This window comes from Vicugna pacos, chromosome 14 (assembly GCF_048564905.1).
Source record: "Vicugna pacos chromosome 14, VicPac4, whole genome shotgun sequence".
Lineage (NCBI taxonomy): Eukaryota > Metazoa > Chordata > Mammalia > Artiodactyla > Camelidae > Vicugna > Vicugna pacos.
In genome coordinates this window covers 48,755,599-48,873,409 of record NC_133000.1, presented here as the reverse complement: position 1 = coordinate 48,873,409, position 117,811 = coordinate 48,755,599, and the positions used below count along the sequence as shown (strand labels likewise).

The following is a 117,811-nucleotide window of genomic DNA, read 5'->3' as shown; positions in this document are numbered from 1 at the left end:
ACTCCTCCCCCATTCACTCAGTATGGTCTATAGAATACATCCAAGCAACCAGTAGTCAAGACTTAGAACTGTGTTTTCTAAGTAGCAATGATTATTTAAAAAAAAATCTTTGTAGTTTCAAAAGAAAGCATTCATTGACATTTACACCTAGGGCAGAGATGAAACAGTCTATCCTAAATTTCTATTCTGCATTCTTCTGAAAAGACAAATTTGCCCTCTTCCTGTTTTTAGTGTGAAATGATTTATGTCTAGAGAAATCTTCAATCATTTCTTTCCTTTCTATGGAAGCACTTCTTTTTCTTCCCTTCTGTGAATTACATATGTACACACACCAGAAACACTCAAAATGCAGACTGATTTTAAGTTGGTACCCTCCCCCCCAGGATGCCTGTCTCTTTAACACATAATTAAAGCAGTTGATGGTGTCAAGGTTTCAATTAAGCAGTCTTGATTTTTTATTTTGATGCAAATTTGGAAGCTTTGTGTTTTGAAAGAAATTGCATGCATAGCTACTCAATTTTAAAATATTTGTGTTTTAAATGAATCACATTAGTTGATTTCAGAAGTTTACAAAGAAGATATGAAAAATGAAAGTGCATGTCTCATTAAAAACTTTATGCTTTAAGGATACATTTGAAACACCATAAATTGATGAGAAATACCCATATATCACACATTCAAAACCATGTAAAGAAATACATATTTCTCCAGTGCTCCCCATTCCTTACATTTCAGAACTATGGTCACCTGGTCACTCTAGTGAATTTCAAGAGAGAACATAATTTATTTTGATTTGTATTTTTCACATTTACCTCTAATAGTATCTACTGACATCAAATTGATCCAGCCACAGAATTGCAAAGACAGCATAGTTTCTTCTTGAGTTTGTAAATCTAATTCTCTAAGAAATCTGGGATCAGCCTGTTATTTTCCCCAGTTTTACAGATGAACTAACAAGGTTAGGTTACTTGCCCAAGTTTAGTCATGAAAATGACGACAGTTCTTAGGACAGTTTCTAGAAGCCCAAACACTCTTCTCCTTATACCTTTGTCTTATAGTGAAATTTCCCTAAGAGAAAGCCCCGTATGTTTTAAACGCAGATTTTCCATCAATGGAGTGGACTGAATGTACTCTTATGTGACCACTGCATTCATTCAAGTTGATAGATCCAATTACCACAAGGAGAGAAAATCACCTAATGTGTTAAACTAAGATCAAAGATCCCCAGCTGTGTTTTCAAGTTTATTCAGATAACCCAGAGTGGCTGATTTTTTTTTTTTGCCTCTTAATTGAGATTTCTGTTTATCCACACAAAATAATCGTGAATACTATTGGTCCCCACTACCCTTGTCCAGTGTCTAGCTCATAGCAATGAAACATTGAAATTTTCTAAAGTAGAGATGAAGAAAGAAAGAAATCCCCAAGTTCTAGTTGAAATTTAGACAAGAACCTAATTGGTTATCTCCGTAAATCTCATTTGTCATATGGTAACAACCCGAAAGGATTAAAAGGCTTTTTGCAGACCCCATGATAATCGATTATTTCACATCTGACCCAATTAAAAGCTAGAAAAAAATACTTGTTTCATTGATGTGTGTGTTTTAGTTTAAGGGAATAATGCAGAGAGAAAACAAAAAATACGTGAAGCCAGAATGTATGTAAATAATCCCTATGTTTGTTGCTCCATTCAAACCCCACCCAACTCGACTACTGGAATTCCATGCCAACAACCCATGTAATTATACCCTGTAAAGTCATATATAGTAGCAGTTATACTAACAGTAATAATAATAATCCTGTTTATTTGGCCAGGTCTCCTTGTCAGAGCCCTTTTCAGTAAACACTTATTACATGCCTATTATGTTCACGTCACAATGCTAGATGATTTTTCTTTGAAGTGAGTAAGACAGTGTCTCCAGCACCAAGGCCTTATCTAGTTGGAGAAAGAAGCATATAAGCAATTAATTATAGCACAAGACTTACTGTGTTAGGTGTCACGATGAAAATACGAGTCAACAGCATAGGGAGTGCCCAAGAAGGAGCGATTTCTTTTGGCTAAAAATCTGGGGAAGACTTCCATGTGGAAAGTGTACGTGATTTCACCTGGTTCTCCCTATCGTGCTGTGAGGCACTGGGGCTAGTATGGTGATGGTCGTTTATCAGACAGGATATAGGATCAGAGCACCAACAGAACTAGGATACAGCACCCAGCTCTGCTTCCTAGCCGCTACTGTGTCCTCTGTGGTCAACTTGTTCTCTTTTTATGAACCACTCACACAGCTACCATTCTCATTAAAATGAAACTTTTAAAATTAATCTTAACAGTAGCTATTGGTGCTAACTAAATGCCAGCAACTGTTCTAAGCCCTTTACTTGTATTAACTCATTTAATCCTCAAACCACCCTCCAAAGTAGTTTCCATAATTTTTCCTGTTTTATAAATGAGGAGACTGAGGCACGGGAAGCCAAACCATCTGCCCAGTTACCCAGCCAGTAAGTGGCAGAGCCAGGACTTGAAAGCTAGGCAACCTGGTTTCAGAGTCCAAGCTTGTTTATTGCAGTATCTCTTTTCTGGGCCTAGGCAGCACCAAACAGAATTCCATGCTCTGGTCTTAATGGCTTATCAGTAAAAAGTATTGACTTAAGCAAAATCAATAGCCAGAAACGCCTTGAACAAAGTCTGATTCATTAACAAGCAAATATTACTGGAACTTAAAAAGTCAGCAAGCAAAGATTAGAAAACAGTAGGTTTCCAAAATCAACAAAGTTGCCAGTGCTGGTACAACACTTCTGACAGTACAAAGGCTATTCATTCAATGCTTATTTCTGCTCAGATGACAAAACAGCACAAACTATCACTGCTTTGTTTTGTATTTCTAGCCATGTGGATTCTTCCAAATGTCAACACCACTCTTAAGAATATTCAGAAGAAACCAAGTCACAGCGTATGTTGAACCTGAACAGATCCCATAATGGTTTTGGTGGTATTTAAATATTCAAAAATGTAAAAATAATTTTTTAAAACTTCACAAACTTTTGTTTAAAAATCTGAAACATTTTAAACTAAAACCAATAGACATTTTTGAACAAGAGTTGCTCTTCTTGAAAATAAGCATGTAAGATTACTTAAACCTTGAAAAGTAACATCATACTTAAACCTTGAAAAATAAGCATGTTTACATTTTTTTCCCAAAATTTGTTAACTTTATAAGAGAAAAATCAATCTGATATGACTTGAGTCTTTTTGGCAAAAATTGGTATGTTATGTTACCATCATACCAAGTGCCTACTCTAGAGCTTTTGAAAGTATTTGGATTTTGAACAATATACTTTCTTGTTTTCCTCAAATGTTTCTCTCATCATAAAAGTGAATGTGGTAGAGTCTTCTTTCTTAAATTCAAAAGAGCTCTTTTTTCTTTGATAATTTTCAGAGCTTTTATTTAAAAAAAAGAAAACTTCCTTGCAAAAAATTGCAATCACCCTGGAGTGTTACAAACCAAAGTCAGAAATCTTTTGAAAGTCTGACACACAGCAGGGCAAGAATTCCTCCTATGAGAGTGGTCTTTTAGTCCTCCTTCAGGGTACTGGCATAGCTGAGGGGACGTGAGAATCTAAGTAAAAGGCGGTGGACGGCAGCAGACAGAAAATAGTGCAGCATCCTCTCTGGCAAATCATCACAATTTAGAATCTAGAAATTATAAGCCAGACTTAAAGAAGTTGCTGCAAGTTTATTCAAAACAAACCTCCAGTGAGTGACTAATCACGGTCTGTGCACATAATGAATTTTCGGAAAACAGTAATAATTATATCATAATAGGGTTATCTGCGTTTCAGCTATAGTATCTCGCTTATCCTAGATCCTTCACAGAGACAATGATTATAATCGTGTCACCAAGGGATTGTGTTGTCATGATTACATATATGTTCTTATTTCTTATCTTCAGGAATACTGTTTGTTTATTTTCAAAAAGGAAGATGAATGTCAATTAACAGAAAATACCTTATTAAAGATATGGTTGTCTTCGTCAAAATGGAATGCAAAAAATCTCCAGAGGTGGATTTACTCTGATAACTAAAGAATAGCAAATGGGTAGGATGGGGGGAATAAACTACTGGCCAGTTTTCAAGCTTTACAATGAGTTTAAAGCCTCTGTTTTCAGACTCTGGGCTTTATTTGATGGTAATTGTAAGCATCTTTTATTTGGCCATGGAAAACAGTGTCTGAAAGCTCTCCCACATGCTACTAAAGACTTGGAAACAGAGAAAACAACAAACAGTAAAACATAATTTTAGAAGATCAGGCTCCATAGGTGATTAAGCCAACAGATTACCAATGCAGCGCCAAAGAAGAATATCTATAGTAATTTAGCTTGTAGAAGACAGAAATCCAGAGAATAACCGTGGAAACCTACCTCGGATAGGAGATGGAGATAATCTGTCCCTCGGATGCTGTTGCATCATACCTGTGGACACACAGGAAGGGGGCCGGAGCAGGGCTCAGAAGACGGTCACCTTTACTCGGGTACCTGGGCTAGGGGAGGCTCCACTTCCATGTTCCTGTCACTGCCAAGGGAAAAACAAAGGGCCTGGCCAAGTGTGTACTAGCTCATAAAGCTCTGGCCTAACAGTGGCAAAAATTCTTTCTACTCATATTTCATTGACCAAAGCAAGTCATGTGGTTACACGTAACTTCAAAGCAACAGGAGTATGCAATGGTGCCGTAAGACCACTTAACATAACGCTACTAATTATGCTATACCAGCTTTCTTTCAGGTGGCACCTTTAATCTTCTGATCTTACTCTGTTGCTTTGTTTTAGAAGTGGTTTACACAAGGTACACATAGTTGAATTTCGTTTTATCAGCCCATCTGATCATCTCTATTGTTTATTAAGTAAATCTATTTATGGTGATAACTGACATTTCTGGATTTATTTTATACTTTGGACTGAACTATTATAATATTTTGTGTTTTCTGTTCACCATACCTTCCTCCTTTTTCACTTTCTGATCTACTCTCTTCTTGGATTTAAACATTTTTATATTTCATGTTTTTCGCTCTGCTGGTCTAGAGATTACGGATTTTATTTCTGTTGTTTTGCAGTTACCCTTTAATTTTTAAGATTCATGCTCAACTATAAATATTTCTAGCAAGATTTCAATTTATTTCCTTGTATGAATAGGACAAGGACTCTAGAAGTTATTTGGCATTGCTTCCTCAGAATCCTTGTTACTGCTGCCTAGAATGTGAGTTTCACCTTTTCTTCTAGCACACACTCATGCACACACAAACATTATTTTAACAATAGATAGCTGAATTACTCACGTCTCAAAATCATTTTACTCCCTTATTTTTTCTTTCATCTTTCTCTTACCTCTGAATCAGTTTTTGTTTTCTTAAATTTGGGGTTTTGCCTGCTTTGTTGTTCAGTAAGACTCAGTGGGAAAATGTATTTTTTATCCTTATCTTTGAATGAGCTTTAGCTCAATATAGAATTCTGGATAGGGTATTTTCCCTCAGAACTTTGAAGATATAATTTATTTCTTCTGGCATCTACTGGTAATAAGAAGTACAGTTGTAGGCCATCTGGTCTTTTCCCTGTGGATTGATTTTAAGAATATTTTTGTGTTTTGCTCTTTTATTTTAATGTGTCTACTTGTGCATTTACTTTTATTTATCTGGAGTATATTTTCAGTCCAACAGCCCATGTCTTTCATCAACTCTAAAAATTCTGTTTTTATCTCTCTGCTTGTGGCTTTTGCCTTTTCCTCTAGTCTCTTCTGGGATCCGTGTGTGTGTGTGTGTGTGTGTGTGTGTGTTCATTCATTCACTCACTCATTCATTCCTGTTTAACTATCTCCTCATCAATCTAGCTCCGTATCTCTTAACTGATCTTTCCATTTTTTTCTCTTTGCCTTTCTGCTCTATTCAGGTGAATGTCTTAATATTAGCTCCCAATTCATTCGTGTCACTTTGATCACTTCAGTTTAGAGTTGATCAGTTTACTAAGTTTTAAAAAGCATCTTTTTTTTTGCATAATTTCTCACTTCTTTGGAAAGTTCCTTTCTGTATTTCTTTGATAACTCTAGACATACTTAAAGTCTTTTTAAAAATGGCACATTTATTTTTCTTTTTTTCCGGCATGGTTTCATTTCCCAGTATTTGATTTCACTTGGTGTCTTTCTGGGTGTTAATATTCTTTTTCCGTTTTTAGGCCCACCTTGAGTTGGTGCGGCTTTCTCTCTCTCTTCCCCCTCCCTGTTGAGAGGTTCTGTGGTCGTCACAGCTCAGCCCCTAGGCTCTGTAGTCAGAAACAAGGTCTTGATGCTTAGGGCTTATTCTACCATGACATTGGGAAGAGTTTAAAGTCAGATGAAATGTTGGCTAGACTTGGTCATGAAGGTTGTGTCTGTCCTGGCATCTTCCTTGGCACTCAGACTCTTACAAACTAGCTCTCTCTGGACAGCAAACGGCAGCACCTTTTCTCTGCCTCTCTTTCCAGGAGGGAAAGAGAGGGAGGAGAAGGACTCGCCACTGCACCCTATCTCTCTGTGGTCCTGGGGCCCTGTATCCTGCCGTCTCTGCACACCAGGTGGTGAGAATGGCAGTCCTGTGGTTTCCACCCCACATTTCTCTTCAGTTCCTGGTTTATACATTTTAAAAAATATTTTTTCGCCCCTTTGTTGTATGCTTGGATGTAGAGTTTGTGAGTGGCTCAAAGTGTGAACTTTGAATGTCATTTTGATAAGATGGCTATATTGTTTTATTATCTGCTTAAAAAGCAAAACTAAAAGGCACATCCTAATCTCCCTCCACAGTGTGTGCTAACTCTCTGAATGTTGCAGCTCCAGTTAGCTGCCAGGGCACCCTATGCTGCCCACTCCCTGAGCACAGGAGGAGCAAGGGCTACAGTGATATTAAACTTCTCTCTCTTATGTAAAGACTAAAAGGAAAATTATGTAAATATTTTCTCATAAAAGTAAAGATTAAGAATGCTCATATTCATTCAAGTATAGTGACAGGATTTCCTGTATGAATCTGGGGGAGTCAACTGGGCAGCAGTGGAGGACTGCCACTGCCTCCTAAAAATATTTAGCCTCATAACTCTTGTTTCCACATACTGGTCATCAGCCAGGGAAAAGCTGGTAAAAATGAAGCATTGACTTACCAAAAACACCCCACTGTTTAATATAGGTTGTAATTGATTCTGAAACCTATAATAAATGATACTTTAATAATAAACATCTCAGAATCATGCTTATGATGTTTTTGTCCTATTTTTTGGTTAACAGTGGAATGGAGACAATGAGGGAGGTTTACATTTAGATTAGTTTTAAATTTTAAAAAGCTGTTCTTTTAAATTTACCATCTGTGTTTTTCAGCACTTCAAAGTGGCTATGGTAACTGACAGAACCATAGTATAATCGGGTATGGCTTGACCCCTACTAGGCCTTTCTCTTGGAGGAAGACCATTCATTGTGAGTCTTGTCACACTGCAAGAGAGTTTCTTTGCAAATATGTTAGCCTTCTGGTCAATGCACAGCAGAGATGCGAACTGGTTATAGGCGTTCTGTGAGTCATTTGAATTACAAGGTGCTAATTCTGCAAAGAAAATTCTACCATCCACACCACAGTACTTCAGCATTTTTACACAGATCTTAACTATGCTTAAGACATGCAATTAGCCTTTCATTCATTCTTTCTTAGTAAAGGCTAAGAAATTACTAGAAATACATTGCTGATAGTGGTGTTGATATAGTTATTCTGAGACTGATGTGTGCAGTATGGTGTGGTATATGGGAGAAAGGAGATATCCACTAAGATGAATGAGTTTAACCTTTTCATCGTGAATTGAATTGGAATATCAGTACAAACTCATTTATATTTTTACTGAAAAAAGTTATTTATTTTTAGCACTATTCACTGAAATCACCTGGAGATATTGACCAGCGCAAGAGCAATGAGTTACCCTAGGGCCTAGAATTTGATCTTTAAATACTATTTTCTACAAAAAGAGATCTGAGTCCTTGAAAAAAGAGGCTAATGGGAGGTCCAAGGTAGGAAATGTACTAGATAAGCTTGAAACTGTTAATCAAAGGCTAGTAGGATTGTGGGAAAAGGACTTGGGAGCCAACGTGAATAAACTACCACTGTCCAAAGATTAGATGACTTAAGTGTCAGTAAGAACAACAGCTGCCATGAGTTGAAACACATCAAATACGTTTAAATCCATGATGTCAAAATGACACTGAAATCCATAAATCATCTTTGGAGAATGCTAGGACTTTGAGTTGTTATTTTGGAAACTGGTAAATAAAGGATAAAGTCTTTATTCTGCCTTTTCTATACAAATTCAGAGTAACCAGATTGTGGGTGTTAGGAAGTATCTTTTTATAGATGTATACTGGCTAAGGAAAAATAGAACGAAAACATCACATTTTGAAATTCCTAATAAACTGTTAATCTCACAAAAAGAGAGATGCTATGCACTTCTGAGGAAAGTACCTAGTATGACTTATTAAAGTAATCTTCACATATACACACAACACTACCACCGCCAAACCTGAATTTAACCACAACTCAAGGCATAGAAATATGAGGGCCAAAAGCATGTCGAAAACAAAACAAAACAAACATGAACTATGGGAAATTTTGTGAGACAAGTGACTCAGCTTCTCTTTCTCCTTATCCCCTTCTCCTCCACCTCCTCCTCCTCCTTCTACAACAGCAACAACACAATTGCAAGGGGGGGAAATGAGATGGAGGGAAAAAAATCTATAAAGAGGCAAGGGCATATTGACCAAATGCGATGTACAGAGCTTTTGGAATCTTGATTCAAACAAACTTAGAGAACATTTATAGTATAATTTGGGAAATGTGAAGCCCTGCCTGACTATTGGAGGAGATTAAAAAATTATGGCTGATTTGGGTGATACATTGATGATATTGTGTCATGTTTTAAAAATGGAAACATAGTAAGTTGCTGTATTAGCAAGTACACTATACTAACTACCAGTGAACCAGTCTCCGGAGGTAAGTGGGAGTAGGGTGGGGATGGAGGAGTGGAGGGGCCATGGAGGTGGGAGAGGAAGTTTGTTGCTTCTTTTTGCCAAAAGAATAAACTATAATTTGTATTTCAAATTTGGTTTTAATTCATCCTGAAGCACGCATATGAGCAGTTTTATAAATGAATCAATGATACTGTTAAAGCACACAGATAGTGGGCAAAGTTTCTCTCTAGCTCGTTTTTCTTTACTAAAGGAAGTCTCCTGAAACTTCACAGCAGATTCAAGCATCTCCACAGACACTGAAATTTACAGAAGTCTTAATACCTAGTGAAAGAGTTAATATATACGCCGGCATGTTAGTATTTTGTGTTTGTTAAAATTTGGTAGAAGCCTAAGACTTTTCCCTTTTCCTCCCTAAATTAATCATCCAATATAGAAGACAACCAGAAGAGTGAAAAATAATAAGAAAGAAGGAATCTTTGAAGCTGAATATTTTGATGCTTACATATGTAATTTTTTCCCTGGGGTACATATTTCTTTTACCATATCAAAGTATCATGGAATTAAGCACTTCAGCAGTAATTCCTAGAGTATTTCTTGAATGACTTTGCCTCCACTTACAATTGTTGAAAATTTTCCCAGGGAGTGACATCTCTGAACAGCTAAGATAATAGCTCCAAAAATACATGTATGTAAAGTGCCTGAAACACAGTTGTTGCCTAGTGACTGGAAATTATTATTATTGTGTCAGAAAAAAATATTAACATTGACATATACTTTAATTTTCCCCATTTCCCTGCCTGTGAAAGAAAATCTACCTTGATGAACCCAGTTCTACACCTCCACCCACCTCCTAAAAAGGATGGATATTTTGTGCCAAATTTAAGGCTGAATTAATCTACTAAACAATATGATGAGAAAGAAGAGAGAGAAAAGGAGGACAACATTAGGTAGGCTAGGAGTTTAAGAGAGGTTTTTTTAGGTGGCGAAGTAGGGTTGGGAATAAGGGAAGGAGATTTTAATAAAATTGGATGTGGAGTATGTATTTGGATCTCCTTTTTTTCCATTCTTCTTTTTTTTAATTGAAGTATAGTCAGTTTACCATGTTGTGTCCATTTCTGGTGTACAGCATAATGTTTCAGTCATATATATATTCATTTTCTTATTGGATCCTCTTCAATGTCCTTTGAGAGTCACTAGTAAAAGATGGAATTCTTCTTAATTACATTTCAAGAGTAGAGCTAGACTTCTTGAATGTAGCTTTGTTATGGGACTGAACCCCAAGTGTGTCTGGATTTGCAAGGTTTATACTATTATTTACTTGAAAGATGTCATAAAGGATTAACCTTGCCCAAAGAGAAGTTTGTCCTTTGCCTTTGGCTCCTGGAAGATCCCTGTATTAGTCCAACCTGCTCAGTGTGTCTTTGTTGGCCTGGTGACTTGGGCCACTCCACATATAATATGCTAACACTGTGGTTTATGGTGAAGGCTTTGGGCCACACCGTATCAGCTCTACCTCAGGGCAGGGGGAGGTGGGATTGGGCACTGGAGACTAAGATTAACTATGTGAACAGTCAACCAAGTCTACTTAATTGAACCCCAATACACACTGTCAACACCAGGGCTGAGATAGGCTTCCCTGGTTGTCACAGCTCAGTGCGTGTGTCACACATTACTGCTGGGAGAGACAGGTATGGTCAACACAAATCCACTGGGAGAGGACAACTGGAGTCCTGTGCTTGGTGTCTCCTGGACACCACCCTATGTGCTTCTTCCCCTGGTTGATATTAATCTGTATCCCTTCACTATAATAAACCATGAGTATGACAGCTTTTCTGAGTTCTGGCAGTCCTCCTAGTGAATTATCGAGCTGGATGGTGGTCTTGGAGACCTCTCGGACTTGCATTTGGTGTCAGAAGTGAAGACAGTCTTGGGGACTCAAAAACTTTGCAGAAGTGCAGAGCAAAATGTATTTTTACACACAAATGGAAGGTTAAAGTATATATGGAAAACCTTAAAGTGAAAAAGGGAGCTATATTTAGAAGGGAACAAGTCTAAAACAGTAGACCAATAAGTTATACTTCCAGAAGAAACATTAGAATACATATTCAAAGTAGAAAAATATGGAAAATAATACGGCTTTTAAAGGAGGAAATTCTAATCTAACTTTTTTTTTACAACAATGATAAATATAGTAAGTTGGGGGCATATAATGGATAGAATACATATTAACTTTAGTAAAATTGTTGTTGGGTCCCAGGGCTTGACTCTTTAAAGCTTCTCATGTTAAATGGGATCCAAAAGGGGTATAAATTCAACTAATTCAATACTGACATGTGCACAGTACAAAAAAAAAAAAACTCACGACAGAGGAGATCTATACTAATGCAAGCTAGGACAGGACTTGTTTTGTAAATGTATGGCATAAACTGATCCAGGATCATAAAAAACACAAGTTAAGTAGGAGTTAGCAGTGTGTCATTGTAATTCTAAAAGTTAATAAAATACTGAATTATCTAAATAAAAGAATGGCATGTGAAACGTAATCTGTCACCATGCTCTATTCTGGTTAGATCATTTTTAGATCATTGCATTCATTTTAAAAACTCTTACTTAGTGAAAGAGGCTTCAGCACATTGGGTTCCGATCCTCGCTTTGCCACTGCCAGACTGGCTATATCATGGAATTGTTCAAAGACTCAGGACCCCAATTCTCTTCATTTTCACATCCTGTTCATTGAGGGCATCAGGTCAGAATCACATTTATATGGCCACACAGATCTAAAATCCTTTGTTCATCAGAAAAAGACATTATTAAAAGTGATGGAGGTTTGGGGGCCTAAATCTCAATGTCTTTATATACAGAGACATGTTTTACAGAAGACCCTGGGTTACCACCATCCACTGATAAGCTCTCATGGGGACCAGTCAGGAGCCCTAGCGCACAGGCGCTGTGCCAGGACTACAACCTGCTCCCACAATCCATTTTCGCATCTTTCTTTAGTAACAGAAGCTTCAACATGTGTAAGCAGGCACTTGGCTAGTGGCTACATGCCACGACCTCCCTACAGTTAAGTGTGGCCAACTGGATGTGAGCGACAGGGATGGGGGCAGCTTCTTCATCACATCCTTTCTCTTCTCTTCCCTCCGGCAGGGGCACAGATATGAGAACCAGCTTTGATCATGAAATACTAGAGGATGGCAGTACAACACGCTTTGGGCAATTTCACGGACAGAGCCTACTTCTGTTTTGCTATGAGAAAAAGAAAAACAATGTGTGTTGTTTGAGCCACTGTATTCTAGAGGTTCTTTGTTGCAGCCACTTTGTTGTCCCCTAACTTACGTAGAAACTGGTACTGGAAATGGGATGCTATCAAATAAAAGCCTAAAACAAGTGGTATTGGCCAGGTGCTTGGGCGATAAAGAATGAGGAAATATTGCAGGCTGGAAATCTAATGACCCTTGCTATGCTGTGGCAAAATATTTGGCAAAGTTCTTGCTTACTTTAGCTACAGAGCCCATGATTCCAAGAGAAGAGACTGGAAAAACTCAAATTTTAGTACCTGTTTGCTGCTTCTTAACTGCACTTAACAAGATACCACAAGAGAGCTGAAGCAAGGTGTAAATTAGCCAGTTTGCAGGCATAAATGCTTAGGTCTTGCAGTTCTGTTCTGACTGAGACCTGTAATCTAAGTTGACTGGGAGTCCAGTGATTGAGGGTTTAATCAAGCTAGAAAAGCCAACTGCAACTTTATGACAAAGAGCAGGCGATGGCAATGTTTCTCAGAAACTGCATCAGCCTTCCAAATGCTCTTCCTCAGACAATGGGAACCAAATCAACCGCAAAGATCACTTAGTTAAAGGAGAGAGGGATGAGCCGTGCACAGAGGCCAGTGAATAAAAGAGGGGAAGCGGCAGATGAAAGAACTACGACTGCCTGAGCCCTTTGCTAATGTTAGTTTCATACAGAACTAGAAGAAGATGGATTGGAAGCCTACTAAGTTTTGGAGCAAATTGTACTGCTGAAAAATAAAACATAAACCAGGCTTACCAAAGGCTATGACAGTTTGTCATTCCCCCCTCCCACCTTGGAACAATCCTGGGTCCCCAAAGCCGTACCCCCAATGCCCACTTCAGTTGTGACCACGGCGGACAAGGGATTGCCTCCCGGAGAAGAGACCAGGTCAATTCAAGGAAACTAACACTAGAGGGGACTTTTCACAATTACTGCCCAGCAAACGTTGTTAACTGCCATGGACCATTGACTGGTTCCATTCTTCCGTTTTCTGAGAGTTTTCATTGTGACTACCCCGTTCCTACTCTACAATTGTGCATTGGCTGTCTTCGGGGATAGATAACCCCCTTTCCCTTTATAGGTCCCTGCACTGGAGGGAGTCCTATCAGGACGTGACAGAGGGAACTGAGAGTCAACCAGAGCTCCTGGCCTTTGAGCTGGGTGAGTAATTGAATGGAATTTTAAGATGCACCCTCTTGAAGGGTGTGTTCAGCGTGTGGGAAGAAAGTTGCACTTGGACACTTGAGCAGGTAGCCAGAAGCTGCAGATATGCCTTCTTCCTTTAGTAATAGAAACCCTCATAATTCATTAGGTGGTAGAGCAATCCACCCAGCCACAAGTCCCAAGTTATATCAGAAGGGATGCGAGCAGGAGTGTTGTGTGCAAGTTTTGTGTCACATCATTAAAAAGGAAGATGGCTGCTTCCACTCTCCCCTCCCTGTAGCTGGAACACAGAAGCAGTGCTGGTGAGCCCGCTATGAACTTGGAGTGAAAGCAGCCCCCTAGGGGATGATGCAGTAATAAGGCAGAAGGAGGCAGCATCCTTGGATTAGACCGGAGCTGCTCTGCTCACCTTTCCTGGACCACAGCCTAACTCAGAGCTGCCATGTGGAAGAGAAACGCATTTTTATATGTTTCAAACTCTTGTTCTTTCTGGGTTCATTGTTATGAAGCTTAGTCTGTATTCTAATACAGTATCTATCGTTTGACAATATTTACATTGCCCAGCATTGGTGAGCTGGAGTAAGATTTTAATACTAACTTCCCAATTTATGAAAAATGACACATTTTAGAGTAGTTTTAGACTTGGTGAGAAATTGTGAAGGCAACACAGAGTTTCCCATGTCTCACATAGAATTTCACCTACTATTAGCATCCTACATTAGTGTAGTACATTTGTTACAACTAGTGAATCATTTATAAACTAAAGCCTTGGACGTGAGGGCAGTCTGGCTGTGACATCTGTCACCCTAATGGTCGCCAGGGTTGATTTGGCTGATCTGGCTGGCTAGGCAGGTGACCTCTTCCTCCCTCAATGCTCCATGTGTGTGTCCCTCTGGAAGCTACGCACTTGCTTGACCTTTCCTGACAGAGGAGGACTGTTCTTAGGTCAAGGGTATACAAATAGCTATGCTCCCTTGCTAGGCCCTCACACAAGATTTCGAAGTCCATTTGTAGTAGCAGAACACAGGGTAGCCAAGCTTCCAAGACTTTAGACACATCCAAGTAAGTCTGGAAAAGCTGGGAGTGGAGCGATAAATTGGGAGTTCAGGATTTGCAGACACTAGTAACACAGATAAACAACAAGGTCCTACTGTATACCACAAGGAACTATATTCAGTATCTTGTAACAGCCTATAATGAAAAAGAACATGAAAAGGAATCTATATGTGTATAACTGAATCACTATGCTGCACACCAGAAATTAAAACAGCACTGTAAACTGACTATATTTCAATAAAAAAAATATATAAAACAAATGAGTCTGCATGTGGCAGTCTGCCTTTCTTTGGAATACTAGAGCATATATTTTATTCAGAATTCTTTAGTTTTGACTTAAAAGTAAAATCGCCTTTGTGCTTTTGTCAAAAATCAGTAGACTGTATTTGTCTCAAAATAATTTCAATCTGTACATGAAATCAGTACTATTCAAGAATATTTTAATGACACAAATCTAAAAGGCATAAAAGAATTCTACTAAATGTCAACATTCATTTGATGATGTATATTTTTAATAATCCATTATGAAACCACCATGGCCTGTCTCTTGACTGCTTCTTCAACCTCATCTCTTCCTGTTCACGAATTCCAGCCTGCCGGCAATCTTTCTGTGATTTCTTTAAAATCACACTAGTGCCGCACTTGCCTTAGGGCCTACACACTTTCTTGTGGGAGACTTTCAATCCAATTTGCCTTTATGGGCCTGAAGGGTCCTTGAAGCTCCTGATCTTTCCTTTTCTCTTGGGAAAGGAGGTAAAATTAACAAATTGTGACTGTCAAGAAAGTTATACCAAGATCTGAATGTTCCTTTCCACCAGATACATTATTCATATCGCAACAAGGGAAGAGGACATGTAACATTTATAAAATTCCTGAGAAGTCTCTCCTAGATCTGAAAGGATGTTGCCTAGCTGTTCACCGTTTCCCTTTGATAAACAGAAAGGGATTTGATCCTGAGCCCCTCAAATGAGGTGAGGAAATGTTATACCAGGCTCACTGTTTCCACTTCAGGTAAGAACTAGCTCAGGTCCACCTTTGACACAGTCACCAGAGCTCACCCGTGGCTCCTTTATCCAAGCGAGCAACTTCAGCTTGAGGACCAGGACGAAGCCGCCGTTTGTTGTAACCCACCCCTTGGCAGAGAGCTGAAAGCTATCTGAGTAAAATCTGAGCATTGTTTTGCATGAGGAATAGAGGAAGCTTAAAAATCCTATAGCTGATCTCTTGTCTCCTGGCATCTTTGAACTTCCATCTCATTGTCTTTGAAAGAAGCAAGGACACAGCCCAGAAAGTGTCTGATTTCGGCTGATACTAAGACATCTCCTCCTGCAGTGCTTTTCCCCAGGCTGGTTCCTTCTCATCATTCAGCTCTTATTTGGAAATATCATCTGATAATATTATTTTTAAATACTACCCCTTGACCTAGTCACTCTGTTTTATTTCCTTTCATGGTCTTATTTACTTTCAGAAATTACTGTCTTTATTTGTTTTCTGTCTTTCAAACTGCTCCTCCACCCTCCCTTTAGAACCCAAGTTCCATGAGGGCAGGAATTTTGACTATTTTAGTTATCACTGAGACCTGGGACATAGATTCTAAATGAAGATTTTTAAGTTATTGTATAACAGAACAAATAAATGAATGAATGAACGAGTGACAGTAGATTATATGTGTATTTTTTTTCCTAGAGAGCCTAGAATGATTGGGCATTTCAATGTCTTAGTAAGTGAATGTATCAAAGAGGCAAAGAAGTTCAAAATTCTTTCCCAGATAGCATTTATAAGGCAATGATGATGATCAGTTTCCTCTCTTCTAGTGAAAAAAAAAAACAGAAAGAAACCATTACCCAACTTAGAAGGCATCTGAACATTTCAGTGATATCTCAGAAGCCATACTTCCCAAATGGCAGGACAAAGATCCAGTAATAAGATTCAGAATGGTGCCCAACATTAGCATTGCGACAAAGTCAACGTGCAATTCTAAAGTACATACAAAGCATTCAACAACTCTCAGGCATCTAGCAAAAGAGAAAATTTAAGAATGGGGCAAGCAGCAGGAATAGATTCCCAGATCCACACAGTGTTTGAGCTGGTGGGCACAACAGCAAGCCAACGTTCCAAATCTCACAAGTTAAGTGTCAGAAAATAGACCCATGAGGGAAATGGCCTGCCCAAGTTAATACAGATATTTATTGGTGCCTCTGGGAACTGCTGAATGCTTTGGGATGCGTGGAGCTCTAAAAACAATTTATATACATTGAACAAAAATAACCAGTATATTCAGTAGTAACAACAACAACAACAAAAAATCAACATCATCATTGTTAGTTTGCCTCAATGTAGACCAAACAGTCACTTGTTTTGGTAGCGCTCTGAATCAAGCTGAGTAGGAAAATGTTCCAAGCACTCAGGATTTCCTATTGTAGTAAACAAGTCACAGAGTGCACCGACTGTGAGAACTGGGCCATCTCATCACTCTTATCTAATTATAGGAGTGACTGCAATCAAACAATTAGGGATGTACAGATTACCTCTTGAATAAATTTTTATTTCTTGGCCTTATGAAAAGAAATAAAAAGATTTTAATAAATTCTGTTTCCAAGATCACTACATATGTTTTATTTTGTTTTTTTTTTAGAGGGATACTGTCAAAGTAGAGCAATTAATTATTTTTTAGAGGCATCTCTTAATTAGTAATAAAATTCAGGGCCTTGTATTCCGAGATTTAGGCAATCGTGTCCAGGAAGAGTATGCCAATCGTAACATACTTCGTTGGCTGCAAAAAAAATGAGATCTTCCAAATTGTTGTGGGAATCTGTCATTCCTATGGTGCAAATAATCCCAGAAATAATGAAGTGGACTTGGTGAATCAGAAGCCCTTTACTCTCCACTCCGTATTTATTCCATTTTTACAACAGCTTTTGATTTAATTTAATACATTATTGTAGAAGAAAGGGTCCATTAAACAGCTACAGAAAAGTGAGAATTATGCTCCTTTTAGGTTTTTTAAAATGAAGCATTAAACTGGAGAATGCTTTAAAAATGATATTCAAATGATTTTTAATTACTACAAAGGCATTGAGATGATAATGCACTTTATCTAAAAGGGAGGGAAACTATTCCATTCGTCCTTTCCTGCCATGAATTCCCACTCTAAGAAAATTATTTCTTTTGATCTGCTCTGATAGCATGTAATAAAAGAACAATAAAACATATGGCTCAATTACCACTGCTTCTCATCAAGCATGAATTAATGAATATCAAATTATTATTAATTGTTTTTTTCTGGCTCCCTCTCCATAGGACAATGATTACACATTGCCATATTTTGACAAGCATTTAGCGTTTAACACTTTGTGGCCCAGTGTCCAAGAGGAATAGATGCTTGAAATCATTATACAGAAGAATAATTCTTTACATTTATCAACATTTAGAAAATACGTGATTATTTTTTATTCTCCTTAGTTTATGTCAATGTTTTACAACTGCCTTAACCTCCCTAGAATTCCACCCCCTCAATGTTGTTCCATATGCCTTCTTTGAGAGCAGCTTCTATCTGCACAGAAAATAGTTTTTAAGTTCAATGTCTCAATTTTAGTAATAGTGCTAGTTCTTCACATGATTATTGAATTTTTAATTCCTTAAGAAAAAGCTCTTTAAAAATATAAGGTATAGCTTGAGCACTTAAAAAATTAACGTTAAGCAGCATGGCACAGAATATAATAAGCTGTGATCACTCTACTTGACAGTATCAATGTTAGTGAGTGATACAGACACTGCACACAAAGATTCAGTGTAACGGACTGTTTTATTTTCACAAGCCTTCTGTAACTATGAAGTGCTATGTAATAGGAATAGATGTAACGTGCTAAGGAACATGTCTTTGTAGTCCATAACCATTGTTTCTCAGAGACTATTTGTAAATCCAGATTTTGAAATGCATGCAAAGAAAACTTAACAAATTATAATACGTAAACCAGTCATATGATTTCACCCATTTCCCATAAATCCACATCTTTCGGTTCTTAAAATACATTCTATAAAACTTATATCTGTGATAAATGGAAGGATGACACTAAGGTTCAATTTTTCAGATATTCTATCTAGTTCAATATGCTTAACAAACACATATTCAGCTATGCTACTAAAGAGAAAACAAAAACTAGTCAGGTTTACAGTCTGACGGTTTTGGAGCAGAGAGCGACCTTAGAAATCATTGTGCCCAATGCCCCTCATATTACAAATAATAGCATAGAAATCTGAAAGAGTTTAAGTGATTTTTTGAGGTCCATCCAACATTATATGCTAACTCTTTCTGCCAAAATTTATCTTTCTGTCAAAGTTCTATGAATATTTCTTTTGTATATAAAGGAAGCATATCTTGCTTCTGTAACAGTTTTGTAACAATGTCAAAAATGTCTGCAAATTGAAATTCTTCAGGAAACAAAAGTGAGAAAATGGGAAACTTGCCTATAATGGAAACCATGACACACAGCCCAACAGAGCAGAGATGGATCTGGTCAAAGCTGACAACACTGCCATCAGAAGCATCCTTTCTTTGATACTAGTAACTAGAACCACTTGAAGTTTTCATCACTAAATTTTACCAGATACCAGATGGGTCCCTTTATGTTTGTGACCTTAGTGAAGGCACTTAGAGTATTTACGCAGTAGCAGAACTGTTAATTCTATACAAGAGCCAATCGTTGGTATAAAAGCTTTTCTAGATTGCATGTTCTTAAAAGAAACATTTTAATTCCTTAATGAATGCTTTCATCTTGATTTTCATGTTCCAGGATTACTGAATCCACTTTGCTGAAAGATTTAAAGAAAATAACAGTTAGATATACAATTCAGTACAAAAAATAAGCCTATGACTAAAGTTTTAAAAATGATTATTCATCAAGGGGGAAGTGGTGGATGAAGCAGTTTACCTTTTCCTTCTACTGCGTTCATCACTGTGGCATGGCTTTTGGTCATACCTTAAATACAGAGCTCGCATGGCTGGTACTCATTTATGACATGCCTCAGAGTCATGTCTTGACAGTTTACTATACTATAAAAATGCACATAAACAGGGGGGATGGTACAAAGATCTGAGTATTTTGGTAACCATATCTCCTAAACCATATCATGGACTTCTGGGAGTGAGAGTTTTACAGCTGTGACCATGCATATCAAGGCCCCTTGATGTAACACTGGATGATGATAAGGCTGCTCAATTAGGACAAAAAACTAAAATGAGAAAGCAGAAAATAGAAGGCAAAGTATGAATATAATTGGGTTTGCTCTTGTTGATTCTGCAGCCTGAGGGAATGTGGGTTTCTGAATATTTTTCAGAGCGTTTTCCAAATGTAGCCTCCCAGTACCTCATTCACATCACACATTTGTCATTAAATTCCATATTCTGGATCCCATGTGAAAAATCGCAAATGTTCCTCTCTCATTCACCACCAGCAAGACACCAGGAAACTTGCCCTTTGCACAGTGCTGTTGGCCAGCTCCCCAGTATCATCGTGGTTATTCTATCTATTTACTAATGAAGTGAAAATAAAATGCTGATACTGGCTTTAAACACTAATCAGATTTCATAGGATTTTATATTGCTAACTTACTGTACACTGTGCACATCTTTTAAATCAACTTTTACAGTTTTCATGCTAAGCTTATTGAAAGTACAAGCTAAAAATACAGGTCCTTAATGTTTCATCTGACATGATTTATGCTAATTAAGTGTCCAAATTACAGTAATGTTGGTCTTAAACTGGTAAAAAAAATACTTAGATGCTATACTTAATACAGAATTATACATCATTAAATTTTCCATTTAAAAATAACATTAAAAGGCATTCAGTATAATAACCAAATTAAGTAAAAAAGTATATTCCAGTGCAAATGTAAAAGGTCATTCACAGATAAAGACTTCAATTCCAACAATTATTTGAGCAAAGAAGATACGGTTTTGTTTGGAAAAAATGGAAAATTTCCTAAAATAAAAGACTTTTTGTTTAATTTTATCTATGTCTGATCTGGTATCAGAATAAAATATAAAATGTTGACTGATTTTATGCCATAAAACAAAATGCTACCATTATATGTACTATCTGCAGTTGAATTTTTAATATAATTAATAAAATATTTTTACTTTCAAAATCTTTCATTTTCAATAGTATCAAATGCCCATTAATGTTAGTGACAATTTCTTACAGAGCTTAACACTTACCTACAACTTTTGAATAGCAAGGTTCACAATGTATTGTCTGCTTATAAATCCAAATACTGTCACCGGCTTGTAGGTTTTCCAAAGGCTGTTTGCATATTTCACACTGAAGAAAAAAAGGTATATATAAAGTTTACATTATATATGATGTTCAGATTCTTAGTGTAACAAGCTAAAAAAAAAAAAACTTTTAATTCATTCAGTACCATCCTCTGTAGCAACACTCAGAAAAGCCTTTAGAGAGCTCTTGAGGGAAAGTCAGAGTGCACTTGTCTGCAATCCACATGCCGAACTTTTCAAAGAAGTTCTCTTATAAATCCATCTATTATGGGGCTGTGCATTTCAGGGTACATTTACCACTGAAGTTTCTATTTAACTCACAATAGAGTAGATACACCTTTTCAAAAATTGATTATGCCAAAGACAAGATCGCCACTGGGTATCACAAACAGAAACACTAAGGGAGAGCTATGCTGTCCAGGTATAGCCTCACTGAACGAAACGAACTCCTGATTCTACACAGTGTTTAGGGGGAAGTTTGTTTTAAGCTGTGTTGGTTAAGGAGGCAGGGAAGAATTGACATCTGCCTTAGACCTGTGCTCACTGAAGCAAGTCAATTGCCAACTGGCTGACTTCCATGTTCACTGACACAAGTGGTCATTGATCAATTCGACATGTTTAAACCAGTTCAGATGGTTCTCTATTATTATGGCTATAGAATAATCCATCTTTTCCTAGGAGTGTGGGGATATTTTTATTCTCAGTTAGTGGTATTTTACAATTAAATTGAAAATGGAAATAAATCACCCAAAGTATAATAAATGGAAATTATTCTTATTTATACCAAAGCAATAATCAGGAGAATTTTCTTCTTTTAAAAAGTTTTCTGATTAACAATTTTAAATAAAGATTTGTAGACTAGCTTTTGTTTCATTGAGCATATTTTAATAACTAAAAGGAAATTTCACTCTCACAATTAAATACTTACAAAATTTTCAGATTATATTTTATATAGAATTCTATCTGTAATGGCCTGAAATTGGAAATTTTTTGCTCAAAATGAGACATCATATTTATGATTGCTTTGTGCCACTGTCTGAAGCTAACTGAAGGAGAAGCAATCAACTGTCTAGTTATTACACCTACTTGATTGAATTAGATAATTTGTATCAACCACAGAAATTAGTACTAGAAAGGACCCAGAGATTTAAGCTGCAGTTCTCAAACTGGCTGCCCATTGGATCTATCTAAGGAGCTTTTAAAAATACCAATGACAAATAACTGGATAAAGAAGCTGTGGTGTATTTATACAATGGAATACTACTCAGCCATAAAATAGAATAAAACAATGCCATTTTCAGCAACATGGATGGACCTAGGGATTGTCATTCTAAGTGAAGTAAGCTAGAAAGAGAAAGAAAAATACCGTATGATATCACTTCTATGTGGAATCTTAAAAAAAAAGAAAAAAGAGGACATGAACTCCTCTACAAAACAGAAACATAGTACACAGACATAGTAACCAATCTTATGGTTACCGGGGAAGGGGGGTGGGAAGGGATAAATTTGGGAGTTTGAGATTTGCAAGTGTTAGCCACTATACATAAAAATAGATTTAAAAAACAAATTTCCTCTGTATAGCACAGGGAACCAATTCAATATCTTGTAATAACCTTTAATGAAAAAGAGTATGAAAATGAATATATGTATGTATACGCATGACTGGGACATTGTGCTGTACACCAGAAATTGACACATTATAACTGACTGTACTTCAATTTTAAAAAGGATGAAAAATAAATAAATCTAATTGCCTTCCCCCACCAAAAAATAATAAGTAAAAAAATTTTAAAAACAAAAACCAATTCCCAGGGATCATCTCTAAGATTCTTGATTTAATTGGGGCTAGTACCAAACATTCTATTTTCCTTCTAATCCCCCCGGATGATTATAATGTGCATTCGGGAAGAACCACTGATCTAGTCAGCTATTTATTTTACAGATGAGGAAACTGAGGCTACACTAACTTAGGTGACTGTCCAAAGTCACACAGCCACAATTAGTGTCAGTCAGAATGCCAACTCAGTTCTTCAGATTCCCAGTCAACTGCTCATCCAGCTACACCAAAAATCATAATGTTGATCTACCCAATGCTTTTGTGAGAAGAAAAGACATGACATGAAAACACATACTGTGAAGCATTCTCTATGGAAGCTGTATTGTTACTATACTGCCACAATTAATTATAATTAATCATGCTCTCAAAAGCAGAGTCTCAACCATTGTTAAGCCCATCAGTCCTAATTCATGATACAGGGAGCTGTTAGCTTTCTTAGTAACACTTTCTTTTCCTTTTTGGTTTTCATTATCAATTTTATGTAATGTATGATTTATGAAAATGCTGCAGAAAACTTCTGTAACGAGAACAAGTGTTTATCTTTTTACAGGTTTAAATCTGTAGAGTAAGAGTTATAAATGTGTCAGTAATCAATTCTAAGCCTAGAGCCAAGAGAGTAATTATAAATCTTGGAGGCTGAGGCTGCAGAACTCTGAGAAATGTTTAAATAGTGCATTATTAATGTGCATGAGAGTGTTTCTGAAAGCCTTAACTTCATCTCATATATTTCATTAAATAATTATTTTTACTCCAGTCATTATGCAATTTATATTGAGTTAAATGCAATAAACATATCCTTACCTTGAAGCAAGTGGAATGGCAGCAAATTTGTAATTCATCTAAAATCATCTTAGTTTCTGTGCCCAAGGGTTTTCGACAGTAAGTGCACATATCTCTTTCAATGACAGACCTATAGAGACGTAAGCAATTAAAAATAAATTTGTCATCATGCAAAAGGCAGATGTATTCCCCATAAAGTCATATGGAAATGATATGTTAATTTTGTTGATACTTTAGTAAATTGTGTAAAAATCAAGGAAAGTTCAGGACTTACTTATCCTAGTGATAGAGTTGATTCTTCTCCTTACCTCAAAATGATATCAAAGAATTAACATGAAGAAAAATCTCAAATTATTAATTCATTAGCAATCAACAGTGCATCTGGGCAGAGCAAAGATGTTCACAGTTTCCTAATTGAACTAGGTCATAAGTACCCCTTGAAGCTAGAAGAGGGTTTTGAATTATTAATGTACATATATCATAGAAAAATTATGCTGCAGATTAGTATAAAATTTTAACTCTTAAAACATTCAATAGGACAAAAACAGAAATCTATTCAAGAATGTGTTGGTAAATTCACAAATGATGGCTGGTACCTGTGGTGTCCTAGACGCTAGGGTCTAGACACCAAGGTGCTCCTCCACACATTTCTTTCAATGTCATTGTAAGACTTAGAATATTGGAATGCTTTTCATGACAAAAATTCTCCAACGTGACATAACCTCACCACAAATGTTATGGGGAAAAAGAGTTTTGTTATTTATTTTGGAAAAATAATGTTTAGTACTGTTCATAAATGATCAGCAAGTCAAAAGACCTTGTGTGACTCCGAAGCCTTAAGAAAGGTCAATAACTGTGTGATTTTTTTTCTTCTGGAAGGTCTTAGGACTGTCTTAAATAGCGCCTTGCAGAGTTTACGAGTCTCGGGGCGTTCGCACACATGCCTGAGACTTCCAGAGTAGGACACACGATGGGGCGGTGAAATAATGATAGTGAAGACTCACACAGCACTAATACAGTGTCACACGTCCAGCGCAGCCCCTGTGCACTTTGCTTATATGAGCTCATTTACTCTTCACGACATCTCTGAGAAGCAGGCACTATTATTTTTATCTCTATTTTACAGAAGAGGCACTGAAGGGTAAGTAAGTTGTTCCTGTCATGCAGCCAGAGCACGGCAGAGGCAGAGTGTGAATGAAGGCAGAGCGGCCCCAGAGTCCTGCGCTCCCTCTGGGCCTGCCTGTGAGGTCTACTGGGCCCACTGGGTTAGAAAGAACTAGTCATGCCCAGAAACCAGGATCCTATCATCCGGCTCAAGACTAGAAGCAGAGAGCAGGGGAAGTAGACAGGAGGAGATGGTGGGAGAGGAAAGGGATTGGAGTAGACAAACCTTGACTAGTTTTAGACTCTCAGTCTTTCCGGTAACCTCTCCTAACCCTTATGTATATAGATAAATATTTCCCTCTTTCAATGATCTCTCTAGCTACTTGCTTATATATTCCTGGCAGATAGTCTCCTAGGCATTATTTATACCCATACGTACATATGTACACACACACTTCAATTTCCCGTGTAAGACTGTGAGCACTTGAGGAGTAGAAAACAGGTGCTCTCCAGCATGCTTCCTTTCCAGAGACACTGAGATAGGAGCTGGGAAAATAAGGAAGCGTGAGATGGTCTCTGCCAATGAGAAGCTTTCTTTCCACTGGGGTAGCCAGGTGCACGATTCATTGATCACCACATTTACAGATGTGGGGAAAGAGTTAGGAGAGCACAGCCAACGGAGCAACTAATCCCCAGGGTGAAGTCAGGAGAGACTTGTCAGCGCAAGTGCCATGTGAGTTAAAGCTTGAAGGTGAAGGCACTCTCCAGGAGAGAGAGGTGCTCTCAAGGTGATCTCGGGGAGGAGAGGAGGTGTGCAACGGAGGGATTCCAAGCAGAGTGAATGGGATGCTACACAATGAGGGTGGCTGGAGTCACTGAGCATCAGTCAGTATTCTGCAGGACCAGCTTCCCTTTAAAGGCCCATAAATCATGTCCATTCTTTATCCTGTAAAGTGCCACTGGCCACTTTAAATGGGATTGACGTGTTCAGATAAGAACTAGGGGGTGTGGGGTGGGACACAGCTAATTTCACACAATAATCAACAGAAAAAGTTGCTTGACTGACTGGTTTTATCAGAGAATTGACTTCTGCTCTGATGACTAAAAAAAATTTCCAGGATCACATGAGGAACAGGATTGAAATTCTTCATATTAAGAGCAACACTTCAATGAAGAATGTTTTCCTTCCTTAGGTTAACAATAAAAATATGAGCCCAGGGAAAGCTCTGATGTTAATGCCATCCTTATTAAGAGCATACTTTAAGTTAAAGAGCTTTTCAAAACACTACGAAAAATCTAGCTCTGATTTTTTGGCTATCTAGACGGTATTTGGTGCTTGTATGGGCACACCAGAGAGATGACTTAAAGGGAAGACACTCAGAAGAGCATTGGTAATATAAGGTTTTAAAAAAGTGACCAAGGGGTATAAATTTGATGGCCATGTTTCCCTTAGTTTGTTTTTTCAGGGATTGTTTTTTGAGTACTGAGATGCCAAGCACTGCATTACAAGTTGGGGCTATGCATAAAAATGAGCTATGTCCTTATCCGCAGTGAGCCGTATTTCCAGCCCCACTATAAAGAAACACCATCAATAGAACACTGGAAATTGGCATTACAGCTGGTTTCCAGTGATTGGGTTGAAATGCTAATTATTTACTTCATTCCCTCCGCTGGAAGTCTGCAGACCACACTCTCATGAGCATCAAATATTTGCCTCACTGAACATTAAATGGAAAAAGAGAATAACCAAGAGTAAAAGCCTGGGGTCAGTTTACCAGCACTAAATTGGTTTATTGTAACCCCCTCCTGGGAACTGCGCGTGGGCCCACGTGGGTCACAGCAGTATATCCACCAAGCTGTTTGCAAGGTGCGCTGGCTTCAGAAAACCACAAGGAGCGAGGGCTGAGGCCACAGTCTAGGGACGCAGTGAAGCCTAGATGCTAATAATGTGGCAGTACTGGGGACTCCTGGGATCACTGACAGCGGAGACACGGGTCTGGGAGACAGCTGAAAGGCCCAGAAAGCTCTATTGGAATCAAGTGCATCAAAATTAAAGAACAACAGCCAGGAAACCAAGGAACAAACTCCTGGATGCAGAGGTTGCTGGACTTCGCTCCACTCATACACGCACCAATAGAACCATCACTGTCAAGAGTGTCATTTCCAAGTTCAGTGGAGAAGAATATAAACATATATTTCAATGCTATATATATACTAAAATATATATTACATATGATATATAGTATATATACACATATCTGATACAGTATTTATAGAAATATATACACACATATAATATATAAGGATAGATACACTTTTTAAAAAGTGGATACTTTGATGTACGGAAATAAAGACATACTCACCTATCTGAAGTTGAATAAACAGTTTGTATGTATTTTCCAGAGATATTCTCCTGATAGCCATCCTTTGGTGATTTACTAGAAACAGACATGTTGGACATGTGAGAATTGGGCTATTTCCCTGGTCCTGAAGTATATACCCCCATGCAAGAGAGGAAGCACACATGCCCCCACTCACGCAGCCTCATTCTAACTATTCTTTGTGAATTCTTTGTGATGTCACAAGCCAGGACAATGTACTGACACTTCTCTTTTTAATCTGGAGACTACTGATATGCAAGCCACCTCCAGGTTAATATAAATTGACATATCTACCAAAGTTAATACAGAATGGGGCAAGGAGCAGGCAAGAACAAGTGTAAGCAGGAAAAGCAGTTAGTATTTTTCGTGAACTTTATACCAGCACCGCCCTTATTTTTACTAAAAGAAAGCTCTCTGTAGTCTAACATAGATAAAAAAAAAATACACAAAGCACGAGCCAGTGCAAGCAAACAGACAGACACCACTCATGTAGAGAAATACTCTTGAACTTTTAGAGAAAGCTATAGCAGTTTTTAGTTTTACTTAGAAAACATCTAAGAATACTTTAGAATGAAAGCAAAAATATTGTCACTTTTAAAAATCCAGTTTGTTCCCTTAGACTGCTCTAGTTTGTAAACATCACTCTCTCCTGGAGACAAGTGAAGTCTGGTCTGCGATGCACTGACCAGCTGGTGAACCCACAACTGCTTCCCTAGTACTTGTGCTACCTGTGAGCATATTAGGACTGGAAGCAGTGTGTCCCTGTTATTTCATACAGTGAGTGATAACTCCACAGCCCTCACTTGGGATTTCCTGATGAGAAATCTTTCCCTCTAAACTGCCGGTAGGCAGACTGCTGTCAGAAATAGAATCCCATTTTATGGAACACATAGCTCACAGTGCTAAATAAGAATCTGCACATATTCATGCATGATGCATATACCATTACTCTCATTTTATTGGTCAGAAAACTGTGGTTAAGTAACTTTGCCGAGACTACTTGGTCAGTAAATGACAAGCTAAGAGTCAGTCCCATATTTGATCCTCTATACCATACTGAGCTGTCAGTGTCAATTTTAGGGAGAATTGGATTAAGTAGAAAAATCAAACTCGAGGTTGTATTTTACAAGGTAACCTATTTGTCGGTTTGAGAAATCCTGATACGCCCTAAATTTCTGGGAGCCCCCTCCCCAGATACCCTGTTTTCTGGGCTCTTTGAAGTGGGTTATGGTTAACAAATGTGTACGTATACCCACATAGGCACGCCCCACCATTAAGGCCCCCACAATTAGGCTAATTCTTGTTTTTCTGCTCCTTAAAAATTGAATGGCTTGTGAATCCCTGACTTTGGTTGACATTTTCCTCAACTTCCATCACATCAAGCAGCAGTTTTGTGGGCCAGAGCATATTTACTAAAAGTTATATCCTTTATTTCAGTTTAGAGGTAAGCAACAGTTGACAGAACTATTTAATTAAAGCGTGACTCCAAATTAGCATGGGAATAGTTGTGTGATTTTATAAAGTTTATTTATGGTCATGTATGCTTATGTGGCAACTTTCAAATAACTGCCCTATTATGTATACATGTGTTATATTAAAATATTATTTGGTCCATCAATTACTTTGCATAAGTATTTGACAACTACTTAATACTGGAAAGATTATAGTTATATACCTAGAACTCAATATACTCTTATTTTAAAAATAATCAATCAATTAATTAATTAATTAATTGAAGTATAATCATCAGCTTGCAATGTCATGCCAATTTCTGGTGTATAGCATAATGTTTCAATCATACATGTATATATATATTCTTTTTCATATTCCTTTTCATTATAGGTTACTACAATGTATTGAACATAGTTCCCTGTGCTATACAGTATAAACTTGTTGTTTATCTATTTTATGTATAATAGTATCTGCAAATCTCAAACTCCCAGTTTCTCTCTCCCCACCCCCATTCTTCCCTGGTAACTGTAGTTTGTTTTTCATGTCTGTGAGTCTGTTTCTGTTTTATAAGTTCATTTATGTCATTTTTTTAAGTTTCTACATATGAGTGATATCATATGGCATTTTTCTTTCTCTTTCTGGCTTATTTCACTTAGTATGACAACCTCTAGGCCCATCCATGTTGCTGAAAATGTCATTATTTTATTCATTTTTAGGGCTGAGTAGTATTCTATTATATAAATATATCACAACTTCTGTATCCAGTCATCTGTCGATGGACATTTAGGTTGTTTCCATGTCTTGGCTATTGTAAGTAGTGCTGCTATGAACATTGGGGTGCATGAGTCTTTTTGAACTAGAGCCTCCTCTGGATATATGCCCAGGAGTGGGATTGTTGGATCATGTGGTTAAGTCTATTTCTAGCTTTTTAAGGACTCTCCATATTGTTTTCCATAATGGCTGCACCAAACTGCATTCCCACCAGCAGTGTAGGAGGGTTCCCCTTTCTCCACAGCCTCTTCAGCATTTGTCATTTGTGGACTTTTGAATGATGGCCATTCTGACTGTTGTAAGGTGACACCTCATTGTAGTTTTGATTTGCATTTCTCTGATAATTAGCGATATTGAGCATTTTTTCATGTACTTATTGGCCATCTATATGTCTTCACTGGAGAACTGCTTGTTTAGGTCTTCTGCCCTTTTTTGGATTGGGTTGTGTGTCTTTTTGCTATTAAGTTGTATGAACTGTTTGTATATTCTGGAAAGTAAGCCCTTCTTAGCTTCATCTATTGTAAATATTTTCTCCCATTCCATAGGTTGTCTTTTTGTTGTGTTTATATAGTTTCCTTTGCTGCGCAACAGCTTATAAGTTTAATTAGGTCCCATTTGTTTATTTTTGCTTTTATTTCTGTTAGCTGGTTAGGTTGTCCTCAGAGAACATTGTTAAGATTTATGTCAGAGAATGTTTTGCCTATGTTTTCTTCCAGGAGGTTTATAGTGTCTTGTCTTATGTTTAAGTCTTTAAGCCATTTTGGAACTTAATGTGCTCTTAAATGTTCTGCTATTTGAAAAAAAGCAAGCATACCCTAAAATAATGGCAATTCTTCTTAAACATAGACTATTTCAAAATTATAAAATATATATAGCAAAACACTTCAATCAATTTCCAGTACCTATTCTCCATGTATGTCCTTGTGTACACAACAGTGTCCTTTGGTCCCACATGCCTAGTTTCGGCGTTGGAGCTGCAACACAAACCATTTTACTTTATGGTTAAAGTTTGTTTACAAGGATGGTCAAATTAAGAAGGCAATTATCCAATTCAGTGAAAAAAATAATGCTCATATATTCCTTCTAAACTGTAACTTTGAAATATAAATATTAAAGTGCTATTAGTCTACTTCTGTAAAATTTATGTCTCCCATTTTGTCTCAACTTCCACTATCATGGCCTACTTGCAGATTACTATCATGAAAATTGGTCACTCAGTAAGTCTGCTGTAGAGCATGATGACTATTTGGAATATTTGTGTAATATGTTTTAGTGTCCATTTCCCTGATATCTCATTCATATATCCAAACCATAACTTTCCCTATGTATCTCAAGCCAAAAATGGACCTTAATTAACCAACATGGTAATATCTGATTTAATGAAACCTTTAAACGTACCTAAAGAATATCAATGTCAATGTCACAATCATTCTTTACAAAAAGAAATTGTAGATCTCTTAGGGAAAATCACATTTTACACTTTCCTATCCAAAAGTCACAACTTCTCAATGACCAAGTTGCTTACACAACACTTTTGTATAAGCCTGTTTAGTCACTGATACATTTTAAAAGTTCTGCATTTCAAAGGAAGGATCAGGTTGTATGCGAATGTTTAAAAAAAAAAAAAGGAAGAAAAAATCCAGAAGGCGAATAGTTGTGTCATTTGTTTTATAATTGACCACAGTACCTGCGAGTCTTCTTGGCTTCATAAGAATAGGCAATGGCTTTAGTGGACGGATTGTTTAAAGCATCAGTAGATCCATTGACTTGGCCATCTTGCCTGAGAAAGCAAATGCAAATATTCAGCACTTAAAATCAAGGCCATTTAGGAGTTTATTGGTTTTATTGAAATGCTGTTCAATTGGCATTTTTTACATAGAGTGAACCTCTTTATGTTGTCCCAGTTTCTGCACAGATACACAAACAGAATACATGTACTGTTTTACTCCTCCACAGAGACCACTGTCTCACCTTTAAGAATAATCTACCGGCATTGTCACATTATCTAACACTAGGATAGAAGGCCTTTTACCAAGCGCAGGAACCATCTGAAATTGGTCCCAGTGACATTTCCACAGCAGCAGTGCCTTTTCAGAAAGCTTTTCATGTACAATATATCTGAGAGTTTATCAATTTAATGAAAATCATCCAGGGGCTGCTTTGAGAAATTCCAGTTTCCATTTTGTTTTTAACGGAAAGCAGTACTTTGAAGATTGCAAAAGAACTTTGACCTAGATTTCTGCTAATCTAAAAATGTCACTTACGCTTAACAAAGTGTAGGCATATTTGCTTTTTCCAGTGAAACAGGAATATTTTAATGCAGGAATAGTGAAAGCTTTAGCTCTCTCTCCTCCCCCATGTTAGTATACTCTGACATAGGAGAGACATTAAAAAGCAAGAGAATTTAGATCTTAAACATAATTTATCATTCTTGACTGGCCTTTTCCTTCCATTTCCAGACAGCTCTTAAAGAAGAGGAAAACATTTGTTCACATACTATCATCTCTGGCATACAGAAAACCATTTTCTAGTTTGGAGACAGATGTTTCACAAAACATACAACTGAGTTAAAATGATACTAAGTAATGAAAAAGTGGAATTAATATTATTGGAAGATTCTCTAACGTGATCATTAGAATATGTCATTCCAGAACAACGAAGCTAGCAAGGAATTATTTGGAAATATTCAAATCATATAATATACAATACAAAACCCAATTTTAGCAAATAGTTTCAAAGGACAATGGTTGTCAGTGAGTGTGAAATGTGCTTGCATTGTCCTCAGAAAGGTAAAATCAAATATCACCAGTTTGCAAAATGTGCAGATAGGAAAAGGAAACCATTTGCTAACAGTCCTGATAAAGATTTAATTGTGTTCCAACACAATTCTTATGTTGAAACCCTAACTCCCAGTGTGATTTGGAGATAGAGCCTATAAAATGGTAATAAAAGATAGGCAAGATCTTAAAGGTAGGGCTTTAATCCCATAGGACTAGTGACCTTATAAGAAGAGGAGGAGATACCAGAGATCCCTCTTTATCTCTGTGCACAGCAGAAGAAAGGCCATGTGAGGACACAGCAGGAGACAGTCATCTGCAAGCCAAGAAGTGAGTTCTCAACCAGAAACCAACCTCCAAGGTAACTTGATCATGGACTTTAGCCTCCAGAAGTGTGAAAAAATAAATTTCTGTCATTTAAGCTACCCGGTCTGTGGTATTTTGTTATGGCAGACTGAATGGACTAACATAAGTAGCACTTGTGGAATGGAATAACACAACTAACACAGTAACACAAGTAGTTGTGTTTACAATGAGATTAATGACCATGCTTTTAAGAAAGACATAATTTTTATAACTGTAAATGAAAGTCAAATGTGAGTAAATAAATTTAGAATATGGAACAACAAATTCTTCATTGGATTTTTATTTATTGCTTCTCATGTAGGTATGGAAGATGACTTAAAAAAAAAAAAGAAACCTTTTATTTTGGAATAACTTTAAAGGTATAGAATAGTTGCCATGACAGTACAGAGAATCCCAGTAGACCCTTCACCCAGCTTCTCCTAACGCTAGTATCTCATACAACTATGGTACATTTGTCAAAACTAAGGAATCAACATTGGTACAATGCCATTAACAAAACTACAAATTTATTCATATTTCATCAGTTTTTCCATCAATGTCCTCTCTTAATTTCAGATCCAAATCAGGATATTACTTCCACATAATCACCATGTCTCTTTACTGCCGTAAGGTCTGTAATGGTTGCTAAGTCTTTCTTTGTTTTTCATGAGATGGTGATAAGTTTTACAAAGGAAATCCTATCTTAATGCCAATAAGTGGTAACACAATTTTTAAAAATTATTTAGAACCATAAAAATCATTAGAGAAACAATACTTTGGCAACCAATGAAATAATCTGCAGTGCTTTTTAAAACATGACTGGGTCCCACAGGCAGATATTCTGACTTAATTGGTTTGGCGTATGGCTTGAGCATTTGGATTCTTTTAAACCTCTCCAGTGAGTCTCATGTGTATGTCAAGGTTGAGAGCCACCGCCTTAAAGGCAGCCCAACATCTTACCCAAAAGAGCGCTGGTTTTCGAAGTGTGGTCCCTGGGTCAGCAGGTGATTCTGATATAAAAACAATTTGGGAAGCAGTACAATAGAGGACTCTCCCAAAGTACTCCTCTCAGATGCCTTGAATAATATACATAAAAGAGAACTCATGACTTAACAGTGTTTGCTGTTTGACAGCTTTCTTGTTAAGAAGTTCTCTTTCATTGAAACAAATTGCTGAACTATAACTTCCATTCAATGGTTACAGTTTTGTTTCTTAATTAAATAATTCCATAAACTATAAATCCAAGTATTGTGTTGGAACTTACAAAATTCCAAATGGAATTACATTTGAGAAAATGTTTTCTGCAGTGGAAGTTCACCTGGAAAATTTAACTATCTCGCACCTTCATCTACGGCTGGTAAGAACATCAAATGGTACAGCTGATTTGAACAACAGTCTGGCAGTTCCTCAAATGGAGTTACTACAGGAACCACCAACTCCACTTCCTAGGTATAAGATAAATGAAAACACTTCGACCCAAAAACTTACATATGAACGTTTATAGCAGCATTGTTAATAATGGTGAATTATAGTCCAATAATGGAAACAACCCAAATGCCTACCAATTGATGAACAAATAAAATTCGATTTATTCATTCAATGGAATATTTGACAATAAAAGGAAATAAAATATTGATACATGCTACAACATGGGTGAATCCGGAACACATTATGCTAAGTGAAAAGAGCCAGTCACAAAGGACAACCTATTCCATGGTTCTGTTTATATGAAATGTCCGGAATAGGAAATTCAAAGAGGCAGAAAGTAGATTAGTAGTCACCAAGGTCCCAAGGGTTGGAGGAAAATGATGTGTGACTGCTAGTGGATATGGGGTTTCTTTTTGAGGTGATGAAAAGGTTCTGAAATTGATTGTGGTGATGGTTGTACAACTCTGTGAATATACTAATTAGAAAACATATATTTATGTGGACCTCCAATTACTATACAAAGTGAATACATTCAAAGAGTGAACCAAGTCAACCGTGGTGTTTTCCATCCACACACCCTCTTCTGTGCAGATGGCCACAACCACACTGCCTTACCAAAGGAGATCAGACAGACCATGGCAAGCTAGAGGAAGGTGGAGTTATGAGGAAGGAGAAACTGGGAGATAGCTAAAGTTCTTGGTTATCAAACAGCTACAGCATAGAGAATAAGGAAGCCAATAAGCAGAGGGAAGAGCAGGAGAAAAATCAGCAGAAGCCAACAACACCCAGGAAGTAGCTGAACTACAATAATGACAAAGAACGAAGGTTATAATGTCCAGGAATTCCTGATGGAGTGTCCCCTGGTCAAGAACGGACAGTGTTTCAGGCCTTATGGAGCCTGGCCATGCTACCATTCCTGCTTTTGAATTTCCATTTCCCCATTAATCCTTCCAACAAAACCCAGTTTCATGAACAAGCCCAACTGAAGTTGGAACACCTCTCACATCACATCCTCTGGGAACTTCCTTGAGTATACTTAATCATTTACTTGTCTTTTTTTTAACCTGGATCACTTCCAAATAATATTTGAATGAGAGTGGTTAATTGTAAGCCTGGCACTATTTCCAAAACAGTAGATGTTTTCCAATAGATCCTATTGAAAACGTTTCCTCCCTCATTCTATCAAAGGCTTGCCTGGGATCAATAACATGAAAGCAGATGATCTGGGGAAGAGCCAAACATACGCAAGATCCCCTTAGAGGCATGAACAATCAACCAAACAGTGAACCAGCTCTTTTCCTGCTTTTCCACTCTCTGCACCCAATATCAACAATATCATTTCTTTACATACTTTTTTTTTAACAGAAAAGGCAGCCGTACCTTAAGAAGGTTAAAAATAGAAGCCATTGTTTTTAGGAAGGTGGGGGGAGAACAGCTAAACATGGAAGGCTTTTAAAATTCTTTCCTAATTTAAACAATCTGTAACAACAATGAAGTATAGCTTCTATCCTAACCTTCCTTGTAGAAGAAACAAAGTACAACAGTTTTAAAGCCAGTATACTTTGTGGTGTCAAGAAATTCCAAAATTAGGTCCTGTTTTGTGGCTGCGATGAGTCTGTGCATTCTTTTAGCACTAGGTATCCAAGGAAGATTCCCAGAGTGCTTTCTGCACACTGAAAACCTACCAAGCAACAGTGAGCAAAAATAAATCTTCACAGTCCAAGTGCAGAGCACTGAATTTCCATGATGCCTTTTACACTAAACCACTGAACAGCAGGCCCTTAGTCAGAAATTCTAACAGCATTTAAATTTTGTTAACTTTTCCCCAAATCAGCTATTAAGCACCCTGTACATTGGTTTTTTTTTGTATTCAGAAAATATTTATACTTAAATATCATAGTATAGTTCAACTTCTCAGAAAATCTTCCAAGGTTATATAATTTATGCAAGTTCATATGGAATTCATAAGAAAAACATAAATTATAATAAGCCTTACTTTCCATTCTTATTCTTAGACATGTTTGAATTTACTTCAGTTAAATTTTCCAGGTTCTGGTCTCTACAGGGAAAAAAAATATTTAGTTACATATAATTTTAGGAAATAAACATTAGAATAACATTTTAAAAGATCAGTACATAATCTTAGATGCAGTCATTTGTGATCTTTTAGAATAAGGGACATACAAAATCTGATATTGAATTTTTTGATCTATACAACTCAAGTATGAGGGTGGATTACCCTCGTGAGAGAGAAATAAAGAACTAATTTTTCGGAAGGTTTGTGAAATCTGGTCTGAAAAGAAACAACTGAATGATATTCACATTCAGCTAACTTTGAATGAATACTAACTTTGTGTCACGAAGTACTAACTTGTGTATTTCTACATGGATTATCTCATTCAGAGCTCACAAAATCTTGCAGGACAGCATATGGGGCTCAGGCTAAGGGAATTTTCCAAGGTCACTTAGTGAATTTGTAAGAGTCAAGATTTGAGGCTGAGCGACCTGCCCATCTGAAACCAAATCTTAAATGTTTAGAGACTTCATTCCAGCTTTTTGCATGATAGAAACATGAGAAGTCAACTCAAAATGTGAACAAACAATTCATCATGTGGAGGATAAATGGGACAATTTGACTCTTAAATCTTGTGCCATGATAATGGTTTGACACATCTTCATGAGATACAATGTCCTCTGGTATGTTATTTATTTATTATTTATATATTTGCTATAATACTGGTAGCTCTTTTTTCTTCCCCATGAGTTTGGAAGAGTCTTTGTCACAAACTCTATTGGTGCGGAGGATGGTTTAAGAGTCAGAGTGAGGCCATGACTTCTCCTATTTCCTTGGGCGAGTTAGTCGACATTTCTCAGTTTCCTTTTGCAAACTAGGATAATAATACCTAATCCTATAAGGTTGCGGTGAGAATACATGACTTCATGTAAATAAAATTTGTGGGCACGATCACCACAGTGGTGAGTGAACTGAATAAAAATAAGTAAGTGATAGTTAACAGAAGTGTAATGACACAGCAGTAGGCAATATGGATTCCAAAATTTTGAGGGACTACATTTTCATTTTTATTTCTACCCTAACTTTTCACAACTTCAGAATCAAATCTGGTTTTCATAAATCTCCCTTCTCTGATCCTGAATAGATTTCAAGTAAGGCTGTTTTACATGGAATCAGTGTATGGACTCTCACAAAATTAATATTGATAAGGATGAAAATTAATATTAAAAGTCCTCATATTTATGTGGAATGAGATTTAATACTCTTTTTATATAATATCCAAACCATCAATAATTGATAAATATGCTAATTAGACAGCATTCCACAGCTACACTTAAACCTCACATTTAACATACTAGCTGCACATCTTTGAAAAATGTAGAAATTAGTTAAATTATTTTTTAATGTGAATGATAGTAGAAAATATGCCAATTAATATATGTAAAAAGTACAGGATTTCAGAAGCAGCTCAGGAGTATCAAAATCGTTTGATTCTGCAGTCAGAATGATATAAAATTCAAAACTAACTTCCTCAACATAACTGCTAGGACTGGGTGAGGAAACCTCCCAGGTGGCATCCTTCAAGCTGAGAAACAGAAACAGGAGGCTTTGTATTTGCCTGACCCCTGACGGTCCTTCCCTAATTACTTCTTAGCCTCAGGGGTCACCATACTATTTTAACAGCCTCAGCATGAAATGATTCTCCCCTTAACATTTTAAAATAATACTTTACCAAATACTTGGGGATAACGGAATAAAATTAAGTGGAGTATCATGGTCTTCTGTTATCCAGTGTTCTAGGAATGTCAGACTGGGATGGTTGACCATGGGAAATGGTGAGAGATCACTAGGAAACGTGAATCTTGGGGAATTAGAGTTCTGTCCCAGAAAGTGATTCTCCCTCCAAAGGTAACCTTGGATGAACTGAGTGACATTTTTTAAAGAAGCTGGTGTTTTTCTTTATGACTTGAGAGTACAATCACATTACTAGTGGCCTAACATGGCCTTGCCCTGCAGTAGCTGCTCCAAAAATGCTTGTGGCATTAAGTCCATTCAAATTCTCTTTTTCTCCTTCTCTGGTGGAAATCTATTGCTACCTTACCTGGCCCTGGGAAAAGACATGAAAGGGACCCAAGGGAAAGATACTAATCTCCAAAACCTTTAAGGCAGTCAACTCCGCCCACATCGAGCTACACAGTGTGCACCATGACCAGGCAGAAAAGCTCAGTAGAGACAGTGATGGACACTTTACCTCCATTTGTGTCCATCACCCAGAACCTGCCTTACATCGCCTCTGAATTGCACACATTTCTTTCCTTTTTAACACAGCTCCCACCCCTGGCTTTGTTTCCTTATTTTGGAACATTTCCTTATGGGTCGAATTTTGGCACCCCACCAAATTTATATGCTGAAGTCCTAATGCCAGTATGTCCAAATGGGACTTTATTTGGAGATAGGGTCTTTACGGAGATAATCAAGTTCAAATGAGATCATTAGGGTGGGCCCTAATCCAATATGATTGGCATCTCTATCAGAAGAAGAAATTTAGACTCACAGATGGAAGACAAAATGAAGACACAGGGTAAAGACAGCCCTCTATAAGCCAAGGAGAGAGGTCTGGAATAGCCCCTTCCCTCTGGGCCTTCAGGAGGAACCAACTCTACCGACATTTTGATCTTGGACTTTGAGCCTCCAAAATAGTGAGAAATAAATTTCTGTTTTAAGCCTCCCAGGCTGCAGTACTTGTGATGGCAGCCCTACAAACTAGTATCGATTTCCCTCTGCCCTCACAGCATGACTACATTTAATTTCTCAGCCTGATGCTGGATGTCCTTACCTGCTCGGCACTTTCCACTCTTGGCTGCCACAGATGCTGCTTCTTTGATCTGCCTACACCTGCCCCCTGCCACACCTCCAGGACTCACGTCTTTTGGACCCTAGCTACCATGAGGGAGAGTGGCAATGGGCTTAGACCTAAGCAAGGAGAAGAAGCCAGAATCTCACAAATCCAACCACTCCAGGTAAACAATGCAAAATTGGAACCTATGCTTGCCTTCAAAGAGGCACACTCCCAAAGGAATTTAATTGTGCATCACGGAATAAATGATGCCATTAATAGCTTCATAGAATTTTTGCTGTTTTTATTAAACAGTGTCACATATCAAGTTTGGCAGAATGGATTATAAGATTTTATTCTGAATACTCTATACTAATATTTAAGGTAAAATACAAAGTTTCAGATAATGAAAAGTACAAAATGTGTATTTGCTTTGGTTGTTCACCCTGACTGATGTCATCAGCTAGATGTGGAGACCCAACAAAAGAAGCTCAGATTGCCCAGAAACTTCCCGAGTTGAAGAGAGTAAGAAATAAATTTTCATTCCTTAATTAAGACCATGTCTATTGCATCGTGTCTTTTACACTGTGACAGAAGATGAAGAGCTGTGAGTTAAAGTGTGAAAAATAGATTTTTATAGAAGCCCAGCCAAATGCTGCAGGGTCGAACAAAGGCTTGATTCCAAACCTCTGTGGCAGTTCAGTGGAAGGAAGACCTTATAATTTTGTGATTTTATGAGCAGTTGGAACTAACTTCAAGAAACCAATTCTCTGTGGATACGGTGAGAAATGCTAAAAAGAAATTTTGTTAACCATAACAACTACAAATGCTTTTCTTTCTGTAGACTTCAAAAATGTTTGGGAGAAAATGTGAGTTATCTGTTACGTGGAGTCATAGCACACATTTTGAATAGAAGCACTTATCCATGTTATAATCATGTAAGTTATTTTTCACTGCCCCATCAAGGAATGGCACTCCCTTACAGAGCAGATTAAGAAAAAAATAGAGATTCTGGGAAACAAGGTATTACCATGTCTTTATAATACAGCTTTTCCTTTCAACATGAGAGAACTCTATCAGCTCTCTCCCAACTGCTCTTTCTCTCCTGTGAGGGTGTGGGAAGTATTTATTAAAAGCTGCAATATGTTTCTCTCTCTACAGCTTACTTAAATTGTTTTTGCAGAGTATCAAACACATTTGCAAAATTAAAAGCCTCCATCTGAAAAATTTACTATGGTACTTCGTTTATGCCAAGAACTAAATCTTAGGCTTTAAGTTTTAGTTCAAAAAGAATCTTTATCTCTCTGAAAGAAGCATAGAATACAGTGAGATCACTGTTATAATTCTTCAATTCTTTTGACTTTGAAAAAAAATGGGCGCAGCTTTAGATATTTTTATAATTTGTTTCAATGAAGGAATCTTAAAGACTTTACATTAAAGAAATTAACAGGTCCATAGAGAAAGGTGAACAATTTGGGTATTTTAAATATAAGAAATGACCAAGAATTTCAGTGACTCTAATTCACCATGGTTCATTGAGATTATGGTTCAAAACAGAGTCGCTGGCTTAAGCAAGGAGACCAGTCATAAGATATCAGATCCCTCCAGTCTGGTTTCATTCATGAGGGCTCAGAATGTTAGTGTCAGAAGGATTAGACTGTACCTCGGTGGATGATCATAGGGTCTTGATCAGTTTTGAGATTTAGCCTGTAACTCAGAATATTTATTTATCATCTAACATGTGCCATGCATTGTGGTATGCACTGTAGATGAAGAAGTGAACAAGACAGACTCATTTCTTGCCCTTAAAAATCTAATTGTTGAAGAGATATGATAAAATAATAATTCCCTTTAAGAGACAAAACCTACGGGACAGAAAACTGAGAGCTTGAAAACATCTAGAAGGACCAGATGTGGATGTGGTGGGTCAGGTTGGGCTTCCCAGAACCTGAATCAAAGACACCTCAGCTGACACCTAATGGATGGGTAGCAGTTATCCACGCAATGGCGATGACGGAGGAGCGAGACGCCTGCAGGTCAGAGAGTGTGTGGGTGGGCTTTACTTGTGGGTGGAGCATAATAAGGAATAGGAATGGGACGACCTGTGGAGGTAAGATCATGGTGGGCTTTGGAAACCAGGTTAAGGGGTACAGCTGTTGTCCGGTGGCAATGAGAAGCCACAGAAGGCCTTCATCAGAAGAAAGATGTGATCAGGTTTGTGTTTTAAGAAGATCACTCTACAGTGAGGCAGATGGATTGACAGGCAGAAGGTATCACTGACAGCAGAGGGACTGGTGAGGAGATGTAATAGTAATCTGGGCTACAGTAATAGTGGGGATGATGAAGTGTCTTGGTTCTTGAGATACTCCTAGGAGAAGCATCCAAAGTCACCTGTTGATTATGGGGAACAAAGCAATGGAAACAGTCAAGGTCACCCCACCCCAACCCCCAGCTTTCTGTCTTGAGAAGAAATATGAGAAGTATGCAATAGGAAGATAGGAAGGAATTCTCTTACTGGAATACTAACAAGGTATGTCTTAGCAAATACGAAGCTCTTGCATAAATGGAAGTATAATAGGACAAATAGTTCAGAATAATTTTTCTACTTCTGATGAAGGATGCTTTATGGACTGGAAAGACCTATATCACTAGATGTTTTTCAATCTCCATATGGGAGCAGCTGGTTTTAGGCTATAGATAGTTGAATATTTCTCTTCAATGTTGGCTCATGAAAACACGAAACTGCTACTGCTAAAAGTCATGCAGTTTCTCCCTGAATAAATGAAAATTCTGTGCACATCTACATTTGTTCAGGTTGTTGTGTTCCTAGAAGGAGCTCAGGGACACCTGCTTACATTCTGATCAATGACTAAAGTTTATTCCGCCCCTAACTGCGAATTAAATATACAGCTGCTGGAAATGTCAGCAAAGCCACATAAAAAGAACTCTGATTCACCACTGTTACACTATTAAATAATCAGAGCTCCTGTCACATTGAATTGGATGTAAAAGTGCCTTGTGGCTGTTATTCCTACAGGGAGGCATGTTAAAATGCCCCCTCTCTGTACCCATTAAAATCCAGTGGGCCACATAGATACATTGTAGACACAAGAGACTGAACATATTGAATGAAGTCACTTTTTTAAATGGGCAGCTTAGTCGTTCCTATTTGTTCTGCAATAATTCTTGAATATCCTGGCTGATTATCATCAAATCTGGTGTAAATGCTAAAGAATAATCAGACACTGCTTACATGAGATTTGTAGATCAAGCTGCCATCTGAAAACAACATAATGGTCAACATTTGAAAATTTCTTCTTTATAGTAATCCTGTCTGTATAAGGAAGATGTCCTCTTTTTATAGATATTTTGTTAGGAGTTGCTGAAACACAAAGAACTTTTTATAAGATTAGCCCCTTCTAGTAAACAAAAGACAGAACTCATGAGAAAGTTACCATTATCTGCCAATATAGCACATTTGCCAGAAGAAGGAAGGGAGAGACGAGAAAGTTAGAATAAGGGGAAAGTAAGGGAGGGAGGACAGGAGAGAGGGAGGGAGAAAGAGACAGGGGAGGAGAGAGAGAGAAAGATACATTTTATGGAAGCAGCCACTAAGGGAGAAGTTGGCTACAGTAGCCACTGTTGGCTATTCCACACGTGGTTAAGTCTAGCCACTTCCAACATGGGTTGGGAACCTCCTGAAACTGTTACTGATAAAAAGAAAAATCTGCCCCAACCAATGCCACTATGAAGACATTGTTCTACTTAACAAAGATATTTCCAGTGGCAGGGTCGACACCAAAAGTCCGCTGTTATTTCAGTTACTAGAAAATCTCTAGGAGACAAGCACTTTCTCTCTCTCCTGTCATTTTAACGACAATTTTCTAGAAAAGCTGTATCTAACTGTAGTCCTTTAACTGCTGGTGGCGGAGGGGGATTAGAAAGGAAGGGACCGTAGGGAGATGAAGGATGGGAAGGAGAAGTGAGTCTGAGCTGTTTCGCCCCAGATCTCCTGTTCTCCTCTAGTAGGGACGTCGGAAGAATTCAAGTTTAGGTCCAGGATGTGTTTTCTTTCTGAAGAAGATTATTTAATATATTTTAGCTATAGTTAGTTTCCTTTTCTATAAAATAGCTTGCATGAATATATTTCTCATGGGGCTGGTTGTTGTGAGGATTAAATGTATAAAAAGGCATGTCAGAGGTGCTCAATAAATGCTGCTCTCTAAGCAGCAACTGCTCTTTAACTGCCTTGGTACCTTCCTACCTCAGACACCCCAGCAGCTCATGATAAAAACACACAAACAGAAAAAGCAAAATAAAACATTAATGTAGAAAACCAACTAAAAGACATAAGACCTTTGCCAATGAGTGTTATCACACCGTCCTTTCTCCTAGTGGCTTCAAAGCACTTTTCCATATGTTAATTTGCTTTCTTCATCCCAGAATATTGAGACTATGATTCCCAGCTACATATTTATTATGACAAAATTTCAGGTCAGCAGAACAATGTGGACTTCTAATACAGTGCACTCCGGTGCATTTATCTGTTAGCAATTAATAAGCTCTTTCAGTGAAAGATATGACATATAGTGAATTATAAGATATTTGCAGAACTCAAAATGGAAATGCAAGGTTAAAATCTGCTGGAATATTTTGTGAGCCCTTGTGAGTTGTGGATCTGCAATTCTGAAGACTCTGAACATCCTTTCCAACACTCTGTAAGCATCTATATGAAGATGCAATCACCAGTTTGGCTCAGCTTCTCCAAAATATGTTTTCCTCTAATTAAATTTCACTAATTTTTCATTTCAGTCCCAGTACTCTGTTCCCAGTAGACAACAAAACACTAAGTTGTCTTCGTGCAAATAAGAAGTACCAAACTGAGGCCAAGAGAGTGCAGTTGATTCCAGAAGAGTGCAGCACGTTCTCTGCTGGCAGGAAACACATGGGCTATAAATGTGTGCTCATTTAGCCACTAAAGAAAAATAAAAGGCTTGTTTAAAAAAAGAAGAAAGAGAGAAAGAGAGGGAGGGAGGGGGGAATTCCTAACCTAGAACTTTGGGAACATGAAAAGAGAGTTAGGTAAAGTCACTTACCGCTTTGTGTCTCTGAGAGCTGAAGGTTTCACTTTAATAAGACTGTCCAAAGCTTTGCTATTCAAAAGAGAAAAAACATAAACTCAGATTAGTGACAGGTTTTTTTGCTTGTGCTGGGTCAGTAAAGCGATATAAACCCACTCCACTCAGGGGCAACAGACGCAAGAACAGGAAATGGTTGTTTTTATTTGATTACCTTTGATTACTTCTGATTACTTCAGGGTTCACTTTGATGAGGTTATCGAGATCCTGGTTTCTTTAAACAGAAAAACAAAAGAAAGCAGGTTAATTATAAAGTTCTTTTGATAAGATCTTAAGGTTATAAATCTGCTTGAAATAATAGTGAAACAAAATATTCTTCCCACTCAAAGCACAGAAATTAACAGTTCCATTACCTTCGGTCGTTGGTGAGAGTTTCCGGATTCACTTTGATGAGCTTATCAAGATCTTGACTCCTTTAAGTAGAAAAAAAATTAAAGCAGCTTGTATTAGAGATAATACAGGTCTAAAATGGTTGGAATTGGAAGAAAGGATTAGCTATTTTAACATTTAGTGTGAGACATATTGGTTTGGCATAGAATAGTCTTGAAATAAATTTTCTAACCAATCCAGGGAGGATGAATTATACTGGATCAGAAGAAAAATTACTCTGACTTCACACACTTCATTGTCAGAGCCTATCTACAAGGGCATGTGGACAAAGAGTTCATAGCAACATCTGGCAGTTAACCACTTCTCACTCTGGAATGAAGATACAAACTGATTCTAATGTCGAATGTTGTTATTCTTAAAATCATATTCACCAACTAAAGATTTCTTTTTTAAAAAAAAATAAGCTTCAAAACTGGGATTATACTTAACATGAGGCTTGGCAAAGAGATCTGGTAATCCATCAAAACTGACTTTTCTCTCCTCTAAGATGACTTAAAAAGCTGAATTAAACTCAGTTGTTTATAATCAAATTAGTGACATAGTCTGAAAACTGTCCACTTCCTAGTTGAACCTACCAGTTTCTTTCCTCATTCAGAGAACACTATTTCCTCCCACAGGTTTACTGTCATTCACTGCCTCAGTATAATACTTTACTTTTTATGGCTGGAGAGTAGTGATGTTTCAAAGTGTTCCTCTAAACCACTTTATAATATTTATTCAAAGAAATAGAATAGCTCGCAATGGCAGGAAATCTCAGGATTGATAACACCTGCTTCTAGTAAATTTTGGACCACAACCTGCCTGTACTTCCTTCTCTCCTAAAGTGCTTTTCCTTTATATAAAATATAATAAAATATAATATAATACAGTTTATTCTTCGAAAAGACTGATGCAAGGTTAGGAACTGAAGGGGAGGCACTTAGAGGTTAATCATCAAAAAGTCTGAGAAAAGTTCTGCATTTCACTCCCTGAACCCTAAGCCTTTCCATAGAATGTGCTTCCCAGTTCATGGCTTCACTAAATTTTATCTCTTCATCCCTTTTCTCAGATCTCCCTGGTATACAGAAAGCCTCTAAATAAATTTTCACTGTTTTGAATTATCTTTAAGAATAACATTCTCAATTAAAGATAATCAGCTGGTGTCTACAAATACTATTAAAGGAATAATAAAGCATATGAAAACTATCCAAAACATAATTTTCCTGTATACATTGATTGCACAATCTAAAATTAAACATGCCTGAAAGACAATCTTTAAAATGAGGTTAACTTCATATATTAAAAGAAAAAACACAAAGAATAAAACTTTGTAGAGGAAATAATATGCTCAAAGGCTACAATCCTTTAATACATAAAATCAGTCACTATGTTTTTAGTGTCACTACATATAATACTCACCTACCAGCAAAATTAAGAGTAAGCTTAGAAAAAAGAGTAAGCTTTATTTTAAAAATGCAAACACAAACATGAGAACTTCTGTTTTCCCTGTTCTGCCTGGTACAGAAAACTTGGTTCACCTAAAACCTTAGAACTGTAATATTCACAACCACTATTTCATAAAGCTCATTAAAAAATACATTTTACATCACTGCCCAATACTTTCTCTTTTCAGTCAACAGACACACAATAAAACATAAATTTCATGAAATTATGCCCTAACTGTATAAGAACTCTTGTATTCTCTACTCTTTTATTCTAGTTAATTGGGGGGGGGAAGGCTGACTGCCACTCTCTAAATTAATTACAAGACCATTTAATGGGTTGTGACCCACAATTTCAGAAACACTAGCTTAGAAAACATATGAACGCCTGCTATGTTTTACCACTTCTCCTAAAAAGACAATACTGTGCGTTAATACAACAGCGATCTCAGTAATAGTCCTGAGTTGCCTTGATTGATAGCATCATGCAACTCATCTCAACAAACTGAAAACAACAAATCTATAGACACTTTTTACAGGCCCTGGAGTCTACAAACACAGGAATCTTCAACCTAAATTTTATCTAGGAAAAATGCAACATTTTTCCCACTCAAGTTACTGCTTTAAGGATAGAGGGCTACATTGGAATACTTAGCTATTATTACTTTCATGTAGTTCAAAAGCTGTAATGTGTTTTGCACTCATTGGCATAATTGTGCCATGGTCACTTGAAGTGACCCTGTGGAAGCGGTAAAGAACACCCTCGGCTGCCCCATGGCAAGAGCAGCAATCCCAGCTGCAGAGTCTCCACCGTTTCCCAAGGTGCTGAATCAACTTTCATTTATTTTAAGATCAAAGCCCATGTGTTATGGTTTAAAGACCAGGAGTTGGGCTGGGAGTTAGAAGAACTCACAGAAGACTGTGGGATCCTGCCCCTGGCCTCAGTATTCTCATCTGTAAAATGAGGAGATTGGACTGGGTCATCTCTAAGCCTCTGCTCATGTCTAACAGCTTCTACTCCTAGGAATCCGTGAATATGAATTTCACTGCCTGTCATTTTTATTAAATTAGCTTCTTAATGTCTCTTTTTCTTTTAAATGCAACTAGCTGGCAATACATTCTATATTCAGCAAGCGGTACAGGAGTATCCTAAAATGTAATATATTAAATTGACAACCTATTATTGTCTTGGAGTCACATCCCTGTGCCCCCAGTTCATAATTAGCTTTAATCTATGATAATTGCCTGCTGTTAATAAGATTGAGTATGTCTACTGAATTCTCTTTCTGGCATCCACAGCCTATAATTACACCTGACGCACAACTAATGATACCTAGTTGTAAGCTTCAAACCCAGTAGGTGCTCAGTAATTATTCACTGCCTAACAGATCACAGAACTACTATTAGTCTTCCACTAGTTTTCTCTCTGATCCTGGTCAAATCACTTAACCTTTCTGAGTCTTAATTTCCTCTTCTGTAAATTGAATACATTCAAACAGAACAGTGGTTTGCAAAATTGTTCAAACTAATTGGGCTACAAGTTCTCTGAGGTTCCTTCCTGCCATCTCCAAAATTTCGCCTTTTTTTAATGTCCCAACAAAACTCAAAAAGGTGAAATCACTACTACTTAAAGCATTATCAAGTTTTGGGTCCATTTCTTTGGTGGAAGCAGCAAACAATGAATCTAAGAATCAATGAATCTCATAAAATTTCCACTGACCATCAGAAAACGCTCTGCGAAAACAAGATGAAGGATATTGCTGGCAATGAATCTAATGACGTGTCAGCTTTTTAAAAAACTTAACTATCATTAATAAATTTTAACCAAATTCAGAGACAAAAGTGTTAGCATCAATACTACAAAGCATAGACAGGGCATAGACTAGCACTATGCCTACCCCACTCACTCCCTTCTACTGCTTTACCTGAGCTGCCTTCTGTCTCTCAGCAAGTAGATAGCTAAGTTTCCAGGGACATATAAGGATGGTGATGATTATTTCAAGATTTATATTCAATTTGCCCAAAGAATGATTATAAGTCACTTATATTCATATTGTGTTTAGTTAAGGAGAAACAAAACAAAGTAAATAAATAGTATCTTTCTCTTACCCAGTCGTGTCTTTGACAGCTTTGAGGCTTACATTAATAAGTCTATCAAGACCTTGTTCACTGCTGAATCAAAATAAAATAAAAAGTCAAATTCAGTTGGAAATCAGTAAATTTTATGACTGGCAGTTTTTCTTTGGACAGAATCCTACACAAAAAGTGATACATTTACTGAGTTTCTACTATATGTACGTTAGTTATCTTTTTTAAAACCTCAAAACAACTACATGAGTTAAATATTACCATTCTCTGTTTATGAATAAATTGAGTTTCAAGGAAGTTAAGACCCTCCTTGGGCCAGATACCTAAGAAATGACTGCGGGTGAACCAGGATTGGGACTATAGCAACTGGATCCCAAACCGCAAGCTCCTTCCCGCTAACATCCTTCCTCTCTCTGTTTGCAGTAATTCCTTACATTTGCACAATGCTTTTCACAAACATTACCATCACAATAATTTCAAGAGGTAGCTTGGAGTTACGCTGTCATACTTTTCTTAACTTCTGCTCCAGTGAATAATGGGTCTTAACTTCTCAAGAAGATAGGAGTATATTCAAAGTCATGCAAAAATATTCTAATCACATATAAGAATGTTATGTTGCCAGTTTTCTGAAGTCATTTAAAAATCAATCCTTGGGTTTGTGAAAGAGAAGAAAGTCAATATTCTTTGGTTTATTCAGTTTTATGAACTTACAATTTATTAACTATAAATTCACAGTAATAATCTACTTATGCTATTACTGTGTTAAATGAATTTCTCAGTCATTATACTTCAATATTTTGCTTCAATATTACAATGTAAACAATATTGTAATGTAATAAATTGAAGCAACAATAACAGAAAAATCTATCTAGCATTATTACACATCAACAAATCAATCTGTTCTCATTTTTTTTTCATGTCTCCTTTCAAATGTCCTTAGTCAAATAACTAATCATATTTGGGAGCATAAATTGAAGACTTACTCATGAGCTTCCAATAATCTCAATAAGCTTACCTTTTATTTGCTGAGGGAATCACTTTGATAAGATTGTCCAGGTCTTGGTTCCTAAAAAATGTTGTAAGTTTCAATAGCTTATAAAAATCAAGAAAATTGATTATAATTTGTACCTCGTTTCTATTTTAAGATTGAATTAAGGGATTGTTGCTAATTCAAAACTTCATCATTACTTCTCTTTTTAGCCCTCTGTAAAAGCAGGTGGTTACTATCAATTCACTTCTTACACAATGTATATATGAGAATTTAATTTAGTTTTATTCTTGATTTCTTTCAAGACAACCTCAAATTTAAATTGCTCTTAAACTCTTTATTTTCCATATTACATTTTGTACTAGAATGAGCATTTAGAATATTTTTGAAGGTTGCAATGAACAAGAGAAAAATTAAAGGGGGTGGGTTATAGCTCAATGGTAGAGCACATTCTTAGTATATGCACAAGGTCCTGGGTTCAATAACCAGGACCTCCATTTAAAAAAAGGTTTAAGAAAAAAATTTTTTAAAGAGAAAAATTTAAATTGTTCATCATTTCCATGTATTCCTTGTTTCCCTTCCCTCAAGACAAGACAAAACAAAACAAAAGCCTGGGACTTTTTTTTTTTAAGGGTTTATTTCCTGATTCTAAGGTATGGCGGAATACACATAATATGAATATTTAACATTGAGGCTACATTGATATATTAATTTAGAATCAGCTTCATGCAATGCTAAATCAGAACAAGGAAGACTTTAGATTATGTAACTTTCTTTTCTTTTATCTTAAATACGTAAGTAGGCAATAATAGCTTTAAAAGGACATTTCTGTTATCACACTGGGTCATCATACCAACTCTAATAGCAAAAAGCCTGAACAAGACGCCTAATTTGATGTACCTTCTTATTGGACAATTCGTAGTATATCCTCAAGAGAAAAAAGACAGAAAGGCTTACATCACTTAACTAACCTTTAGGATTAACCTATAAACTAATTTTGTCATGTACATACCCCTCCACATAAATTACTGCAGTCTATTACGCTGAATGATGTGAAATTGTCGTTTTGTGGGTCAAAAATGGTTGAATGTTAAAAATTTTACATTGTTCAACTTAATAGGATAATTTCTTTGGTATCTTCTTTGAGTTAAGCACTAAGTGGTACAATGGGGGCCCAAGGATGAAGAAAAACAGTAACAGTAATAATAATATCCACAGATAATGTCTAATAAGTACTTGAGCGATTAAGTGCTTCAGAAGTGTGTCCTCACCTAATCTTCCTAGAAAATTCATGAAGAAGGTAACTTTTACAATCCCCACTTTACAGATAAAGAAGATGAGGTTTAAGGGAGGTTAAATGATTTGTACAAGACTGCATAGCTAATAATGTTCTCTGAACACAAACTTTTCACTGCTAAGGGGAAGAGATGGATATGTGACCTAACGCATTACATGGCAGAGTGTGGGTACTAAAACAGAGGCTCACACACTACAGGGGAAGGGTCATATCATCAAGGCCAATTTCACCTTTACAAACTAAGTCATCTTGGAAGAGGGACAAGGGATACCTGTCTTTCACTGAATCTTAATCTGCAATGCAAAGTATTACATGGTCTCTGGATTCAGTATCTGACCCTCAGACAGTGACAATAATGTTTTGTTCTTATTTAGTAAACAAAATCTAAGATGATTTAGCACTAAATATTCAGATAAAAGAATGGTGAAATCTGTGGTCTAAACATAAAGCAAATGAAACAATATACACAAGGGAGGCTGTGCTTCGAAGGCCACCCTAAGTATGTTCAGAGTTGATCCTTTTCACCCACTCAGGTGAAATACTGCTTAGTCCAGGAGTCAGCAATCTATGACCCTCAAGCTAAACCCAGTCTATAGGCTGGTTTTATAAATAAAATTTTATTGGAACACAATCATGCCCATTCACTTACAATGTATTATCTATGGTAGCTAGTTGACTAGTTAAAATAGAGACTATTTCAGCGACCCTAGCCTGAAATATTTACTCTCTAGCCTTTAAGCAGAAGTTTCTGACTCCTGATCGAGGCTAATAAACTTTATATACTAGCTACCTACTGTAAAAATAAAATTCCTATGTATAAAGTAAGATAGAAAATCTGTCACAAAGAAGACATATACTTTGGCATCTTTTGCATTTAATTCATGTTCAAACTAGCATAACAATATATGTTTAATAGACTTACGGTTTTGTTATATCTCTTTGTTTACACAAAATCATGTGCCTTAAAGAAAATTCTCTCTATAAAAGACAAATGTCACTCTTTGTATTCTTTATTATTTCAATGAACTGAGTATAATTTTTATTTTATTTTTTAATGGAGGACATGGGAATCGAACCCAGGACCTTGTGCATGCTAAGCATACGTTCTACCACTGATCTATACTCACCCCCACCAAGTATAATTTTTAAAAATGACCTCCCAACTTTAGGAATTGTTTGAGTATAAACAGTAAGAGGACAGGGTAAAAACGAAGGATGAAGGAAGATTTTTCTTTACATAAAGACCTCTTGGTTGCTTATCTCTGGGAAGTTGTTGGGGGAAGATGTTTCATCTCATGGAAAATTTTGATTCTTTCTGGGGAAATCCCAAGCATGGAACACATATCCCACACTGATAAGAGATGACTCCCATATTTTAAAGAATTCCTCCACTAATATTCACAACCAGGAGCCCTGAATAAGGCCTTTAACACAAGGTTTCTGACACAGAGCTGTTGATTTTGGGTCCCATTATTGGCTGTCTCTGTGGTGAGACAATGAATTTCATCACAATTATTTGAGCTGAATAGAAAAGAATGGAGAAACAGAAGAGTTCCATAAATCTCACCCTTGGTTAGTTCTGTTTGTTTCAGGAGCCACTTTGATGAGGCTGTCAAGACTTTGGCCCCTTTAAAACATTGAAGAAATGATCAAATCAATGGTCAGTTTATAGCAACTGGTTGCAGATGTTTATTAAAACTGAGAAACATTTTATTCTAAAAATATTTAACTATAAAATATTTATTAAAATAGAGATCATCTCAAAGGGTTGGAGTTTTTTTCAGTTTTGACTCTGAACATATATATTTGGATATAACTATAACTGCATAAAAATAATAAATAATAATCAATGGTTTTAGAAGCCTCATGATGTGCCAGGCACTGTTCTAAGTGATTTACATGATTTACATAATTTAATCCTCACATCAATTTATGAAATAGTGTAAAAAAAATTAATAAAACAGAAACCACAATGAAATAGAGTTAGGAGACCAGCAGGGGGAGCTCTCACTTGCTGCCATGATAGCGGAGCCCAAAAGGAAGACAGGCTCCTCTTCTCCCCTGCCAGGACTCAGCCATTGAAAACCCTGTGGACTCTTTGTTTTCTATCCCCTCCCAACTTCCTTGTCCTCTATAAAAGTGTTCTTCCCTTGCCCTTCAGGGACTTGCATGTGGCTTGTAATTGTTGCAGATCGCAAATGGCAATTCTCTGCTGATCCTGAATAAATGCTGGGCAGGAGAAGTATCTGGCAGTCTGTTTCAGGTCAACAGCAGGAAGTATTATCATCCCATTTTCACAAAGGGAAAAACTGAGACACATGAAGATTTAAGTTTTTCCCACATGTCTAGTAGTGGCCATGGAGGAATTTAAAGCTGAATAATCTTAAGTCCAGAATGTGTGCACTTTCCATAACACCAACCACCTTATTGGAACATAGTGGCTGAACTGACATTGGAAGTGACCAGGGAGCACACGGGCCAATTTCTTCACTGTGAGAGTGAGAAAACTGAAGTCCAAACATGGGGAGTAGCCAGGCCCACTTCACACAGTTAGTGAGGGCAGAGCCAGGCCAGGACCCACATCTCTGGACTCTGGTCTGATTCCCTTTCCTCTCCCCTATGCCATCCATCTACTTAAGAAAAATAAACAAATCAATGAGTAAGTGTCCCAACCATCCTGGGAAAAGAACTGTGCACTGCATGAATCAGAGTGACCTCCGTTATATTTGAAATTAACTGACCAAAACCTTAAACATTTTACATATGAGGTCATGGAGGCTTCATGGCTCTTCTTGAACTACCATTGATACATTGGCACTCTAGCAGCGTCTGTCTGCTGAAATGATGATTAGATTATGTTTTTACGCATTGGTTAACGTGAAACAAAAAAAGAGATGCGTATTGCCTTACCCTTGCCCGTTGTTTCCTGTTCTTGGATTCGCTTTGATGAGATTGTCGAGGTCTTTGGAACTTTAAACAAAAAAGACAAACAAAAACATAATAAATGAAAATGGAATTAAGTCAAGTAAGTACTTTAAATTAAAGATACATGTGCTCAAGATGAATTTTACTATTAAGTTTTGAGAGAAATCAATCCCAGTCTATGCCCTCATGTAAAGAGTAAAAAATTTGACCTCCATACAAATCATTGGTATACTAGCTCAGTTTCCCATTTACCTTCAAAATAAAATCATTAAATCAGAGCAAGACTGAGTTAAAAAAAAATAAATTCAGGAACTAGTTGCTGAAAATTCTCACCTGGCTGGCACTTTTCAGTATTCCATCTAATGCTGTAGATAAAACTAAACTATGTTTTGTTAATAATTCCATTTGTAGTGTCTTTTTGCTTTAAAGGGATTTTATATCCATTGTTTCACTTAATTCTTATGAAAATCAAATGACAAAGATAGAACAGACACTATGAGCCTCATTTTATAACTAAAGAAGCCTCAGCTCAGTGTTCAAGGGACTTGCTCAAAGGCACCCAGCTGGTAAGTCATGGAGTTCAGACTTTCTGATTCCAATCCAGATTTTTCAAAACAGTTTCTCTAATGAGAGCCATAAATTAATGCAGATTTTGATGGGAAGGAAGATAAGACATAATCCTCACCCTGGGTTACCTCTGTTTACTTCAGGACTCACTTTGATGAGATTGTCAAGGCTCTGGCCCCTTTAAAACATAGAAAAAATGATGAGGTTAATGATAGATTAGCACCAAGTGGATAAGACTATTCATTGAAACTCTGAAAAAGCCTAAACCCTCATTGAGATCACGCTTAAGAGTTGAAGGCTGTTAAAGGTGACCATGCAGAAGCATGTAGGGATTTACACATCTCTGAAACTCACTGAGACTCAGCGAGACAGTATTTTCTTCCTGGAGCCATTAGACCACTAGCAAATGCTGAACTAGGACTTAATTTTGATTCATTTAATGCTACAATTTTAGCCTTTGCCAGGTGCACTAAACACTTTCTAAGAGTCTGTATACACATTTCATGGAACATTCCAGAAAGCACATCCTCAGCACATTAACTTCCAACATGCTGTAGGACTTCTGAACTTTGGAGAATCCATATTTTGCAAAATTGTTATTCATTGGCAGATTTTCTGTTTATGACACTGGATTAAGATAAATACACCAACTTGTTCAAATCCATGATATACAAATCTGGTATCTGTTTCTGGTACTTCTGTGTGTTAAAACTACAAAGTTTGACTAGTTGTTGTTGACAAGAATCAATAGAAGGATTAAAATCTATACTTATGAAATGTAAGCCATATTTCCTGTGATATAAAACTCTGTGTAGTCACTGCAAACACGTCAGTATTTGATGGTTACCTGCTAATATGTCTGCTTCTGATCTTGATAGAATCTTGTTTTTCCTACAGCTTCTACATGTGTTTTCCCACATACACCATACCAGCCAATGCTCTTCTGATCTATGGAGGGTCCCACGTGGGTAAAAAATGCCCACAGAAGATACTTTTACACCATGCACTCCCATGCCCTGTGGCCCTGCTAAGATACAATCACAAAATCTCTGAGATTGTGTCTATGCAACATCAAAGATATAGATATTTGGAACAGCTGGATGTTGACTCAAGTTTTTATTTGTATCCAGATGTCTGAGAATGTGGTACCCATGCTAAAAGCAGCAATAAAAATTTTGGACTTTTTTCAAAAAAAAAATTTGGACCTTTTTCATGCAAATAATCAAACTGTTAACCCCAGAATACCTTTTGTTGATTTTGGTGATTTTTGCCTAAACAAAATATGTGGAATTTGAATGTCAGTGACTAAGAAAAAAAACTCCCAGAATTCTGTTTCCAGATTTGAGTGCTCAAAAAACCAAACCAAACCATAAATTGGAGCATGGTAACACAGCTAGCAAGTGACAGAGCCAGAATTTCAACCCAGGTCCTTCGGACTCCCTACTCACATTCACTGCCTCAGGTTACCTGCCTGGAACACCCGGGTAGCCAAGGACAACAGTGATTTTGTCTCAGAACTGCACAAGACTCTAACTCACTGGGTGGCTGGGCCTGCAACCACACTGTGCCGCTGGGAACAGGAGAGCCTGACAGTGCGCACCAGCTTTCAGTGAGAGGAGCCCCTGCTCCACTGAGTGGGCCCGAAGGCATCAGTGACACATTTTAGAATCAACTCAGAATAAAATGTACTGAGCGAACTGAATGGAACAGAGTTCAAAAGGAACCACATGGAATTATCTGGTACGCTGTTTTCAGCAAGATGCTGAGAAGCTCAGTTTCAGATATGTTCCATCTGTTTTTTAAAAAATTAAAAGCAAGAGGACATAAGCTTTCCAGATTTACTTGACAAGTCATGGGTAGGGCAATTCTTTTAACAAAGAACACTTTGTTAAGCTCTTCATCTTTAAACGTGCACTACACGACATACACATACACATGCTACACACAAATGTGCTACACATGTACACACGCAGTTTTCACATAAACACATCCATGTATATCCACATGTACTACTGACACAACCACAGACATACACTTGTTATACATAATACACGTACACTTACACACACACACTACCTATACATACACTTACATATACACACACTGTGATGGTTAATTTCATGGATCAGCTTGACTGGGCCACAGGGTGTCCACATATTTGGTCAAATATTATTCTGGGTGTGTCTGTGAGGATGTTTTGGGATGAGATTAACATTTGAATCTGTAGACTGAGTAAAGCAGATTGTCTTTCCTAATGTGGGTGGGCCATGACCAATCAGTTGAAGGACTGAATAGATGTTACCTGCCTGACTGCTTGACCTGAGTCATTCTTCTCTTGCCCTTGGACTGGAATTTAACCGTGGGCTTTCTTGGTTTCTAGGTCTTCAAACTTGGACTGGAGCCACACTACTGGCTCTCTGAGGTCTCCGGCTTGCCAACTATAGATCTTGGGACTTCTCAGCCTCCAAAGGGCACATGCTAATTCCTTATGATAAGTCTCTTTTTCTCTAAAAATATGTATTCTATTGTTTCTGTTTCTCTGGAGAACCCTGATTAATACACACACATACACTTATACCAGCACACTTCTACATACACACTAACATATACACACATACATTTATACATAACATGCTACTTACACATGCACATACGCACTTACACAAACATACACACAAAGAAATAAATCATTTAGCCCACTAGAGAAGGGTAATCAAATTCCCATTTAATTCCTCAAAATCTACCTTATAGTAAACACCAGAGAAAAAAATGCAAGTGTATCACTCATATAGAACTGCTTAACATGGTGTATTTGGGGGTAAAAGATCTCAATTTGGTTTGAATTTCGATTTACTTTCCTGAATATAAGCACTCAGAATTCCAATGTGTTTATAAATGTCAAAGGGAAAATAAAAAGCTTTAAATTACTTACCTCTTGATATTTTTATTTGTTTCAGGATTCACTTTAATAAGCCCATTGAGATCTTGTTTCCTTTGAATAAGGAAATGAGTTTTAATGAATGTCGTTAAAATAAAACACTAATCAAGTGAACAATGATTGGAAAAATTAAGAAGTGGTAAATATACCAGTTCTTCATCAAATGTAATTTTTATAGCTCTAAATGCAAGTGAAAATTCTTCTCTTACATTTTGAGCTGAAGATCGTTTATGTCTCCTTATTTATCAACAAGAAACATATGATTTTTGTTTTGTTCTCTAAACACGTAAGTATATGTGAAACTTGCTATTTAACAAAATCAGCTTGGCCCTGAGACACGTCTTGTCCGAACACCCCAGATGGGTAGCACTGAAGAGATGTAAGGTAGATACAGTTCTATCCTGGATCCAGATAGAATATAAATTTCCATCTAACAAATCAGATATACTTGCTGATTTTCTTTTTAAATAATAAGAATAATGTTAAGAATAATCGTAGTTTAACAATATTAAAAATGAGGATAAGAAGAATATATGTCTTCATATAAATTCAACCATTCACCCAATCCAGGCCTTTAAAAATATAATTAGATTATAGTGAGTTATAAGGAGCAACAGAAAAACACCTTACATGGTAGGAAAATTAATGACTCACTTCTCAGGGAGATATATATTGCCCCATTGAAAGGCACTGTGTAACACCAACAGGGGCATAACCCGGACCCAAAGAAGGCAGTAGAGGAGGGCAGTTGCATCACGACTGGGCACTGCTGCCATGTGGACCCAGCCCTGGGGCAGAGGAGTGGTGGAATATTCTTACTCCCAGGGTGTGTACCTGCCCAGCCCCTCCCCTGCTGCCTTCTGAGAAGTTGATTTTCGAGAGTTTCAGTCAAGCCTCACTCTTGGCTATCTCTGTCATTTTGGAGATCCACTTTTAAAATGTTGTCAAGACTGTGTCTTTCTTTAGATACAAAGAAATTCAATTCAGGACCTCATCCCTAAAACTAAATCAAAATCTCAGAGAAAAGGCAACTTACTACTAAACATTGGAACAATTCTTCAAAAATAAGCAGTTTTATTGGGAGCAAGGAGGGAAGATCATGTGGCCCATCATTATTATCCAGTTCTTTGTTAGTAAAATATATTTGTGAAATTAAAATGCCAAATCATTTTATCTTATTGTCATTTACAGAAATGAGATTTAAAGATACTCAGAAGTCTTACCCAGTGGTGTTTTCACTTTCTCTGGAATTCACTTTGATAATATTATCAAGGTCTTCACTCCTTTAAAAAAAGTTTAGATAAGTTTCAAAGTATCCCCACAGTATTTTTACAAACACATTCCATATTAGTGATGTTATTAATTAATCCAATATAATTCTATATTATTGATGATATTAATTAATTCAATTATACCAGTATTAAACTCATTTTTATTATAAAAATGACCTATTAATAATATAGTTAAGTTAATCTCTAGGATTCTACTGAGCTTTATGTAAATTTAAATTTAGATAGACTGTACTGGAGACATTCTTTTTGTTTTTTGGGGAGGTATAGGTTTATTTACGATTATTATTTATTTAATGGAGGTACTGGGATAGAACCCATCACCTCCTGCATGCTAAGCATGCAGTCTACCACTGAACTATACCCTCCCCCCTTGTACAGAGACATTCTATCTGCCCTGAAAGGGTTCAGACACAGAAGAGAGAAGACAAACTCAAAGATGTGATCCCCCTCAACATACTGAGAAGTTCACAGTTAACCCAGGAGAAAACTACCAAGATTCAGAAACATCAAGGCAGCTCTCCCCTTCTGATGGTTTTATCTGCCCTGGCGTTTGCTTTGATAATCATTTTGAGATCTTGGCTTCTTTGGAAAAAAAAACACGAAAACCTTATGTCAGTTAGGATACACTCAATTTTCTCTGAAATCCGTATAAATAAGAATGTTCCTGAAAGGGTATCAGATGTTTCCAGGGCCAAATAATCTGAAAACTTTGATGTAATAATCCCTTAGCATATTTTGATTAATTTCCACAGCAGTAATTGGTTTAAATCAGTTCAGAAAAGCTTCACCAACACATTTCTCACTTTGCAATTTTGTCCTTTATATTTCTTAGTTTAAATATGAACTTTGTCTCATTTTTTAATTATTTAAGAAAATATAATGCTGGAGATTATGCAACAGGCGTTCCTGCACTTACTTCAATGCATCTCAAACGTGTGGTCCTGTGGAAACAGGATCCACCCTATTCCTTTGCCTGCTATCTCTGATTGGCCCCAAAGCACAACAGTTCATCTGTGGCAGAGGAAAGCATAACACACCCGTTTCTAACGAGGTGTGAAACGTTACCATGGAAAAAGGGAGCCGCATCACGTTAGGAGCTTTACGGACACTTTTCCATTTTTGTCAGTCCTCTGATTAACTTTAATAAGACTCCCAAGGTCTTGGTTTCTTTGTAACATTGGAGGGGGCCGGGAGGGCAGAGAGAGAGAAAGAAAGACAACAATTCAATTTCTTCTGACAACAGCAGATTTCTCATAACAGGGCTAAGCAGTACCTAAAGCATCAGAAGCCTTTAAAAATGTCTAATTCAAGCGGCTCTTCTCATGTAAAATGCTGATGTGCTAACTACCCTCATAGTAAGGACCCATCCATTACTCAGCCGTGATTACATCAGTTTACAAGTAAAAGTTCCCTCCAGGCCTCAGATCTTGCTTTCTTTGTCCTTTGAGGGTGGGTTGGTGAGAAACTAATTTCAACACGTGTGTTGAAATACTGACTTTTTTAAACGTGGAAATCATTCACATCAGGAGTAGAAATAAGAGGATCAACATTTAAAATCTAAACACTTTGAAGATTTAGACAAGTCATGTTAGAGATAACTTTATGATGACCTTAGTACTTTATATGAGTTGACCACAGCCAGTAAAACTTTCACACATCAACAGCTTAAAGCAATTAGGGAACATGAAAGAGAATCTCTCTAAATTCCCCAATAGTTCAATGCCATTTTCATCTGTCTCTCACTGCAATAAGGCTGTTAACATTTGAGGTTCCTTCCATATAAGAAAGAAAGATGGGAGAGAGGGAGGGAAGAAGAGACAGGGACTGTGGGCTCTCCCTACTATACCAATGGGACCCCTCATTTCTGCATCAAATGCCAGTTGCTGTCAAATTAGCCCAGATTACACATCGCTTCTCTTTTCTCCTTCCGAGCCCACACAGAAATTTACTTGTGACGCTCATCCCACTTTTCCTAATTTCCAACACTTTTGTGGAACTTTCTCAACTTCATTTCTTAAAATTTTGAAATCTCATCTTTTCCTACAAAACTCATATAACCACTTACAGAGAACTGACTGCTTTCCCATTTCATCTGTTCTCCATTTGAAAAAAAATCACCTGTAATAATGCTTGCACATTCACATTATAGTAACATGTTGTCAATACGCATTCAATGTCTGAATGGAGATTGTGATCGCCAACGCTTTTCATTAAACGGACTTTGTTCAGTGTTTTAAATCCGAGAATGTTAAGAAGGCATGCTGCCAAGATTGACTTGGAAAGCTAGAATACCCGTCTGTGTACAGATTGGCACAGATCAATGGTTTTTAAAGATAACCAGGACAATAGAGACAATTATGTTAGGAAGGCAAATTTAATGACTAACTGAATACAAGGTAAACGGCCAATCTGGAGAAAAAGCAGTAGAGACTCATAAATCCTTACCCTCTGTCATTCTTAATTGTTCTGGAGTTTTCTTTAACTAAATTGTCAAAAGTTTGATTTCTTTCAACATGAAAAATAATATCAGTAGTGTAGCTTACTTTCCAGTATATCAGTATCAGTCTAGAACTCTAAGTTAACCTCTTCAAATGCTATCCATTCAGTTACTGATTGCTAATTAACTCACTCTTTTTTATGATACAAAATAAATAAAAGCATGGCTCTTGACCTTGAGATGTTTACAAATATATCGGCAAGATATACATATGAAGTGACTCAATCAAGATTCCAATTGAAAAGGGTCTTAGTATCTTCTTAGAAAAAGAAGACTTCAGCGGTGAGGAGCCATGCTCCCGGCATCAAAATGTCTCATAGTAAATATATTAAGTTCTCAAAGCAACCTACTGCCCACTACTTGTAACAGCCAGTTTGACATCTTTCACTTTTAGATACAAAAGGGAACTTGGAGATCATCTAGAGCGCACCCTTCATTTTATGGAATGAGGAAACAGAGGTCCTCCAGGGGTTGAGCAACTTGTCCAGGGTTCTGCAGATTGATGTTGGTGGCAGAGCCAGCATCAAGCTATCCACCCACCCCCTGACCCTGGTCAAGGGCCTGTTCCACCAGCCTGTCTGACTTTTGTCTTGAGCAGGAGGTCTCCCCCAGGAAATGGTATACAGTTTAGGACTCAATCAAACAAGCCTGTAAGAGTCTCAGTCAAATCTTACCCTTTGCCATCTTTGTCTGTCTGGGGATTCCCAAAGATGAGATTTTCAAGGCTTTTGGCTCTATAAAACACAAAGAAACTCAAATAAAAGATTGCATATTGAAATAAAATTGTCTGGTATCTTGAAAGGTCAGATACAGTAAAAATTTGTCATGAATTGCTCATTTACTCTTACTGAATAGAAGAGCAGAAATCCTTCTGGGCAATTATGTCTGAACTAAATGTACAATACTGAGTGCATGGCCCCATCTGCTAGTACATTTTATGCCAGAGGATATAACTCCCTCCCAGCTAATGTCTGAAAGAATGAAACAAGCAATCTGGGAGATAATATTTTCAGTTTCGAGACAGATGCACTTACCTTTTCTCTGTTGGCTCTGCCTTAAGATTTCCTCTGAAGAGACCATCAAGACCTTGATTTCTTTAAATGTATTGAATAAAAAAACCTCATCAGTGGTCATATAGGATACTTAACTCTTACAAAAACATAGATCAGTTTACATCTAAGACAGGAAACAGAAAGCTGGTTAGGAAAGGCGAGTCACAATTTTTGAAATCATTTTATGCCAACTAGGCTTTTCCCAGATTCAAATTTAAATTGCAGTGGACCTAGAGAAAAGAAAAGATAGAAACTGGGGATCCACAAGCCTAAAAGGTCCATGGATGTGCTTTTGGCATTCATGAAGTGATTTGTTTTTAATGTGAGCCAATATTTACAAAGCTGGCCACAACACCTGGAATTTCAGGATCTCCTGAAACTGTCCTGCATCTCTGGGCTCAGATTCTCTGTGGCAACATCTGCTGGAGCTGAGAAACAGCTGGGCACCCCCGACAGGGCACTGCCTCACGTTCCAGAGTCAGCTCCCTTCACTTATTTCTACCCGCCTGGCCTTAGCAGGCTGCAGAGTCTGAGTCTTAATACTGCCTCTCTTTATCAATAAGAGAACTGAAAGGCAGCAAATTGCAGTGAGTTGTTGACAGGCAATCATATAGATCATCATCGTCAGAACAGGGTATGGGAAAATCACATCTTTTGATCCTCAGATCCATGAGTGCATTTGACATTTGCTTTGTTCCTCCTTCTCTTTGGTCCCTGCCTGTTTTCATATGTTAGTAGCCAAGTGACAGAGAGAGAATAAAACTGCACAACCTCTAACACACACTTCAAGTAACGTGATTTTTAAATTATGCAATTATAAATGACTTAAAATAAGGAGATAATGTTAACTAAGATAATGAGGGTTTTTTGTAGTGGTTAAACTAAAAGCATTTAGTGACCAGACTCTGTTTACTTACTAATATGTTAGTATTTCAGGAACAGAAACGTGGTTATTTTTATAACTGCCTTACTAAACAATGGAGAACAAAAATCAAAGACACTTTAATATTATTATCTTTCAATTGTAAACCATTCATAATAATGATGAAATGGTGCTGATTTCTGTAAGCTTTTTATTCAAGATTTGTACAACACTTTAGCCCAGTATGTAGGTCCTCATGCTTGCATACTGAAAAGTAACAAAGTAAATTCAGTAATAAAGTGAAAAATAAATGTTTTAAAATCTTACCTGTTCAAGCTTTTGTTCATTTTGATGAGATTATCCAATTCTTCACTTTGGAGAAATGAAAAAATAATCTCACATCAGTAAAAGCCTGCCCAGGCTCAAGGGGCAGATTCACCTTAAAATAACTATTTCTGAGTTCTCTGAAGCTCAACATATATCCCACCTTATCATCCGTGAAAATCCTGTCTATCTTTCAAAGCCCTCCTCAAACACATTTTTCTCCAAGAAATCTTCCCCAGTCCTTTAACTGAACAGAGTCCTCTACCTTTTTGGAAGCCTGGCAGCATTTTGGATTTTTGTATCTCCTTTATGGTACTTACATAGCTGTACTTTGTAATGTTGTAATTACACACTTGTCTCACATTAATGTTCTTGCTCCTACACATACTATGCACACAAACGCACACATACCCCCACTTAAAATTTAGAACTGTATTTTATATTGGATCCTTTTCAGTATTTAATACAGTGTTTTTCACAGAGTAGATGCTTAATACCGGTTTTAATTGTATCAACAAATATACATACATTGACCAATTATAGATTCTAGCTTTGTAGAATGTACTTGCACAAAGCTGTTAATGGAAAACAGTCATTTACCTGTAAATCTGGCTTCCTTCCTGAATCCTACTCTCCTTCATTCCAGGTCAGCTAAATTTCCTCTCCTGTTTCCGTATTTGGGAACTCTGAAGACTGTTGGCTGCTTCCTCAGGAGTCACCTGTTCAAGCTAAACCCCTGGGTTCCAGAATATTCATTAGAACCCCATGAGCTCAACTGGCTCCCCAGAGAAGGCAGCCACAGGGGCTTCTTGTTCCTGTTGGCTCCTCAGAGCACGTCTCTCCTCAACTCTCCATCCCCATCGCCCCCAATTCTCTCGCCTTCCTCATCAGCTGTCCAGTTCTCAGTCTCACTTCTCCCTGATCCGTCCTCTAGAATCACACATTTCCACACTTTCTCAATGTTCCCCTTTCTTCATGAGTCATCACTGGTGTTGACCAGAGGACACGAGGCCAAGGTACTCAGGAGTTAGACACTCAAGTTCCCAAGTCGAGGACACCTGGATTCCAATCCAGGATTCACTGCTTATTAAGTTGGTGACTCTGGGTGAGTTACCTAACCTCTTGCTGCCAGTTTTTTTCATCTGTAAAATAAGAATACTCATTGTATACACTTCAGAAGAGAACCAGTTTAAGTTAATGAATATAAAGTGATTAACATTGACACCTGGCAAGTCAAACTTTCATTTAATTAATTTTGGCCATTATAATAAACAGTTCCCAGTCAGTATTAACTTTTGCATTTAATAAATGCTTGCTACATTTATTTTTAAGCTGAATTTAGAGGCACCAAGATTTTGGCTCAGCCTTAGAGCGGTAAGGTCTCTGAGTCACTTATGTGCTTGGAAGATGCCTGGCACAAGAGATCACCAGAATAGCTGCTGGGACAGTCCTCTTAAGGATCCTAAAAGCACATTCAATCAACAGCCATCACAGAGATGAATCCTTTAAAGTAACACTGCGTAGTCAATGATAGGGTTGAAGGCTGGGAATAAATATTGAAACATAAAATTTGCTGACTCTGATGAAAAATTGATTAACATTCTATCCTCGTGTGGGACCAACACTACCCAGCCCCTTGACACAGTGCTGCACTGTTACTTCTTGCTTGAATTTCTGCCTTCCAACTCTGAGGCTGCAAATGTCCACGTCCCCAAGACAAAGAGCAAACCCAAGAATCTTGTAAATTTTAGCCCCATACCTTTCTGACTGGTATGAGCCACAATGATAAGATTATCAGGATTTGGGGTTCCACAAAAAAATTAGCACAAGTCAGGAGAAGACACTCTGTGGGAAATTAAGTAAAATGGAAATTGCATTCTGAACAAAGAAGCTGAGCTTTTCAAATGACCTGAAACTGATGAAAGCTTTGGATATTAAGTTTCACCACTGCATTTACAATAAATTAAATGCTTTTAGTCAGATAGAAGTAATAGTCCATTTCCCAAAGGAGTATCACAAAGAGTGACTTGGGTAAATAAAGCTATTTTTAGTCCCAACAGACAGCCCACAGTAACAATACTCAGCTATCAATGATGCAACAGACATATCCCCTGGCCCCTGTCAAAGCAACAACTTCTCCCCATGAAGAATCGATGTGGCTGTGGAATTCGTGCATCATCGGTGAGGGAGAGGGGACAGGAAAGTTAAACCAGCTGCAGCTCTCACTGGTTTTGTTTGATGGATGCCAAACCATAACTGTCCTTCAGCATCACTCACCTACCTCTCCCTTAAAGAGCCTTATCACCCACCAAAAAACTATCTAGTCTCTATTAAAAAGAAAACATTCTTTCAAACATAAATAGATAGGTAGATAGATAGATAGATAGATAGATAGATAGATAGATAGATAGATAGATAGATAGATAAAATGAGAGATCTAGGCCCTTAGACAACAGAAGAAATGAAAATGAAACATTCGGGATAATTTCTACCATCTCTGTCATGGATTTAGAGCCTTTATTTTGTGCCTGAATTTGCAGAGAAGAGCTAAATGTCACTTCTTGTTTCTTCTCTTCAGTCCTTTTGATTGAGACTGCAGTCCCTAATAACACTCTCAGCGCTGCGAAATTCCACTGAGCAAGGGAAATTCTCGTAGGCGTGGGACTGAAACTACAGGATATTTATACTCAGGGTTTTCTCACTACTCATAGACACTTCTACTTTGCACAAAGCATTGTGTCCGATCCTGGCGAATAAGACAAACTATCTGCTCTGAGAGATTAAAGAGATAACAGAGAAGATGAGACATGTACATAAATACCATGAAACAGTATCAAATGTGATTAGTTGTGAATGATGGGGCTCTAATAGCTCAGAAAGGCAGAAGCCACATCTCACAGGGTCACTCAGGGAAGGCCTCACAGAGAAGGTGGTATTTGATCTGGAACTTGAAAAGTGGGTAGGATGTGGGTGGATTGATATGATAGCCTTGAGGCTGGAAAAGGCCACCATGTGGGTGGAATAGTATAAACAAAGGCAGAGGCTCTGGAAACTATAGAAAATAAGTGGTTTAATTTGGTATTTCATGTAGGGAAATATAAGGATAAAGTCAGAAATAGCAAAGGAATGTTAGGTGGGAGCCAGGTTAACAAAAACCTTGAATGAGGTTATATGTAATTGAATGGGCAATGGGGAGCCAGTGCAGTGATTTTTTTAAGCAGAAATATAGAAAGAACAATCTGGTAGTGATGGATAGTAATGGTTTAGTTGAAGGAGTGTAAGTCAATCTGGATGGCTACTCTAATAACCTGTGATGGAAGCAATGAGAGTACGAACTGGGGTGAGGCCATGTGGGCATGTGGGCATCTGGGGTATTTTAGATATTTAATCCATACATGCTTGATACTATATAGAGGGGACAAGATGTGGAAGAATAAAAAATGATTCCAGAAAGGTGAGCTTGTCTGAATTAAAGAACAGAGAGAAGTCAGGAAATAGCACATTTGGGAATTTGAAAAGTTGAAAGGAAGCTGGAAACAGCCTAGGACATTCTAAATGGGGGTGCTGGGAAGATGGATAAATAGAGATCTGAGCCAGCAATGTAAATACAGGACTGGGGATTCAGAACAAAATCAAAACCATGGACAGCTGAGGAGACTGGGATGAGCATCAGTCACCAGAAGAGAAAGCAGAGGAAGAGGAAGGTGCATAAATGGCAGTGCTGCTCATTTTCCAGGGACACTAAGCTAGAGAGACTGAGTCTGTCTTCTCTCAAATTATAAATAATACAACAGCATTGGGATTTTGTTCACTTTTGGTACGTTTAAAGGTACTGGTTAAGCATTTTTGAAACAAAAATCTCAAAACTCAAGCTCAAAAGCTCCAAGCTCTCACCCCTTGTCAGCTTTCTGAAGTGAAGTGGCCACTGTGACGATGTTCTCAAGATCCTGACTCCTTCATACAATGAAAAATAAACACAAAGTCAATGACAGTAGAGCTATCTTTGAAGTAGCTAAAATTTCTTACCTGTTCTCAGTGAAAAAAGTAATCGTCCATGTGTTGTTCAGAAATTATGAGTTTAACTGAATAACAAAATAGTTCTATCATATCAACATGCAAACAAACACACACACACACACACACGCACACGCACACACGCACATGCCAGTCACTCCACTTGGGCATTGGCTCTGCCATCTAGTGCTCACTGAAATAACTACAGTGTCTCCCAAAGACTTGTATCAGCTGCTCTCAACTTACATACTTAAAAAAGGATATGGAAAAGAAAATTCCATTAACTGCACAAGTAAACACAGAGTATATTCAGAATTTTTTCTACCAACCAGGGAACATCAAGCAACATATACAGATGATTAATTAGTCCCTTATATGAGGTGAAAGTATCTGTCTTCTTAGGTTTCCAAAAAAGAAAGTACATTTAAAACCGTAGACACAATAATGGGCTTGAATCCATACTGGCCTCCCTAGATAATGAAAAGAAATAATTCTGGAGGTCCTTAGAGGTTTACCTGTAGTTAAGACCTGTGGTTCATGAGCAATATCTTATAGGAGGTTAATAGAGTTCCATGAAAAAAATAATGTTGTAGTCAAGTACATTGGGGAAACATAACTGACTTTTAGAGATTTGGAATGCATATAAGTGCACTGAAGGTGCTGGTGGTAGAGAAGTCTGTTTCTCCTAAGTGTGCTCTTTCGCAGAACATGCATTGACATCTTGTGGCACCTGGGACACAGTTTGGGAAATGCTGTGATAGACCTGCACTTTGTTACTAGGTACAAAAGAAAGATGGCTCTCCCCTCCCCAAAGGTAAGGTGTCTGTGTGATATACGTTTAAAACTGGGACTCTTCAGATAGTCAAGGGAGATCATAAAAAAGGAAAAGTGTGTAAGTTTTGCACTTGGAAAATGTTTTCAGTCAAAAATTGGTTTATCACAATGGTTAAGATGGTAAATTTAAGGTTACCTTTTTAATTATAATTTTTAAAAAATTGGTTTATCATATTGACAGATCTATGAAATAATACTGTTCAAAAGCAAATTTCAAAAACAGTATTTTTTCCTAATAAATAAATGAATCCCAAGCAAATACTTAAATGAGATGGGATACAGAAGACAACAGCATAAATGAGGACTGTCATGGGGAAATTTACTCAAAAACATCAATAAAATTTGTAGGCTTTTTTCTGATGGTGCAGGCGGAGCTGAATTTGACCTTATCACTCAGCCAATTCTGGGTAAAGCTTTTGAAGAAGTTCAATCAAGTGACTATATTTCCACCTATTCATTTATACATCAACACCAACTACATCACAGCTCTTGGAATAAGTGCTGGGAATAAAGAGACGTTTTCCTGTCTTAAGGGGTTTGATCTTATTCTGTCATCATGTTCAGACAATTTTGGTTGTTCTTAATGTAATGCTTGGAACAGAAATAAAAGGAATAAAATTCTGTAGATACACATAAAAATATTTATTACCCACTATACTGAAGTCAATTGGAAAACTGATTTTGTCCATTTTATTATTAATCTTATGTATCTTTAAGTGTTCCAATAAAGTATACTTTATCTTTTCTATAATTACATAGATATAGATCATCGTACCTCATACTTCTTTCGGTAGATCTGTTGGTTTGTGTATGTACGCGTGGTTTAGGTGGACATATCTGCCTATATTTTTAAAGTTAAAAGATAATGTCTGTTAGGTAAGAAAATATTCCTCTGTTAAATTTAAATTTATAAGAAAACATTTACATTAAAAAAATCAGTGTTTTAGAACAATAGCACTACTTGAGATAAAAGACTTCAAACTACGTTTATCTTCATTTTATTTTAGCTACCAGTCATCAGTAAAGCATTTATCTCTATTAGATAAACACAATGTTTTTAAATATTAAGAACATTTTTTGTTAGGCATCAGAAGGATGTTTTTTTCTTAAAGACGTATCTCATTTGAACCCTATCAAGAAATATACTTGCTCAGATAAGACAGGAAACATTTTCATATTTCCAGCACACCCTCCACACTGAGAACGACCACATTGTGTTGATAGAATTAAATTGTACAAGGTTAGGTTCTGTTATCAGTTGTGATATAAGGCTTTTCTCTGATCTTTTTCTAAATATCTGGTTGACCTACTTATACATTCTTGCTTGTTCTCAAGAAATTATATTCAACTATTTTTTGTACTCCTGAGGACATATGTTAATTACATAGAAAACACTTCCCTTTCATATTCTTTCATTAAAATCATCTTGCTGTGATTAAACTAATCAGGGTTTAAAACATGCAAGTTGTCCTCATTTTATATTTAAGATAATTCGTGAAAGAAAGAAATTGGAGTAGTAAAAATGGATTAAACCAATTCCCATGAAATTTAGCTTCTTTTGAATCTATAAGAGCTCACTGCTGTATAGTTGCTAGTTTTAGATTAGAATTTAGGTGGTACTAACACCAATTTTTTTAGCCCCCTAACAAAATTCTATTCAAATTAAGATTTAATTGCTTAACACTATAAAAGTAAAAGGAGAAATAATGTAAGATAGAAAGGCCTGAGAAGTTATTTTTAAGAGTAGTAATTATAGCCACTGCACAAATAAAAAGTCATAAATCTGGCTTATATTTTTAATTAATTCAATGAAGACGTATTCTCTTAACATTAAAAAAAAAAAAGTTAGCCTCTTCTCCTAAGGACAAAATTTCAAAGATACTGTAAAGTTTCACTCAGCAGAAATTCAGACCTGGCTTTTTAACTCATTAGGTTGAACGCCCAGAGCTTCACAGCCCTGCCACCCAATCAGCATTTTCAAGCTGAAGTTACCCTCTTAATGAAGAATAGCTCTGGAATTGTCTTACATGTGGTCAAAAAAAAGTCACCACCAAAAAGTAAAAATACAAAAGAATCAAAGGCAGGCCATCAAGCGGACCTCATGTTTTCAGCCTTCATTGAGATACCATTCTTTACATCCTTCAATAACAAGGGAAATGTGCCGTGTACCTCTTGAAAGACAGTTCGAGATTATTAAACAGTTTGACAGGAACACAAGGAAGATTTTCAGATCTCTGATTTTGTTTCCAAGTATTAATCGTAGAGTATTGGAAATTCCAAGTGGAAATGCAAGGCTGTCTCTTTTCTTGATTCAGAGACAAGTGAATTAGAACATTTGTCAAATTTTGTGATAGGTTTGAAATACATTACAAGTGCCTCTATTAAGACAAGACTAAAGAACTACCCAAAGGTATTTCTAACATAAGGGAGGGGCTGAGCGGTAACACTAAGTTTCAAGAATATCTTTTAACAGAAAATGTAGCTCTTCATAGGAATCTTAACTAGGAGTAAATATAAACCATAAACACATACATAGTTTCTATTTATATTACATATATGTCAAGTACACATATGTATACATGTATATTTATATATGGGGGGGGTTCCTTATACATTGGTTCTTAACACATAAATTGGAGGAAGCCCGACATGGAACACTTCCCAGACATGGCTATTGCTCAGTTTCTATCTTGAAGGTGTATTTCTATAAGACAATTCATGGCCATGTGCATCCAAAGGCCAACATCAATACACATTTGTGTGGGCAAACAGAATTAGAAAAGCTTTCCAAGTGCTTCTTCGGTGAGTGTGCACACAAAACATACCCACGCTTTGCACAAAACAAGTCACAAGTCATTTGCTTTCATTCCCTTGAACTTCTTCATTTTGCAATACATTCTGGAGTGCTAAGTCTTACCTGTTATCCTGCCTCAGCTGGTTAGGAGATGAAACAAGAGAACTGGGTTTGGGAGGTATTGGAGGGTGAACAGTTGGTTCCCTTTGAAACAGAAAGCAGCAGTTCATTTCACCATGGAAACATGGTAAATTTTAGCATCTATTCACCAAATGCATTTATTGTCTGGAAGGAAACATTTAATGTGTGTTACAATCCCCATGCATGAGCTACCTGAAAGGCCAGGATCTCTGCTGCACTAAACTTCAAAGAAGTCAAATACTTAAATTACAGGTACTTTAAAGGTTCATTTAATGAGATTTTTCAAAACTCTGTCCTCTATCGTTTGAAACAGAATGTGTTCTATAAACAGCTTAATATTTTACTAGACCACATCACCCAAGTTATGACATTTGGGGTCCACAGCACATGAGCATAATAAATGGTTCTTGGGCATCAACATATAAGCTTCTTTAGGAATTATGTCAACTATCAGGTTGCTATGGAAACAGGAAGAAAGGTTTTCAATTCCACAGACCTCAAGGTAAAGTTGATTTGAAGCTCTTAACTAATCTGACTTAAATATTGTCAGCACAGGCCAGTTGGACGCCAGCAAAGCACACATCCGCTGTCAGCCTAAACCCTGCAACAAAGTGCCAAGGCAGCCTCTAAGCTGGCATGATTTGCTCACCCAGGAACAGCAGATGGGCAATTATGGACATATTTGGGATGTTACTCCCCCACCACAACACTACCACCCCAGTGGTTCCCTGTTATCCTTGTGATCTAGACTCTCTGTACCCCTCTGGCTTCTGCAGCAGGCTAGCAAGCATGTGGGCTCTGGAGTCAGGCTGCCTGAATTGCCAGCTGTGTGACAATGAACTAAACTGATTCCATTTCTCCATCCATAATAACCCTTCCAATAGGATTGTTGGGGTGTTGTCAGGACTGAATGAAGTCATGCTTTTATTTAACAAACATTTATTAGTAGCTTTCTATGCACAAAGCACTCTACAGAGGGGATAGTTTCCCTGTTCTCAAAAGGCTTTCAATATACAAATACATGACAGACGAAGGAAAGTACTATGAAGAAAATTAAACAGAATAAGCGATTATAGAGCAATGGTGAGGGAACACCTGTCTGTGAGGTGCAACTTGAGCCAAGACATGAAGGAAGTGATAAGATGAGGCACGAGGACCTCAGAGGACGAGCACTGAAATCTGGGCATCATCAGCTTGGCGATGGCATCTAACATGTGAAACTGGATGAGATCACCTAGGAAGTCAGTGTCAGTAGAGACGAAAAGAGAGCCAATAGCTGACCCCTGAAACTTGCAATATTTAGATGTCAAGAATATGAGAAGAAACAGCAAAAAAGTCTGAAGACACGTGGCCAAGGAGAAAAGAAAAGAAACGTGAGGGTGTGGTTTCCTGGAAGTCAAGTGAGGAAACTGTTCCGAGGAAAGAGTAACTGACCATGTCAACTGCTACTGATATATCAAATAATACAAGGATGGGGAGTTACCATGGTTTCGGCAAATAAAGTGGTCATCAATAACCCTGATAAGAGCAGTTTTGATGGGGCAGTGGTGAAAAAAACTTATCGGAGTAGATTTAAGGCAAAATGGGAAGCAGAGGCATTGACGTAGATACTTCTCTTGCAGTGAAGATGGAAGAGAAAAAGGGGTACTACCTGAAGGTTGATGGGTCAAGGAAGGTTGCTAGAGTATGTAGATATGATTCTAGGAATGCTCCAGTGAAGAGAGTAAATTTGATGGTGCAGAGAAGTGAGCAGAAAATTGCTAGACTAGAGAAGCAAGGGGACCTAGGGCACAGGTGAGATGGTTGGTCTTGGATGGAAGAACAGAGAACTCACGCATTTAATCTTTACTTCAGTCCCAGAGGTACATGTTCTTCTTCCTGTTTTACAGATGAAAATACTGAGGCCCAGAAAGTGAAAATAAATGTCCCATGATGATCTATAGCTGGTAAGAAGCAGAGGGAAAAATCCAAACCAGGAAGTCTGGCTTTGTAAGCCCTCCCCAAGCTATGCTGTCTCTCAAGGGATCCTTATGCAACACCACCGGCTCAGGTGAGGTTAGTACTCGTGGAATTGACATAAGGCTAGTTGCCATTGTTTTCTCTCGCCACGTTCAGCTGCTTCAGGGGCAGGAACAGACCACACAGAGAGTTGAATTTAACTAAGTTTATCCATGTGAGTGCAACAGAGAGAATGATGACATGGGATGGGGAGGGGTGTGCAAGGAAGGGATTACAGTGAGGGACCGTGGGATCTGAGATGGACATGGAGGGAAACGAGGATATGAGGGGAGAGGGGCTGTGAAAAGATGATGGAATCAATGGATTGGTGGTTGTGGAAGGGCTAGGGAATTTCTGGAATCAGAGGACTAGAGGGAATGAGCTGGATAGAGTAGATAGAAAGGGGGTAGATAGAAAACGGAAGCCAGAGAAAGAAAGCTTTGAAATGAAAATTTTGTAGTGTGGTAGTTAGTTATAAAAGCTAGATTTACGGGTGGCTGAGGTAGGGCAATGGACAAGGTCACTGGAGGGGAGATCACGAAAGTGAAAGGCCAGGATGGGGAAGGACCGCTACATGGATTTGGAAATCACCAAGCATTATGAAGCGGTGGGGGGGTGTCTGTGAGAGACAATGACCCCAGTGCCAAAGTGTCCACGGAGCGAGGGTGAGTGACTCAGAGACTTTCAGATGACTCCAGTGTGCAAAAGAAGCTCACGATGTCATGGCTTCAAGGAAGATGAGGAGTTATAGGGAGGAGGGAGTTAAAATTGATAGGAAGTAGCAACCAGGAGCAAACAGGACCCTCCTCTTCCTTCAAACCCTGTGATACATGAGATTAGAAGAGCAGCCTTCAATGAGGAGGTTGTGGGAGAAGGGTCCTCCGGCAGAACCCAACAAAGAAGTAAGAGATCACTCAGTCAGAGACAGACCAAAGAGGAGCGAGTTTTGACGATAATGAGTGACACATCTAGGGTTGTTTAGGGGAAGGATTTGAGGGGCTAGGATGCTGTAAGTTGGGCCAGGTTCAGCACTGCACAGAGCCCTGTGGGGACGGTCCAAGTATAAGAAATGATCTGACTGAGGTTCCCACAGGAGTCCTTGGCCACAGGGATGGAGAGCATGATGGAGAGTCCTGAAGCCTTTTTGGCAAAGTGTGGTAGCGAGTCCCTGGGTGATGGCAAGTGGAGCAGTGGACATGCAGTATGGCGGGTCTCCTGGTTCTTGTGCTGATAGTGGCACTGAAGCCAACAGAAGGGCGTGCAAAGCTTCAGAGCACTGCCTGGCTCTGTGTAAGTGCTGTGGTGGTTGTTTCCAGACCACGTGAACCAGTGCTGCAGCTGAGCCAAACCACTTGCTCTTCCTACACCCATCCCAACCCCCACACCACAGTCTCCCACCCCTCTGGGGTGCCTCCTTCTCCCTTTCTCCTGGACACCCCTCCTTGCCCTTCAGACTTTGGCTTGGGTGCCACGGTCTATAGTGGTTCCCAAAGCTGTGCTGAATATGTCCTAGGTCTCCCCAAAGCACAGCTCCTTCACAGCTCGTATCATGCTCCTCTGAATTACACGTATTTTTTTGTCTCAACTTTGGACTGAAAGCCCCTAAAAGAATAATTGTATTATAGATGAAGTTGGTGCCCAATAAAGACGTATTGAAAAAAGGGAGTGATTGGCTGAATTTCTGTTTGGTGAGGAGGAAAATGGGTACTGAAGAGAGGCCTAAAATTTTAAAAATTTGTTCAAGGTTAGCTGACCTATAGAAGTCCATTGTTGATTCCACTACTGAATACCCAGTAGGTGCTCGGTGCTCAGATGAGTTATTATGTTATGTGATATGCCTGGAAAAACAATTTACATGAAGACAGTCTCCCCTTTCTCACCTAAGGTTAGATTTTACTATTAGATATTATTTTATTTGTATTGCCATCATCTTCTCTTTTCAAAACATATCCCTGAGTTGGGGATAATGTGATATCATTCAAATGATAATGTGACTTTCATGTATTTGTGTTGATTAGCTGATTATATGCCTTCCTCCCAGGGATGGAGAAAAAGGGTAAGAAGGTAGTCCCAGGTAACAACAGGTCTGCACAAGGCACTGGATATCTGAAAATAGGCAGAAGGGAGGTAACAAGATGGAAAGGAGGATTACAAAAAAGGAAACCTGGGATGGTGTCCAGCTTTTGCTTATACCAGAATCACATTGATGAAAAGCTTAATTTCTTCCATGTAGAATGACTAAGTCCTCCGACAGGCGGGTAAATATTGACTGGGTGTGTCTGAGAGGCAGAGAAGAGGAGAGAAGGAGATCTGGGTACAGTGAGGAGACAGTTTGGGGAAAGAAAAGGTAGGCGTGCTGCTGTGAAGGCCAAGAAAAGCAGAGGAGCATACCTATCCCCAAGGGTGTTGCATTTATACTCCTGTGGGCTGGGGCCCGCTCAGCCACACTGACTGCAATCCACCTCCAAGGAGCTTTTATTTGCAGATCTGCAGTCACAGCCACAGATGACAGAAGGGGCAATGAGAGAAGTCATTCACGCTTTGCCAGGAGCTTGAGGCCATGCCAAGCAGGGGGATTAAAATGTAAGAGTGAGGCCGGAAGCTGTGGCCTGGGGTGTTTCGAAGAGATAAAAACATGAGATATTCACGTGGAATAATCCTGTCTGAATGCCACTTCGAGATGCACTGTTTAAGCTTGGATATGCTGACCCTGGTTCTCCTCTCTGTCCTTCCCTCAACATCGTAAGACCTTTGCAGGGTCCATGATACCACATTAGTGACTATAATTGTAAAGAATAACTTTCAGGAATCAAAAGGCAGCTTTCACAAGCAACACGTGAATACTTGCAGATTGTAGCCCAAGGGCCAGAGCCAATAGAAATAACGTTGCCAAGCTGTTTATATTACTTCATTTTCATGCTGCAGCGAAGATCACTGCTTTGCATTATGCCTTTTGGGAAAACATACTTGACTCTGGGCCTTCTCTTCAACACTGACTTTGTGACATTTTGTGACATTTCTGTTACTCAGCACAGGTCAAGGCTGAAAGAATAACTGACCCTACGAGTGGACTGTGGGTTTTGTTTTCACTTTCCATTGTGCTTCGCTTTTGTACCTCATAAGCAGAATTTTTATTTCACAACTGGCAAAGGAGATGGAACTTGTATTTTCTGAGTTTCAGTAACATGCCAACTTGGCCAAATTCTCATAACTTTATTTTATTCAATCCATATATCTGTCCTGTGGAGTGGTTTTTTTTGCTTGTTTGTTTGTTTTACTGAGTTTCAAAAAAGGTGAGCAATTTGTCCTGGGTTGCACTGCTAGTAAGTGACCCAGCCAGGTTTTTAACCTAGTCTTTCTGATGTCAAATCCCATTCTTCGATATGTTATGATATAGAGAAATGTCATCCTGTATCAAACCAATACTCTTCCAGGTATTTCCAATGAAAATCTAATAACTACAGGTGGTCCTGCATTACTTCCTTGCCCAAGGAAGGCATCATTAGCTCCACAAGCATGCATGCCACAATTGCCCCAGTTAAAATATTTGGATACATAACAACATATGAGGTAAAGTCGGGCATTCCAAGACTAGAAGAGGTGTGGGGTGGTCCATGGTCTCAAAGAGCCTGTACCATGTGAGGCATTCTAAAGAATCAAAAGAATCTTTCGATTCTTCATTCAAAAGAACGATCGCTGTAATGGAGTCTTACTTGCAGTGGCCAGGGACCATTTCAAAGAACCACACCACAGCAGTGGTGCTGGCTCTGGACTGAAATTCCAGAGACCTAGCTTTTAGACTAGTTTTGCCACTAACTTTCAGTTTGATCCTGGAAAGAGCACTGATCCTCTCTGAAGAATCTGCTTCTTTATTTACAAAAGGGTGAGACCGGTCCAGATCTGTGGCTGGCAAACCACTACGTGACCATGAGAGGGAAGTGTGATTGCAAGGAACCCTCCACGGCACAGAGCCCCGAGCACCTGCTGTCGACTAAGTACCTTGCGTGTGCATATACTGCACTTTCCAAATGTATGTAGATGCAGTTGTGGTTAATACAATTTAAGTTAGTGTAATTTAGGATGGATCTACAAGAGCATAAATACACTTTAGCTGACAACAGACACAAAGGGACAGAAATTTTCAAGCACTGCAGAATTCATAGCAGCTCTGGTCCTGAGATGTTTTCTCAAAGACATAGTAAGTAAGAACATGCTAACCATCACCTGAGCCTTCGGTGAGATGTGCTCTTTTGGCTGGTAGAGGGTTTGAAATATTGCAAGAGTTATCAAAATGTGACACAGAGACAAGAAATGAGCAAATGTTTTTGGCAAAAATGCTACCAATAGACTTGCCTGACGCAGGGTTGCCACAAACCTTCAATTTGCAAAACACTCAGTGTCTGCCAAGTGCGACTAAGCGAAGTGCAATAAAAGGAGGTCTGCCTGCATAGACTGTGTGATTCCACTTACATAACGTTCTGTGTGTATCTGAGAGATGAAGAAGACCTGAGGACAAAGAAGCGCCCCAGAGTACGCGGACCGTCCTAAGTAACACGTTGGTCCCTGCACACCCCCCACCCGCCACTCTCACTGCCCTCCCCCCCGCAGCTCTTGGAAGCCCAGTCCCTGTGTCACAATATGCTCCTGTCACCACCCTACACCACCCGGGTGGGACCTCCGTGCCTCGTAGAGTCTTCTTGCTCCACAGCCATCTCCTCTCCACAAAATCCAAACCAATATTCTCTCCCTGTGCTCCCATTCTGCCCACTTCTAGCAGGAAAGAAACCTGAGTTATGTGACTGACGCCGAGACTTGAACGACCAGAGACAATCCCTTTAACCTGTCACAGTTTTCATGCTTTTAACTGAGGTGAAACTTGCCATCTCTAGCTGATAGACCTTCAGGCACTACTACTAAACGGTGAAATAAACGTTTTAAAAATTAAGCTGCTTTTCATGGTTGGGGCAGCGGGCGGCTTGGAGGGTGGTGTGTTGGGCAGTCCACTTGCCCCAGGTATCCTGGTTTTCACAGCTTCGCCCGCTCCCCTGCTTCTCAACCTGAAGATCCTCTCCTTCATCACACTTTGGGGGGCCCTTGGCAGCAACAGAGGCAACTGGGGTTCCCGGGGGGATGGCAGGGAAATCTGGATGGGGGGGTAGGGCAGGAATGTTTTCTGTTGGTTGTTGCTTGAATGTATGAATTTAATGCATGAATGAATGAATGAATGAATGAATTTCTTAAAACTAGTGTTAAAAGATTAGAGACTATGCTGACTGACCTCACAGGACTGAGGAAACAGCTACTCACTGCTAAAGGTTAAGACCTTCATTTACACATTCTGAATAAGCTTTCTCCTCATTCCACTCACACAACACTTTTCAAAAATAATAAACCTTGACTTATTAATGTTCTAATTATTTTCAATGTCCAGAACGGGTATTCTAGGCATTCAGATAAGATTTTAAAATCACTTTACTTTGACATTTTACTGACAGTCTTAGATTCTTAATTTTTACAAAAACAGATCCTAGTTAATAAAAGATTTTTGTTGAGATAAAAATTAAATGCATTGATTTAATTCAGGGTGTCAGCAAACTTTGTAGAGGGTTTGGTACTAATAGAGTTAAAAATGTGGCAACATAATTAGAAAGGCTACATTTTACCATTTATAGTTACAGACAGAAAAATGTAACTGTAGTGCAAGGTTGCCGTGGCAACTCACTTCTTAATCAGGATTTTTTTTCCTCCTTCAAAACTACCAATCAGCTAACTGGAAATGAAAATCACTGAAAGAGAAGAGGTTGAAACAAATATGGCTGAGGGATTCTGAAAGTATGTAGCAAGCACTTAACATGATAATTTCCTAGGTGTGTTTCCACTCTTTTAATTTTATCGGATGTTATATAGTTTCTTTTCTGTCTTTGGAAATGATTCCAGAAAAACACACATTGGTTTTTTGTTGGAGGAGCGAGTGGTGGTGGTGATGGCTTCACTGTTGCTCTTAAATCACTTTAACGGGTAACGTCATAAACAGTTATATTGTCTGTTAAACAACTGCCTAAATTGGGCTTCAGTGAGTTTCTTAAATGAGCTTCACACACCATTTAAGCACTGAATCTCTAAGTCACCTAAATATACAGTCAGAAGCACTTGAATTTGCCATAAACAGAATATCAAGATTTAAAGGTGGGTTCTGAAATCAGAAAAAAACTTTAATATCAACTTCCCAGAAATGATGGGGCCATATTTTAACGTGATTTGACTGAATATTTCTCATGAATGACACCTTTTAGCCACACCATTGGCTAAAGCCCTGGAGAATGTTACTATTCTTTTTTTTTTTTTTTGAAAGATGCAAAGATGAGAAAAAGCTTTAAGAACGTGAACAATTGACATACACCAGTGATTGCTGACAAACTGCTTTGCATCAGGCTTTCTGATAAATCTTAGAACGAAACCAGTGGGAAAGGAAAAACTCTCACTGGCCTAATAATCTTCCATATTGATGACATGTATATTTTCTTATATATATTTCAGAACCTTTAGTATGTAGAGCTCAAATTACGTAACAACAAAGCATTAACTCTCAAAATAGAAACGATATTCTAAAAAGGTACATAAGCATGTCACAAATGACAGATACCTACACATAACGTCCTTCTTAAAAGGCATTTTTCTACATGGCATTGCATTTGGAATTACTGGGCTTTTTGCTACCACTGTGCATACCAGATAAAAGATGAATGCAGACAATGTGCCATAGATAGAAATCCCATGGTTCCATACACACAAACAGACACCACATGCACACAGCCCATGGTCTCTGTATTAGATCCTCTGTTCTTCTTAGCCTTTCTGCTTGGAATGGCTCCATCCCCACTCACGTCTGCACCTGGCTGACTCTCATTTCACTCTTTAAGGTTCACCTCAGGCATCTCCTCTTTTGGCCCCAGTGTCCCCCAAATGCAGCCTCTGTTGCCTCCCTCTCTACTCTCCATGTTTTGTGACTATCCCAACCTTGGTCTTCATCATACGCCCAGGGACCCGATCTCGGTCAGGGCCAGCCTTCATGTTTAGCACTCCTGGCTCAAAATGACTCCCTCATAGACTCCAGGTATCTTGAAATAGGGACTGGATCTTACATCTCTGTATTCCTGGCCTCTAGCAAAGTGCATTCTTAGCACATAGTCAGATTGCAACAAATGTTTTGGAAAGAGAGAGAGAGAGAGAGAGAGAGATGTTTAAACAGTCATTATAACTTAAGCACAGAATGAAGCCTAATTACAAAGAGACAAATACAACGATAAGTTGAGGGAAATTCCTTATCTTGTAAATACCAAGAAATACTAAAATTAATCAATCGATACGTATTTATTGATAAATTACTATGGGTAAATTTATGGATGATTCAAAAGGTTATAAGATGTGCCATCTAACTGCTGAGTATACCCCAAAAAAGAAATGTTTCAAGGTAATGCACAGTTAATTGCCAAGTGAGGATTGCAGACAATAAACTTTCTGAGTTCTGTTGACAAAAATAAGCTTTTGGGCTGAGAAAGCTATGTGGAGGGAGAAAGATTTACACCAGACTTTGAAGGATGGGCTGTTTGGGTTGGTGGAACACACTCACCTGCTCTGCTTCCGCCCCGCCTACCGCTCACTGCACCTCATCTTACCATGTAATTGCCCTAGTTATTTTCTGGTTCCTCCTTAGCCACCTGATGTGTAGACACATCAAGCTTCCAGTTTCATTTTCTTCTCATTTAATATTTTCTCTATAGGTAACTTCCCTCAGAAGACATAAAATTAAAATCTTTGGGATCAGTCCCAAATCTGGATCTTAGGCACAAACTTCTTACCTTAAGCACTTCCCCTATTTTTTACTGCTTGTAAATTAACCTCCACAAAGATGCTTTCAGTATGCTAGGCTACCTGCTCAAATCAATGCACATTCAGCTTAAGAACAACTATGTACTCCCCATTCTACTTCTATTTCTTCCTACAATGATTGGTGGCATCTCTGTGCTTAAAGTCACCCTGGGCTTGAAAACCTAGCATTGTGAAATTCCTCTCCTTCCCCCAAATCCCCTCTTTCAGGATCTCTCCCCTGAATTGCCTGTTCGATGCTCTCCCTACCACTTCAGAGCTCCCAGAGACTGTTGGTCTTGTCTCTGATCTTGTGTGATGGTTACTTGTCCATCCATATGGTCCAACTTCTGGAGCTATAAAAGGCTCCAGCTGCTGCTGACCTGCAGAGTTCTCTAACCCGGGAACTGCCCACCAGGCTCTAAGCGTCCTCATCTGGACACGTCAGCTCCCTCTCTGACCCCAGTCTCCCTCAGGAGTTCCCTCACCCTCCTTCCTTTTGGATCATGACCCCTGTGCTGTCGTCTTCGGAAGGTTTCTTGCTGGGAGTGACTCCCTCCCCATGCAAACCCCGCAAAGCACTATCAAAATAAAGCTTTTAGTTTGTACTGTCCCCCAGCACCCAAGTCCCTTGAATTCATTACAGTGACTACTGAATAAGAGGGTAAGGGAGAAAGAAAGGTCGAAGATAGTTTTGATATTTTGAGTGGGGATGACTGAATGACTGAATCTTTATATTATCGTAACACAAGAAAATAAGGTCATTTTGAAAGGTGGCACAGAGTACCTCCCAAAGAGTGAATAAATCATCACGTTTGGCTGTGAGGATGAGATTCTCTGCAGAGAGCCTGGGACAGCAAAGAGAAAACTAAACTACCCAGCATTAGTAATTAATACGAATTTAGGGGATGGAGGCTAGAGGGGACAGGAGAAGAAAGGAGCAGGAAAAGAGAAAAAGAGACATGGAAGAAAGCAGGCGTGGCGGGGGTTGGGGGTGGGAGATACTGCTGAGCAAAACAGCCACAGAGTCAGGCCTGCAGAGAATCGTCAACCCATGAGAAATGGCCAATAACAGGAGTCACCAAAGGATGTACAAACAGGAATTTCTAACATTACGTTTTACCTCGTTTGGTCTGGGCTTCTACAATGCATTGCTGCCACTCCCATCATCCCAAATCTTTATGAAAACCTCATGTAAGTGGTATTTGTTCAAATCCAGGAAAAGAAGTTGCCACCTTCGATGTCTGAGTTAGTGTGGAGCAGAAAGAACAGAATAGAACAGAGATCAGTGAGCAGGGACAATCTGAAGAGAAATTGATAGAAACAATGGCCACAAGGACATGGGTGCACTGGATGGGGGAGAGGACGGTGTTCCAGGCAGAGAGGGCCTTATATGCTAAGGGTCTGTAGACGGTGGGAGTAGAGCACATTTAAAACAGACAAAGTGAGAGGAACAGAGGGCAAAGGGGAGGTAAGAGGGATGGAAAGGAAGTAAGGGCAGTCAATGTGAAGGATTTGGGTCTTTATTCTAAGAACAACGAAAAGTCATGTTTTTATTTAAGAGGGTGAAATATTCCAATTATCCTTATAAAAACATCAGTCTGGCAACTGTGAAGGGAAAAGATTAGGAAAGTGGGTATCAGGGTGAATGAAGGGAGATGAAGAGGCATTTGGGAGGTAGATTGGCAAGATTTACTGATGGATTGGGTATCAGTGGTTAATGAGAGAAAGGTGTGAAAAATAACTTCAAGATTTCAAGGATGTCAATTGGCTGGAGGATAGTGTTATTAAGTTATGAGATACAGGACAAGGTTAGTGTAGAGAAATATGAATGGCATCTTGAACATGTTGGGTCTGCAATGCTTCTGAGACATTTAAGTGAAGGTGTCAAGCAGGCAGCTGGCTATCCAAAGGTAACTCAGAGAAGATATGTGGCGTGGATCTAAGTAAAGGAGTTAGGACAATACAAATGGCCCTTGAAGCCATGGGCATGGATGACTTGTCGAAAGGCAGAGCACAGAACAAGAAGAGAAGAGGGACACTGAGCTTTTAGAAGCATTAACATTTATTAATTGCTTGGTAGAGCATGGCGAGGTAGTAAAGGAGGTTGAGATAAAATGTTTAGAGAAACACAGGAATACCTCATAGATATTGTGGGTTTGATTCCAAACTATCTCAGTAAAGTAAATATCACAATAAAGCAAGTCACACTAATTTTTTGGTTTCCCTGTGCATATCAAAGTTATGTTTACACTATACTATAGTCTATTAAGTGTGCAATAGCATTATGTCAAAAAAAAGTACATACCTTAATTTAAAAATACCTTATTGCTAAAAAATGCTATCATCTAAGCCTTTAGCAAGTTGTAATCTTTTTGCAATAGTTACATCAAAGATCACTGATCACAGATCACCATAACAAATATAATAATTATGAAAAAGTTTGAAACATTGTGCAAATTATAAAAATGTGACACAGAGACATGAAGTGAGCAAATGCTGTTGGAAAAATGGCATTGATTCACAGGGCTACCACAAAAACTTCGATTTGTTGAAAAAAAAACACAATATCTGCAGAGCACAATGAAGCAAAGAACAATTAAACAAGGTATGCCTGTAAAAGAAAATTCAGGAGTGTGTTGGGGTGGGGTGGGGAGTGGTTCAAAAGACAATGAGAGAGAAGACTTTTAAAGGCATGAATAGCCAGTGGCACCACATGAAAGGTCAATTATTCATAGGGACTGATATGTCAACAAGAATTTATCAGCAAGGTCATTAGTGACCTTGAGGAGAGCTGTTTCCATGAACTAATGGCAGGAACAAGGAAATGAAGATGGCAAGTGTCATCAGTTCTTTGAAGAACTTTGGCCGTGACGGCAAGATAGGGTACCAGTTAAATGGACTTGGGTGGTTAGGCTATCAACTTTTAGGAGCCTAATTTTTTAAGATACAAGGGATTTGAACATGGAAAGGAGGGGAAATCAATGAAGCAGGCGTTTGATTACAGAGCTGGGAGGAGAGACAGATCAGTATAATGAGGAACAGTGATTATAAAGCTAAAACTTGACATGGTCCTGACTAAAGTGAAAAGAAATCGCAGGTTCTCATGGCACCTGAAAAGAAGATTTCAGAGGAAACAATCTTGTTGACATAGGTTGGTCATTCAAAACACTACGCTTGTGGTTTGCTTCTCAGCAGGAGAAGGAAGAGATCAGAGAACATTTACATCCGATGACCAAGGAGCTATCTTAGAAATCAACTAGAAAAAGCTTCATTTAAGTTCAGAACTTTATCTGCTATGTCTTACCATCATGAATTACAGCTTCTCTCTTTAATCTTGTTTGATCAACAAGGGGGCAAGAGGCTTTCAACGATCCTCAACTCAACTCCAAAATTGTGTTCACTCATTGAGGTCTTAACCCTTATGTATATTATACATCAAATGATACTTGTTTTAAGAAATTGCTTTTTCTTCTTTAGCTATAAAATATAGTTATTTTAGAAAATTTAATTTGCTCATTAAAGCTCTAACTGAACTCCCCAATCTTATGTTAATTATACAGAGAGAATTATATGTAGACATAGTTCTAGACATAGATATAGAAATAGATATAGAGGGGGAGAGTATAGCTCAGTGGTAGAGCACATGCTTAGCATGCATGAGGTCCTGGGTTCAATTCCCAGTACATCCATTAGATAGATAGATAGATAGATAGATAGATAGATAGATAGATAGATAGATAGATTGATTGAAATAGATATAAACTGAGACTTTTAGAGTCATAGGAATAGATATACATGTAAATACCGACAAAAATGTGATACCATGGGTTCTTCTGTTGATAAAAAAGCTTGAGACCCTTTGGGTGCAGCTTATCCGGTGCCTGTAATATATTTTAATCCAAACACCACACCACCACAAGTTATCAACCCAAACACAACTCAGTTTGGTTCTTCCACACTATGGAAGTCAAGAAATGAAAAACTGAGGGACGGGGTGGACAATGGTGTAAAAGACCATGGAGAGGTCAAGGGGAAAAAAATATTTAGGAAAACGACCCAATCCTGTAATGGCTGGGAAGTCTGGTGGTCTTTCCAAATGTGCTCCACCAACAGGGGTGTGGGGGAGAAAATGAAATCCCTGGGAAAGGGAAGGTGATGGAAAAATGAAGGGTCACAAAATGAAGAAAAGAAATGAGAGCGAGTGTTAGTATTAAGGGGAAATTCTTTTGCAGAAGACAGGAGGGGAGAGAAAGGGAGAAGACCAGTGAATAAGTTAAGGATGAAGGACCATAAGGTTAGCATTGCGCTAATAGCCAGTATTAAACAATCGCAGTCCTCCATTTTTATCTGGTTTTGACCTATTTTCACTTTCTTTGTGTTCTTCTGGGGACAAAGATCTCTTTTTGAAGCCTTTGTTTCCTTTCATCATTTAATAATTGCTTCTGTTTTTCAGCTTTTACTCAAAAGGCTATTTCTCCATCCTGAGAATGCACTGGCATTCAAGGTGAGAAATAGAGCTGTACTTTGAGCCTTTCCAAAGAAAAGCACTTTAGAAATCAAAGGCACTGCTATATTGTTACTATTCTCTCCTTCCCCTGAAAGCTTGGCATGACAGTAGCTCTGATCCCCAAAAAGAAGTCTTTTAGTTTAGCCATTATATTAATAATCTGTGACTCTAAAAAAGGAATGGGTACTAAATTCATCAACCTTGTCCAACAGTCTCTTTCCCTTAGTTCCGGGGCTATGGATCTGATCCAGGAATCAGAAATAGGAGCATTGTAACTTATTTTATCTTCCATGTAAATCAACCCAGCTATGCATAAATTTTAAGGGCACACAGCCAAGCACTATCAATTCTGTGCAAACAGAGATCCACAGCTTGATGGGTGCTGAATGCATGAGATGTTAACTCATGAATAATCTTTCCATATCTCCATACAGTTATGTAACCAGTTGCTTATTATAATGATAATTTACATTAATAATGGAATAATGAATAGAAGATAAAAATAAGAAGTTATTTTGGAAATAAGTATTTCTAAGTATGTTACTTTCTATCATGTCAAAATTGGATGAAACTTACAGTGCTGAGGGAACAATGTAACTAGCAGAACCCATAGTTAGTATTTTCCCACTTAGGTAGCTCCATGAAGGGTATCATTCATGGAGAAATATCTAAACACAGCCTGAGGGGAAAGAAGGTTTTAAATCAGAAATATAATCCATACTTGGCAGTTCATATAACTGGAAATCACCGATAGATGAACAGATTCAAAAAGAAAATGTTTTAACAGAAGGTGGATGTAATTCCAAGTTGTGATTGTTCAACATGTTCAAAAATTTTATATATACGTTAAACACATTTAATATAATACACCCCCACACACACACACACATGTATACAGATGCAGCCAGAGGTGTGAAAAAGACAACTTGAGCTCTTGGTTTCTATTTGTCAACTAAAGTTTATTTATGTCTTTCAACCTAAATTATAAGGCATTTGGCTCCAAATACCCCTATTATTTGGAAATAAAAGAGACATTAAAAAGCCTGCGCAACAGATGAAAATTTTTTGGAAGAAAAGCAATCTAATATGAAACAGGCACACTGTTTCATAACTCTCGTTTTCAATTGCTGAACTGGGAAAATGAATCCCATTTAAATACGGAAATACATGGTGAAGATATTCTAGGGGCTGATGGCATGGAAGCAATTTTGGATACCCTAAAGCAAAACCAACTCAGAGACCTAGTTTTCTTTGCGTGTTAGTGAAGCATAGATTATGGGAGTTCTACATGTTTGTTTGCTTCTTTGCAGGCTTGAGTGCGGGCTCTGTATCTGTTCTCTGATATATTCCAAGATCCTAGAACAATATCTGGACACAATAATCACTTCTTAAATATTTTAAATTAAATAGTTGTTGATATTCCTAAGCATGGAAATTGTAGAACAAGGTATCTTGCACATGGTCTATAATTTCAGTTGTAAGAGTTTTGCTCTCAACAACAAAAAAGTTAAAAAAATAAAAGACAACCCATCTGTCACTTAAGGAGCTTACAAAGAACTTGCCACACATACTCCCATCCAGACACCTGCGCTTGTCACAGGCAAAAATGGCTGTGCACCAGGAGCCCACATTGGAGCCCCACCTTGTGCTTGCCTCTCTTCCCTCCTCTCTCACTCTTATGGATTGAATTATATCCTCTCCAGATTCACACGCTGGAGTCCTAACCCGCAGGGCCTCCGAATGTGACCTTATTTGGAAGCAGGGTCATTGCAGACATTAGCAGCTGAGTTAGGATGAGAGCATCCTGGAGTTGGATGGGCCTCGCGTCCGATATGACTGGTAAGAAGGGGAAATTTGGACACAGACACGCACACAGGGAGGACACCATGCAAAGGTGAAGGCAGAGCCTGGAAGGGTGCTTATACGGACTAGGGAAAGCCAGCGACTCCTAGGAAAACACCAGAAGCCCGGAGAGAGGGTGCAACAGATTCCCTCTCATACCCCTCAGAGGAACTGAGCCTGCCGACACCTTGATCTTGGACTTCTAGCCTCCGAACTGTGAGACAACAAATTTCTGTTAAGCCACTCACTTCATGGTACTTTGTTACAGCAACCCTTAGTAAACTAAAAATACAGGTACTTACTCACTTCTCAAAGCTTGTCAGATTTCCTACCAGGGACACTTGTATCCTGACCTCACTCCCCTTGGGCACTATCTTGTTCAGGGCTCAGAGTTTACAAAATTGCCTCCAGTTTATTCCAAAGGATCCACAATTATACATTGTCAATATCTAGCACATTCTTCCATGAAATCACATAGCAATTACATCTGAAACCTTTCCCTTACCTTCTGCTTGATCCTGTGCTTGGAGTGACATTATAACCTGGAGGGGGCGGTGGAAACCAGGACTGTCTGTTAAGAAAAAGACATCAGTTATAAACATAGTGTTTGAAAGGTTTGATCCCACCCACATGTCTACCAGGAGAAGCTGAAAGTAAACTGGTAGTTAAAAAGGCAATAGGATGACTTCCCTACAAGGTCTTGGAAATAAAATGAATACTATTTATGTCCTGCCCGGGGAAAGAATTGTCTATATTCCAGGCTATCTGCCTCCCCAAGTAAACCTCTCTAACCATTTCCTTTGAAACTAAACAATGTAGACATTTCTTTAAAAAGAAGTCTAAAGGAAATCTTGAAAATAATAACATTTGTTGAATCTAGATGGTAGGTTCAAGGGTGTTTATCATCAACATACCTCTCTCTATTTTTCTGCATTTCTGAAGCAGTTCATAATAAAAGTAAAAACAATCCTATGCTCTACTCAGCATATATTTTTTTAATTGTATGATAGGAAACTATGACAAGTAAGAAAACTGAAAATATAAATGAATACCACAGCAAAGCTAACCTAAGTTTTGTATAGATGCATATGTATATATTCAAATACATGTATATCCATCCAATTAGAAAGACATCTTCACATTACCAGGATGTAATTTTAATTGGTAGAGAAAGCTGAGAGTTGTGCCGAAAAGACTAAGATATCGATCAAAAATGAAGATGTGCCGAGGAGAGTGACACAGCCTAGAGAAGGAAAGTCTGGGATAAGGACAGGAGAGTCCTTTACATTTTTGAAGCTCTATTCTCTGAGGCATCACAGGACTGAACTAAGATGTGATGGGAGTAAATCAAAGCCGATCTCAGTTCAATGTAAGTCGTAGAAGCAATCCCGAGAGCCAGTCAGAGGCATATCACAGAAGCAGGAGTCATATTGCTGGCTTCTGAATTACACTTAACCTGCCAGAGGAAAGATTCTTGCACTGGGTAGGAGACTGAACTGACTGACTTTAAATTTTCCTTCCAACCTTTCCTAACAGACAAAGGACCATGGGTATGTGAAATGTGGGTCTAAGAGAAAGGTGATCACATTTTCTGAAACTCTGTAAATACAACCAAAATTCTGACTGCAGGAGACAATAGATAGAATCAGCTACTGCTCTCCAGGAGGATGACAGCAGCACTGTGACCGTCAGCCAGTCCACCAACAGTCACTGAGCACCTCCTACCCTCTACCAGGCATAGACAGACACAGGCAAGGAGAGTAAGGAAATTTCAAAAGCACTGAGGATCGTGGATGCTTGCTCCCCATTTGCATCATGATCCATGGGCACTGTGCTCTGTTCAACATGCAAAAATCACTTCCACCATCACATTTTTTGTCACATAAGGATATTCTGTCCCCAGAGTTCTAGTTACTCCTCCGTGCCTGCTAGATAAACGGAACTTACCACAGGCTAAAGCGGGAGGCCATGCAGGGAGAGTTGGAGGAAGAAGAAAAAACACACAGACACAGATTGACACCTCGAGACAGGGCCTTTGACTCCGTGCTTGGAAATGGCCCAATCTGCAGAGCAGAGGAGGAGGCAACCACGCAGGCAGGTTTCAAGCCTGGTGACATTTGGCCACACTGCCGTTGTTACGCAGGGTAAGGCACTTCCTGTCAGAGGACTCTGTTAAAATGTGTCACCTGAAGTAGCTTGCCCTTTAATATCTGGGCTCTATCATCAAAACATTACCTACCTACTTATTCAAGATCCTAAGATGGCATATTTGAAAAAGAGATCGGATTTGTGGTTACCAGAGGCAGGGGGGTGGAAGTGATTGGAGGAAGGTGGTCAAATGGTATAAACTTCCAGTTACAAGGTAAGTAAGTTCTAGGGATGTCATGTACAATGTGATGATCACAGTTAACACTGCTGTGTGACATGTAGGAAAGCTGTTCAGAGAGTAGATCCTGAGAGTTCTCACCAAAAGGAGAGGTTTTTTTTTTCTCTTTTTATTGAGATTAGGGATGTTATATGAGATGATGGATATTAATATGAGATGATGGATGTTAATTAAACCTATTGTGGTGATCACTTCATAATGCATGTGAATCAAAGTATTACGCTGTGCACCTTAAATTTATTTGGTGATGTATGTCAATTATTTATCAATAAAATTGAGGAAAAAAGATGGCATGTTTGAAAAGGAGATTAAAGGGGAAAAGGTCTGAGGTTTGAGGACAGCAGAAGCCAGCGGGCACTGGATTCCTGGGAAGGGGAGAAGGGAACTGGAAGAAGGGCAGAGCGACTTCTGAAAGCTGCTTGGGGGCCCTGGTGGATGATTTGGTTTAGAAATTAATAAAAAATAATCCTTTACATAATGTCAGCAAGAGAGAGTCCCAATCAGCCCATCATACCTCTTTTTCTTTACAGGAGTCGTAGCAGCGGTGGGAGCTGGGGTGTTGGTGGCATTTGCGCTGAACAAACCTCCAGGCTGCCTGTTTCATCACAAGAACAAAAAATGATCACATTCCTGAAACTTTTTCTCTAAGAGGTCTTATAATCCAGTCACATTCCCACCTGCTCTGAATCCATCCCAAAATGTTTCACGTGAGGATGAAAGAGCAACAATAGAAAAAGTGCTTCCTGACTTTACCCGTTTTCCAAATTGCCAGGCTCTCATCTAAATAACTAAAACTGAAGGAACTGAATGAAGAAGTCATTCACTATGTGACATGAACTGTGTGTCTGAAACCCAGAATGATCCATGCCAATGTGCTGTGGGTTCTTTCATATACTTTTTGACCTGTATATGTTGTGACTAACAGAATCATATTGCAACGTTTGCATTAAAAGCACTAACTTATTTAAGGAAACATTTAAAAACCACACCATTTTAAATCTCTATTTAGTATTTATTAATATATGCAGACCCTCAAAACATTGGAAGTATACCCAGACCTTTTTCAACTACTGAGAGGTGCAGTCCAGTGTGAAAAGTACTTTATTTGTAGATACAAATTTAAAAACCAACTAAGTTTTTAAAAACCTACCTAATTTGGCTGTTTATAACTGCTAGTAGTACATTCCAGGGGAAAAATATATTTCATCTACATAGATCACTAGCAACGTTATAATTTTATAACTCAGTGAGTTGCAGAAGTGATGAGCATTTTTGAAGGCAAGTGAAATGTATGACAAGAGGAGTTGCCACTAGAGTAGGGAAAATTTTTTAAAATTCTGTAGGCAAAAAAGTTAAAAATCTAGATTTTTTGAAAAGAAAAGAAAAAAAGAATGACTTAAGATTTGGTGTTTGGTTAGAGCAGAAGTCATCAAACTTTCTGTATTAAAGTCCAGAGAGAAACATATTTGAAGTTTTGCAGATCATTTCAGTATTTCTACTACTCAAAGTTGCTGAAGCTATGGGGGCATGGCTGTATTACAATAAAACTTTGGCCTGAGGGCAGTATATACCCTGATTTTTCTTGGACTCATAGGAAGAAATACACTTTGTCCTTAAAATGTAAGGTCAGTTAGAAAATTACATACGTCTTTGTCGCTTCCGGTGATCGAAACGTGGACCCATTTCTGGTAAGGAAAAGAGAAGGCAAAGTTTGATCAGCAACAAAGAATGAATTCTTGCATCAATTTGCAACTGTCCATGGATTTAGAGTCATTATTATTATCATAAGTTAGACATTATTTGTGAGAAAGAAAAAAGAAAGCATTAGGATTTGAATAAATTTGAAAGGTTGATTTCATGATTTTTTTTACCTTTTGTGTACTAGATCCCAAAAGAATTCTTTTTTTTTAAGAAAATTCATTATCCTTTAAGACCAGTGTTTTTATTTGCTGGGTTCAGTAATTTTCTTTAAAAATAGGAATGCAAAATTGGCATTTACATGTACCTCATAATCTTGCCACCAGGATAATTTAAACAGAAACATAAATGTGGTGAGAATGGTGGCGTGAAGCAATGAACTCTCTTGATTTTGAAGCCAAAAATAAGATATTGTCTTTCTCTAACCATAAGCAGGAGTCAAGATTTTTACATCAGAACATTTGTGGTTAAAAAAAAAAGTTTAAGAATTTACAGAAAGATATTAAGTAGGATTGAAGAATGGTAAGTAAATAAGTCATGCTTGGCAAAATATCGTACTTGAATCTTTCCCAAAGTTAGCAGATACTAGTACCTGTTGGTTAGTCGGTTATCCAAGGTATTGGCTTTATATGTCTTAGCAGCATCATTTCTGTCTGAAATCCTTTATGAAGAAGTAAGACAAAAGCCTGGATTAACATTTAGATTGTTAAACTCCTTTCAGACCTCTTTCATGCTAGAATCACTTCACAACATGACCTTTCTCTAGTAAAGACAATTTTTTTCAGATGTTACATTTTAGAAAATTTTACAATTAGAAAAAAGCACTTATGACAAAATCTATGTATAAGGCTATCTTGATACCATTTGTAACTTCTAAAGTTTATGCTTTTCAACTAGACTTTCTGACTCACTGAGCATTTAACTTATTATCTATATCATATTCAGTATTGTTTAGTAATATATCTAGCCAATGACAGAAATTTCTATGTCAGTAAAAGGCATCAATGGAAAACTTAAGCAATTTTTTAAAATGTTTTGTGGCACAGACAATGCTATGTGTCTGCTAAACTCATTTTCCTTCTGAGCACTCAGAGGCACCACATTTCCCAATCTTCCCTGCAATTAAGTTGGGACCATGTGATTGAGTTCTAGACTAAAGAATGCAAGAAAAAATATTATTATTATTATTATTATTATTATTATTATTATTATTATTATTATTATTTTTGGTGGAGGTAGGTAATTAGGTTTACTTATTTATTCTTAGAGGAAGTTCTGGGGATGCGAACCCAGGACCTCATGCATGCTAACCATGCACTCTACCACTTGAGCTATACCCTTTCCCCCGAAAAAATATTATTTTGTACTTCCAAACCCATCATAAAACCTCTTGTGTGATCCTCCACGCTCTTTCTTCCCCTAGCCCCATGGCTTTGGTACCCATAGTGGTTGAAGATGGCATCATTCAAACATAGAAAGAACATAGGACCCTGAGTCACTTCATGGAGCAGAGACATCCTCTATTCTTCGAGCTAGCCACGCTGGACTCTGATGAGGGCAAGCAGTAATCTTCTGTTGTGCTAAACCACAGAGATGTGGGGGCATTAGAGGGAACTTGTTCCAAGGGTTACTCTACCCTGGCGAATTTGTTTGCTTTGACTAACACATTGAGTTAACAGGCCTTATGGGCTGTCAGAGGTTTTAATCTCTCTAATCTCAGGTCTCCTCAAGAAGAGTAAGTCTGGAAAAGGTGTGTTTGCCCATCCTTTGGGTCATAAGACAAACTAAGAATCCTGTAGTCTGCTTGGCAATGCTGGGATTTCACGATGGCAACCCCTGTTCCTTCTCTTCTTTCCAGGAAGAACATGCCAGATAGGAAAGCTCTTCCTGAGACACGGGGCTGTCTTCTGGAGTATTCCGCAGGCTTGCACAAAACGAGGATGTGGCAAAATTAGTCTTAGAAAAACAAAAGGTCAGCAAGATTCTTCTGTTGATCCCATACTATGGGTCTACTATAACTTTCTCTAAATGTTCCCTTTTAACATCAGTTTTAGTGCAGGGCTTAATATAAACTGTTTCTGGGAAGATGGACACTAACTTGACCTTGCTCTAAAAAAAAAATCATCTGGAAAAAATATGACTTAATTGTCAGAAGTTTAAAACAACTTCAATTCCTAGACTTTGACACATGTAACTAAAACACTGGGAAAATAACTCTAATACATTAAAATTCTGAGTCAACCCAAAGAGTTTCTGTTTATGGTACGCAATGCCACAAACTGATAACTCTTGAATGCAAAGAGGAAGGAAGGTTGGAATCCCCCAGAGCTTCATATTCTCAATAGACTGTTTGCAATACAGGTATTAACCTGTACAGAATTCCAGAATCCATGTTTTGAAAACTTATGAGGATCACTCCGGTGATCATTAGGCCAAAGACTAAATATATCCCCTACATTAATTGCTACTGAGCCTCTGATGTGTTTACATTTAAAGGGCTCTGCAGTAAACCACTATGAATACCATAAACATTAGGTAATCCTAAATCTTAAGTGTTCCTTGGAAGCTACCCAGAGTTTATAGCTGTTTATGAGATCCTCATATAAGATAAAAATAATCTTGGAAGATTGCTACTTTGGTACACTGAAGATAACAATCTGTCTAAAGCAAACAGAACCTTAATTTCAAACATTCTCAAGGTTTAACTAAAGGAGGGTTCTGATGTTAAAATTAAACGAAGTTTATCAGAATCCTACAGTGTAAATCTATGTGAGCAATATTGCATGTAATAATAAAAATAACTACCTACAGCTTTGCCCCTCATCTCCTCTACTATTCATAATGTCCCTACAAGGTAGGCATAATTATTTTCACTTTGTAGATGAAGAAATGGAGTCTCAGAGAAGGTAGGCGGCTTTCTCTTGCCCACACAGCCGGGAAGTAGTCTATCTGCAAAGTCTTTCACATGTCGTAGCCTGATTCTGCAGTGTAATTGTTCCAACATGCACAGTCCACATGTTTTCCTTCAGTTATTATTTTTCACCTCCACTAGGTGGAGGCACCTCTTCCATGCCACTAGCGGGATCAGTCTATACAGAATAATAGAGGGGACTCTAAACCATCATTCCAATGTACATGCCAATTTATTATTACTTAGGGAGACTAACTTTGCATTTCTCTTAGAAACTAAGTTTCTGCCAACTTGTGATATGAAATAGGTTGTTTTAATAGGAGTCGGTCTTGGAGACAGGAAATCCCTAAACAGTATAATTAGCAAAATGCTCAAAAGGAAAAGTTACACTTCCACAATGAAACACTAGAGGTCTCCCTAACCTAGGTTTTCCAAACAAGGCATGAGATCATCTTCAGGATTTGGGCCATACTGCATGCTATGCACACCATTATTCACTTACGTTTCTTTAGAACACTTCATATTTTTTACCAACAGATGTACAGTTTAAAAAGGAACTCTTCAAATGTAAACTCAGTACTTCTCTCATATTCATTTATTGCATGATTATTATTGAAATGGCACACACACTCCCACATCTCATATATTTGATCATCCTTCTGCTAAAGTTATTTCATATCTGGCACTTGGAGTGGCCTGCACACTGGAAGTCTGACTCCTGGTACCAGGACGTGACTTTCTGTACTGACTCCTGTGTTCTCTCCCTCACGTCTGTTTCCACACTTGGATGTAGCTCACTGTTGGGAGACAGACAGGAAAGGAGAATGAGCTGACTGGAAGACTTCTTCCAAACTTGCCACTAAATCTCTGTGTAAATAAAGCAGGAAAGCTCTGCCCTCATTTTCAGTGTATAAAATAAAGAGTTTGGGCAAGGTTGGTGGTTCTGAATTCTGGCTGTGTATCAGAATCACTTCATAAGCGTTAAGATACCTGCATCCCACCTCAGACTAATTAAGTCAGAATTTGAGGGATGAGAGGTAGTGGGACCAAGTTACCAGTAAAGTTGAAAAGTTTTCTTGGTGATTCTAATTTGCAGCTGAGGCTGAGAATGACTCAACTGGCTTGCCTGTGAGGTCTGGTCTAGTCCATTGCTAATGTTCCAAGGCTTTATCTTGACTGTCTTAATATAAACTTTCAGACATATAGCCTACAAAGGTTTAGGTCTCCCGCATATTCACTTTGTTTTGAGACATAATTATCTCACTTGCAAATTCATTCCTAGAAGTAAGTTTTCCTTCTTCAATGAACAGAGCAATAGGACAGCCTGCAAGGCCGAGATGAACAGACAGGGGTCCTGGGACTCCTGTCTCCACTCTGAGATGAGATCCTGCATATATACTTTTACAGACTGATTTTTGTCAAGGCTGTTAATTACAAGAGAGAAGTCAACTCCTTAGGGGTACCGGTGCTGACTGCCCACTATTAGGAAGATTGACTTGAAAACCTACGAAGTGTGCAGAAGTACATGCATGTGCTGTATTAATTAATACTGGCATGGTCTGAATATCTGTTAGGTACTATAAGATTCAGCATATGTGCTTAAAGTGCGGCAGGTGGCATTTTTGTCTACCTGAGAAGCACAGCTTTAGCTACAGGGAGAGGCTTCAACTCTCAATGGCCTCAGGTGTTCACTGTGTCTAGATGTCAAAGATGTTAACCTGGCTCTTTACTTACGCTTACTAAGCACCTCTACCAAATAGAAAACTAGAATGTGACTTATAGCATTTACACTACGACCTAAATAGACACTTCTCAGTTTTCTGAATACGGATGGGCCCTTTCCCTCCATGTAACAGTGAGCCAACAACAGGCACAACACAATGGACTCATTCTACAGCCGTATGGTGACCCCACTGCTGAAAGAACAGTTTCACTTTCTAAAGTAAAGAGCTCATGTCTTTATCCTAGAGTGGATCAAAACTATTGTATTATTAACACAGACAGTCTCTCCATAAGTCAGTTACACAGAAACTGCTGTTTCTCTGCCTTGGGGTTAGAAAGACCAAAGTTAGAACAAGAACTGGCTACTTGTAAGAAAAACCATATTCTCTATTTCAAATTGAACATGTCCACGTAGTACCCACCCCACTTATACTCAAGCCAGTTTCTTCAGAATTTTTACTATTAATCAACCATTAGCAGGATTTTAGGAAAATAGCATATCGAGTCAAGATTTTGTGAGTTTTAAAAAAGAAGGTAATTCAATCTTTATAGCCCCTCTGTCCCTGGGGATAAAATAACATGATTCAAAGCTTACTTTGGTAAACATTTAGATACCTCTTCCTTTATAAAACATGGGATTTAACATATGTTACACATTCCACTTACGTGATTCAAAACACCTCACCTGTCCAAAGTGTCATCAGATCTGTACCGACTGATTGTGGCTTTTGGCTCATCTCTCTCATTTGTGTTCCTGTAGCAAAAAATAATCATAGAAATACCAAATAAACTACAAAAAATAGTTTATAAATATAAATAGTTTGTAAATAGTTTGTAAAATTTTTGCCTATTCATGTAGAAGATGTACATGTTACCAAGACAGAACTGGAGTACTGAAGTCTTCCCAGGCTTTGGCTTGGATAGATAAATTATGGCAAACCCAATTCCCCATGCTAATAAGACTTCTTCTCTAGGTCCAGTTATTTCTAACTATAGTAACACATTCAAATGGGGATAAGGATATGGAAAACAAAAAACGCACCATACAAAATGGTTAATAAGTAATATGCACTCTTGTCAATGATGGCGACTTTTATGTAATAGAAACTCAATCCTTTATAATCTCTGTTCTGTTTGCAGAGTTTCAGCAGCACCATAAGCCAGCACAACAGCTACATACAAACTGCTTTGTTAAGAGTTCAGCACCGTGGACAGGGTTGGAGGAAGAGACCTTGCTGGCAGCAGAGAGGGAGTGAGAAGAAAGGAAAAGAGAAACAGGAGACGCTGGAAAGAAATGAAAAGAAGAAAGTGGGAGAATAGAGAAAGGATGGATGGGAAGGAGAGGAGAAGAGAGGGGAGAAAAGGAGAAGCAGAGAGAGGAGAGACGGGCAGAGTTGAGGCAGACAGATAAGCAGTAAAAAGGTGGGGCGTGGGGAGAAGAGAACAAAATAAGGGAAGAGGATGGAGGGCTCAATAGTAGGAATCATGATCTTCAAAGCAGTGGGGATATCTTGATCAGACTGATCAATCAGCAAAAAAAAAAAAAGACTATTTAATGCCTTATATAACCCTGTGATACAGGGGAAGCAAGCTCTTTGGAGAATTATACCTTGATTTACTGTATTATTTGCATTTCAAAGCATCATTTGAAGTTGACAGATCAAAGGTATTGAATCAGAAAAAGTAACAAAACAGCATACTATTCAAGATGTAATTTTTAACTTGATGTAGTATATTTTTATTAAGCAAGTATTTGGAGGTAAACAAAATACAATGTCCTGTGCTGATGACTGTGAGGAAATCAAGAATGAATCAACTATGGACCCTACACACAGAGCTAGAGGGACAAATCAGACATGTAAATCCAAGGGGAGAAAGCAGTCAGGGCCATAATCGAGGTTCAGGTCAAGTACAAGGAAGCTCAAAGGTGAGAAAGCTTGTTTGTAGACGTGGAATCAGAGAAAGCTCTCTGGATGAGGTGCAAGTTGAGCTGGGTCTTAGGGATAAACAGACGTGAACAATTTTAAACAGAGGCAGAGAGAACAGTGTCAGAGTTAAGGCAAGAAAAAGGTTAAAAATATATATATATATATATATATGCCTAATGCAATTCCCCATGCTTTTAAGAAAACTCAGAGTGAAATCACGGTGTGGCTCACCAGCATGTGTAATGCATGAGTGCAAATAGGTGCTGCAGGGCCATCTGACCCCCTTCCATAAAACAGCCTCTTCACAGACGCTATCACTTTATGTCTTATTAGGGGCTTTATTCTTTCAGGCACTTATCACCACAGGACGTATTATATCGTGTTTATTTATTTTCAGTCTCTCCTTTTAACTAGGAAGCAAGTTCTATGAAAGCAGGGATTTTGTTTTGTTCCCAGACTTGGGAATCGTGTCTAGCTCGCCAAAGGCATCTCCACAGGTACTATTTGTGCTTTCAGCCTCATTCGATGTGTTTTAATGATCTGGCGGAGGAAGGACACAGTAAACTGTCCTGGTTTGTGCACACTATGAAGATTGTTTTCTAGGGTGATGAGAATATATTGTTTTCCCTTTCCTTTATTTTCAGTCTCTGTGCATGTGGAACTCTGACATATTATCTCTTCTGCTGGAAGTGCTTCTTTCCCCACCCCACGCTCACCAGCCATCCTTTCCTACTTGGAAACCCACCCCTCTCTCCATCCTTCACACAGTAGCACCAACACCAATGACTACTTCATTGGTGAGTCTTCTGATGATTCAGGTCGAGCTCATCACTTTCTCTCATCTCCATGGCGCTCACACACACTTCTACAACCACTTTTGACAGTGAATTTTAGTGTTTGTGCTTATGGTTCCATCTTTTCCCATGGATGTAAGAGCTCCTGAAGGTCACAGATGGCGCCTTATGCATCTTTGCATCCCCAGCACCTGGCACAATGCCAGCACCCAGCAGGCGCTCCAAAGTGGTGCTGGGTGAACACCAAAGCGGACACAGCCTCTGCAAATGGGCAGAAAAGTGTCATGTGGGCGTCCACTCGAGCAAATGCAAGGGGAAAAATAACCCACACTACCTTTTAGGAATATGTACTTTGAGACACTAGTTGTGGGTCAAGAGGAAAATGACTCAGGCTTAACAGATTTTTGTGACTGAAGATAAAAGCTCAGTGTGTTGCTTTAGCTAAAATGCTGTCCACTAACAGGAAGGGTTCAAGTAACCAACACAGTTTAAAATATAAAATAAGCATAGAAGGGAATTAAGATTTCATTCTTAAACACTTTAACACACTAAGAACATGAAGTTTAGTCACTTCAAAACAAGTACATTTGTTCTCTAATAGTTCCAGAGAAAGGCAAATAAAGTGGAGGGAGCATTTCACATTGATGCCTGGACTCAAATGATCAGGTTCCTTTTGTTTGTTGAGATGAGGGCCAACGGAGAACAAGGCTGTAATCTTAAAAATCATGAAGACCAAGGAGAAGGCACAGGGGGAGTCTGTTGAATTACTGTCAAGTCACAGAACAGGCAACTGGATGAACTAAGACTGGGAACCAAAAAAACAATCAGATACTTTGTGTAGAGAGGGGTAAACTCAGGACCCCTGGAACAGGTCAAAATTATGAATGGTTTTTAAATGGCTTAGAAAAATTCACAGATAAAAATTTTCAGAACAGACATATTCAAGGTGTCTATTTACTGTTTTGAGGTCCCCACCACGAAGCATAATCACAGTCCCTTACTAAGTGCCTGTTGGTGACAGACACGGGCTACTGGACCAGATAAAACTTATGTCTGATAAATAATTAGGTTCTTCTGATGGGTGTGGTGGTTTGTATCTGTGTGAGTGCAAATGTGTTTTAGTAAGAATATTATCTATTTATCTGATCAGCCTTAGATTATTTACATCATTGTGGTTACTAGTTTTGTTTGAATTTCCCTGCTAATTCGCATTTGTCAGACTATTTGCCACTGAGTATCATTTAGTAGTTTTCCACAAGCCCAGGAGTTTCTAAAAAGTAATGTACTTTGCCATAAAGCAAGGGAACTCAGCTGTTATTTCTGTCAAGCAAGGGTCATTGTCTCTAAGGTTCAGAGACAGCCCATCGTGTTTCTATGGGAGTCCTTTCCCCATCCTGTCAGGAGGGCCATTTCGGTGGAGTGGGCAGAGGAGGTTAGTCTCCACGTTCAGTCTGTAGTTGTGGAAGCACAAGGTTGAAGAAGCACAGGTTTCTCTGTGGAAACCCCTTGGTGAGATCACAGATCCTCCTTCACGTGCCCAGAGCATCTGGGAAAGCCTGAGGCTAACCACAAATACTCAGCCTGTCTTGAACAAGTCTCCTTTCAAAAAAGACCGCCTTTGTGTTTCTGCTAATGATGTAACTTGTCTGAAACACCCACCTGTCCAAGGCATCGTGGGAGTTATGTCGCTGGAGCACCGCCCTACCATAATTTTCTTCTCTGCAGAGAAAGAAGAAATTAAGTCCCATGAAAAGGTATCACAGTATTTAGTAAGCATTCAATAAAGGAGACAGGAAAGAGCTCACAATGTTTGGCAAGGTTAATTCATTTTACTTCAAGCATAAAAGCACAACTATGTATTTATTTTAACCAATCACCAGTTGAAAGAGCATGGTGAAAAGAAACAAGTTTAACAGAACAAACGATCATTATTCTAATTTATCCAGAGATGTCCATGTGATTCAATAATGGAATGAGGGTTTGTTTTTTTGTTTCTTCTTTTTTCATCAGTGTGGGAACTCAACAGCCATCTACTTTGTTTATATTAGAAGAGTCCTTTCCGGCAGGAAGGCAAAACATGTTTCTACAAACATGTTTTAAACTTAGTTAAGCCCATTATGTCTGAAAACTTTCACTTGATGGCCTTGATAGTTCTCAACAAAATGTGGGAAAATAAGTAACAATATTTGTGGTTAAGCAGATTGATTGTTCACAAGAGATTTAGCTTATTTTTGAACCATGATATTACATAGTTTGTTCTGTTTGGTCCTTAAAATAACCCTATGAATTATGAAGAGAAGACATTGTCATATTCAATTCACAGATGAGAAAACTGGTGAGGAATTCTGTGGCTTTTCTAAGGTTGAGAGGTTAGCAAGTGACAGGAGTGGGTCTAGCGCCCAGATCCTTTTATTCCAAACTTTTGCTTTTTCTACTGGTCAACCTTGCAATAACCCTTCATACATAAAATCCCAAAGCTATGTTTTTCTTACTTTGTATAGTGGATCTGAACATACAGGCAACTTTAGGAAATGTCAAAACATGTAGCAGAGCCTTTGGCCTTGAACCAAGGCAGAGAGTAAGTATCTGAATCTTTTTCATGTCAACCCAACCCAACCTGAAATACTACATTTCTCCTGGTTCTGCTCCACTCAGAATTACTCAACACTCTGGAACCACTTACAATAAAGCTATAAAAGAACTGCAGTAGATAATTAAAAAGAAAGATGAACAGTGAAACTGAAACAATTCCAGCAAATATACACTCTCAAAGATCCCAGGGGAACTCTTCCATCTCTGTGGTATTCCCCCGCCAAACCTGTGGGAGAGCAGCAGACACCAGACACAACTTTGCCTGAAGAAGAATCATAACATGCAGCCCAGATCTGGACCAGTGGGGGTGGGGGAGGCATCGGAGCCAATTTCCCCTTCATTCAGCAGCTGCCATGCCGTCCAAGCTGGCTTCCCTGGGCCTTTATAGGGAGGTGTGTCTGGCATAAAACCATCACTCCTACCAACTGCAAATTGCCTTCGACGTCTCTATCTCTACACATCTGTGCAAATATTTGCAACCCAAAATTCATGATCCATCTTTGACATCACTCTATACCATGGAAAAGTAGAAATGGCATGTTGGGCTCCAACAGAAGCAGTAATGCTGCTTTATAAAAGGATTGTTGTCTAAGAGTGTTAACTCCAGAACTTAGCGTGAGTCTCCAAATACCCCTCTAGTTCTTTAAAATAAGAACATTCAATAACAGAAGTTAATAGACACTTTTATTTAACAGCTACAAGTATGCTCCTCAAATAACCACGTACGGACAGCTTAGTAGAAGTTTAGGGTAAGTATCCCAGAATGCAGGGCTTCCCAACCTCAGTGCTACTGACATTATGGATTTGATCATTTTTTGTTGTGGGGAGTGTCCTGTGCATTGAAGGATGCTTAGCGGCACTTTTGGTCTCTACCCACTAGATGTCAGAAGCACTCCCCAATTTTGATATCTAAAAAATGTCTCCTGACCTTGCCAAACATCCCCTGGGAGCAAAACTGTCCCTGATTGCGAACCATTGTTGTAATGGAAAGAAAATGCGTCATGTTACTCTCAACTCTACCACTTAGTAACTGTGTGCCACTGGACAAGTTACCTAACTTTTCTGAGCCTCAGATTCCTCTTCTGTAAAATGAGGATGTAATACCTACCTTGTATGATTGTTGTGAGATTTAGCGATGTTTCATATGTAAAGTACCTAATATCTAGCCTGACACATAGGAGGAAATCAAAGAACATATGCATATGTGTATGTGTGTGTGTGTGTGTGTGTGTATAATTTATAATAAATATAGCTGGTCTGGACAACTGTCTGTTGTAAATCTATGTTAGCAATGGGCCATATGCCTGTGATCATAGTTTTCAGATCTTTAAACATAGAGCTCATAGAAGCAATCCTCAAAGCAGACAATTCTTTCTTGGTGGTAAGTGTTTTTCCTTAAAAAGTGATATTGCATTTACCACCTTCCTGTACCTAGAGGTATATAGCCAGTTGGGACTGAAATGAGTTGAGAATTCATCAATTTCACTTGTACATAAGGAAATTTTAGATATTAAATTTGTAAATTGGGAATCATAATTGCATGTGTTTGCTTCAAGTGACATGATCTACGTGCACCAGGAATCTCCCTACCACTGATTAAATCTTACCTTTTTGGAAACGAATGTCATGTTTTCTTTTCAGTTTATCGCATAGGCACCAATGTTTATTCTAGTTATAACAGTGAAACCCTTCTATCTCTCACTAATGACTCACGTTCTCTTAGGTATGTGGATATTAAACATGGTAGAGATATATCTACAAATCTGATGTAACCAATTTATGCTTACTAAGTCTTACCAAAGATTAGGCTGTACAGCAAACTATTTTAGAAGGAATGCATTCACTTTCTAGATGGCTGTTAGCTCCTCAAACAGAGAATGGCTCCTTCTATTCATCCACCCACCCACCCTCTCCACACCCTCTTACCTTTCTTCTTCAGGACGTTTCTTTATCCAGCTGTTATCCTGTAACAAAGCCCTTCTTTTGTTCACCTCATGAAAACCCTGCTGCCTCAATGTGATCCCCTGAGTGGTACCCTTCATATCTATCAACAGAAAAACAAAAAATCGAGAGATGTAGTTGCATGAAGGTGAGTGTGCATTTGTTAACCTGGAAATCTGGAGAGGCGCATCTGATTGGACAGCATCAATCTTCTAGGCTGGCAAGTCCAGTACTGTTTCAAAGGAGGATGTGCTGGCAAGAAAGAACAAACCCCACACCCCATCATCAAAGATAACACATAAAACTGCTCGGGTGCCAACTGAAACTGCCAGTGCACATAGTGAAGCCCTGCCCAGCACCTGGGAATGTAGAACCACAGGCCTAGGAGAAAACAAGGAACGGCTAAGTGGGCTGGCCATTTGCTCAAAAAGAAATATGCCTCGGAAGTACACACAAGACTGTTTTTAAAGTACCTAGTAAATAACAGTCAGTAAGCCCTGGTGCTTTTGGTTATACATAACTTAATTCTCTGATCTCATGGGAGCCAGAAGCACAGGTCACACATACAAGAAAAGGACATTTTTGATGAATTTTTAAAAGAAATCTTTAAATCGTAATTATGTAAATAAAAGCTGTAGAACTCTTACTTTTTCCTAAGCCTAACTTTGACCATGCTAACTAAGACTGTTGTTTCTAAGCATTATCTGTCTATATAAAAGAATCAGGGCCTGTGAATTATTTCCCCAGATTTTTAAGTTTTCTGAACAAAGGAATTATCATCTACATTACCGTTTCCTGTGGGAGATGCTTTTCTCAAGGTGAAATTGGACATGCTGCCTTCCAGTAAGGATCTAAAAGAAAAATGGGGATGGGGCGAACACAACAAAGACTCAACAAAGAATCATCCAGGAACTTGTTCATTGCTAATGTGCATTTTTCAGTGACATTAACAGTCATGTGATCTGGTTTAACAAATATCATGACATAAAGTAACCCCTGAGAACCTGAGAGTTCATCTATTCCAATGTTTGACAGATGCAGAAGCTGAGGCTAGGAGTATTCAGTGTCCCCTGTGTTATAGGACAAGCAATTGGCTGAATCAGGCCATCAATTAATTTATTTATTCAATGAATAAATATGCACCGAGGGCCTCCAGTGTGCCTAGCACAGAGCCAGGAGCTGGAGACTAACAGATGAGTAAGACAAGGGCTTGGTCACATCAACAGGGAGATGGAGACATGGATTCACAGCATAATACACAGAAGGGCTCACTGACTCCTTCTCTGGGGAAGCCAAAGAGAACCCAGGAAACTGATGTGTGATCAGAATGGAAGCAGCCAGAGCATGGAAATCAGAGATCTGGGGAAACAATGCTAATTTTAGGTAATCACTGCATGGGAAAGCCCTAAGATTCTTAGCCGTGACCAACTGCTACCACCAAGCTGCTAAGAGATTGAGGTGATGCTCAGTCCTAGTTTGCCCGGGACTGGTGGTGCTTTCAGGGCTGCATTATGACTTTGAGCCTTAGGAACTTCTGCTTTTGTGGGCTTCTTCCTTCATATACACCCACGCATGCACACCCACAATTAAAAAACAATAGTTTATGACTGTGTTAGTATAAAGATACATGATAATCCAGGCTGGCTGCATTAACACATATTTACTATTATTATAGTCATTTTTTTCTGTGCTGTTAAAAGGAATTAATGTTAGAACCCTTTTATGGGCCCTTACAGGTATCATGGGTCCCAGGCATAGCCTTTTCTGTTTAATGAGTAAGTTGCCCCTGGGTTTCCCTGAATGTGGGACTTTCAGTTTTTAAACTGGAAACATCCTGGGGAAACAGCAATGGCTGGTCACCCTAGGTGAGGTATTATGTTTTTGGCCAAGTCTATCCCACCAGATGGTGTATGGAATGTCAGAGGGGCCCTCCATCTCAAGTCAGAAGCAAGTCCTAGGTCCAGCTTTATGACATCAAAGTTCTGTAATTCAACTACTTAATGTCCCTGTAAAATGGGCTAATGAATCCTGCCATCTTCTTCATAAGGTTGTGATGATCAAATGACTAATGGACACAAAAATCACTTTGTTAAACTGTAAATGCTGTTGGGACTTACGACTGTATCATCAGACAATTTATAGACATAACTTGGGGGTTCTAAAGCCCCCATCTCCCACCCTCTAGTGCAAAAATATCTCCTATAGTGACTTGCTGTGGGATCTGAAGTGGTAAAGATACATTCCCTTGGACCAAGGCATTGAAGATCCCTGGGTTCTTCATTTCGAACGTCAATACTCCTAGAGTTGGTGAGAAGTGGAAGCTGTTGGTGTCCAGAACAAGTCCTGTCTACCAGCCTGGTGCTTGGCACTATGAGCTCACGGCTGGACCTCCTATGGGGAATTGCCCTTAGCTGGTGGGGCTGCCAGTTAAACACCCTCTTCATCCACTAAACCTGCAGCCAGCAACTGACTGACCTGGAATTAAAAGGTGAGTCTCTCTTGCCTCAACGTAGAGCCAGTTCTGCAGGTGACAGGTGCTTCAGCACTCACCATGGGATCAGGCGGACCCTAGACTAGCAGAGAGCGCATCCTCGCTCAGCTCCTTGCCCTGCCTCCCTTCCTGCTTCCCTTTCTCTTTTCTCCTGTGTACATACCCTTAATAAGTCCTACACACCCAAAGTCCTCCCAGGCACTGTTTCCAGGGAACCCAGCCTAAAATGAACAATGAACATAATCAATCATGCATTATCATCACAGAGACCAGCAGCTGTTCACTCTGCTGAGAGTTAAGATTTTAGTGAAACTGGAGAGATCCGCGTGTAAAGCGTGCTATTAACTGACTGTGTCACCTTGGGGATGTTCACCTCCCTTATCTGTAAAATGAGGTGAATTGTGGCTGTTTTGAGGATCAAATTAGATGACATATGTAAAATGTCTAATTATTGCCTGACACACAGTAGGTGCTCAATAATTCTTAACATTATGCTGCTCTCACCTTGGAAGGTGTAAAGCAAAGACGTAGAGGAGGTGTGGTCGGGTGTGGGGAGGACATGGGACAGTCCTGGATTTGGGCCACTGGGCATGCAGGGAGTGTGGGGCAGCCCCTGGCTGGCTGTGTTTGAAGGTGCTAAAACTTTAGCAGAAATAGGAGGGTTCTTAGCTAACCTATTTCCTGTTTCTAAATGGACACTGATAAATTCTTTTCCTGAGCTGGCAAAGACCTAGAGGGTTCCCAGCTGACAGAACTGGGATTCTGAGGTGGTCAGAGTGTTGAATGCGTATCTGGTGACACATGACTGCAAACTCAGTCATGAAACACGCATGAGGCAGGGTAAATGGAGGACAGGCATTCTGCAATTATCTGCCTATTTTTCTCTCACGAAAGACTGAGAGTGCCCTGTGAGCCAGGCCTAAGACCTTCCCGTCTTGATTTCCAGGGTCTAGGACAGAGTAGATACTCCCTAGGTGCTTGTTATGGGCTGAAATGGGTCCCTCCCAAAATTCATATGTTGAAGCTCTAACCACCCCCCCCCCCCGCCCTCCAGTACCTCAGAATGAGACTATATTAGGGGGCAGGGCCTTTAAAGAAGTGATCAAGTTAAAATGAAGCCATTCAGGCGAAGCCTAGTCCAATCTGTCCAATGTCCTTATAAAATGAGGAATTTGAACACACAAAGAGATACCAGGGATGTGTCCACACAGAGAAAAAGCCATGAGAGGACACAGAGAGAAAGAAGGTGGCCGTCTGCAAGCCAGGAAGAGGAGCTTCAGGAGAAACCAAGCCTGATGAGAACCTGATCTCAGATTTCCAGCCTCCGGAATGGTGAGACAACAGACTTCTGTTGTTGAAGTCTGTTATGGCAGCCCTAGCAAACAAATAGAGTACTTACGCTAAGAGTGATTAAAACATTTCTAAAACAGCTAGGGCATTCAAAGAGCTTTGTGCTGCCCTGTCTCTGACCTGTGCCCTTTGCATCCTTACTGGCCCTACTGCACAGGGCAATTGTCAACAGCAATAGCACCTGCTGTCAACAAGGTATCTCACAGGCATCTCCTCATCCTCACATAAACCCTGCATCGCAGCTGTAATTACCTCCACCTCCCAGATAGGACAACTGAAGCTCAGGGAGAGTGTGTAACCTGCTGAAGGTGATAATAAGCAGCCTCTGGCTTTTAAACATAGCCAACTCCTTCCTCAGCAAGCAGCAATAATGCTCAGCATGAGTCATTATAAGACAGGACCGGTACCCTGGTATTAGAGTGAGAGAGGGAAGGTACACAGCAGGGCTCATCTGACGCTTGACCTCTTATGCTATGGAAGTCCCATGAGCTCTGCCCCAGTGCCCCGCAGCAGGAGAACCAGGGCCTCAAGGAATCATTCCAGCAGACAAACTCTCACAGAACAGCCTTCTCTGTGTATTCCCTAATATTCTCTTGCCTATAAACATATGTCCACACAAATACGTGTACATGAATGGTTATAGCAGCATTATTCAAAATAGCCCCAAAGTGGAAACAACTCAATGTCAATCAGCAGATGAATGGAACATGACATGGTACACCCATTTAATGGAATATTACTTGGCAGTAGAAAGGAATGGAGTATTGATACATATTATGACATGAATGAAGCATGAAACATGTTAAATAAAAGAGGCCAGACATAAAAGATGACATATTTATGATTCTATATGGATGTTGTTTTTAGATTTTCCTTAGGATCCTATCCATATCCCACTTAATTCTCCCTGCAAGCCAGGCTTGGGCTGCCCCTTTAAGCTCTGCTGGGTAAGGAGGAACGTTCAGACAATGATAATTCCTTAGACGAGTTTATATTAATGTATAATGTATCTCATTTCATTTCCACAGCAATGTTCTAAGAGTAATAAATCCCTAGTCAGCAGAGGCAGGGGCAGAGACTTGGCTTGAGTAGCTGGTGAGTGGCAAAGTTGGGACCCCACCTGTGGCTTTCTAGCTCAAAGCTCATCACCTTTTCCTTTTTACCAGGGACTCCTAGGTCATCAGCACTTCCTGCAGTTGTAGAGAGAAAAGCAGGTATCTCCTCTTCACCTTATATTTAGGACTGGCTCTAATCAGATCCAACATTCTGCTAAAGGGTCTGATATCTTCATGCCTTTGGTAGCCAGGCATTCTCCAGAAGGCCTAGTTCAATGGAATCAAGTGAGATAAGACATCCAAACAAGCTCAGGGCCCTTACAGTTGTCTTCCTGCCAATGACTAGCCTCAGGTATCCTATAAACATCTCACTGGCTCCAGCCCAGAGTCTCTGGGATACTTTCTAGGAATAGTTTCCAATGAACTCACTTGCTTTCTCTGGGACACCCCAGTTTCATCTGTTCCCTCTTTCATGAGAGTCTCTGGGAAGAATCAGGCCTTTTGTGCTTCACCTTTCCTGTCTTTGAAACTAGGCTGCCAGGGGGGTAGGAGCTGCCATCTTGGCACCGTGGATTAACCACAGAACTAAAGTCACACACTAGGAGTGGCAGAGCGGGAAGTCAGAAGGGGCCTGGTTCCTCATAGAATTCGCAGACAGCCCTGGATTATCTATCTCTTAACTTCTTGAAAGAGAAAAATAAACCTCCTAGTTTGTTCAGGAGGTTGCTTTTTCATACTTTTGTTACTCAAGCTTAATGCTCTTCCTCCCTGTTACAAGACCATCAAGGAGCATATAGAAGGTCTAAAAGTCCATGGTGGTCTACAAAGGATAAGATGTTAGTGACTGTTTTATTAGTAAAATGCCATTCTTGTAATGTGTTCAATGTTCCTAGTAAGAACGATCACGTTTAGTTCCTACCACTGCTTCAGATTGTGCCACGTGCTTTGTGCACACTGTCTTATTTAATCCTTCGGGATGAGTACTATAATCTCTAAGAATAGGAACCCAAAATTCAGAGAGGTTAAATAACGTGGCCAAGGTCACACAGGAAACAACAGCCAGGAACCTTAAATAGGTCTACATGACCACAACACTAGGGCATTTTTCAGCACATGATACTATATGTTGCTTAAAGTACCATGTGATACAGCCAACACCAGACACGTAGGGAAATGCCCTGGAGCGCCAAAAGGTGGAAGATAATGCCAGAGTAGCTGGGAGGAGCAGCAGCAGTAATGAACAGCTGCTCCATCACCCTTGGACATCTCAGCCTTGAGCCTCATCCCTCCCGTGGCCACACTGAAGCCATGAGTGGCCTGGCACTATTCCTTTCTGGACTCCTTCTCTGAATCTTCTCTCCCTACTAGATGGCTTGATAATATTTTATACTCTTCCCAAGCTCCATATTGTACTTTGACATAAAGTAAATGAGACAGGAATACATAACGTATTCTATTTTTAAATGATTTTAGTTGAATAAATATCCAGTTTTTTATGAAAATGACTAACATTGTGGGAAAATAAAATTCTTTTCATCAAATCTACATGCTTTTCTTACAAATCCTGCACAACCTCCCTCAGCGCCATCTACTCTTTTTTTCCCTTAGGACCCACTGGGCATGTCACCCTAACCATTTCCTTATGTCAGCCCATTTTGTGGCCCCAGAACCATATCTAGAAGCTCCAATCTAAAGCATTTAAGTTGCAAGCCCTTATCTCTAATTCTGCAGAAATTTTATTGCAATGGAACACTTTCCATGTTGACCAGACTATAAAGCAACAGTTTTATATATGAATATTTTCTGTACCGTTATTAAAAATGGATCAAGAACATGCATCCCTGTGAATAATGCTTTTGCTAAGAAATATCCTTTTTAGAGTGGATTAGTGGATTAAAAACCTTTCAAATTGATAATGCCAAGGAATACATGCAGCAAAATCTTATTTTCATGTTATTTTTTACAGAAATTACTTATTTCAGGGATTGAGGTTATCCTGAGTTTCAAATCCATTCAACACCTAAATAGTGATACTTCAATAGCCTCAATTCAGCCAGTTAGATTTATTTCTAACTGCTGTCCTTCAGTTTCATCCCAATTAAGTTTTTAACATCTCATGAGAAAGATGAAACTCTCATCTTGGCTCCTCAAAAACTGTTACCAGTACATATGCCTAAAAATGGCAGACACCAGAAACTGCATCCTAAATGTGGAATGTTATGGGAAAAGACGCGTGAAAAGATGTGTCTATTACGCTGGGAACTACAAAAACCTTTCCCTTTAAAGCGCCAAGCATGAGTTGGAAACTCTGATGTAAAATCATGACGTCAAAGTCAATAAGGATAGAAGAAAAAAAATACTTTTCAATTTTTGGCCCCTCTTTCATTTCCTCTTTGTGACCGAACATTAGAAACAGCTAGTTTTTACCCAATACCTACAGCCTCTGCCCGAAGACATCTATCTTTAGGTTTTAGATGAAATTACTCTTCTTAAATTCTGAATCACAAAACCAATCAAGTGTCATAGTTTCCTTTGGATACATTTGAAATGATCAAATATCCCCTATTTCCAAAACTTGTCTCTTTCAGGTGCTCTTCATCTCCCTATGGTCTTTCTCAATTTCTCTTTAAATAATAAAACTTCCCTGAGAAGAAAAGAGAGAAAAAAAAACAAACAGCAAAAAAGAATTCACTGCTGGTATTTGGTCATGTGATGGTATCAGCTATATTGAGCTTAGGTTTTATATGTATTATCTCATTTAAGACCCACATAATGCTTTAAGGTTGATACCATGTCCTCATTCTTCACCTAAGTGAAACTTTATGACACATGGTTTCAACGAAGTCAGTCTTTTTGCAGAAGGTAGGGCAGGAGCTGGAAATGTGGGCAGTGGGAGAAACTAGTTCTTTCTGGAAAGAGGTTTTAGGATGAGTAGTTTGCCTGAGGCTATAAAGTTAGTGCACAGTTGGGATTCCAACATAAATCAGCCTGACACCAAAGTTCCTGTCCCTGAAGTCCTGGAAACAAAACAGGGCCAATATGTAGAAAGTGAAAAGGTTAAAAGGTTAAAAGAAAAGGTGAGAAGAATGACATCTCCTTTGCAATACAGATCCACAATGAACGTCAACTAACAGTGAGACTCGGAGCATTCTGTCTTTGATATTCCAACATATCATGAGATCAGCATAGAGTGAAGTTGGATATTTCAATGGTTCCAAAATCTCCCAATTTATCAAGCTTCTAATATACTTACGTAAATTGATATCTTTATGGAAAACACCAAATGTGAATAGTTGCCTATAGTGATAGAAAGTATAAAAAACAAATGTAAAATAAAGAAATAAATACAAAACCATAAGTAAAACAAAAAGACTACCTACAGAATGGGAAGAAATTTTTGCAAATGAAACTGACAAAGGCTTTGTCTCCAGAATATATAAGCAGCTCATACAACTTATTAAGAAACAACCAAACAACCCAATCCAAAGATGGGCAAAAGACCTAAACAAGCAATTCTCCAAGGAAGACATACAAATGATCAAAAGGCACATGAAAAAATGCTCAATATCACTAATTATCAGAGAAATGCAAATCAAAACTACAATGAGGTATCACCTCACACCAGTCACAATGGCCGTCATTCAAAAATCCAAAAATGACAAAGGCTGTGGAGAAAGGGGAACCCTCCTACACTGCTGGTGGGAATGCAGTTTGGTGCAGCCACTGTGGAGATTCCTCAAAAGACTAGGAATAGACTTACCATATGACCCAGGAATCCCACTCCTGGGCTTGTATCCAGAATGAACCCTACTTCAGGATGACACCTGCACCCCAATGTTCATAGCAGCACTATTTACAATAGCCAAGACATGGAAACAGCCAAATGCCCATCAACAGATGAGTGGATAAAGAAGAAGTGCTATATTTATACAATGGAGTACTATTCAGCCATAAAAACTGACAACATAATGCCATTTGCAGCAACATGGATGCTCCTGGAGAATGTCATTTTAAGTGAAGTAAGCCAGAAAGAGAAAGAAAAATACCATATGAGATCACTCATATGTGGAATCTAAAAAACAAAAACAAAAAAACAAAGCATAATACAAAACAGAAATAGACTCATAGACATAGACTACAAACATGTGGTTGCCCAGGGGGTGGAGGGTGGGAAGGGATAGACGGGATTTTAAATTTTAGAATAGATAAACAAGATTATACTGTAAAGCACAGGGAAATATACACAAGATCTTATAGTAGCTCACAGAGAAAAAAATGTGACAATGAATATATATATGTTCATGTATAACTGAAAAATTGTGCTCTACACTGGAATTTGACACAACACTGTAAAATGATTATAAATCAATAAAAATGTTAAAAAAAAAATCCAAGCCTTGTTAACAAGACTTATAATTCCACACCCTCCAGCCTCACTCTCCTCCCCTCCCTATTCCTCACTCAAACTTTAGCTTCAGCTATACTCAGTCATTCCAGTTCCTTTTTTAAAAACATTTTTTATTGAGTTATAGTCATTTTACAATGTTGTGTCAAATTCCAGTGTAGAGCACAATTTTTTCCAATTCCTGAGGGCTCTATCCTTCTCATCACCTTTAGGCTGTTGCTCACTTTATGTTTTATGCCTAAATCACTCTTCTTTCTGAGCCTCTCCTCATCCTTACTCTCCTTTCAGGAAAGACTCGTATTCATTGTTCAGGTCATACATTACGTATCCTCTGGATGCATTCAGTGACACCACTGCATCGTGTTCCCACCTCCCACCTCCAGCCTAAGTTATAGGCCCTGTAAGTGTTCAAATAGCAAAGAGTGCCTCTCTCTAACATTACCATTAGACTGTCTGTTTGTGTGGCTGAACAGTTTTCCTCCACCCCCAACACACACTCACACATACACACATACATGCTGTAAATCTTGAGGGCTGTAACCAAGACTGTCTTCTTTATAGTTGTATTTCCAAATATTATTATTGTATCTGGCACATAATCCATTCTAAAGGAATATTTGTTGGACAAATGAGATTAATAAATATTTACATATTTACCTCTAATTTAAAAATATTTTATTGTTACATGGATACGCTAATCCATATGGATTTACTTTGGTAATGCAGAATCCCTTTCCTATTGATAAGATTTTTCATTTGTCACATATAAAATTCTTATTATATTCTAGAATGTGTTTCATGGCTGTCTGTTCTGTTCCAGAAATCTGCCTTTAGTTTCTTGCAATAGATACAATCTATTTTAGTTATTATCTTTTTATAACACATTTTAATATCTGATGCAAGCACCCCTCATTAATTTCCCTTGTAGAAATCCTATCAGCTATTCTCACTTATTCATTTCTTTAAGATAAACTTTAAAATTATTTTCTCTGGCTTCAAAACAAATATTCTAATGGAATTTGACGGGGATTGCATGAATCCTACAAAATGGTTTTGGAAGAGCTGACATTTATGACATTCAGTCTGTCCATCCAGGTATAGTATTCAAAGAAACCTTTACTCAACAAAGTCTTTGCATCTTGCAGTAAATTTTGGCGATTTTCTTAATCTAGGTCCTGCATTTTTCTTGTGGAAATTTTGTTTCTAGATGTTTTACATCTCTCTTTGCTACTGTGAAAGAAATACTAATATATGTCATATATGTTATTATACATATATATGTACAAGTCAGTAAGGATCCTGAATTTTCTTTTTATTTGCTGGTGCTGTGCGCTAAGTATAATCACACATGTTACACCTGGTTCAAGTAGGGGTCATAAGTAAAGCCAAGTCAATCTGGATGCCAGCCTCCTACAGTTTTCTCTATACGGATTCCTTTCAAATGTTTTTCTCATGACAAAAGAGAGAACACTGGGAAGGAGCAGGGAAGAGGGTAAGGTAGTAAGGGGTTGCAGTTTTCTGCAAAATATTCTAAATTAGCTCTCGATGCAGATGTGCACTGTGCTTATCCTGTGGCTTCTGTGCATTTTGGGGAGCACCACCAGTGTCCTGGCATGTGTATATTCTAGTTAAGCAAGCATGGTCTATGGAGTTCATGTGTTTCTCCCACAAGTTTCCATACAAAGGAGACAATCACATTTTAGGCCAGGGAAACTTGGGTGTAGAAAAACAGAAAAAGATTATTTAGGTGCTTAGTGCTCTCAAGTATACAATTATAATAAGTATCCAGTTGTCATTTAATAGATAGCTATAAAAAGCACTCTTCCAATTAATAATCACAATGAAAGGATGACTCATGTCCTTAAAAAGTTTAGCAACTGACATAAAATGCAAATCTAATCAATGCAGCTGTCATTTGACAAAGCATCCATTTGAGGAAAGGCCTTTCCCAGATTCTAAAATGACATGGATTTTTACAATGGTAAACTAGAAATACTTCAGAAATACATCTGATAAAGTCTTGTGCTTCAAAAGTGAACTTCGAGCAACTGCAGACAAGTACACAGTAATTAATCCATAACACCCTCATTTCAAAGTTCTCAGCAAGAGAAAAGGGAAAATGGTCAACAAATAACCTAGAAGCAGGTTAATGTCAGAAGACAAGCTGTGTGGGACCAATAGAGATTTCCCCTGGACTGTTGGCCAAGGATTCTATTACCCCCACGTTAAAGAATGCATGGAGTTAACGCCCAAATCATAGGGACGCTATCAGTTAAATCATGTTTGTTTAAGTTGACTGCTTAGTGAATTATATGCAGTTCATTCCACAATCTGAGTTCAGCCATTCAAAACATCTCCTCTTTGTCTTGTTTACAAAGTCCCCAGAAAAATGAATCTCTCGGCTATTTTTGTCAAAATTCCAGTGGTTGGAAAAGACAGCCAGGTAAGCAGCACCTACCTATAGACTGGGCGCCGAGTTAAGGATGCCCCTGACTGACTGCATCACAACCTACAAGCTACACACACATACCACACTGTCTTCCTCCACAGGGGCTGACCGCTCCTGAGATGAAATCCCAGGACTATAATAATAAACAAGACTGACCCCACAAACCGCAAATTTAAAATGTCTCTCACCAAGTCATAGTCATGCCATACTAACTGTAGTAACGTTCTCAGACATTACTGGATGAGCAAATTCTTATTTCCAGATCATTTCTAGTTCTTTTATAAAGCCAGAGGAAAACTCATTCACTGCTACCACGTATTTTATGTGACAGAAATTTGAAAAATCATTGAGAAAATTCAGTAAGATAAAAATCAAATGATCTGAATTCTGATTCTGTTAACCATGCTCCTGGCAAGTTGCTTAACATTTATATGCTGTATCGTCCTTATCCAGAAAACTCATGAGTTAGACTAGATAAGCCTGTGCTCCATTTCAACTGAAAAGTTATGTTAATTGGTTCTAAAATTTACATGAAGCTAAAATTTTAATAAAAATTCTAGCTTTTTATCTGCATTCTCTGCCTAACCTGACATTTAGAATCAACCAAAAGTTCTACTAAAAGTTTTACTGATGTCATATCTCAGTTTTCTCAAATTGATTTTCCCAAAACTTTATACCTGACTACAGCAAATATCAGAAAGACCATATCTGCATTATAAACTATGGAAGAGAAAGGCAGTTTTAAATCTGATCACATTTCATGACAAGTAAAATTATAATCTGCAAATGCTGTACGTTAGCTTTCTGATTACTATAAATGTTTGAAAGCCACGATATTGTAAGATTCTTCAGTAACCTCTGGGAACTGAACTCTAAATTCCTCTGAGAAGGCATGTGACATATTCAGCAATGGGAAGCAATGAAAGCTCTAGAATTTAAGGCAGAGCCAGGTATGCTGTGGTTAGCGCCCTTACGGAGGACAGAGAGCAGCTCGTTGCAAACTGTGAGTCGCCCCTGGGTTCGATTCCCACAGCTCTGCATCTCAGGTAGAAATGGTGGAGCGAAACACACAGGTCAGACAAGTCAGCTTAGCTTTGAATTATAAAGGAAAGCCTGGTTAAAATAACTTTTCTATTCTTATCAAAGGGCTTCCAAAACTGGTTTTTCAGGACTAGAATATGAATAGAGGCTGAAAAGTGCCCCTATATAGATTAATTAGGTTAGAACTCAGGCTATAACATAGAGAAGACGGCCAAATGCACAGGAAGCCCTGTGGGAAACTGCACACCCCCAGTTAACCCAACCCTGCTTTATTCCTCGGTACATTCATGCAAGAAATGTAATTTTCTTATTTGGGGAAGATAGGGTGCACACAGACCAGTGGCTCGCAATGTTTTCAGCTATCAAGAAATACGAATATAACTTCTTATCTATAAAACAATGAGTTCACTATTTTAGTAAATGCATCATCTGTGAAAACAGGGAGTTCCTTTTAAAAAAAAAAGAAAGTTTAATAATCACTCAAGAAAAAAGGCCAGTGGATGCTGGTCCCTTGTCTTAAAGAATTACTATCTTTATGTGTGACAGGATTCACCAGCTGACAGCTCCCACAAGGAAACTCATATCTCTGCTGCCCGGAAATGCGTAAAATTGCGAAGTTAAAAGCAATGCCATCTAAAACCACAACAAGGAGCAGCAGAGCTGTGGAGGAGAATAGCTTGTTAAAATTTAACTGGAAAAAAGACAAAGTGAGGAGAGTAAGTTCTAACTTTAATCATTTGCAAAGAAAACAGGGGAAGTTATGCAAGTAAAGCCAATGAATTTATGTTTGCAAATATAATTCAACTTACCTCTCTTGAGCAGAACCCCAGGACTTTTTGTCTAAACAGCCAGCAGTGATTCCCCAGGTGGATCTGGCTGAGACTAATGGGCACCTGGAGTTTACTGAGTGCAGTTTCCACCTCCACCTGCCTGTGCTAATGAGCAGATCAGAGCCTTCTCCCTCAGTGGCTGAGTCACTCAGGGAAGGGGTGGTGGTGTGAAAGAGGGTGTCACCTTGTATAAATACCAATTCAATTAAAACAGCTCACTTATAGACCTGCTGTCTTTGTTTGGCAAATTCTTCATATAATTTTTGGCCTTGTTAGACCAAAAATATGTAGTCCTGTTATCACTCTTTCAATTAATATCAACAATTTGCACAACTCTGTCACTGACAAGGTGCCACGGTGTCCAACCTATTTTGGATTCTCTTTTAAAAAAAAACAAACAACAAAACAAAAAACTTAAGGCAGGAGGAATCTCTGTCTGCCCACGGTGCCTGGAAGGCTGGGGCACAGATACACACTCAGGAAATGCACTGCTAGGAGGAATTAAGATCCTTTAGGAGAGAAAAGTCCTCTGGAACCCCGAGATCAGGAAATATGAGTGGAATCTATTACACAAATTCTACACATGGAATTTTGGTAAAACCATCAAAGGAAAAATACATCCCAAAAGATAAGAACTCTGATCCTTTTATGATTTCACCACATATGAAAATGTGAAAAAGATGCTAGAAACTTCTTTCACATCTGAGGGCAGCAATAGACTCCAAACACCTGCTTCTGAGAAGGAAGGAACAGTGCAGATGGGAGCTCCCATTAAAGGTTCTGCAATGCACCTTCCTGAACAGCCAGGGAGACTTTAAAGAAGCTTAGCAAATCTGGAACAATTGCTAAGAGCAGCTAGTCATTAGAATTTCCTCATCTTTATTCATCTGTCACACCAATAATTATCCAAACCCTCCCAGTTTCAAGACAGCTCCTGAAAATCACAGTCCAGCTGAGCTATAGTCACAATAGTGACTTAAGATATAGAAACGTTCAGATTGAAAGGCACAGACAATTGCAGTAAACAATCATTATGATCGGGGACAGCCCTTCCTTAATGTGCCCTTATTCTGGGCTGAGGAATTTGCAAATTTAAAATGAAAAACTTTCCTTAAAAGTTATATATATATATATATATATATATATACACATACATGTACAAATATTCATGTTTATTCACCCTTTCATAGAATTTTGTATGTGCAAAATATTGTAGAAATGTTTGAAATTTCTGTGATATCCATATATGTTGGTTGGATTGAGGTCGGATATTAATACTGCTATTGAGAAAGTTAAAAAACCAAGATGTGACTTGACTCAACTCAAACAGTAAATATATTAGAAGTATATTTAGTATCAGCATTTATTTAGCCAAAGGAAGGGCTAAAACACTTTCAGAGCCAACTTGTAGGGGCAAATAGTAACTTATTATCAATGCTTAAATGTATGTTTTTAGCCTTCATAAAATATAGAACAAGAAAATTTTTTTTAAATTTTGAGCTTCCAAGCATTTCTCCATGTAATTGAGGGTTTCTCTTATTTTACATACCAGGAACTCTTACATTTAAGCCACATCAGCATCTTTCCACTTACAACAAAATTTTTGACCCCAAAAAGAGCTAACTCAAAACACAGGCAAAATTCAAACTGCCTCACTGCTGAGACATTCAGCCAAAAGACTGCTGAAAATTAAGAATCTCAAAGTTCGAAGAGGTCAATCAAGTATGTGCACGGGGTGGAGGTGGCCGAATAGGTTTGGCCTTGAACTGGGAATCCCTGGGCATACTGAGAATAACTTGGCTTCACCACGCCTATTTCACTGTGAGGGTCAGAGTTCTTGAGGTCTCTATAGAAGGTAAGCTCCTAGGCTGGGACGACAAATGTTTTGTCTCGGGTGCCAGTGCCAATTGCTCTGCA

At 38.5% G+C, this 117,811-nt stretch overlaps 1 protein-coding gene across 8 annotated transcripts; it reads right to left on the bottom strand.

Moving 5' to 3' along the window:
- Positions 1 to 18,307: 18,307 nt before the first annotated feature.
- On the bottom strand, positions 18,308 to 116,024 carry SCEL (sciellin). 8 transcript variants are annotated; one of them, XM_072976373.1, is made up of 32 exons: positions 115,874 to 116,024; positions 103,063 to 103,124; positions 102,259 to 102,376; positions 99,400 to 99,459; positions 95,704 to 95,772; positions 90,978 to 91,046; positions 90,334 to 90,372; positions 89,202 to 89,282; positions 86,807 to 86,872; positions 70,068 to 70,148; positions 67,926 to 67,991; positions 66,197 to 66,256; positions 62,306 to 62,350; positions 61,099 to 61,158; positions 60,739 to 60,798; positions 57,499 to 57,558; positions 56,270 to 56,329; positions 53,456 to 53,515; positions 52,756 to 52,815; positions 51,413 to 51,472; positions 48,576 to 48,626; positions 47,582 to 47,644; positions 44,015 to 44,074; positions 43,816 to 43,875; positions 43,620 to 43,676; positions 35,670 to 35,732; positions 30,811 to 30,903; positions 30,026 to 30,097; positions 26,883 to 26,957; positions 23,437 to 23,545; positions 20,742 to 20,844; positions 18,308 to 19,333 (listed from the first exon to the last, which is right to left on the bottom strand). In XM_072976373.1, the coding sequence occupies exons 2-32, from the start codon at positions 103,103 to 103,105 to the stop codon at positions 19,317 to 19,319; spliced, it is 2,040 nt and encodes a 679-aa protein (XP_072832474.1). In that variant the 5' UTR covers positions 103,106 to 103,124; positions 115,874 to 116,024; the 3' UTR covers positions 18,308 to 19,316. The 8 variants fall into 8 exon arrangements, with proteins under 8 accessions (XP_072832474.1, XP_072832476.1, XP_072832475.1 ...); XM_072976375.1 differs by having other exon boundaries at positions 47,582 to 47,641; XM_072976374.1 differs by having other exon boundaries at positions 57,499 to 57,555.
- Positions 116,025 to 117,811: the final 1,787 nt, after the last annotated feature.

What these genes read in the sequence shown, in the direction of transcription:
- SCEL (XM_072976373.1), bottom strand. Translation starts at nt 103,105, where the DNA reads ATGTCCAATTTCACCTTGAGAAAAGCATCTCCCACAGGAAACG. An exon ending in ACAAACAGAACTAACCAAGG is followed by an intron (nt 48,627 to 51,412) that starts GTGAGATTTATG and finishes AACATTTTTTAG; the next exon opens with GAACCAAGACCTGGACAATC. An exon ending in GAAGCCAAGAAGACTCGCAG is followed by an intron (nt 30,098 to 30,810) that starts GTACTGTGGTCA and finishes TTTGTGTTGCAG; the next exon opens with CTCCAACGCCGAAACTAGGC.